The sequence below is a fragment of the Rhyacophila brunnea genome, unplaced genomic scaffold (assembly GCF_057557595.1).
Source record: "Rhyacophila brunnea isolate RB1 unplaced genomic scaffold, BYU_Rbru_1.0 scaffold_10, whole genome shotgun sequence".
Lineage (NCBI taxonomy): Eukaryota > Metazoa > Arthropoda > Insecta > Trichoptera > Rhyacophilidae > Rhyacophila > Rhyacophila brunnea.
Genome location: NW_028232752.1, coordinates 43,533,414 through 43,677,592, shown reverse-complemented (window position 1 = coordinate 43,677,592; position 144,179 = coordinate 43,533,414). Strand labels below are relative to the sequence as shown.

The 144,179-nt window shown below is 29.5% G+C and overlaps 3 protein-coding genes across 3 annotated transcripts; 2 read left to right on the top strand and 1 right to left on the bottom strand.

Moving 5' to 3' along the window:
* Window positions 1-27,016: 27,016 nt before the first annotated feature.
* LOC147079244 (tachykinin-like peptides receptor 86C) lies at window positions 27,017-90,299 on the top strand. Its single transcript, XM_085949193.1, has 8 exons — window positions 27,017-27,113; window positions 39,931-40,042; window positions 55,395-55,496; window positions 60,337-60,471; window positions 63,841-63,918; window positions 70,899-71,049; window positions 88,650-88,846; window positions 90,149-90,299. The coding sequence occupies exons 1-8, from the start codon at window positions 27,017-27,019 to the stop codon at window positions 90,297-90,299; spliced, it is 1,023 nt and encodes a 340-aa protein (XP_085805319.1).
* LOC147079245 (uncharacterized) lies at window positions 42,917-47,113 on the bottom strand. The gene is made up of 4 exons (XM_085955094.1): window positions 47,105-47,113; window positions 45,613-45,793; window positions 43,970-45,309; window positions 42,917-42,925 (listed from the first exon to the last, which is right to left on the bottom strand). Exons 1-4 carry the CDS (start codon window positions 47,111-47,113, stop codon window positions 42,917-42,919), a joined length of 1,539 nt encoding a protein of 512 aa, XP_085811220.1.
* Window positions 90,300-138,249: 47,950 nt separating the features above from the next.
* LOC147079243 (carbonic anhydrase 6-like) lies at window positions 138,250-143,870 on the top strand. The gene is made up of 6 exons (XM_085954819.1): window positions 138,250-138,359; window positions 138,765-138,803; window positions 139,723-139,890; window positions 141,225-141,408; window positions 142,845-142,911; window positions 143,539-143,870. The coding sequence occupies exons 3-6, from the start codon at window positions 139,752-139,754 to the stop codon at window positions 143,782-143,784; spliced, it is 636 nt and encodes a 211-aa protein (XP_085810945.1). The 5' UTR covers window positions 138,250-138,359; window positions 138,765-138,803; window positions 139,723-139,751; the 3' UTR covers window positions 143,785-143,870.
* Window positions 143,871-144,179: the final 309 nt, after the last annotated feature.

Below are 144,179 nucleotides of genomic sequence, written 5' to 3'. Positions count from 1 at the left end.
CATCTTTAAGCAGAATTGAATTCACTTTCAGTTAAATCTGTTTTGTATGGAAAGTTAGTTCGGAAAAAAATCTGTAAGGTGACGCTTCGATCGAATTCAATGCTTGCACTATTGCGTAATGGTGGTGTTCGACGATTTTGAAAAAAGAATTAACTCGCTTTCTTGTTTTTTGTTTGTTTGTTTTTTACTTCATATCAAGTACAAGTTTTTTTGATCGTTTAAGCTAGTCAAATCATTTTCTTTCAAGTTGATGTTTCATCAAAAAAATTAATTAATTATTTATTTAATAATACATAGAATTGTCAAGTTTATATGATTCAACAGAACATTTAAAAATGTGGTATATTATAAAAAGTTCTTTTTATCTTGTAATTTTTTAGTAGTAAGTATTTACCAACCATTAGTTTTCATAGCAAAAAATACTTATTATTTTATTTATTATACGTCGTATGAAAATATAAACATGATTTTCTTATAAAGTATCCTACTTTTAACGACATACTTTCCTTTTTATGATTTATTGTCTTTCCGGTATGCATATAATATTCAAAAATGTCGGTTATATTTTTTTGTCAAATATTTACATTTCAATCAATTTGACAGGTGTACCAAATAAACTTTATATATATGTTTAGGTATAGGTTAGAGCTACAGTATTTACCTACAGCTATTCAGGTATATAATGTAAATATAAAATATAATATTAATGGTAGTCTGACTCTCGTCAATTAGGACTTGATCATAAAAAAATATGATAAGAATTATAATACATCACTAAAAATAAAAATATATTATTTAAAATTTAAGTAGCTACCTAGGTACTTAGGACATTGAATAAGATAAAGATATTTTTTAATAATTTTAATAATAATATAATACCCACCATTTTATAAAATAAAATAAAACGCAAAATATATTGCTTGGTACCTACATATAATTTAATAATGATCAATACTGGTTTATGTCCTGTTACGCTGTGTAATACCCCCTCATTTTATATGTAGTTAATTAGAAAAAACCTTATATTTATACATAATAAACTTTATATATTAATATTACATAATGAATCTCTATCAGTTGATTTTTTTTGGCGAATAAAATTAGTGTTGTTTTTTTTTTAATAATGTGGAGTAAGAATAATTATGTAATGTGATTTATATTAAAAAATGTAATAAACCATCGTTATTTTATGTTAAGTGTTGTAAAACAAATATTAATAAAATTTATTACAGTTTTATATCATAGTATATAATATGAAATATGAAAGATGGCACCAACGATACTAATGGTATGCACATATTTTCAAATTTATATTAAGAAAAGTCAATCTTTGAATACTTGGGATTTTTTTTTTCGAGATTTATTATCTTTTATCGGAAATTCACTTTACTTGACACCTTTTGTAATAAAACATGTTTTAACCTTTTAATGAACGTGTAACAAGTACTTAATTACATGTTATCAATTAAAATTGATTATTTATTACTAATATAGTATATAGTGTAGATACTATAGTAACTCTATTAATTTTCCTATTGATTTATAATTCTGATTGACGAGAGTTTTCAACATTTCCACATGACACAGTTTTATCGACCTGGTTTTTTCCTTTCAGATTCAATATTTAACTAAATAGCTCTCGAGTTGTAGGTACTGAGTAGATTCATAATTTTTCATATCTCTTAGTATGATAATTATATTAGCTGTTAACACCTACGAAGAGTGACATTAAAATTACATAGGAGAATCAAAAAACTGAACACTGAATTCAAAAAAGTAAAATGACAAAAGTTTCCTTTTTAATAACCATTCACGAATGTTTTAATAGCTCCAATATGATCTCTTCTTACATTTGAGATATGTCAGTCATATTTAAATAAGAGTATTACTTTGGAGGTTTCTATTATTCATTGCTATATTAAAATTTTAGTTCTATAATTATGGAACTTTAAGGAGTTTTCTAAACTATGTGGAACCGGTATAAATTATATTTACAAGAATATTTTATCAAAGATGACAACTTGAGGTTTTCACAGCTCAGCGACGGTAGAAACATCTTAATATAACCCACCCCGCAGTTAGACGTATCATGACAATCCAATTATTACTTGGCAAGAGGAGTCTGCAGTTTTGTTAGGTCTGGTATTGAATCGGGAACAGTCACCCAAGTCTGAGTTATGCTATATGACATAATACAAACTATAAACATAATACTATAGTATAATATGTATATTTTTACATATGTATTTATTTATGCTATATACAGAAGCACAAATAATTTATATAATTATTTCATGAAATATAGAAAAAAACATAAATGTTAAGTTGTTAAGTAGGTCCATAATTTAAGCATAATATGTATTCGAATAAGTTATCAAATAATTTAAAAAAATATGTTGTTGTATAAAGTTTTGTTACCAATTGAAAATGTCCATCAGGACAAAACCTGCCATTAGTATAAATTTAATATTCCAATATTATATTGTGGAGTAGGTACAAAGTAAACTTATGTCTAGATATTTAAAAAAAATCTCTGTTATTTCTAGTAAGTCGTTTCACAAAGAATTAACTGTGAAAATAGTTTTTAATATTAGTATTATCATAACGTTTGAGTTAAAACTAACGTTACTCAAATCGTCTGTAGGTATATGGCTACTAAGCAATAGTGTTGCCTGAAAAATATGCCATACAAGCTAAATGAAGCGTCTATTTTCAAAAACCGATCCGAAAACCGAAGTTCATAATAATGTATTTCTTATGGTTGGTGTTAACATCAGTTGAATTTCCCAATGTATTGTATTTTTTAAATTTTTTTTTTATTAGCCATTAAATACCTACCTTACTGCATATAAGAAAAGTAAAATTGTACATATTAATATGTATGTGTAGTTTTAATAATCGATTTCTGATAAATCACATTTGATAATAATTTTTTCGTTTGCTTTTCACGGGTTTTTGGAAGTTCTGGAATCAATATTATTACAAAATATTAAGTGAAAGAAAACATACATATGCGTATTTTTTGTAATAATATTATAATTATAAATATATTCATGTTGAGAAATAATTTGTCTCTAAAAAGGTTTGATCATAATTATCATTTATGGGATAATTATGAAGATTAGTTACTACAGGAAAACTTTTTGGAACGGTAAACGGCGATGTCATTTAACATTTTAGCAGGTGAAATTAAGTGACAGATTTAGGAAAACCTCACGAGTATTGCGAAGCTACTGAACAAAGAGGAAAATCTAATCTCTCAGCAAGAAAAGGAGCCTTGGTAATGGATAAAAATTATTGGAAAACATTTTAAGCTTCAAAATTAAGATAATCAATCCACTTTCACTATCATGTAGCTAGCTACCTACTTAGCGAGCATTTTCACTTTGTTGTTATCAGCATCTTGATAAACATTCAATATTTATATTAACTTCACTTCATCATCATTAGCTTGTTTCCAATCCATTGCTGAATAAAAGCTTTATCAAGTTCTGTCAACTTTTTTCGATTCATTCGTCTTTGCTGCCTCATATTTCGCCGAGTTCCATTTTATTATCGCATTATTTATGGAGCCTCCATGCTGTTTATGAACTATTTAACCCAACTCATATTTAATAAAAAATAAAGCACCCACGGTGGCTGTGCGGCTTAAGCGTTGGACTATCACGCCGTGGGTCTCAGGTTCAAATCCTGGGTCTGGCAAGTACACATATTGTTTTTCAATTTGTGTGTGAGTCAGGGTATGGACCTAATAGTTTGAGCAAGTGGCTGACATCCATTTCTCGTAAAAAACAAAATCTGTTAATACAAACCTCTACTCTGTGGAGGCCCATATGATCCTATTAGGATCGTACATGGTCGGAAAAAATATTTAATAATTTTGTCATGCTAATAATCGTTGTATACTTTCATTTTCTGGCGCGATATATATAATACTTAACATACAACTCTCTATGCAACGGTGTACAACCCTTAATTTATGATTTTTTTTTATACTAAGATTTGTTTACCAAGATACCAAGTTTTGCAGGACTGTGTATACTATTATAATTTACTAGAACGAATTACCAGGTAGCATTGACACCAGTAAAAATTCTTATAGATGCGTTCAATGTGCGTGTCTGTGTGTTGTGGTATATTGCACTGTATTACAGATATATCAATCAAGATAATAATATATATATTATTTATATCTCAGTCATTCTCGATCGAATACTGAATGAAGTATTCTTTTCAGTGTCTCCGCCCTTCTAGGTTTTATAGGTCTTCTAGGTCTATCGTTGCCATGTATTTTATCAAAGCTCGATTAACGCTTTAATCCAATAAGCTTTGTGTCATCCATCCAGATCTATATGGTAATATATTATTGGTACGACTAGCTAGAAAGCTAGATGATAAATGTGTGTATTCTTCGGGCAATATGGCCTGCCGATCTCTAATTTATTATGTTTACATTTGTGTTTGGTTGATTGCATATTTTGATACCTTTTGTAGTTGAAAGTTGTACGCAATATGCAGCTATCTACACCTCTTAAGTTACATCTAATTGACGGATCTTATTTCGCACCTGTACCCGGAAGAGTATTTTGGCTGAATTCGTATTATGGGTAGTATGTCACTCTTCATTGGTTTATTTATGCACTTCACCTTAATTTTGAATACCTGACACTTTTGCCTATTTTTCTTATACCCAGAGATTTTATATTCCGTCTGATGCTAATGTATTATAATATTAAAATAGAGAAGTTCGATATTTCAAACATGAGATTTCCATTAAAAATTCATCGTTTTATATTTATAATCCAATAAATTTGGAATCAATAAAAATACAGCAATATCACATCGTGTGAAGTTTATACTGATGATTATGTATTTCCGATAATATATTGGTTTATATTAGTTTACCTTTATGTTAAAAATTATGAGGCATCTTATATGACCATGATCCTATCAGCTTGCAATCGTTAGGTACTTTTTAAGTTCACAATCTTTTTAATATTATTTTCTACGGTTTTGGGCTATAAATAGATAAAATTCCCGTAAGGTTTCCTTATAACTAATGTTAGTATATTGAAAACTAGTATTTATTTATATTATAATTATTTGATATGAAAATTATATATTACTTTATTAATGTAATGATAAAATTCATTTATACACGACGATACCTACACCACGGTATATAATATATTATATATATATAGTTGTTAAGGAATTCACGTTCCTACCATCAGAGTCATATTTTGGAGGTAATTTTTTTTATTTTATAAGAGGTATATTAGACTCTCCACTCTATATGTAAATTTTAAATATGGAGATACATTAACGCTGTCATGTACATATTATATGATATATGTTGAAAAAAAAAAACCTTTATTAAGTCCATTATGACACCCAGAAGATGTATACGGTGTAAGTTTAGAATAATAACATGGATTATGAAAACGCAATAAGACTGGAAAGTGACATGGATACTTGATACAAGGATATTCTCTATCTATGAAGTGGATATGAACAAAGAAAAAGAGGAGGATATGTTATGATAATGATAAACAAATATTTAAAAAAAAGAATATTTTGTGCATTCATAATACACTAGATGTATTTGGTAATGAATTTAATAATACAAGTCGAATATTTATTTACAATCATACTGGTATTTGCGTGGTAGAACTTCATTATAATGGTTTTGAAACAAAGTTGTTTCTACTTCAATTAAATAAAAAAAATAATTAAATTAGAAATAACAAAAACAACTTTGTTTCAAAACCAAGTAGATTATTATCATATATTACAATATTAAAAACAAATATATAAGTAGTTTAAAAAAAAAAATTTTTATACTCCACATGCAAGTAACGACACAAATTCTACATTCATTATTTTAAAAAAAATTCTGTCATCAATACTTTAACTAAGAGTGTGTTTTAAAATAAAAATATCTGGCGTGACAAAGAAGTTCACATACATACTTATCTGAAAAGACACGCCCTCGTGATAATTATATAATTATATGGCTAGCTTCCCGTACTGCATTCTATGGGATATATTTAGTGAGAAATGGGACTTGCTATTTGGTAGTGAACAATAAAATTAGTATGGTAGAAATGTTTAATTTTGTTTTTAATATCACATAAAAGTGTAATAGTATGATTATATTATATTACTATTAAAAAAAAATACGTCGTAAAATGTAACTTTTTCACGTAATATAAATGAGAACAAAATATTGCTACATTAATTGGTTTAAAGCATAATATCTTATAATAAGGATGCTTATAAAATTGCATAAGAAATATGGTTCTCCGATTTTAGAGAGATTTAAAAACTTAAATGATTGCAACATAGTGTGGAAATGTATACTTTAGGCATAACGCGTAAGTAATGATACGAAAAAGTTTATAATCGGCAAGGAAACACAGATTTGTCTACGGTGTGATAATTGAGTTATCCAATTTTTAGGCGATTGTGGTAACAGAAGACTATGAATCTAGAAGAATATATATATTATTAAATTAATACTGTCAACCAAAGGTACTTGGTATTTATATTCTAATTGATTTCAGTGATCTAAAATTCTACTCAAATGGAATACTCGTAGTACAAAACTCAAATCAATTAGAATTATAATATATTATCGATAGGCCTTCATACAACAGTAAACCAACAAGGGCTGCGGCTGCTTGCAACACCTTTATTGATTTAACCTCATACAAAAAGATGTTTTTTATATAATTCAAACCGCAGTTGGAGTTGAAAAAATAATTACTTACCGAAACCTCCATAAGTATTTAAATTTCCTCAATTTGTTTTTACATGCTGGCCTGACAGGAATACGCGTGTAAAGCTGTACAGATCACCTATTCTCTTTTGTGATTACTTTCTCGTGTCTTTTGCTAAGGTATATTAATATGTTATGAAAAGCAACGAAAAATACTTCTGTCATTTTAAATGGTGTAGGTGTGCCTGGCAGCTTGATAATAATATATACAAATAATTGTTTATATTAACATTAATGATGGAATTTAAAATAATTTATTTTAGAAAGTTCATCATTTAACAAATAATATAATTACTGACTTAAAAAGTTATTGATGATTGGACGTTTTTCATAATTATTGATTTTCTAAATATCAGAGAGCATTTACATATTTTCCATAGAGAACATGCCATATCAATGTATGTTCTGGTTCAACACTAAGAAAGACTACTATAACTCATAACACTTACACAGAAGACGAAGTATTATTTTTTATTGATAATATCATAATTTTTGATTTACTCATGAACAATAAATGTAAAATGAAAAATGGATAAATTAATATTTTGAGATATCCTGATGCTGTACATATACGAATTATGGTTACTATAGACTTATTGTTTATAAAGTGATTCAAAATTATAAAAGTTGAATGTTAATATCTGTACCTCAGAGGCAGACGGATTTAAATCCAATTACCCAATTGTTCAGGAGAGCCAAAAAACAATTTTTATTTTAAACGAATACTCATAACTTCTAAAAAAATAAACATAGAATAATGATCATTATTTTTTGTATTCTAATTCAATTAAAGTACTTCTGGAATATGTAAGAAAGTAATAAAAAAAAAAAAAAACGTAGCGTTGATTTGCATCCTTCTGCCTCTAAAGATATTTTGTTAATGTGGATTTGTATCTTATTTACCTAGCCAAAATAAAACAATTTATAAGTTAATAAAAATTATAGGTATATATTATATAACAAAGCAAAACTCGTTTTTTTTTAATTTTTATTATGTCATCATCATCGTCACCAGCCTGAATCTATTCACTGCTGGATGAAGGCCTCGCTAATCTCTAAGCTGATTCCACTTCTCTCGTTCCTGTAACTTTATCATTTCATCGATCCACCGGCCTCTAGGTCTACCTTGCGGATGTTTTTTTACCTCTTGGATACCACTAGATGACTAAATTTGTCCAACGATTGTCCTTTCTTCGAGCCATGTTCCAGCCCATTTCCATTTGAGGTTTTTAGCAAACTCTACCACATCATTAATCCTTGTCTGTTCCCTTATCCACTCATTTCTTTTATTGTCCTTTTGCGTTATGCCCAGCATGCACCTTTCCATACCACTCACTTTGATCACTTTGCACTTTAGGCATTTTCGAAGAAATTATTCAGGCGGCCAAAAGCCCTCCAGCCTAGCTATACTTTGCAAACAATTTCATCAAATATACATCCATCTATAGACACGTATTGTGCCAGATAGATGTAGTTTTTCACCTGTTCGAGCTAAATTCCATTGATGAGGATCTCTTTTTAGCCCGCAAAATAGTTGAACATGACTTTATTCTTTGATACATTTATTTTCAAGCCTACTTTATTGCTTACTCCAGCGAGTTACTGCATTCTGCTTTAGAGGCCTTCTGATTCTTGCAAACTACTATTTATTGTTATCGGCAAAGCGTAGATGACTCACATATTCTTCATGTATGGGGACCCGTGTCATTTCAGTCAAGTTGTCTAAATAAGTCTTCAAATGTAGCTGTAAATAGTTTAGGTGAGATTGTATCACCTTGTCGGACTCCTTTGCTGATAGGAAATGCGCGATGGTTTATAGAGATGTTGTTGCGCTACTGTATATAGTATTGAAAATATTTATATAGCGCCCGGGGATTCCTTGATTTCTGAGTGCATCGAGTATTGAAAATTTCTTTATGGAATCGAACGCTTTCTCATAGTCTATAAAACCCATGGATAGCGGCAGCTTCTATTCCTGTTACCGCTCTGATTTCTCGGATGACTTAGATAATATGGTCCATAGTGCTGTATCCTCCTCTAAAGCTCGTTCTCCTGGCTGGTTCTCGTCTAGTACATATTGCAGACGGTTTGAGAGAATTTTATCTTAGTGGATTATTGGATTTGCATCCTTCTGCTTCTAAGGTAGGTATGGCAATTGCAACTTTATGCTATGCATATCTTGGACTAGAACTTTCATCTCTCTTCCACTAATAAATAAAGCCTTTAGCATGACGATTCTTAAAAAAACTCATTTTCCCCAAAAACGGAGTTGCATCCGTCTGCCTCTGAGGTACAGATATTAACAGAATGAAAAAAAAACAACTTAGTTACCTACATTTTATTTTAAAATTTTGGCGACATGATTAAAAATCGCATCGATAGCTTAAACAATCGAAATTCTAGAACAAGCGGCATTTGATCCTAATCACATTAATTAATACAGTGTTAACAGGTAGTAACTACAGGTAATGGAAATTTCTAAAATAAGGATCGCTTGTAATGATGTATAATCTCCTATATATTATTATCCTATAGCTTTTCCGGGTTTTGGCGAGCGATTGTGTGCTTTATTCGTCATGTCCGATGGGTTCAAAAAAAATCGGCTCTCGAATCGTTTAAAATCGGTTTTCCATAGTTGACAGCCGCTTGGTTAAATTCCACCGAAGTCGGTGATTTTTGTTCATTTCCTGATACATTTTCCAGCGACACGCCACTTTATTGACAACTGATTATGTCGGGAATTTATTTTTTCACAATGTTTGCAACACTCAAACCAACTCACCAAAGATGGCCGCTTTAAATTTAAAATGCGTTTTAACCGATATATACAATCAATTTTCACAAACTAATCATAATAAGATTTACCGATAAACATATTAGAACTGATTTAGTTAAATTTTTTTGAATTAAGTTCTTTGTTTTAAGTTAAGTTTCTACACCTCTGACGGAAATCAAGTCTTTTGACACTACGTATTTATCACGCTATGTATACTAAACTACATTATTTCAATTGACTCACCAGATATTCACTTATCGGATGCATTCGAGTGACTATAATTCGAAGCGAGCACAATTTTATAAAACTTAACACAGTCACAAAAATATCACTTTTAAAAACTACTATCCGTCATTTTTCGGTAGTTGTTTATGTAAAAAACGACAGGTGATAATATTTACGTCTCGCAATGATTTAAAAATGCACAGCACTATATAATAACTCACATTTATAACAAGTACCCATAGATAACTATAATAATTATTCAAATAAACAATAACATTTATACGAATTCCGATTAAAACTGATCATTTTATTAAAACGCGAGCGCACGACATATCGGCGTTTTAACGATACCAAGGAATAATATTTCAAAATTTGATGTCACTTTTTTTTGTACGACTGTTGAATGATTTTTTTTTGAACCAATGAAACTTATATACATTCAATTAGCTCATTATAACCCAAAAATATTTTAAAGGTATTCAACAATAATTGGTGTTATAATAAACATATTATTTAAATCATCATCAACCAGGATGAATCCACTGCTGGATGAAGGGTTCCGCAACCTGATTTTACTACTAATGGTTAAACAAATTTGTGATATTATGCCTATTTCTATCTTCGTTATCAACATCGACCTGAACCAATCCACTGCTGGATAAAGGCCTCCCTAACCTGATTCTACTGCTTTCTGTCATTTGAATTGCTGTATTTATCAAAATCGGTGATATTATTTTTATCTACATATTCATATCGTTATCATCATCATTGACCTGATCCAATCCACTGCTGAATAAAGGCCTCCCTACCCTGATTCTACTCCTTTCTGTCATTTGAATTGCTGTATTTATCAAAATCGGTGATATTATATTTATCTATATATATCGTTATCATCATCATCATCTACTAGGATCAATCCACTGCTGGATGAAGGGTTCCGCAACCTGATTCTACTACTAGCGGTTAAACGAATTTGTGATATTATACCTATTTCTATCATCCTTATCAACATCGACCTGAACCAATCCACTGCTGGATAAAGGCCTCCCTAACCTGATTCTACTGCTTTCTGTCATTTGAATTGCTGTATTTATCAAAATCGGTGATATTATATTTATCTACATGTTCATATTGTCATCATCATCATCGACCTGAACCAATCCACTGCTGGATAAAGGCCTTCCTAGCCTGATTCTATTTCTTTCTGTCATTTGAATTGCTGTATTTATCAAAATCGGTGCTATTATATTTATCTATATATTGATATCGTTATCATCATCATCATCAACTAGGATCAATCGACTGCTGGATGAAGGGTTCCGCAACCTGATTCTACTACTAGCGGTTAAACGAATTTGTGATATTATACCTATTTCTATCATCCTTATCAACATCGACCTGAACCAATCCGCCGCTGGATAAAGGCCTCCCTAACCTGATTCTACTGCTTTCTGTCATTTGAATTGCTGTATTTATCAAAATCGGTGATATTATATTTATCTACATGTTCATATTGTCATCATCATCATCGACCTGAACCAATCCACTGCTGGATAAAGGCCTTCCTAGCCTGATTCTATTTCTTTCTGTCATTTGAATTGCTGTATTTATCAAAATCGGTGCTATTATATTTATCTATATATTGATATCGTTATCATCATCATCATCAACTAGGATCAATCGACTGCTGGATGAAGGGTTCCGCAACCTGATTCTACTACTAGCGGTTAAACGAATTTGTGATATTATACCTATTTCTATCATCCTTATCAACATCGACCTGAACCAATCCGCCGCTGGATAAAGGCCTCCCTAGCCTGATTCTACTCCTTTCTGACATTTGAATTGCTGTATTTATCAAAATCGGTGATATTATATTTATCTACATGTTCATATTGTCATCATCATCATCGACCTGAACCAATCCACTGCTGGATAAAGGCCTCCCTAGCCTGATTCTATTTCTTTCTGTCATTTGAATTGCTGTATTTATCAAAATCGGTGCTATTATATTTATCTATATATTGATATCGTTATCATCATCATCATCAACTAGGATCAATCGACTGCTGGATGAAGGGTTCCGCATCCTGATTCTACTACTAGCGGTTAAACGAATTTGTGATATTATACCTATTTCTATCATCCTTATCAACATCGACCTGAACCAATCCGCCGCTGGATAAAGGCCTCCCTAGCCTGATTCTACTCCTTCCTGTCATTTGAATTGCTGTATTTATCAAAATCGGTGATATTATATTTATCTACATGTTCATATTGTTATCATCATCATCGACCTGAACCAATCCACTGCTGGATAAAGGCCTCCCTAGCCTGATTCTACTTCTTTCTATCATTTGAATTGCTGTATTTATCAAAATCGGTGCTATTATATTTATCTATATATTGATATCGTTATCATCATCATCATCAACTAGGATCAATCGACTACTGGATGAAGGGTTCCGCAACCTGATTCTACTACTAGCGGTTAAACGAATTTGTGATATTATACCTATTTCTATCATCCTTATCAACATCGACCTGAACCAATCCGCCGCTGGATAAAGGCCTCCCTAGCCTGATTCTACTCCTTTCTGACATTTGAATTGCTGTATTTATCAAAATCGGTGATATTATATTTATCTACATGTTCATATTGTCATCATCATCATCGACCTGAACCAATCCACTGCTGGATAAAGACCTCCCTAGCCTGATTCTATTTCTTTCTGTCATTTGAATTGCTGTATTTATCAAAATCTGTGCTATTATATTTATCTATATATTGATATCGTTATCATCATCATCATCAACTAGAATCAATCGACTGCTGGATGAAGGGTTCCGCATCCTGATTTTACTACTAGCGGTTAAACGAATTTGTGATATTATACCTATTTCTATCATCCTTATCAACATTGACCTGAACCAATCCGCCGCTGGATAAAGGCCTCCCTAGCCTGATTCTATTCCTTTCTGTTATTTGAATTTCTTTATTTATCAGTGACATTATTATCTACCTATCTATATATAATGCCATTATTATCACGAGTCTCAATAAATCCACTGCTGGATGAAGCCCTCTCTATGTTGATTGTATTCTTGACAGTATTGAAATTTTATATTTATTAAAAATGCTAATTTTATTTATCTACATATTCTTATCGTCATCCTAATCATCATCATCATCAACCAGGATCAATCTACTGCTGGATGAAGGGTTCCGCAACCTGATTCTACTACTAGCGGTTAAATGATTGCTATATATTTATTAAAATTGTTGCAATTATATTTACCCATTCGTAATATCGTCATTATCATTATCAACCAAGATCAATCCACTGCTGGATGAAGGTTATCCCAACCTAATTCTACTCTACTTGGTCATATAATTTGACATATTTTTTAAATTTGTGATTTTATATACCTACCCATTTATATCGTCATCAACCTGTATCAATCCACTGCTGGATGAAGACCTCTTTAAGCTGGATCCACATCTTTAGGTCTTATAAATTCCTATTCTTATCAGAATTGTTCTATTCCTCACAGATATAATATGTATTGTTTCATTATTTATCAACATTTGTCTTGATATGAATGTCCCGCACCGGGAAACTATATTGTTTAAGGTTAATTTTTAATTCATATTTTGATTTTTTAAATATTATTCTATGGCTGCAAGTATTTATTTTTTATAGACAATGAAACAAAATAATGTTTAAATTTATTTTTTACAATGCTAAACTTCTTCTATTATCTCAATGGGACCTGAAGAAGATTAATATTACGTTATATTGGTTCGCTATTTATGATATTCACATAATATATTGCTTTATATTCGAATGATTGAGATGTATACTTATTAAGCATATTTAACTGCACATACCTACACATATATTGTATTAAAATTAAAATGTCAGTGGTAGCAAACGGTGATTGCCAGGTGTTCTGCTAGGCATAGCAGCCTAAGGCGGTGTTAGACGATGTTCTGAAGGCCAGACTCCTGAATAGACTACGCATATGAGTCCAAATTTATATTGGCAGTGACGATTTGCAAATCGTAAAAATGACAAATCAGCGAAATGTCAAACTGTCGTGAATAAAAAACATATCCCGAAGGGATAACTATGGCGCCATCTATGCATACTTCACAATTATATTACCAACACCGCCAAGCCGTCTGCAAAACCTAGCGAGACAGATGTTCAGCAGTGTTCAAATAAAGACAAATAAAGTCTTTATTTTTATTTTAAACATTGGATTACGTTTCTTCATTAAATCTACTATAATAAGATTATATTAAAACTTATAATATACGTTAAACCACTAAAACCTACGTAATTATTTTAATCCGCATATGTCAATGTATGGGTAATGGAGAGAAGTTGTTTTGCTTTTAGCCTACTCATATTATGGCTTTATAGACTTGCATTATATTTCATTAGCATGTAACTTAAAAATAGTATCAATATTTATAGTTGTATATTATTTTCTACAATTTGTTATGTCTATAAATTACAAAAACATTGATAACTTTTACTCTTTTTAATTATTTCCATTATTATATCATTCATAAAAATCGACAATTTATTATTCACCTCATAATACATTATTTTTAATCTAGAAAGGTACTCAAAATTTATTTTTTTGTATTAAAAGAATTCTCGCGTGTAAAACACGCTCCAATGTCACAATACAATTTAAATAATACTATAGTATCCAATAATAAATACCCCATAACAAGTTATACATTTGAAAAAAATATTCAGAGCCTTGATCTACTAATCTACATGCATAATAAAGGTGCGTCTTTGAGTTGATTTACGCTTTCCGTAAAAAACATATTGTGCGAAACATGTCTGTTTTTTATTTATTTTTTAATTTTAATTTTTTATGTAATGAGGGTACCTATATATTTTTTTTTCATTGTTTGTACTTTAAAAACGGGTCATAAAAAAGCTCTACGAACTTAAGCCTAATTATTAATTGTAAAAATAAATAACTGATGGGTTTAAAATACTCATATTCCATAATCCAAATGTGAACCAATACTTGTATTTCAGAGAGAGACCAGTAGTACACTCATTTTCAATGCTTGATTCCATTTATTGCATTCCATCATCTAAAATGAAAAATGCTTAAGGGGGGACATGCTCAGCGTAGGTCAAAATGGAGCTGTTGTTCTATTTTCAAAGCATGATCCTGGACATACTTTAAACGTTGTAGATAATCTATTTATATAATTTTGAAGCTTTATTATCCTTTATATTTATTTTAAACATTTGATGACTGCATAAAGTATTTTTATTACATAACATAGTATTCTTTTAAGCCTCTCGCTCTAATGTTTTAGAATAAAGTCATATTTCAGTACATAAATGTGCAGTGGTGTTAAGATTTTTTACGTTTATTAATTTTTAAACGCATTTATAAAACTATCAGTATAATTTATATCGACATTATTATAGTGAAATATTTACGAGAAAAAAATATATTGATAATCTCGGTGATCCCAAATTTGACAAGAATTGGGCATTTTATTATTCAAAAAATGGGCAAGATTATAATTCTAAAGATACTTATTATAAGCTATGTCTTTGACCATTCAAGTGTGATAAACATCCTACAAATAATGATTGCTTTATAATAATTATTGCCCTAAGAACAAGGTAGTGTTTTTTTGAAATACGCCATTTCTTTTGGCATTCTCCAGTGGTTAAGCTACAACATACGGCCATAGCCATAAATTGACAAACTATAATTGAAGTAAGGAGTAAAATGATGTTAACGCGCGTGTTTGAACATGTACCGTTTAAAAAAAATTGGTTAGGTTTTAATAAAACATGGTAAAATACTTTTTGACATTAATTATTACAACAATAAAGTTGATTGTGCTGCAAGAGTTATCATTGATAAACATTTGCTTAGTGCACGGCGCATGTAGCAACAACTTTTAATGTGAGTCAATAATTTGTGAGTTTAAATATTTTTGTTCAAGAGTATTTTTCAGTGCCTTTCCAGTTTGAAAGTTTGCTTTAAGATTTTTATGATAATATGTGGTTATATAATATTTGTTAATTTATTAGTATAGCTAAAATTAGCCATGGACAAGCTGGTATCAATAATATATTTGCCAAAATCTATATTAGATACTATATAGATAATCAATCTTGTTGAATAATATGATTAAATCATTTATTTACAATATCATGACGTATTATAATATTATGTACCACATACATAATATGTATAAAATATATAGCTCTTCATTTAAGATTTAAACAAGGAGGATTTTTAACAGCTATTTTACAAACTTAAGCGATTTTATCCATTTGCTCAATCTAGGATCTAGGATCCAAGAACGTATTGAAAAACAACATATCAATTTTCTGTGTATCACACATTATTCACCTTCAATATTATGATCATATCAAAATTATATTTGATATAGGTACATAAAAAGAGTTTCAAGATAAACACATTTTTTATTTTTTATAAAAATTGATGTAGTTAAAATAAAAATAATATTTTTTTAAAAAAGTTTATTAAAAATAGACCAATCGTCAAATAAGTTAACTGCTCGATAGAAAAAGCAATAACCCTCGTAGTATAATGAGTAAGATATTGGTTTTACATAATATCAGTGGTTTCGGACTAAATTTACGGTGATGAAATAATACATTTTTATAATTTACTCAAACATGGGTATTCCTGTGATTAATTCACTGCTACTACTAAACTACACTAATTTACCATATGTGGTTATACCTCAAAGACTGTTGTAGTATTGAAATAAATAATAATACTGGCTAGAATGGACAGATTATAAATGAATCTACGAGAAAATGAAAAATAATATTACAAAATAAAAATCGCTTTTGGGTAGACAAGGATTGTATAGATTCCTATTAAACAGAAAAAATAATAACTTAGAGACAAATTGTATCTTGTTACACAACCTTTGTGCATTTTTTTTGCTTTTAATTTTTTTTAATTTACTAATGAAATTACATGAAGTTTTATTTTCAATAATAATATACAGCCATGCGAAAATAATGTTTGGTAGCCTAAGGTTACACAGTATTAACTCATTTTGGATTTTACCAACCGGAAAATTAGCGTTTACTTTGCTTTGTAGAATAATTATTTCACCCAGTAATAGGTAAGAGGCGTAATATTTTCAGCAATTTAATAACAATTATTATGATGAAAATAGCATATTATTTTTTACGCTGAAGTGTCTAGCGTCAATAATGCATTTGATATCTCTAAATATATAAAAATCTCGTGTCACGATGTTTGTGGTCAAACTCCTCCGAAACGGCTCGACCGATTTTTATGATTTTTTTAATGTATATTTGTTAAGTATGAGAATAGGTTAACAAGTATATTTCATACCGCTAGGTGATTAGGGTATCTCTATCCAGAAAAATTTTCTTTATTTTTTTGACAATTTTTTTTTTGTATTTTTTTTATTATTTAGCATAAAACATACATATAACCCCAAATTTTCACCTTCCTACCTCTACCCTCCCATTTTTTAATCGCGATTTTATTATTTTTGTACGAACAAATTTAACCGTTGTTCGTATTTCAAACAGAACGAAATTATTTATGTTGTTGAAAGACAGATGGCGCTACGTCCGAGAAGAATTCAAGAGAAGCGTCGCGTCATTTTGACATTTCATTCGGCATATCACAACGCAGTGCGTGCAAAATTTTGTACGATTTATTTTCATTTATATATTTTTATGTGCGTGTATTACAGTGCACAATGCCAGCAAGACGCAAGGGGGGCTATTTAAGCCGTCGAACGAATAAAGCAACAAACATGCAAAATAGTAGAGCAGAAAGAACAGACGAACAAATCCAACAAGATAACAAAAACGTGCGTGTAAGAATGTTGCAATTGCGTGCATCTCAATCACAAGAGGCACGAGCTGAACGAAATCAACAACGACAATTGGAACGGAGCCAAGCGCGCCGGTTCGTAGTTAACACACGCAGAGCAAATGACCGACAACGCCAACAAGTACATCGAACATTTACATCCGCTTCGTTCCTTCGTCTCGCATTCGAGTACGAGCCAGATATTAAATATTCCGCTCATCCGAAAGTGCTGATTGGTGCTATGGACAAAGAATGTCCCCATTGTCATGCGCTCAAATTCAAACATGAGTCAGCCGGGATGTGTTGCGCATCAGGAAAAGTGGAACAACCAGAAATTGAGATACCACCAGAACCATTGAACGGCTTGCTCATCGGCACGGTTCCAGATTCAAACCTGTTCCTGAAGTCCATTCGCACATTCAATTCATGCTTCCAAATGACTTCGTCCGGAGCAACAGAAATAGTTCACAATACTGCGGCAAATGGTCAACAATTCCATTCTTCGTTCAAAATCAAAAGCCAAGTATACCACAAAGTAGGCTCATTGCTGCCAATGCCAAACGAACCACATACATTTTTACAAATCTACTTCATGGGCGCGGCGGTGAGGACATCAATCATGTGGATGCACGTTGCGGCTACAATAGCCTCATTTCGCATAATGCCAGGCGCATCGTCGGCGAACTGGACGCCCTATTGAATGAGCACAATGAATTATTGAAATTCTTCTTAGCACACATGCACGAATTGCAAAGTGACAATCACTGAGATCCTGTCACAGGTAATTCATTCATTATGAACATCATTACTCATTTTGAATTGATTTACCAACCAAAATATTCACTAGAAATAATTTATATGGCAGAACAACGTTTGCCGGGTCAGCTAGTAATATTATAGTTGTTAGATAACTTAATTTTCTATTACATAATATATTATTTTTATAAAATTCTTAAATGTAACATCGTCCCTGTTTTGGTGAAATAGTTTCCTAAAAGTAATCCTTTTCAGCAAAATTACCCTTTTATCAATTTTTCAAATGGCATATTAGCCTGTTTTCCAAAACAAGGACGGTATTATAATGCAGGCAGAAAAAATAAAAATAAAGAAAAAAGTAAGGAGGGTTGTGAGATGGTATCTACAAAGAAAAAACTTTTCTGTTTTAGAGAGTAACGTCTTACGGAAAATCAGAATTTATCTTCTTATCAAGACTTGGCCAAAAAATAAAATCAGAAAAGAACAATTCATGTTACTGAAAGACATCATCAGATTTTTGGGAGTATGGCAAATAGATTATAATTCTTGGATTTATATTTATTAATGAGCCCTTGCCTCTATTCTGGATGATTCGGTACCGCTACTTTTCATTTTATATTCAAATCATCTGTGACGCCGTGAAGCTATTTCACTATCAGCTATCCTGTAATTCTTCTTTAATATCAGAAATTAGGTTGCCGAGTCAAAATATATATCCGCTTAACTGACGAGAACATAAATTATACTTAGGTTTATCGGACTAGGTTAATTATTAGACTAAGATATTTGATGTGAAAATTATGGAGATGTAGTAGGCAAGAGCAATATTTTTTTCAAACTCTTTAAAAGGTTATCAGACTTTTACGATTAGTTACCTGCAAGATAAACCATATTTGTGTAATGAGAGTATTATCGATGTTTAGCCTATTTTGGTAAAAAGACAGCTTAGAAGGATCATGTAATTGAGGCATATTAATATATTCCGAGTAGTTTTCAGAAAACGTGATATAACTTTGACCTCAATGCCCATGAACGCGTAATCAACACCACAGTATAGAATTATTAAAGAAGGGGAAACTGATAAATTCGCTTTAATAGCCTTAGTTAAAAGTACCCTAATTTGATATATGTCGTCAAACGATATGGTTTTAATTAATTGCAGTAGGCAAACATCGTTAATGGTAGCGTGATGTTATAATTAGTATGCATAATTTATAAAAGAAATGTATTTTAAACACCTATATTTTTCAAACTGTAGTTTAAAACTTTTTTGTGATATTGTACACATAATGCCGGGTCCACAATAGCATGACATGTCGCGCGACATGCTGCCAGGTGCTTACCAATGTAGCCACCTGTATCCTATCTAATGACGTCGAAATTAACTTATAGTCATGCAACTGAAGCGCATCTCAAATTCTGTTAATATTGGCTACGGCTAATGTGTCTTTGAATCAAGGTATATACTAATAAGAGGTTCTTGCCTTGATTCATAGAGGGATTCTTGCATTTACAATAAATCTGAAATTTTTCGAAATTATATATTTATATATAAATATAATATAATGATGTGAATACGTGTATTAATTAAGGCTCTAAGTACCAAAAAGTAGTATTGCCTGTAGATACAAAATACCGAGTCATTGCAGTAAAATTTCATGAAGCAGACCTTTTGAAAAATGTGGTTTTACAGTGTGAAGCAATCACGACAGCTTCTATAATTTTAGGTATTAGGAACTCGCAAGTGTCAACACACCATCGTCAGCCATTTTATATTGAATGAAGTTGACCACTGTAGTGCTATTTACATCATTATAAATAAAACAGGCCAACGGACTTACAACGTCGACAGGTTTAAATATTTTGCTATATTTTTTTAACTTGCTTGAGGCACTTAGACCATAGCTGAAGTTATTGGCGTTAGTATGTAGAACACTTTTCTATAAAAATGTCAGTTTTTTTGTTTTTGGTACTTAGAGCCTTAATTAATACACGTATTCATGTATACTTATATGAATTTAAAAATATTTATCTTTCTTCGTAATGTCTAAACTGAAATTTTAAACAATCAAGACTTATTTATTTTTCGCTATTACCATTAAAATTGATTGCATTCACACAAATATTCCACAATTTAAATTATGACAATAAATTGATACTCACATGAGCCAAACAAATGACTACACTAATGTTTTCGGTTTACGTATCAGTAAAAATAGGATGTCAAAATATCAAAAATGATTGGTGAAAAATTATTGCTGTCGCATAAAAATGATGTAATGTAATAGTTAATAATAATTTACCAAACATGAAAATATTATCTCCATCATAATACCAAATTATAAAATTGTCTTCATACGTTTATAATAAAGTTTAGTTGCTGTTCATGTCCACCTTTACAAGTTAATGATTATATTTTTATATTCTTATCATATAAAATAATCGCTCAGTGTCACACAAAAATACATAATTATCAAAGAACACCTACATTTCTCTAATTCGAGTGTAGTATGCACTTTTTGTATTTAAAATAAACCATGCCTTTGTTTTGATTACAAGATGGTTCAGAGACAATAATGTGCATCGATGCATTATTAAATTAGTGTAAGGTACTTAGGTATGTAAAATTCTTCCTTTGATTTATACTTATTTTTTTCTTTTATTACTTATTAAAAGATCAAACATATCATAAATATAGGAGAAAAAATTAACAAATAAAAAAAAACTTTTCATTAGGTACATAATAATATTATGAACTAAAACTAATTATATATATATGTATATATTTTTTTTACCTTATCCGATCATAAGATCATAAATGGGCCTAAATTGAGTGGGGGTTTGTATTAACAGAATATGTTTATCTTTTACGAGAAATGGATATTAGCCACTTCTCGTAAAAATAATCTTAATCTATAAGGTCCATACTCTGACTCCGAAAATAGATTGAAATACAATAAGTATGTGTATTTGTCAGACCCAGGATTTGTACCTAGAACCAACGATATAATAAGCTATAAAGATTGTATGGTGATAAATATTTCTTTCCGTTAATTTTTTTAGCTGCTGAGAACTAGTAAAATCATTATAAGAATAAATTGTAAATAAACAAATATGATAACACATCGTTTCCAAAAAAATATTTAATAAAGTATAAATGGAGATAACCAACTTTGAATAAACATCCTTAGTTAATATTAGATTCTGGATTTATCAAAAATGCTATTCTATATACTATCACCAAGACCAGGAAGCAGAGTAATCGGAATTATATGACGGCTCAGCTCGGGATTTTATGATGAAAACTCCAGAATTCCACACAGAATTGAATTCTTCGTAACACAAAATCTAAAACAAATTTAGGGAGTCGACACAATCTGTCAATACAAGGATGTTCTTTTAATATTGCACTAAACGCTTTAATTAACTATTATAATTACGTAAGTAGGTGCTAAAAAACATACAAATTTATAAATGAGGTCGTACCTCCCGACATTGTGATATGACAAAATGATTCTAATAAGCTATTTTTAAGGCAAGAGTTGAGGAATTCCCTCACAAATTAGTCTCTATATATACAATTATATAGAGGCAAAGTGAGAATTATGTAATGCTGAGTATAGTACATTTAGTTACAGAAATAATCGACGAAAGCATACGAATCCAGTGTGGTAATTTTGAGAATATTTAATTTTGTTATAACACTACTTTTACCAATGTATCGTTTTACTATTAAGTATACTAAATTATCTCAAATAGGATGAAATAACGTTAATTTTTTTTAAAGTAACATAAATTCAATAAATATTTGTTTCAGAAGCAAATCTTACTACTACAAAAAAAAACAAAGAATTATGATGAATTATTTTACCTCGTTTTGTCAATAAGTAATATTTTATGACTAGATTTTCATGTACATACAAATTACACACTATTTGCCTATACTTTGTTTAAGCAAGGTCAACAATAAGGATAAGTCTTTTTTATGTGAATATATTTTGTTAGAAATTCATTTACAAAGAGAAAATAAGCCAAACTGAAGGCTGTTCTCCCTAAGTGTTATTTTATCATGAGAGGAGAAAATATTTGAACATGATATACACACAGCACAAAATAAATGAAATTCTAAAAATCCGTATAAATTTAAAATGAGATGAACAAACCTTTTCTTTCAATAATTTGAAAACATGTGTACAATGTACATATTTAATACATTTAAATGAAACGAGATGGCTTAAAATGTTGTATGATTTATATATGAAAATAAATTAGGTAAGTATAATAAATGTATGTACCACAAAATTTTCAGTAATGACACGGGAATAATATTGTCTTATTCACAAAGCTCACTGGTATATTTAGATGTTTTTTTATTACATTTAATAAACATATAACCTGAGATCGAGAATTTATTATGGAAATTAAAAGTTTGATTAAAGATAAAAATCATGTATGTAGAGTTACAAAAAAAATATTTATCATCAGTGTAAAGTATTCGAAACAATGAAGGTTGTCTATATAAGAAATAGGTTATTTTGCATTAGTCATGTCAGACTCAGCAAAACGTCCACACTCCTTTCTATCTATCACGAGTAACCGCACGCTATCTCCTCTGGAAAGCTGTGTTCGTTTATGTTTATATAACAATTCAACTACTTCAATATTATTCATTTATCACCCCTTTTTCATCTACTGGTCTATTGGAAAAAGCTTTTTGAGTGATTTTGTGTGTTTTTAACAAGACACGACTATTTTAACAATTTTACAATACTTTTAAATTCAATAATAATGAATAAAAATCCTGGTTGCACATTTATTGCCACGTAGCATGTTTATATCTCTGCATAACAATAAGGAAACTCGTGGCTTAGAGAATAACCAACAGAAAGTGAATGGTGTGAGTTTGAATACCACTCGGTTCAACTATTCTCAATATGTATATTTCTGAAGTTAGTCAATAATTATCAATTGTAAATTAACTTATACTAAAGAGTTATTATTCTTGTTAAAAATGCATTACAAACATATTGATTATTTTATTAATGATATTCACTACTAGTACATTTTTTATAATAATCATCATCATCATCAGTCTCAATCTATCCACTGCTGGATGAAGGCCTTTGCAAGCTGATTCCACTTCTCTCAGTCTGGTACGTTGCGTTGCCACGTACTTCCGCAGAACTTAATCATTTCATTGATCCAGTGGCCTCTAGGTCTACCTTGCGGACGTTTTGTACCACGAGATGACTAGATTTGTCCAACGATTATCCTTTCTTCAAGCTATGTGTCCAGCCCATTTCCATTTGAGGTTTTTAGTGAACTCTATTACATCGCAAACCCTTGTCTGTTTTCTAATCCACTCATTCTTCTTTTTGTCCTCTCGCGTTATGCCCAGCATGCACCTCTCCATACCACGCTGTGCTTCTCTAAGTTTTTGGATCTTTCTTTTACTTAGGGTCCATGTTTCAAAGACGTAGACATTTTCGGTGACGTGCTATGTATTTTTTATTCGAAATTTAATTTGTGATATTATTATTTTATATATTACCTTCTTCTCTCCTGTGAGGGTAATATTTATGTAATGTAAATCTCATGTTGTGCATGTCTTGAATTTAGATTTGTTATATCCACAACGCTTTGTTTTCTTAAATAAATAATCTATCTAATGGTTATTTGTATCTATTTACATATAATCAGGTGAATAATATTTGTGAAAGTTACACATTATAAAAAATTAAGATTTCCTTTGAAATACGTGATAAAGTTAGATTTTTTTGCATGAACTTGTAAGCTTCCAAAAAAGTGATTACTATAAAGAGTGAGTTCGAACAGTAGTAGTAAATATTAAAAAAAATATGAATTCTAACTTACCTTTCATTTTTTATTCTTTAAAGTCTTAGATATATTAAATCAAATATAAGGTTTAATCATAGACTATACATACATCGGTTTAATATTATGAAATTTTATTTCATGAACCTATAGAAAAAAAATCTCAAGAATTAAATATTAGATTTTGGCATTATATTTCCGGGCTCTTCGCCGTATTCTTAAGACTGCATATCTTCTAGCAATATTAAATTAAAGTAACAAATGATAACATAAATTATATTAAATTATACAGGATGTAGATAGTAGTCTAATACCACTGTCGAGACTAATCTGCTGAGTCAATGCTGATCAATTAACAAATTAAAATTATTTTACTTCAATATGTACATATCTCAATGAAGAACATGTATTATAAATATACTTGCATGTGTGTTGTTTTAAATATATGAATAGCTACTCGTATCACAATAATAATATAATATACCACTCACGTTAATGAGGACTGACAAAATAACTTTCAGCTAACAAATCTAAGTTAGCAAAGAAGTAAGTTTTACAAATTACGTTCGCAATGAAATTTTACCATGTTTTACAGAGACACTTCAGATCAAGGCTACTCTCAAAGAAAACTAAAATAAACCTCTATAAAACTTGTATTGGGCCCATATTGATCTACAGATGAGATGATAAGAAAATTCTGGATATATTTGAAAGGAAATTTTTGGAAGGCAATTGGGGATAGTATATAACGATACGTGAGGAGTAAGGTACATATATGTACCTACTATATGCGTTATACAGTAATTTTCCTATCATCTTACATAATATTATACAACAGGAGCTACTCCATTTTGCAGGTCATGCAAATGGATGGATGATGCTCAATCACCCATCGGGATTTTTTTCAAAAGGATATTTGAGTTACCTCATCTCCACCCGCCATGTATATGCAGCCGTGAGTCGGAAGATGTCAATTGAGCTGATTTTTTTCTGAGTTTTTGAGAAAGCCACATAGCATATTTAAAATCCAGGCAATGAAAAGATCTTACTGCAGACAACTATGATAACAAATTTTCTGAAAACCAGCAAAGACCCACATTAGTAAATAGTAACCATAATGAGTCTGATATATACGATAAAAATATAAAATGTCTTTACTTCATATAGATGAGAAAAAATAATTTACTAAGATAATTAGAAAATACTTAGAAACATATATTTAATTATTATCGTAGGTGTTTTCTAATATCCATGAAAACTAAAGATGTTTTCCAGACTCCGTTAACAGTTGGCTGAAATCTTTTTTTCTTTCTAAGTTACCTATAATAATATAATATTTCAACAAAAATCCGTCACATTCACAGTGAATATATAATATTTTCATATTTTGGATCCATATATTTAAGGGAATTTACTTTTTCATATTTAAAATAACAAAGAAAGTAATCGTTCGTTACGTATCCCATGCAGAAAGTTATCAGTCTATAATTGGATTTATCGTCTTCAATATGATGTAACTTATTTTTATACGTTTTGCATAAATGACACTGGCTCCCTTCATGCAGAAATATTATAAAAATAAAACAAAGAAAATTTTACTAAATGCCACCGCCAAATTATAAAAAAAATATTTAACATTTCAGATTCTCCAATGAAGTATATTTTATAATTTGATTCAGTACATTAGTATCATTAAAACAATAATTAATAAAAGCTGCATGTAAATATTATTTACTACACTAAGGTGAATGTGCATAGTACATAAATATGTCAATAGGTGAAATCGGCTCGTTAAATTTAAATGCAACAAGAGTTTAAAACAAACTAATTTGAATTATTACATAGTTACTAATTCAACTACTATTCATTTTTTTCAGTAATCACCATCAAATATTACAATAAAAATACTCTTTCCGTTATTATAACTACTTAAATTTCATTACAATTAGCACATTTATTCATTAGATTAATCTTTTCGTAAATACTCAATAATTATTTTTCAACATCTTGCCAGATCAATATTATTATATTTGTATGAATGAATATATTGTATAACTACTAAATTTATTCTTTATTCTAATCATGGCACCTTAGGCTCAGAGCAACCGTACACTGAGCTTTGAAAACAGATGTATTTTAGGAGTAACGAAGAGATAAGAGAACGCACCTAGCAGCTTCTCATTACGCTGAGAGTGAAGAGGCAACTTTGGACCTGGCTCGGCCACGTGCTGCGGATGCCAGAAGAGAACTTCATCCTGGCTTGCCTATTTTTTAAGCTAACTGGATTTAGGCGTCCTGAAAGGCCGCTAAATACTATCTATAGATTGTACACGGTGAAGCTACGGGGTGCTGGTTTCACCTGGAACGACGCAAGAAGACTGGTGAGCGACAAGGATTCTTGGAGGCGCCGCGTGGTGTATATATGCTCCAACTAAGGGGCGGATATGGCCGAAGAATAAAAAGAATATTCTTTTGAATATTATTTTGTAAATATATTTTTAAGTATGGTAGAGTAATATTATTTTTTATTACTAATTTTAGCTTTTTTTGTTTTCCAGTTGATTTCAACCTGGGAGCTGGACTTCAACAGAAGCATGTTCGTGATTGGCACGACACCACATCCACCCTGGACATCTTTTCCACCAATAAGTTGGGGCCCCGGCTCAACATCTTCATCAATAATCTCCACTGGTATACCATCGGGGAGTCCGAAGGCTACTGTATCTACTTCGCAGTCTCAAGCTTTGATGCCAGCTTGGGCTCAGGCTTCATGGGTGGCTCTCTTTACGGGGATGCTTTTCGTCGCTATTAGTGGAAACTCTATCGTTATGTGGATTGTTATTGGTAAATATAAATTATAATAATATTATCATTCTTTTATTTACTAAAACACAACAAGAATATACATATACATTACTGAGAATAGTCGCAGAAATAATATATAGAAAAAAAATCAAGAGCTATCGTCGAATAGTAGTATTCGAAAAATATAGACATATCGTATGCAGGGTAACTGTTTTATCCATTAAGTTAGCAAATCAAAAGTTATTCATGGGATTAACTTATAATACTTAAGTAACTTATTGATACTTTTTCTCTGGTTATTTATGTTGAAAATTTGTAATATTATACATACGAGAATAAAATAATTTTATTGTAATTTTTTTCATTAAAAATATAATATTATAAACATAATATTATACCAAACCTAAATCAATATAAATAAAAAAGTAAAACCCAGTTTTTTAAATCAATATTTTTTTTAAATTAGACACATACTACGATAGAGTGATGAATTAAATTCAGTAAATTCTAATAACATAATAATAATGCTGCAACAAAAATTCTACTTAATTGATTTAAGTTTTGTACGTATTTAGTACTGATGGATTCAGTGTGCATTTGCCATTGGTGAGTCCGAATAGTGTCTCTAGATACCGAGAGACGAAATCCGGATCTAAAAAGAAATACTAAAATAGAATAATCCAAAACTTAAATCATTTTGAATTTCCTTTGAAATGCCATCAGGTACCCTGAGTCGATAGTATTAATTTTAACAAAATAATACTCATACAAACGTGAATGCCCATTTTAGGCCAGTCGTTTTTATTTAGATTACGTAAATTTTTTCTCTTTTATGTTTTAGACACAATATATTGGTGAATCAAAATAATTCAAAGTGTAAAAATGATCATTTATTATATCGCTTATAGTCGTACACTCACTCAGTCAGATATGCATAAGATACGCAACCGATAAAATGGTAAAATAACTTTTTAACTTTACTTTGTAAGTTGTCATTGATCTGTGTTATTATAATTTAAAAAAAGTTTGTTAACAATATACTCATCAGAAACTTTTTGAAAATTTACCCGTAGAATGAGTCTTATAATGAAAAGTTTGTGAATATTTATTTTAGATAGTCAGGCTTCATTTCACAGTATCCAAAAATATTAAAATTAAAGCGTTTTTATAATAATAAAATGTAAACCAAACTTTTAAAGCTTTTTTCGTTGTAAAAATTCTAAAACCACTTTTGGATAGTCGATGCAGTACTTATTAATAACATAATGGAATATATTCTGTGTAATCTATTAACGTAATAAAATTCTATTTATTGACAAATTTGTATTTTAAATCCATCAATTTTGTAGATTAAGTAGATAATAGGTAGGAAAATGTGTTTTACAATTTTATTTATTTATCCTCCACGCCAAGTATTTGAATATTCAGTAAATTATATTCTATTAGGTACCTTCTTGTTCATATGCTATCTTATAAACAAATATTGACAATATTTTTTTTATATCATGTTGTATTATTCATCGCAGCTGTAAAAAATGACTCTATTTTAATCGAAACACCGACATAGATTATTCAGTCAAAAGTGTCAAAACATATTTTTTCTTCCTTGACTTTACTCTTTAGCAGTAAGTAAATATTTCTCGTTTTGAACGATATAGTTACATAATTCAAAAAATGTTTAATTATAAAGAAAAAATATGATTAGGTTAGGTTAAGTTATGTTGGGTAAAGTTATCTTACATTTGGTTGAGTTTATAGAACCATTATTTTGAATTGGTACTGCATTGTTATTTTTTTTTTTTGTTACCATGAAGGAGTGTACATATGTGTGCAATCCACATTTCAAAAGCCTTTATTTTAATACATATTACAAGAGTTTAGAGTCTATAACTATACAATCACCCCTTTCTAACATACTGGAAAAGAATAATAAATTTGATTTATCTTCAGTTATCATAAATCATTTTTATGTCTTCAGTAGTCATTGTTTTTAGTATCAACACTTCATATAATTATTAGGATTCAATATTAAAAAGTAAATCACGCAAAACTGATAAATTTAAAACAAGTTAGGTAGTATCTGGGTGAAGGTATCTTTCTTAGAATATTAATAATATGCTAAATTAATATTCTATGAAATATATCATAAAAATTACCTATAATACGAAGACATCAAAAATATTTTTTTATACTTACACCACTATTCTACCAGATATTTTCCTATTTAATTATTCCAGGTATCCGCAAAATTAATAAGGCTTCGCGAAAAGTCATACAGAACTGGATAAGCGAACACGGCCGTACTTCAATTCTACTGAATTGAGTAGAAAATCCAATTCGTGAACTGTTTATGCAGTATACTACAAAAACTTTACTTAACTTATAAGATACCCCACTCAAAGTTTCATGGTATAAAGTTTTAGAATTCATTATTGTTTTTATTGAATATGTCATATAAATCAGCTGTTTTCAACTGCCAGACCATAAAAACTGTCTGCTTTCTTTGAGGAACATACTAGTAGCTACGTGTATTATTATGGTATATTTCTTAATAATTATGGATCTTGTACTGAAACGAATCGTTGTAATGAATTTATAATAAAACTTAAATCTTCAACTAAAAGGACTAAATGATATGGCATATTATGAAACAATTAATATAATATTATGATGGAAAAAACATCAGAAAGAACACGTGTTTTCTTTTCTGATACGCAATTATTTTATTATTTGCAGTCTACTTTCTCGAGAACAAAATATCTTCTTCTTCTTGGTTCACCTTGGAGTTTCATCATCTTCTGAGTGATCAAGGCTTTTCACCTCTCTCGATTCTCTGTTTTTCTTAGGGCAGAGTGAAGGCTGTCTCCAGTCAGCTACTTCACTTGGTCGCTCTAACGTATCGATGTTCTTTCTCTGCCTCCCCTTTACAAGAGGCTACTCAAAACCCACAGTCGTTTTAGGTTATTGGATCTGTGCCGAACAATTTGTTTAAGAAACTGCATAATGCGTCAGACAAATATAAAATGAACAAAATATAAACTGTAATAAAGTACGGCAGTCAACATGGTTATAACCAGGGCTTTTTTGTAATGTAACGCGGTGGAACGGCATTTCGGCACCTTTTTTCATGGTATTTTTAACGTTTCAAAATCAATTAGACGGAAAAATGTTTGCGCTTACACAATACAAGTTAATTTTCTTGAATCATCTCATATGAAAATACAGAGGTATCTGAAAAACTATCGCGTTTGATATATTATGCACTGAATTCTTTTACCTAATGATGAATCTAATTATTACCCCAATAAGAGCTTCGTTGAAGACCAAAACAGTTTCGGGACTTTTGTTCAGTGGAAGACATTCGGCCATAAACTCTTACACTAAGAAAAGAGATTTGCCAGACGAAAATTGGACTGATCTTTAGAAATCATCATGGCCCCACAAGGGGGGGGGGTGACAGGGCTCTAGCCTGGAGAATTGACTAGATAAGTGAAATAAAAGCACATCAGAAACTTGCTGTAATCGTAAAAAAAATCGCCTGGGGCGCTAATTTCCTACAGGCTTATTAACGTTTTAAAATATGTGGTTGTGTAATTGCATTTTTTTGTTAATTTGTGTTGATACACTGAATACTCTTAATTTTACCTCGTAAACCATTTGAAAATAGGGGGCCCGCCAAAGATCCTGGACTAGTGGCCCGCTTCAGGATGTGGGGGGCATGGAAATCACTATATACTTTTATTCAAATAGGTATATTATGTTTGTACAATTTTATTTTTTACAACTTTAGTTGTTTATTTTGTATATGTTTGTTTGTTTAATTTTTTATGCGCTTCGTGGCATAGGAAAAGTGGCTTTAAATGATATTTGAATATAGTTTTCTTTAGTAGGTAAGATGTTTGGCAAGAAGTGAGTTCCGGCACCTTTGTTAAAAAAAAGTCCTGGTTATGACTATTAATAGTATTAATGGTGTTTGGTAAAAAGCAAGAAAAATAAATTTATCTGAGAAACCAAACATACTTAATCCAACGATTTAGCGAATTTTCCATACCTTCTGAAAAATATAACTGTAGCTATGATTCCTGATTCCACGTACTGAACCAATTAATTATTTAATTTTGTTTCTTGACGAGACTTGAATCAGTAACTACTGGATTCCTCGCCAATGTGATTAACAAATTAATCAATTACGAAGAAATCAACTATTCGTAGTAGTTTTACATGAGATTCTTATCAAATTGCGTTATGTATAGCTATCAGATTTTGTGTTTTAAATCAAGGCTCGATTAATAAAAGAAATAGTTATACATTTTTACACATTGACAACACACAATGTTATATTTTGTAAAATAATACTATTCCTATTTTAACAGTTTTAATTGACCAAACAAAAGAGGTTACTAAATTTCGGTAAACTGTATCCTCAAGTTGGAAATGTTGCACTTGTCCTAACGTTGTTAAAGATCGCAGGTATATATTATATTATTATACACATCACAAACATATTATTTAAAAGCGGATATAGAAATTAAATTACTACAATTGATGAAAATATCAAATTTGATTTAGGTATGAGGAAGTGAGATGGAATAAGGAACAGGCAGGGTAGGTTTGTTTGACTCCAATAATAAGAAGAGTGATGCGTGAATGAAATGAACCCTGGTTTTATTATCTCCTTCCAAATAAATATCAATTTAATTATTACAGGTAAGTTTACAGATTTATAATTTAGCTGAGTGAAATCACGTGTATGAGTTCTTGTGAATTGCGAAGCCGACCAGGCGAAGTTGAACGATGACCTTACGGTTAAATCGTTGATAACTGACTGACAATATTGTTTTCATGTACTGGGTGTTTTTATAGTGATTCGATACAATAGAAAATGCTGTTATCACTACTTGAATATTTTGATAATCATGTTTTGTTGTGTAATGCATAGCTTGTTTGTAAATTATAAATAATTGATTTTAATTTTGGACAATTAAGCACTTTTTTATTATTAGGCACGATTGATTTTCATATAAACAATTTTGTGCATATCATGATAAATCGTGTGTTACATTATAAATAATTGATTAATATAATTATTGAATTATTTTTCTAAATAAGCTTTCTGTTAAAAATTGATTGATTCACATAAATCGCTTGTTCTGCTATTTCAACATTATTATGTTGCAAGATACATTGTAATTATAAATTATTGGTTTCCTGCCAAGTCATGTAGGTGGTAGGGTATTGACCTCACCAAAGGTACAAGTAATTTATAAAATTACTCACAAATTATTTCAGATTGGTTATAATAAATTAAATTAAACTTTTTGAAAGGAATTGTAATATTATGTGTACAATACTGAATTAATATTTGAGTTTACATAAGCATACAAAAAAATATTTCCAATTATGTACGTAATATACTCAGCAATATGTACCTACGTCCCACATAATATAAAATTTGACTTCCGTTCATTATTTTTAAACATGAGCAGTCTTGACTATAATAAATTTGAAACAGCATCGATTCAATAAAACCATTATACCGATATACTTTCAATATTTCTTTTTTCAACCAAAAAAATCAAGACCCAATGTCACTACTATAACTCAAATCGTTTATCCTGAAATTTCAATCCATTAAAACCGGATGGTAAGGTATATTATAAAATTAATTTTATCAAAAAAAAAATAAGAAAACCTTTGATACAATATAATACTCGTAATATAATCACTTGACTTCACATAATATTATAGAGATTTTTATATGTGGTAAATACCAAAAAATAAACTCATTTTATAAATTATTATGATTATCAAGTAATGAATGAATTTTCTACCATTATTTTTTTAAATACATTATGTACTGTAATACTCTGACATTAAGTTAATTTAGGGCTAAAAACTCGTCATGATTTCGATTCATGGGTTACATACCTACATTGATAATGACTACTTTATTTAAGGTTTGTATGATGAAAAAAAAAGATGGGAAAGCTACATTTTTATATCGGATGCCTATTCCTGTTAACATGGTTGTAGAGCATCTAACCTCATTTCATATTATAAGAATGTGAAAGCGCCTAGGTCTAAGATAGGTCACCTTTGCTGGTGGATAGCGCGTCTTGCGAAAACAACACGAATTTCAAACAAAAGTCAATATATCAACCATGATTACCTAATAATTATAATAATACATTGATTCACCCGCGTTATGATGATAGTATTACTAATATCTAATAATAAGAATTCGAAGTTCTCAAAATTCCATATTTTTAATAATGCATTCTATATTCCCAATTAAATTACTTGTGTTGTTTGTTGAATACAAAGTGGTTTACGTAAAAATTACAAATAATGACGTTAATATTTTTGTAATAGTAATTACGACTTTCTAATAGTAAAGTAAACCAGTCAATATAATTAATTTATTTTTTAAATATATAGTATACACATACTTATTTATTTTCTCAATCGGTGACTTACGTTATATGAAAATAAAAATGATATAACCATAAGACTCAATAAAACTATTTAACTTTACAGTACCTACGTAAATAACAAAAATCCGGACGATATAATATTTTCCCATATTCTCGTTATTTCAATATTATAGAAAAAATAAGCTGGTTTTGACGTTGTGTTTTTTCTTATTAATCTGTATTCGTTTATCTTGCTTTTTATTTTAAATAAATCTGACTAACAGAAAACGACACGTGTCAAATACTTTTGAATTTTGTCAATATCGACAGATATTTTATTCAATGCTTAACCAAGAAGAAAATGTGTGAAATGCGTTTTTGCATATTTCAGAGTTCAGCCATTTTATAATAAATATATTATTCAAATTAAAATTGATTCATTTTCAAGAAGCAAACATTTTAATTTATACGCTTAAAGGAGAGTCCATTGCTACTAAATACGTCTAAATAATGAATATTTGTTATCATAGTTTTTACGATAATCGAAAGAAGTATAATACAACGACATTTTAGTGATACAAATACTTATAAATACAATTAAATCGGAACCTAAGTTGTGAAATGAATAAACAATATACTGTAAAGACTTTTGTATATGTAAGCAAATTATTTGAATTTAAAAAATCTTATTTTATTCATATGTTTTATGGAGTTACCTAATACACATAAAAATATCAGACAATTTTAAAGTGCTTGCTTCATATTCTGTCATTACTAGGGAATCCAATCCCGGGATCCCGAATCCCGGGATCCCGGGATCCCGAGCTATTTTCGATACCTATGAATCCCGGGATTGATAAACATAATCCCGGGATTTCGGGATTGATTTTTTTATCAATTTTTATGGAAAATATAACAGAAAAAATACTTTTAATACAAAATAACTATATTAGAAATAAAATGAGTTTGAATGAAGTTTGATGTGTAGGTTGCCGATTCATTTTATTTTTTCACATAGATTATTAAAAATGAGAAAGATTGGTAAAAAAAACAATGCTTCGCACTTTTAACAAAGTAATTCCACCATGATATCATACGTTTTACGGCAGTTTCATATTTGGCTGACTAATTAGATTTATGAAGCGGAAAGGCCATAAGTACGCCATGATTATTTTTGCTTTACTATTTTAAATCTCGCTGATCTATTCATTATGTCTTTACTATCAGAAATAGCAATCTCATATTAAATTCACATTATTATTTATATTACAATATTATTTACTCCATTAAACTTTTGTATTTCCAAGATTTAACGTATACAATATTAACAATAAATGTCTTAAATAGTATAAATTATACTAGATTTATTTTTGACCAATTTTATCAATGTTATTTGTAAATATAAAAATTTTATATTAACAATGGAAAAAAATCCCAATCCCGGGACCAGTCCCGGGATCCCGGGATTGTCAAATTGTAATCCCGAAATCCCGGGATCAGAATTTTGGCTCGGGATTGGATTCCCTAGTCATTACCATTACTAAAACTACCTTAGTACTGAACTTCATCTTAAGACATTGGAATAGAAAAAAAAAGTATAAAATAAGTTAAAATTTGAGACATAAAAAAGGGTTTTGAGAAAAACATATAAAAAATAAAAACATATTGTTGGGAATAATGGATCGTTTAGAGGATGTTAAATTATGAACATGGTTTTCTTCATATGATTAACTTTATTATTATCATCATCATGAATAATAATGTACAGAGTAATAGATTACATTGATTATGCGACCGTTACAATAGACCTTCGATTATACACTGATGTCACGCCGGACACTCAAGTGAACATTTAACTGTAATTAGTATTAATTAGTATTTAGCATTGGCGGACAGCCAGTGCCGTAGTTAAACGTATTAATAATATTCTTATATACTTATAATATTTAGTTATGTTATTATATTAGACGGCTATATATCAACACATATAAAGCATGTTTAGCAAGTGATTTAAATACCTATATCCTATCACATGAATTTATTAAACAACATGTACTTAAAGTCATACTTTTTTGACAATAACTAAGTAGATTCATTCAATAAAAATTGTTTGAGGCAATAAATATAACATTGCAGTTTTATCTTTCTCCTAAACAATATTACAGGTATTGCTACTGTCGGGTGTTTTAGAATCAACGAGAGTTTATTGTGTTGTTCTTGAGCATTTATTTTGCGTCATTTATATACTCATAACATACCTATATGATGAGTAAACGACATGATAAAAGAACATTCACGTAATGGTAAGAACGCCTGTGTCAAAATAATAATGCGATTTGTTAAATTCATTCACTACCGGATGCTACAAGCCGAAATCGGTTTTGACATTTTCCAACATTTGCTTACCTTCAAGTCTGTCTTTACCTACTTTCCTTCAGTATTGGACTCCCACGGTATTCAACACAACTTAATAGTATCCTTAAATCATGTACTTTGTTCTTATTTTAACTTTTGAGTTAACGATGTCCCGTAGAGATAGGCAGGTCATGCGTTGCATATATCTACTTAGTAAAATAGTCATAGGGTGACAAATAAAGGAACAAATACAAATATTACAATGTTTGAGAGTACCTATCAACATATTGGTATAAACATAATTGAAGCATACACATCTTAACAACATAACTATCATTCTATTGTAATATCCATTGTATAAAAGTGCGGCCACACCGGCAACAAGTCGCGCGACAACTCGTTAAATTTTACGATAATTATCATAATTGCTTAAGAAATTTTACGATAATTATCATGCTTATCGTAAAATTTAATGAGTTGTCGCGCGACTTGTTTTCGGTGTGGACCCGGCATCAGATATTGTAATGGCGGCTTATCCCACATGTAAAATATACAGAAGAGTGCCTCAAAACCTGTCAGTGCTACAGACGTCCACCTACCTAAAGTCATCACTGCTTGAGAATAAATTTCGTGGAAATGCTCTAATTTTCAGTAGATGATAATATGTATGTCAATTTAATGATTTTGGTGAAGGTATAATATATCTGCTTAGGATAGCCAAAAATAATTAATATTATAGGTAAATAGGTACCGAACGATTTTCAGACAATTTAAAATAAAAACTAAATGGGACGGTATTCTAAATTTGCTTAATAAATGGCGGCACTTTGCATAAGGACATCACTGCTTGTAATTGTTGTTGTTATATTATGCTCGTCTCTACTCTGACTGAATTTAATTGATTGATCCTAAGCCCGCGCACCCATTGATTCCGTATATGATTGCGTTTGTATGCGTCTATCCCCCTCTAAATCTCGCATAACCATACCGCACCGCCTGTTTTCTAAATTCTGTATAATAGGGTCAAATTCCGACGGCCTGGCGTTGTAGTATGCACAAGTTGTAAGATCTCACATATAACGCTTTGGCCAAAATGAGCCTTGCACTATTTATATATTCTAGATAAGATGTAAGAATCGATAATGAACATATATTAATATCTGTATGCTTGCTTGACATCTAATCATATTAAGTAGATTGGTTGGTACCTACAGCGATTTTTTCAGAAACGTCAATATTTACATTAAGCTTAACCGTTTATTAAGTAGTCATTATATTGTATTATTTTTAAAAAGGTGTGTTGATTACTAACGGTAATAATATGTTACCTCGTAAAGTGAGCTCACGCAACTAAGGATGTCAGAAAAATGTCTATACTACGACATTTTTTCTTTTCTTATGATACGAATATTATTTCTTTCGACATAATTATTGAGAAACAATTTTACGCTGGTTTTCAAATATTTCAATACCGATGATTTCTTCAATCTTGCAATTAAAAAAAACCTCTCGTATACAATGATAATTATTACTTGACAATTACAATTATAGATACTTATAATAATATATTTTACTTTTGATACAATAATAATATTACAAAATACTCTTCTTATTATACTAATACCAGTAGCAATACTTTATTTCGATCCTGTACCGAGACCTTTTTTTCTTTTGATTTCGACAACCCTAAATTCAGGCTACAAACTTAGGCCATGGGCTTTAAGGTGTGTTTTAACATTGTATACAACTGAGTATCACATTGATAGATGGATTAATAATCAACAATCTTTTATAATTCAAACAATGTATAATACTACATTTTAACGATGAAATATAACTTATTTAGTCAATACGGTATTAGTTATAAATCAAATCTATAAATATTTGATTCTTTAATGTTGAAAATAAATCAATTTAAAAAATCTCAACAAAAAAATTATAGGAAAACAGGTAGGTAATTTACTTTAGATAGCATTCTTTATAAGTATTAATTTTCTTGAATCTAAGATGAATCAATAGCCCATTCAATAAGATTTAAATATTGATTTAAATAATAACTCCAATTTATATCAGTAGGTTGTATTCTCAAGTCATTTAAGTGGTTTATTTATTTATTTGCATCATACAAATCTTGTCGTACAAAGTATTTATTATAAAATAATATTGAATTTTATGTATATTTAAATGAAGTACAATATGTAAAATGGTATAATATATTTGTTATACGAATTGGAGCTTTATCTGAAAATAGTTTTATCATTTACCTACCTAAATAGAATATTTTCTGCCAAACTTATTTTCCACAAAGTTTTTTTAGTAAAAAATAATGCTCATAAAAGTGCCGTAATCATCTTTTTGAAATGAGAAAAAATATTGTTTTGAAGAAGATGTAAATATAAGCAGAATAAACGCTATGCTATTATGCTTTATTCTGGCATTACTCGTATCCTAATGCCACACAATTTATTATACAGGATAATAAAAACATGCTGGACAAAGGTCTTTCTAAGTCGTATTTTATTTTTTTAATGATAAGGATAATTTATGAACGTGTTTTTTTAAATTTTAAATAAAAATCTGAAATATTTTCCATTCATTTATTTCACTTTTTTCCTGTTTTATAAAAATTTCTTTAATAATTCAACTAGCAATTATGTTGTATTACTTTATTAAAAAGATTTGGATTTTCCGGCTTCTAAATAAATCCATCTTCAGATCAACCCAACAATAACTAAACTTAGGCAGTAAATGTTTATTCAATAATGACTACAGAGTATGCAGGGTGGGGGGTGTCTTTGATGGGATGCTTTTGATTGTTATTAAATTCTTATATGAAATAAGTAAATAAGTGTGAAATATTTTATTTTAAGTAACTTAATATTCATGCCAGTGAACGCTTATACCATATGAAAATAATATTATTTAGATAAATAATATCATACACACTATTCTTGTATTCTTACAAACGTGAAATTTTTTTAACGTAATTTAATAAGAATAACACAATTTTTATCAACTATATTATCTTACTCTAGTTTCTTTTTTTTAACCATTTTAATCCTGTTGCCATCAGTCATTAACGTTTAGTCTATTCCATTGTTCTTCTGTACACCTATCAAGCGCATTTTAGCATGATTCCTATCTGTTAAGTTTGACTATACCATGCGCCGAAAGGAGATCCGTATCCAAAATATTATGACTGCATTCTGTCATGGGGCTTAATAATATCGTTGTTGCCATATAATTTTATGAATAAAAAAAATGTGAAAACAATTTATTAAACATGCGATATCTTTTTACTATGCCAATAGAATGGTAGTAAGATGATAGATTCTTTGAAATAATGAAAATAGTAGGTAGATACTACAAAAATTTATTTAGCATTTTCAATTAATTCTTGTAACTGTAAATTTTTTGACAAAGTATTTAGTAGTGTTTCTTAATTTTAGAAGTTATAGGTAGAATATAATAAAATGTATACGAGGAAATAAACATGCATTGAATACTCGTAACTAATGTGTTTATAGTTTACAGAGCACATTGAACATATTGGTTAATGTACAAACGTTTGATTACATAGAAACATCGATATTATCGATCCTTGTGACTTCTAGAACGTATATCAAAAGTCTTAATTTTTTGCATATGGATCTTCTATGGGCGTCTGGTCTAGAGGTGAAAAGAATCGAATCCTGGCAGATGCAGTATAATAAAATTTATCATTATGACTGACATTACCCACATCCATTCAGAATATTTTAATAATGCAACATATTTTATACAATCATTTTCAGTATTCCGACCATGTCCGATCCTAATAGGACCATATAGGCCTCCACCGAGTGGAGGTTTGTATTAACAAATTACGTTTTTACAAAAAATGGATGTTAGCCACTTACTCAGCCTATTAGGTCCATACTCTGACTCATACATAAATTGAAAAACAGTATGTGTGCTTGCCAGACCCAGGATTCGAACCTGGGACCCACGACGATATAGGCCGTTATTTTAATAATAACATAATACGTAACTTAGTTAGTTAGTAAATAATATGTACTTAATGACATTTATAATGTATTTTTTTTCAGCTCATCGGCGAATGCGATCTGTCACCAACTATTTTCTAGTGAACTTGAGTGTTGCTGATCTCCTCATGGCTGTTCTGAACTGTCTTTTTAACTTCATATACATGCTTCACAGGTCAGTAAAAAATATTAATTAAAATACTAAGTATAAAATTATTTTGTATTAAAAAAACTACTCAATACAATATCTGGCAGAAATTCTTCGTATTAACCTGTCTTTTTAAAAGTGTAGAGTTATAATATACTTTAATGTATTGTTTGTGGATTTTTCTGTTCTTTTACTGTGGTTATTCATCTAAGACTAAGTAGTCTTATTACAAAGTGTTTAATTGATACGTTTGTTATTTTTTTTACTCGGATAACTCATTTTGGGCTAAAATATTTTCGATAAAAAATCAACCACAGTGACAACACGTATTGGTGCAACACTAAAATTTAGACAGAACGGGGTTGCCAGCAAGAAAACTATATTTCTGAACAATATTGCACAATATTAGCATATGTAACCGTCAACTCACTGACAGTGGAATTTAAACTTATTCGTAAAATAACAAAAATATGGTTATTTTGTTGCAATTTCAATAAATAATTTTATTAAAAAATATTTTTTTTCGTTATTTAATACTTTGCCGGAGGCGCACAAGCGTCCTAGGGTCCGCGGCTTAGAACCCTTTATCTAATTCATGGTTTCCCAATCATCAATAATATCACCACTTTAATTAATCCGTCTCAATAAAACAATGTTTTTTTCACCATCTTCGGTCTCTTTTATATAATTGTAAATGACAACTGTAAAGTACATAGGTACGAGTACCAATATTTTTTTTTAATAAATCGATAGTTTTTTTGTTTTTATTTTTTTTATTGAACAGATTTTTTTAGCTCTGTTTATTTTCAAGTATCTTTGTCAACATCATAATAATTTATTTGCTATATTATATGTAGGTACTTATTAATATTTTTTATTACGTTCACTTATTATAAATGTTGACTACGAGGTTATATAGTGTTAGATTCTTGTGGCATTGATACCGTTACTTTTAAATGACACTAACGTTCCAAAGTAATTCCGTTACGACCACAATGCCAGAATAATCTATCCATCCTCTATCTCATTATGTATAAAGTATCTACAATAACAAAAAATCAATATAATGTGACTAACAAAAAGAACAAAAACCCTGTACAAAAGCAAGGGGTATTATGAAAAAAAACGGATACAAAATAAAATGATAATTAGGTACTTACCTAGTAAATTTATTTCCATGAGTCACTGTTGTCTATTTATCGCATACACAAAAATATACTAAATTTAAAACTAAGATATTGAAATATGGTTGATACGCTATAAACAGTTGTCATCTAAATTATAGGGAACAAAAATCAAAGGGGTTTACCTTAAAACGTTTACCCCAGCAACTCCCTAACCAATTAAATAATATTGAAAAGATAAAAATATTATGCAGTTAGATAACATGTACAAATGAAAGCTCAACCCAGTTGCAGTAGAATAGAAAAGGTAAGACGGGAACTAATACATTTTTAAGTACATTCTCTTTGACCCCACATGTCGCTCCATAATTTATTCTCATGCTGCATATATTACTGCGGTATGATGTATTGGTCAAAACAAACAAAAGAAATACATTACTACCATGTCACGTAAGAGCACGTGATCTCATAATAAGTTCACACCGCGGGCAAAATGTGTGCAATGTTGTTTTACTTGGTATTTAAATTTTGAGCATTAAACTAATGGTGAAAGTTAGCAAAATCTGACAAAACCACATTAGGTTACCTCACGGATATCTTGCTCTCATGTATCTTTGATTTTAATGGTATTGGGAGGGTAGAAATGACAGGTAATTGACAGAATATTTTTGTAGGTTATTAGTTTTTATTATAGAATATTCCGATTGTTATGGCATATGGGTTTAATTAAGCGATGTGATGATTATGTGTTTTAGCATTAGTCGTCTATCACAATAAAAACAAAAAAAAAATCTTTTTACTTACACCTTATAATTTAATAACCATTATCATCGGTTTGATCTGCCTTAGTGTGATATTTATATTAACAAATGTTGAAAATTATTGAAGATAATAGTATGATTAATAATTAGATACAAAATGCTAAAAAGAAGCATCCGCTAAGAAATTATTTATTTTAAATATAAGATATTTTATATATGTACAGCAAACATAGTAAGTATATTATTGCATTACTATAAGTATATATATGATGAATATATATGACTTTGTCGTCAGAATGATATACAATATTAACAATACCTAATAAATGTAACATTACATAATGTGAAACATAAATTTTGATAATGAATACCAAATGATATACCTATTTTATTAAATTTAAAAAAGTGCTGAATATCAATATTTAGGTAATTAATTAATTTTTTATCCGAGACTGAACATGTTTTTTTATATATCTATTCATTTTTCATAGAAAACATTATAACAGTTCTATCCTATTTAAAAATTGAAATATTCTATTTCAAAATTGACAGAATTTTACAAACCAATCAAAAGATGTATCTTTGATTTCTACCGGGTCGAGAATTTTTCTATTTTTTTTTTCAAAGCTCATATTGCTAAGGCTTTTTAAATTTATATATTTGCAATTTAAATATTCATATTAAGAATTTTCATGAAAACTAAATTCCAATATTCACTACATGAGGCGGCTCTCATGGTGCAGTGCGTAAGGTGCTGGCCTTCCACCCGAGAGTTCATGGTACGATTCCCGGTGAGGACACAATACAAACCTGGGTATTTGTGATTGTTCACAATTACTAACAACCACCTTGTACGAAACAGCAAGGTCATGGTTATTAATAATTCAAAAAAAATATTTACTACACGGCTAATATTAAATAATTAATCATCTATGGGTTAAATCGATTGGGCTGAATATTGTTTACCAACTAATATTTTTGTGTAAGCAAATAATGGTGCACAGATTTTTGAAAACTTAACTGGACTAGAAATAATTTCAAAACATCTTAATGACATTGATTTTAAACTGAGTTGACGCTTGAAACCATTCTAGCGTTAATTAATTGTTAGCGTGAAATTAACTTTGATGAGTAAACTGTCGTGACGTTGCATTGTTTTGAAAACGAAGGCACCCTTACATAGCAAATGAATCAGGTCAAATGTGTTTCTGTTGTCAAAAGATAGTTATGTTTCGCATTTCAAAATAAATTCACAGGACGAGAATATTTGTTCCGATATACTAAATTTACTAATATGGTATTATGACTAAATCTACCAAAGCTCTATTTGACATAAACAAAAAGGTTTTCTGGTTATACAAATATTTTTATTTTTGAATCAATGTTTTTAAACTAAAAAGTAGAGTTAAAAAATATCATGGATACATTGTTATGATAACAAAAATTGTAAAATACTATGTAATAATACTTTAAATTATATTTTTCGTATTCTGTAGCTATGTAATATTATAATATATATCCCACTCTTATTACAATTATCTTTAAGAGCTAAGTCTTAAAAATCTTGTGTTTCTGTTTTCTTTAAGTTTGTCCATCGTCGACACTCCCCTGGATAAAACTATAATCGTATTTTTTCTACTCTTTACTACTAAAATTCATGCTGTTATGTGTATATGATACAATTATTGATTATTATTTTTCTAGTAACTCATAGTAAATAGTGCTTAAGCCGCCTTAAGCTCAGACACTATTTCACATCTCCTGTATTTAACTTGGTGACCGAATATATCCTGGGGTTTCCACTCGTCTACTAATATGTACATATGATAAACAATAAAGCACTTCACCCATATAGTGACATCATGTCACTATAAGGAAACACGTGGGATATTTCAATATGACGTAGATATTAATTCAGAATCTTCAACGCAGTACTAAACATTTTTTGAGCTTTTGTATTTCTTCATCAACCTATCTATATATAACTTAATTTTCCTTATGGAAGGTTCGGTCTTTGATTTTATTTTAAAATATACCGATGTCTTAAGAAATATTTCAACACAAAATACAGTAAACCCTATTAAATTTCCTAAAAATAGAATCAAAAATCCTCCCTCTAAATGTTCTAATGAAAGTCGTATATCGTTATTTTCATCTTCAAATTCGTATTTTTTAGTAGCTTCTCGTTGTACTGCAGCAGTTTTTCTCTTTGTTACAACTGTAAAATCTGTATTCCATTTATTCATTAGGCCATTAGCTTTTATTAAAGAGATTTGGCTGTTAAACATTTCTAATAATGGGAATCCTTTAGGCGTAATAATTTCCATAGGGATCGAAAAAAAGTTACTAGTGAATGTGTGAAACATTGGGGCACCGGAATCGTCACTGTATTCACTTCGTTTTGATGATACATCTTTAAGAAACATTCTACTAGCTAAAACAGAAAAGTTTCTATCCACAGCTACATAATGCAAAGCGTCATGTATATTTTCTATATTTATATAACCACGATGTAATTGTAAATCGATATACTCAGAAGAATTTTCAAATAAATCTCCAAGTTCTTCAAAGCCTCCAAATTTTAAACCACTGTCCAGTAATTCTTTTATTGAATCAATATTAGGATGATAACTTGTATTTGTTAATACCATTATTAACTTCGTTTGATAACTTGTTATTAAAATTATAGCGTAAATGGAAAAGAATACGAAAAATATTTTAACAGAATCATAAACTGGTTGCATATAAGCTACGCCTCCTAAGTTGACACGCAGCGTATTGAACGCGCAGTGTACAATTGATCGGTTATATGCCGATTCATTACTGAGGTTTGCAAGGCTAAACCAAGCAATTACGCAAACAATATAAATGAATCCACAAACTTTCCATAAGTCTTTACAAAAGATGACCACTAAAGCTCTCCATCGCGGAAGAGGAAGAGCACTTGGCGCGACCCACGTGTATGAATCTTGCATGTAAGAAATAGTTGCATCAAAGTCTTCATGGATATCATTATCAGGATATATTGCTCCTATTGCGATATCTCCCTCTTTTGATTTTAACCGAGCCATCATTCCAGTCCAGTCTGATTCAGAAGATTTATCTCCACGAGTTGTACTATTCGAATCAATCTCAACCATGAAGTTAAACTTATGTGCAATTGTATTTAAAAGTATGCTTTCTAAACCAGGAAAATTCTCTTCTGGTGAATTGATAAACGGCGGTTTAACAACTACTAATGTTTTAATATGGCATCCTTTTAAATTGGTGGGCACTTTCCCTTTAAAAAAATGTCTGTCATTTGATAATTTTCCATCTTTACATACGCCATAGAGTTCAACCGCGTCTTTAGTAATATCAGAATCGGATCCGCATCTTTTTGGTGGATTATAAGGATTCCAGCAGAACGCTTTAAAAGTTGATTGCTCTTCGATATCACGAAGAAATATCACGCCGTACAGAACAAAGTGGGACCACAAGTATTTTGACATCAATCTTGAATATATCCGTACGCGCTGTTTGGATTTCAATAACTTCGAGCATAGAACAATCGTATAAGCTCGAGGGTTCCACGAATCTAATTTTGATAGTTCATCAATTTTTTGTTTGAATATCATTATATTGTCAACTATTAGTACATAGTAATCTGCTTTATCAGCAAAAACATAAGATTTTTCAAGCTTATAGGCTGTCCTTTTATCAAAATCAATACCATTATTATTATCATCAGCTTCTGTCTTGCCCATTCTTGCTTCAATTGTTGGACTCTCAGTTCCCACCACCATTACAGTCCACAACGAAAGAGACTGGACCTCACTCATGAATAATTTTTCTATGTCGGCTCCTGGTGTAGTCATATTGAATGAATCTGTAGTGACGATCAATCCCGGTTTCTTTTCAAAGTAGCGTACAGCTAATGATATAAGGCAGTTTACAGCATTGTTTGTTACTGTGGGTCCTTTTGGATTTGTTTGGGTTTTTAACTGATACGTCGCAATTGACACAAACACATTTAATATTAAAATACTCTTTAAAATTAAAATCATTATTATAGTTATTTCTGACACTTTCAAAATGAATGACTAAATTTGGTTAAGTGGAAAAATACATTATCATAAACTTTCAAAAAGGAGCAGATTTCATTTTTGCCTTGGAAATGTTTTATATTTATTATACGTAACCGGATAATGAAAAATAATGCACAAACAACATAAAATACATTTATCTGCAAAAAACACTCAAATTAAGTTAGCTTAATATTTTTTTCTTAGTATGAAAGCAAAATGGATAGTTCTCTTTTAAGGATATCTAGTTTTGTCTTCCCATTATTATGTACGACTGTAATGCCAAATCAGGCGTGATATTATGTTTTCCAGCATATGGTTAGAGAAGAGCGTGATATCGATTGGGAAGTATCGTGTCACGGATAATATGTAAATAACAGCTTATAAAAATATTTTCCATGCGATTAGGCAATTTTTCTACATGAAATATAGGATGATTAAGCATACTAATATTATATTATAAAACACGATTATTAATTTTGTCAAAAATATGACAGATCGTAATTAAAATAAGCTGAATATGTTAAACGTAGAAATACACGCTATTTAAAGTTTTTATAAATATTTTTTAAGTTTTCAAATATATATTCATGAAAGAATAAGTAAAGTTATACGAACAATAAAATCCTACTAGGCATGTAAGAAAAAACTTTATAATATACCTAATGCTAATCGATGTATCTCATGACTTTTATAAACATTTTTTACAATATTCTTTTAAAAATATGTGGAACATAGGTCAGTACTTCACTTTAAAACTATATACATATTTATTACCATTTACTAACTGATTTCCCAGTAAAATTCAAGTTTACTGTTAGAAAATTTGGAGAAAGTCAGTGAGTTTGTCAGTGGCTTATATGCCCACAATGGCCGAGCGACTTGCGCGTCGGCTTATAATGTCATGGATCCCAGGTTCGAATTATAGGTCTGGCAAATACGCATATTGTTTTTAAATTTGTGTTTGGAATCAGAGTGTGGACATAATAGGTTAAAAAAAGTGGCTAACATCCATTTCTCGTAATAAAATTTTAATATAAACTTTCACTCTGTGGAAGCGATTTTACAACATTATATGACGTTGGAATCCGAGTAACTTTTAAAAAACATGCCAAGCTGATTCTCTTGAGGTTACTTTACCTTAGACATAACGAAAGGTTGTATAATTAGCTTTATATTCTCGTTTAGCCTACATACCTGGTGTCCGCCATTCATAAATATCTAGTCTCAAATCTTATCTTACGGGCATCACTATTCGCTAGCAAAAAAAGCAGGACTACCAGAATTCAATTTTTAAAAAATGTCATTTTATTCTGACTAAGTAGATTCATGCAATAATAACATAAGTTATTTACGTATCTAGTAAATATAACTAGTTTCACATCTTAAAAATAGTATTTTTAAAGCTGATATCATGGCAGATTGATATTATTAATTCTTCTTCTTGGTCGTGCACTCATGGCTAAGGATCGTGACCACATTTAAATTTCGCCATCCTTTGAGCGACCAAGACTTTCCATCCTTCTCGATCTTCCGCTTCTCTCAGGGCAGAATGGATGGTGCCCCCAGTCAGCTCTTTCACTTGGTCGCTCCATCGCGCAGACGCTCTTTTTCTGCTTCGCCTTCCCTGGAGGCTACCCAAAACTACCAGTCTCTCCAGGTTGCCCGGTCCGCGCCTGACAATATGTCCAAAAAACTGCAGAATTTTTCTCAGACATATAGTCGAGAGCTGTTCCTTTATTTTCAGTCCCTGGATGATTGACTGGTTCGTCCTGTGCTCCGTCCAAGAAATGCGAAGCATTTGGCGCCAACACCACATCTCAAAGGCATCAATTGCCTTCCGTTCTCTTGCCTTCAGGGTCCACGACTCGACTCCGTATAGGAATATCGAGACCACTAATGTTTGCACAAGCATCATTTTTGTGTCAATCAAAATTCCCCGATACTTCCATATAGTAGTAAGGCGTGTCATCGCACTTTTTGCAATTTGTGTGCGCCTTCTTATTTCCGCTTCGCATCCGCCCTTTCCACTGATGGTCGATCCAAGATATACAAACTCGTCGACTGTTTCGAGGTTTTGGAGTGTATTTGGTGTTGGTAGAAGGTTGGCCCGATCAATAACCATTAACTTGGTTTTATTCCTATTAATAAGGAGGCCGTATTTGCGACTCTCTTCCTCTACCCGGTGTAGCAGCTCTGAGAGTTCCCTTTCATCAGCAGCGATTAGTGTGGTATCATCTGCGAATCTTAAGTTATTTATTTTCTGGCCACCAATTGTTATTCCGCCTTGCCAATGATCTAGGGCTCTTCGCATTATATGCTCTCCATATATATATATATATATTAATTAACGTAGTATTATACCCGTCTAATATAATATTATGTAAGTATGAGATGGGCCATATTACGATTTTTATACGGTCATTGGTAAGTCATAAATTTGGTACCTTAAAGTTACTCGCTGGCCTCTATAGCTTTATGAAAATATGTATTTTTATCTTTATTGCCTATAATATTTTAACGTTACAATTATATTTTTTTGTGATTTTTTGGAAATATTGTATTTTTAATACAACGATAATAGAGTCATGATCTACTACTTAAATGAAATGAGAAAGCCACTTTGCGTTTCAATTTTGATTATTAATTGTAATAAAATAAAAATTTCTTTCATTGCGAATAATATTTTGAATACTTTTTAATAGCTTTTAAGAGGAGTACATTTTTTGCCAGTCTTATAATTTGACTTTAAAATAAAACCTAATTGGATAGATAAATACTTCTCATAAAGCCTTTAATGAAACTGAATTCATTTTTATTAAAATAAATTTATAAATATATAAATATATTACCTATGAGTAAGGTAGAAAATATGTTTTTAGATCCAGTTTTTATGTAAACCAAAAACAACAATATTTAATAAATCATATTAATATTTTTAAATACGCGAAGAAGAACCTTATATAAGTAAGTTAAAATAATATATGAAAGTGAAACTGTAAAAAAACTAGCAAGTCATTTCTAATTAAAGATTTATCTATTTCATAAAACTTTTATGATCAAAATCTTGCAGATAATAAAAATATTTCAATATAATTTTAGATTTTATAAATAGTCAATTCTATAATATTAAATGTGCTGCAGTTGTTGCCAAAATTAACTATGAAACTTTAATTTGAAATAATAAAATGGGATAGTTCTTTGAATTACTGCCCAGATTTACTGTTTCGAATACAAAATACAATGATTGACTGGTACCTAAACTAAAAGGTTAATATTATGGTACAATTTATGTAGTTATAACAGCATATTATGTACACTATAGTTAAATGTAAAATACTACATCTATTGTTCTAAATAGGTCGGATCGGAAGCCGAAGATAAATAACTATTATTAGTTACATGAACAATCACAATAATATCGTACTATATACACATTATTGTAAGTATAGATAGAGTGTTATTTTTATAATTACTAATTCAACCCCCACCGAGACGTGGTGTAATAACAAAAGTTCAAAAGACTCCATCCTTGAGTCTAATTCTTTGATAAAACCAAGATATTTTAAGGCAAACAAAAATATGCCATAAATGAATTTTCATCGAAAATGTATTTAAAATATTTCTTAACCTCAACAAAGCAGGCCTTAACTTATTTACTTGAGAAAATTATAATGTATTAATTAAAAGTTACTAAGTATCTACTGCCAAACTCGAGCTTTAAGTAAGGTCAAGTGTTCATAATAGTTTTAAGAAAATAGAATATGATTTCGCTTGATATTGCATAGTATACACAATTATTAATATGTTAAACAATAAATTAATGTAAATCATAGATGAGTGCATTATTAGCTAATATCAGCTTGTCAAAACATGACGTGTTGAGGTTTGTATAATAGTTTGCAGTGGATGTACAGTTATGATTTTTGATGTAAATTAAGTAATTAAGTATATGTAATAATTATAAAATAGACAATACTTTTATAACTATGGCGATGTGAAATATCTATAATACCCAACGAAATGGCCGTAAATTATGAGTGAGTCATGGGTTTGATCCCATGGCTGGCAAAAATGGATTTTTTTTTTAAATTGAGACCACGGAGTAGTGCGAGTCTATCTAAAAATATTTAAATTGAGGGATGATGACTGTTATCCATGTGACGGCTACACATCACAAACTGTATGGCATGTCATTAACGACTACTCTATACTATAAAAAGAACGATGAACTCTATATAGACAGCATAACCATGAAATTGACCTCCAAAAACCTTACGTAATATTAAACAATAAAACAACACAAGAACACTACACAAAAATTTTAATTCTGTCCATAAAAAAAGTAAATGATGTAAATGGAGGAACATAATTAACTATACATCAATGCAACTAACCCTCCCAACCACCTTGTACGAAAAAGCAAGGGCATGGTTATTTATATATAAAAAAATATGGAAAAAAAATCTTGATGAATGGTTTCGGGGTGGGGGCCAAAATTTGAAGAATGCCACTGAGGGAAAGATAAAATTATTCGTTGTTATTAACATAAATATAGACAGTAAAAATATGACATGATTTGTTACCTCTTGTTTATATATTCTAAAAATATTGGGTTTTAACTTGACGTAGGCTCGACGAGTTAACGAATTTTTGGAATTAATTATGCTCAAAATACTTTGAGAAAGCAAAGTTATATCAAATTATGTAAAGTTACTTTCGGGTGTTTTAAATTGAATGTTAATTTAAATTGTGTGGTACATTATGATGTCTCCTTTATTAAATTATTATATTACTGCTATGCACGCTTGTAGATGTTATCAGACGCCATTTTATAATGACATACACGCGAATTTTTGGTGGAGTAGAATAAAATGGAATAAATAAAAACATTGTAATAATAAAAAAAATACATAGGAAATGTCAGGTAGATTGAGATGGTATATTCATTAATAGGTATTTTATAATACAGCTTACCTAAAAGTTTGCCGTGACCGATTTAGAAGTGTACTGTAAGTGTTTGGTTGCATAAAGCCTAAACAAAACTGTCATATAAGTAACAAGAGACAAAATTTTTGAAAGCGCTTATTTAATAATAAAGATATGAGATAGAGTAAAGTAGAATACACTGAAACATAAACCTACGTTTCACTGCATTGAAGCTACTTCATCGGTGTTTGGCTGAACATCAATAATTATTGGGGTATACAGTGCGGTGTGTTTTGATGAAGCCTTAGAATAAAATAAATGTTTAGAATATAGAATGTAGTTTAGTTTAGAATAGAATACAGTCATATAATACCTCATCTAAGGTCACATGTATTGCTCAATACTATGTTATAATTTGCGACTGATGAAAATCATACATTAAAAGAGAAAAATCTATAAAAAAGAATTTGAAAAATGCTTAATTAATAATTCCTTGTTAATTGTGGTATTGGCCAGTAAAATATTTATGTCTCTAAATGAATACTACCATAAGGTGTGAATACATTGCTTATACTCAAGCCCTCCGCATGAGCCGATTTTAGTGAGTAATGTTTTACCAAGTGCATAGCCAACACGCCAGTGTTGCCATAATATAATTTATAAAAACATCGCTTGTAAAATTATAACATTGGAATAAATACTCGATATCTGGCAACACTACGACACGCACACTGTCACACATATTTTTGAATAGCCCGGGAAAGGGTCGCGGAGGAAGCGTGAAGGGGGCGAGGCAAGTGCATGAAAAAATTCTTCATGTTTTGAAGGACAAACATATGCAATAGCTCTATCTATATTTTTCTATAATCTAAGCTTATACTATATTTTATCTCAACTAAGATTTTAATGTATGAAAAAAGTTCTTTATAATCAACTTTATACTTTGGTGTAGATTGGAATAGTCTCTTCTTATGGCATATTTTTTTAAAATAGGTACATACATATTTCTTTTTAATTTTCTTTCGACCATGTGCGATACTAATAGGATCATATGGACCTCCACAGAGTGGGTACATATTTATTTGTTTATAATTGTTGTTATTATTCTAATTTAAATAAAATTAATACTACTTCAAATTGACGGCTCTTGTGGTGTAGTGCGTAAGGCGCTGGCCTTCCACCCGAGAGTTTTGGGTTCGATTCCCGGGGAGGATACAATATTTATGTTTTTTTCTCAAAGCCTGGGTGTTTGTGATTGTTCAAAAATACTAACAACCACCTTATACAAAAAAGCAAGAACATGGTTATTAATAATTCTAAAAAAATACTATTTCAATATTAAGAAACATAATATTAACATTTGTATGTATGTGGAAAAAGTAGTTAGTATGTAATAAGCTCGAACTCAAGGAACAATCTTACCCGTGACACAATTTAACCCCAGTTTATGGTATATTATATTATGTAATTTTAGCGAACACAGCGTGCGAAGAATATGTGTTTAGTCTTAATATGAAAATATTTTCATTTTCATCCACACTAGTATAAATACTTTTTTGCAAGTAGTGGTTCATAGGCAAAGCGAGCGCGCGATTTCAGAGCGACAAGCTTTCTGTAAACCAAGTTAACCATACCTTATTTCGACACTTTTTAGTAAAATAAGTATTGTTATATTGACATTTTAAATAGCATTCATTGTTCCAATCAGCATTTGATCGCGGCGAAGCTTCGTAGAGGAGACGGCACTTTGACAGAGACTACTAACACTTTATACTCAATCATTAATTACTTTGATATTTTTCTGATATATTCTAATTATCTTCTTCAATGGGTTCATAAAACTATTATATTTCATCGCCCATGTTTACTAAGCTTCTTGGAAAATATTCTAAGCAATAGGAAAAACAAAAGACCATTGTCGTAAGCTGGTGAATAGAACCATTGAAATTTGCAGACGCCCTAATAACAATAACATAAACACACTGTGGGCTAAGGAGTGGCATCGTTAAAATAATATCTATGAGACATTCTGCACATTTGACAACATTCTCTGAAGGCCATATGCTATAGTGTTTCTCCTTTGAAAATATTATGGCACTATTAAAATGGTCCAAATAGAAAAAAAATACGAAAAAATTAGTTTGATTCATTGATTATTTTCCATTCGCTTTTTTTTAGTATATAATGCATTTTTACAGAACATTGGAAAATTTGTTGAATTTTATTCGTTAAATTCAATGAGTATTAATTACTAATTTTAAAATAAAATACAATTTTTGCTCCTAAGCATAGAATATTATGGACCCATCCCTTCAGTCATCTTTACGAGAAGTCATTTTTTTAAATCTAATCGGATCTTCCTTATATTAGATAGAACACTCGCCAATTAATTGGACGTGTATTCAAATTTCACTCTTTTTTTATTTACGGATAATTATTGTTAACTAGCAGAGCCAGCTGCCTCGCTAGACCTTGCAGGTCGCTTGGCGTCCTAATCTTATGTGAATAAGTCTTGGATTTAAATAAAATGATGAAAAAAGTCTAATTGATATGAAACTTGACTTGGCATGCTGATTATTTTATGTAGTACTTAGGTAATTTGGATAGTCGCAGTTTTCTTTATTAGAATACTTAATATGACTTGATTCAATTGACAGGATAGTTTTATTTTTCATTAACTTAGATTATTGCAGTACAAATAATGTCTACTTTTTTTATTCATTGGAGGAAGATCCGATTAGATTTTAAAAAATTACTTCTCGTAAAGATGACTGAAGGGATATGTCCATAATATGCTATGCATAGGAGCAAAAATTCTATTTTATTTTAAAATTAGTAAATAATACTCATTTAATAATATACTTATGAATAAAAATCATCATGATTAATGTATTACGTAATATAATATCTGGATGAGGAAATAAAAATGTTATTATTTTTATTTTTTACAAAATGGGAAAAATAAAATTCCCATCATAAGTGTAAAATTGAATTCACTTTATTAACTATTATCGACATTACCGGCTTCAAAAAATCCGGTATGTTACATGAATTATTACGGTATTGTATAATAATATTATATTCTACATAATAAATTATGACCACACGAAATTAAAGAAAATGTATTCAAAAAAATCCTATATTATGTAGAAGGTACTTACTTATAGTATCTAATTATGGCATAAAATGATCATAATTTACTATTATATTTGACAATAAGTATGTATTTCACTTAAAGGTGATAAAAGATAACATAGCAAACAACATGCGTGATGTCATTATTTACAATTATTAATAAATAAAAACATTGAGTATTAATTAGTTAGGTACTTATGATATAAAAGAAGAATAATTTATTAATTGAATATGTATACCTACTAATAGAAATATCACATCATTGTTTAATGTTTTCCCCAATTTCTGCAAATTCTAAATTTGAAAATATACTGACACGTTAAAGTTCATAATCGCGAAAAAGAACAAATGACGATCAGTCTATTAAATTTATTTGACAGCTGATAGTTCCTGTGTTGTGTTTTTAGATTATATTTTCGTAGTAATTAGTGAGGAAATATGCAATTATTTCTTGTTAAAACTCATACCGGTGTGCCTATTACAGATTTAATTAGTTTTGTAGAATATTAATTGTGATTTGTGATAATATATCGATTATATAGAAAATATTAAGCGACATTATAATTAATTTGCGGTTAATGGACGGAAAGACGCGAAATAGTATAATGATGGATAGAAAACGCGTTTTCAAAAGTGATATTATGTGTGATCATGTCGAGTTTTGATGTATGCACTTATTCTTACACACACAATGGCCAAGAGGCTTACGCATCGACTTATAATGCCGTGGGCCCCAGGTTTGAATCCTGTGTCGGGCAAATACACATTTTTTCAATTTGTGTTTGGAGTTAGAGAATGGACCTAATAACTTAAGCAAGTGGCTAACATCCATTACTCGTAAAAACAAAAATCGGTTACTATAAACCTGCCCACTCTGTGGAGGCTCATAAATTATTATATTAAGATCGGACATGGTCAAAAGAAAATAATATCTTATGCCCACTGATAAATATGATTTTATTCAATAGGTACATAGGATTTTTAGAAAGCAAAACATGAAGACGTCATGTATTAAAATATTGTGTTATGTTTTTACCTGAAAATGATGTACAAAATAGGTTTTAGTTAATTAAATATGTAGGTATTATCAACTCTAAATACGAGTACCTTTATAATTTGTACAAACCTCAGAAATACATATACCTTTTACAAAAATTCTAACATAAATAGTGAGATTTTACAACGCATTATTATAATATTGTTATAAATTAAATTTTAGAAATGTACATACATACGAGTCTTTGGGTTAATTTTTAGCCCATAGTTAGAGTATTTTTCCGACAAGCAATACTATTTTGCATAATAATATATAAATTATATTGTAACGAATAAATTATATTAAAAAAATCTTATTTTATCTTTTCAGTGATTGGGTCTTTGGGATACAGTATTGCAAGCTCAGCAACTTTATCGCGAATGTCACAGTGGCTGCAAGTGTTTTTACCCTAACTGGAATATCATTTGACAGGTCAGTATAATATTTCAAATGGGTTCTTAATTAAAAATAATTTTATCCATTTGTAATAGTTTTCCTCATTCGACTTCATTTGAATCTCCTTGTTATATTGTTATATAATTATAGTGATTTCTACATTCCCTCTTTCATATAGTTAAATGTATTCAGAGACAGGGGATCTGGTACTTCTACGTTGGCCCTCAATATGTCTGCTAATGAAATAGTAAGTTTATCAAATCAACCCATTTATAAAATAACTTTAGAAATGTCTGAAGATATATTTTATAAATACATATTAAGTCCTATTAATACTTGTATTTAGTATCTAGCTAGACATTCGTAGTCTTTGTCGCCCGTGGAGTCTTTAACACACACGTTCATCTGAAAAAGAAGTGAACGTTTAATAATATTAGATACATACATCTTGTGAATACTAATAAATTTATGTGTATAATTATTAAATTAAAATAAAAAAAATGATATATTATGTAGATAATACGTAGTGTATTACAGTTTTTCAATATACTTGGAAATTTTCAAGATTGTTATCCATTTTAAGTTTTGAGTAGGTAAGCAACTAATTTTCACAGCTTCTGTAGACGTGTGAGAAAATTGCGTATCGTTTATGTGAATGTCGACACTTTACTATTAGTTCACGCATAAAATTATTATTCATCAATTATGAAACCACCAAGAATAAAGCCTTGCCATAGTGATATCGCGGGCTGTTAGCTTCAATTAGTCTACAAACAAGATACATAATAAGAATGTATATTAACGTCGAGCTGTTTGAAAGCTATGTTCTAAAAATAGATATTCTCTTTACACTTTCACCTAAATGCTTCAAATAATGAAAAAATCTCAATTATATCCTAAAAACTAATTCATGTGTATAAACATAATCATAAAACATACTGTTACATACATATATAAAAATTTTAATTTCAATTTTAACTGTTGTACCAATAATAAGTATTTTTCTTTCAATTATGATAATAATATACAAAAATATTGCGAGATATTTTAACTTGTAAATATGGTATCGTAAACTTTGCAATGCTAATAAAAATAGTATGCATAAATGTAACTACTATATAAAAAAAACTTGGAATTATGACATATTTTCGATAATATTGATAAATAATATAGCTAAAATTGTTGATCTTACTTTAATGAATATAGTTATTATACTCGTACTTATGGTGTATGACACATATAAAAATGGCACCCTATCAAAATAAGCTAAAGTTGTCTTGGTCAACCTTTCAGTATTTTTCATCTACCTTTATGACGCTGACACTTGAACTATAATGTAAAGGAAACCGAGTAATATTTATTCCCTAAAAATCGGGACTGGCTTGTCAACGCTTGGCTAACGATTCCATGTACAACAAAGAGGACATATATCTGTATTTTGAAAAAAAAATCAATGACTAACTATTACAAATATGACTCCGGAATCCAGATAGTTCTGATGAATTTTGGTCATATATTCCGAAAGGAAAAAGATCATTTAAAGAGACTGGCTGTGAAAACGTCAAAAGAAAATGCTGATGATTGATGATGAAAGATATTGCTAGTCAGATTTACTCTTTAGCCATAGCATATTCCCTATGGCCTATAGTATGTATTTGAAATTATGCAACGGTTACAGCAGTAGTTTAAGAACAGCGTGGTTAAATTATTAATGTTACTATTACAGTGATCACAGAATTTATAACGTTGTTGGGTATATAATAGTATACTGCCTATTATACTGGAAAAGGCTAACTGATTGAACGACTGGGAACAATAAATAATTTTAATTTAGTTTTACGTCATCGCGGAAGGACTTGAGTTTCCGATATATATTATACAGGCTGGTACAAGGTCACCAATTTCATAGCCTGACAAAATAAAAAAGGCTGCAAGTTTTATAATATATTTATCAAGGATTGGTGATGAGAGCTAATAATTATGATACTCAAAGGAAGTTACGAAAATTCTGCAAGTTATTTTAACCCTTTACTGCAAACAATTTCGATATAGCCGATGCCATCTGTGTAAATTATCAAATAATATCCTTTTTTGATGCCTAGAAAACTGTTTTACCATAAACATTCTACTTTTCCGATTTTGTTTGGACATTTCAAGAAATAAAGCATTTCTGCATTATAGTCTATGCATTTCTGCTTTGACAGTTGACGAATTCGTATGTACGCGAAAATCCGCGTTTGTAAATAAATAAAGAAAAATGTACAGAAGATTGAAATTGGTTAAATAAAAATATCTACACATCAAATAAGGTGTGTACATTAGTTTTTTATAATCGTTATCATTTGGTTTTGTATTTTGTCATACGGAAATGTAACTTTTCCTAATGTCGTAAATCTGCGACATCACGCAATAACATACAAAATTTAATGAAATTTTCGAAAAAAAAATATTATTTTTCTTTCATTCACAAAGCATTTTGACACCAAGAAAAAATAAAATTTTTCAACAAAAAAAATCATGCAGTGAAGGGTTAACATAGATGGCATAACTTTTGCTTAAATAGATTGTTAAAAAAAGATTTTAACTAATATACCTTTTAAAGACCAGCGTGCACGAATGATATAGTATAGTATTCATGTTTCATTATCCTGAAAATTAGATCATCATAAGGACATCCATTTTTTTACATTTGTATTTAAAAATTATTAAATAAAGGTTTCTGATCTATTAGATCATTAACGAAAAAAAAAGGTTTGCCATCTAACATACACGGTGGAATTTAAAAAGTACATTTGTATAAACATTTTAAATATATTTACACAATTAAAGCCTACGATCCGCTTGAGAAAGAATATTTCATAATTGATTTATTATATCAGAACATGTTAAATTTTTGGAAATTTACATAAAAACGTCGAAAAGTACTTCCTCTGTAATCACGGTCATTATATTATGATTAAGTATTTACCAACCGTACTATAACTATTTTGTTAGACTATAATTATTTTAGTCTGCATAAAATGTCAAATAGTAAGTTAAACTGTAATATTCTTTTATTCCAAGTATCTATGCCACTGCACGTTAATTTGATGGGTTCAATTCGAAATGATTACAAGATAAAAAGAACTTTTTATAAACAACGTTTTTAAATTTTCTGTAGAATCATATAAATTTGACTTGACTAGCTTAAACGATCAAAAAAATTGTATTTGATAGAAATAATACTGAAATGTCATTTTGACACTCATATTGATTTCCATAGTAACGCATGTATAATATATTAACAACTTAGTTGCTAGGACCCCATAACCCTAACAACCAATAATAGTGGATTGGATTACGGATTTCTTCCGAAATAACTTTTCATAGGTACAAAACAGAATTAACTGAAAATGAATTCAATTCTACTTGAAGATGGCTAAAAGTATTAAAATAATGCATTGGCATCGTGTTCTGATATATTCTAAAAGTTTCAAATGTCTAGCCAGTCGGGAAATTAGTTAAAAATCGATTGCAAGATTCGTACCGGACAAACAACCACTGGACAAATAAGAATACGAGCAAAGAAAAACGTTGTAACAATAATAAAATAACCGTGTAGTTACTAATTTTTTTAGCCATCATTTCTGAAATGTACCTACTAGAATAAAATTGGGTTAAAAAATGGCAACACTGAATTGTGACGTATGTTTACTGTAAACCTATGTTCATCTACTATGTAATTCCTTCCTATATTGTGTAACCTATCTACTTAGTATGAACTGCTCGCTTGCTAGCCAATGTTATCTGATGCCGCAGTACCATAATACTCGTACCTTCTCCGTGGCATCAAATTAACTTAGCCAAATAAATGTGATTCCTGACAGCCTTCATCCATTGAAAGCAAGCTTCTAACCAGAGCACGCATAATTTATCAGGGTTATTTAAGGTTAGGTGTACCTTCGAGAAAAACTATGTTACGTATGTCGTTACTGATATCGATTGCTTGTTATTATACTTACCAATGACTTGACTATACAAGTTACGAGAACTATCGACTAAAAATAAGTTTTGAATGCGAATTAAAAAAAAAAAAATTAAAAAAATTCATCGCTGTACAACGTAAAAAATCATTTTTCGTTATTGAAACAAAATATAAACTACTTATTTTATATTTATTATTACAATACTAAGAAACGATTGGATATAAAATGAATTTAGGCTTATATCTTTGAGAAAAATTGATGATTTTAAAATAAAATAATAATTTCAGTAAAACTATGTATTACTGACCATTCTATTAGATTCTTTCAACAGAATTATTTAATTTCATTTTTCTGAATCACTTAAAAAATATTTTAAAATTGTATGTTTATCTTTGTTTTTTTCTTCTGCGATAATAATATAAATGAGTCTTTATAATGTAGGTATATTTTTCTATTTTGAAAGTGATAAATACGTTGATTGTTATTTTTGAAGTAGTTTAACTTTATATTACTTAGCAGTTATTGTGACGATTTATCCAAAATTTGTATAAAAATACCACTTTTTATCACGAATATTTTGATAACACAAATACAACGGTTATTAAAAAAATGTTTGAAAATTTAGTCTCGGGATTCATTGTGTAAGGAACTGGTTTTTAGGGATTAGAATATCTATATATATTAGAGATAGAAACCAGGGATTTTAGGTTAAAATCCTCATGAGATGACAAAACATCGATTTTGTCAAACACGATAGACTCTGTGATGCGTTTCACTCATGTTTATAACAACTTTGGTTTCACTACTGTAAATAGTGTCCTCGTAGGCTATTGTCTGTTAAAAATGTTCAAATAAATAAATTGAGTATGGTGGATATGATAAAATAATAAGAATGTGTATTTTGTCAACAGGTACCAAGCCATTGTATGGCCGATGAAACCAAGAATGTCGAAGACGTGTTCACTGGTGGCCATCCTTGTTATTTGGCTGACAGGGATGGCCCTCGCAGTACCCTGCCTGCTCTATTCATCTACCGTTACTTACAAGTAATTACATATTATATACCTATCCTATATACTCACAGCTACATCACATTATAAAATTGAGTCTTCAGTAATATAAATCCGTCGTATTTTTTTTCGACGATTTTTTTACTATTTTTAACCACCTAATTTGCCAAAAAAAATCTTATTTTACTACAACGTTAGTTCCAAACTAATTTTTAAAATGTTGCTGTATCATTCTTCAATAATGTATTACAAAAATTTATCTTATTGAATTGCCTATAGTAAGACTTCCTAAAGTAGTGACGCCACAACTACCCAGACAACATAATCATTAGGATTATATTATTTTTAAAAACTTTCTGCACCGATTTATAATTAGAATCCTTACTTTAAATAAAGGAGATTCTGACTAAGAGGTCTTGAGTTTTTTGAGCCGACAATCTCAAATTTAGATTTGCACAGAATTCAATACCTACCTACTAACTTGGGTGTGTCTTTATCACGATCTGAATAATTTATAATAATGAATCTAAAATCACTTCTCATAATAAAATTATTTTTATGAGATTTATTTTTATAACCCTACTTTTAATTTTGGTTGTATATTTTTCACCTGAAATAAAAAATTACAATAATTATTAGAAGAAGCATAATAAATTTTTTGTAACATAAACATTTTTTTGCAGGAAACATAAAATAAAATTATGATATAAATAATTCGTCGAATAAAAAAGGAATAGAATTCCTACTAACTTTGCAAGTTTTTATTTATATCTATTTATAAATGATAATACTTTGGGCGGTAGCTTAGGTAGACCCGTTGTGTAGGTATATACAACCCATAAAAATACACAAGTGAAAATGTCCGTTCGAATCCGACTCAGCGTTTTTCTATGATTTTTTCTAATATCTAGATTTTTAAGGTTTTTAAATGCATATAGGTACTTTCATGAATTATTTTTTTAAGCATTTATCAAATATATTTTTTAATTATTTCAATACGGCACATAATTAGAACTAATTGGTTAAGCGTTAACTATTAACTAAATCTGCTAAGGAAGAATATTAAAGTGTCACTATATTATATACGTGTAAGTATATAAAAATGTTAATAATTATGTGCATTGTATGAGTATTTTTATTTTGATAAGTTGCATTACGATCATTGCGTCAAATCAAAATTGGATTATATTGAACATGTTGCAATAATTGAGGCACCTGTTTTGTATGCAAAATAAATCAATAACCGCGCTGACCCAGCAGGTGGTAACGTTCGGAGGTTAGTTCGATATTACTCCAAATTGCTTTATGTTTGGAAAGCTTTGTTAAATATTAAATCAAAAAATATCTTCGATTAAATTGAAAGATGATTTATTTTTTATTTTTTATGCCAGCAAAATGAAAGCTTATTTGTCGTTAATTGATGAAAAATAACAAGGTTGAAAGTAAACACTTTAAATCTACAATCAATTTTAAGAATTATATTTTCACGTTAAAAATAATGATAATTCTTATTAATTCGTAGTAAGTATTTATAGAATAAATTTTTTAAGTATTTTGTCAATTTAATAAAATATCTTCTTCCTAATGCGTATTTAATGGAAAATATTTTTATAAAATACAAATTTAACAATATACTTAATATTTTAAATTTTGTTTCACATTTATTCTTCTATAATCTTATGTAATTAATTATGTTAGATATATCATTAACTTATCAAAAGAAGAAAAACTTTAAACAATAAATAATGGTGAAAGTAAAATACAATTTTAGCAGTTTTAAATTCATGTAGTATAAAAGACACATATTTAAATAATAACTCATAAAATAGTAAGATTATAATAACAGTTGTAAATATTATAATTATTTCTCTCCAATTCTAGACACATACATTGTTTTGAATTGACGTCTACGTAGGATTTGAACTCTGGTTTTGTAATAAAGTTATAATTATTTGCATAGTGTTTAACCTATTTTAAAATATATTAAGGTAAGAATAAACAATTTTGACAAATAATACTAATTATAAGCAATTTTTTTATATTTACAAAAATAAAAAATGAAAATTGTGACATAGATAGGTTTTGGTCAATTAAACATCTGACAATATTTTCTTTTATCACTTGCATTTAAATACTCAGCTTTGGTTTAGATATACAAATAAATACTTACTATTATACCATAGTTAAATCCAAGTTAAGAATGCTGAATGAACCAGATAAATAGAAAACAGAGCACTTGCAGATAGTAGTGGGAGGGAGAAAATATGAGGTCATACAAACTATTATTACAAAGGCGAACCTTTTGTGGTACTAATTATGGAGAATTTTATAGTATAAAATCAATATGCTACATGACGATTTCAAAGGGGGATAAAACAATGATGACAATTATTATATAACTTTAGAGTAATGGGTTAGGATAGGAGTAACATGGGTTTAACCTATTTTATTTAGATTATTTATTTTGTTATTCAATAAATAGTAGCAAAGTGTTACTGTAGACTTATTTGATGCATCTACTGACATATTATTACGAATGATACAATTTAATAAATACATAAGTAAAAATTTGAAGACATATCAGATACGTCTACAACCGTCCTAATGCTTCAAATACACTCTATGACGATTGGTCATATATATGTCGAAAAACCCGTTTCTTATGTTGGCGTCCTGTGTCATAGGGTGTCACAGAGTGTAAATACGATGTCATAGCTGTTATACAATATGTATGTATAAATGTTGGAATGGCATAGATTTGATCATAGACACTAAAACGCTCTTAGCATATATGTGCCCGATCGTCATATAGTCTATTTGAACCTTAAAACAAAATCTCTTAAAAAAAATAAGACGACTGACTGAATATAAAAAAATAAAAGAAAAACATTATTACGTGTTATTGTTACTTATCAATTCAATATTACTAAATATTTTATAGTTATTTTTAGATTTACGAAACACGTTTTCTCGGAATTTTTAATACAATAATTATTAAAAAATCTGCATAAATCACAGCGGTGTAATAACTCATCGCTCAAATTGAAATGAATCCACGTGGGTCAATGTTCTATTCTGTACAAAATAAAATCAAGATTGTTTTCTGTATTTTCAGAGCTTATTCAAATAAAATTTTTGTTAGATATTTGATTCTGGTGTTTTTTTCGACGCCAATCAACCAGCCGGCAGCGTTACCAACTATAATATTAGTAAGGTGCAACCACGCATAAACTTTACGGAAAATTCGACTATTTACTGACTAAAACATTAACGTTTACGAAACCCATTAATTTAATGTTTTTTTATGTGAGTACTAACTTGCTGGATACGTATTATATTAATAATATTACTAGTGTACTTATTCTTATAATGATTCTAATCATTTATTATTATTTCACCTTATAGAGCACGTGGGAGAATTAGGACCGCTTGTATTCTCATTTGGCCTGATGGAAAACCGGATGTATCTTACATGGATTTTATGTAAGTAGAAATAAAAAAAAAACTATAAGAATAGTAACGAAAGATGATACTCAATCCCTTAGATACCACTATTTATTTAGGCTTATTGATTGTCAAATATCTCATAGTATAACTTACCTAGTAGATAGTTGATAATATATCCCATTCACTGTTGACCAGTTAATAACCACAACTCGGTCAGTTCTTAAGACATGCCTGGCGTATAACAATTAGCATAATAATTAAATGTGGTAATTAACTGATCAGCATTGAATGTATATGTATCTAATGGCCACATGCCAGGTGTGTTTTAAGCACTAGACGAAGGTATTAAGGCATTCATTATTGTTATTGAGTTTATGGTTAATATTAATCATTGATTGAAAATATGATTATTGATTATATTATCATTTAAAACATAAACATTAGACTAAAATTTCATTAAATGATATTTTAACGATATATATTATGTACCTATCTGTGAACTTTGGTCAATTTATAAAACGTATTTGCTGGTAAGTAAGAGGGAATGAATTAAGATGCGTAGACTTAGTAAGTCTTTATGTAATACCGAGATGTTTCTCCGCAGGCTCGCCCTTGGTATTGCCATAGTATTTTAGGGATGTCAACATTTAAATTAATTCATATCGACTTGCCACAAGTACGATAATTATATTTAAGAAATATAAAAAAAAGTTTTTGAGATAATATTTGGTTGAGACAATATAATTCATTGGAAAAATAAAATTATTGTATGTATTAAGTATATGATTGTATTAAATGTAAAATTAAGGATTTAAGTTTTTTTTCTCAGCAAAGGGAGGAAAAATTAAGTAGAAATAAGTTTTTAACTCCTATACTGAAAAATATCACTTTAGCTTAACCTTAGGTGAACTGTTAAACTTATTTATAAATTATTGCTGTATTTTTGTTACTTATAAATTTATTATATTATATTATATATAGAAAAGAAGCTGACTCGTTGGAAGACATATATTGAAAATCTATTTGATGATGATAGGGAACCTATTGGCTATACTTTTAATGAATGTGAACAAGCCCCATGCATAAATAGGGCAGAAATAATAAACGCAATACGAAATTCTAAAAATGGTAAAGCTGTCGGCCCTGATAATATTGACAACGAAATGATAAAATTACTAGAAGAAGATCAATTAGAAATTCTCGTTGATTTGTTTAATAAAATTTACGAAACGGGCATAATTCCCGATGATTGGTTGAAATCGACTTTCATCACTCTACCAAAAAAGGCGAATGCAAAGGAGTGCAGCGAGTTTAGAACAATAAGTTTGATGAGCCACATGTTAAAAGTCTTATTAAAAATCATCCATAATAGGATTTTTCGAAAATGCAAAGAAGACATGGATGACACACAATTTGGCTTCAGAAGTGGTTTGAGCACTCGCGAAGCACTCTTCAGCTTGAATGTTCTAGTGCAAAGATGCTTAGATGTTAATGTTGATGTTTATATGTGTTTCATCGATTACGAGAAAGCATTCGATACTGTTAGACATCCTAAACTTCTCGAACTCTTACAGGAGAAAGGCATCGATGCAAGAGACATTCAACTGATAGCTTACTTATATTGGAATCAAACAGCGAATATAAAGATTGAAAACGAAATCAGTGGAGAGGTAAAAATAAATTCGTCGCAGTGTAAGACAGGGTTGTATATTGTCACCTTTGCTATTTAACATGGACTCGAAAGCTATTTTCAAGGAAGCCTTACAAGGTGAATCGGTGGGTATTATGGTTAATGGGAAACATATTAACAATATACGATATGCCGATGATACTGTGCTGATTGCTGATAGCTTGAAGAGTTTACATCAACTGGTAGAAAAGGTTAATGAGGTCAGTAATTCTTATGGTTTAAAAATGAACCTCAAGAAAACAAAACTATTACTAGTTTCAAAAACAGCGACACCAGACACCAACATAAATTTTGTCATTAACAGCGAACCAATCGAACGTGTGACCCATTATAAATATTTATGTACATGGGTCAATGAGAAATGGGACCAGTCTCAGGAAATAAAAACTAGAATTGAGATCGCAAGGAGCGCCTTTCTCAAAATGAGACGCCACCTTAGCAATCGAGATCTTAACCTAGGTCTGAGACAGCGTATGGTACGTTGTTATATGCTCTCAATTCTTTTCTATGGTATGGAAGTATGGACGCTAAACCAAAAGATGTCACGGAGACTTGAAGCTTTCGAGATGTGGCTGTATAGACGCATCATCAAAATTCCTTGGACTGACCGGGTGACAAATGTTGAAATTCTCAATCGAATGGGGAAAGACCGAGAAGTTCTACGTAGTATCAAAACCAGGAAACTACAATACCTCGGCCACATTATGAGAGGACAAAAATACAGCATTCCCCAACTTGTCATTCAAGGAAAGATCAATGGGAAGCGTAGCAGAGGACGGCGCCGCATTTAGTGGCTTAAGAACATCCGTGATTGGTACGAGTGCAGCTCCACCGAACTGTTCCGGGTAGCAGACGACAAATATAAGATCGCCTTGATGGTGGCCGACCTCCGCTAGGGGATGGCACAATAAGAAAAAGAAGATAATTTAAAAAAAAAAACAATCGAATTGCTATCATATACTAATTATAATTATACAGCTTGAATGGTGGTATCTTAATATGACAGTTTGGCACCAACATAAAATTGCCTCCACATATGATTTTTATCACCAGTTACTTAGAAGTACAATAATAATTTACTTATCAAATTATTAATAGTATAATATGTATAATATCCGTATTACTAATCCGTTAATGGCTTCTTAGTCAAGTTCCCTAAGCCTTCTTAACTATCACAAAAGGTTTTCGCTATTCGTTATTCATGCTTATAATAATTTATGTGGCTACTAAAAATATAACAATAATTACTACATATTAGACAGTCTATAATTTTGAATACCTACGTCAAAAACATACATTTAGAAAAATTACTTCTTAAAAATATTTTTACCAAGTGAGATTACCAGTTGTTCAAATGACACATAGTATAATCATGATAGTTGATAACATTTTGGTTTGTTTAGTATTCCATCGGTTTTTTAATTGGTATAGCCCAGTGGATAGAATCAGATAGATGCAAGTCAATATCCCACTCGGAATAAATATCTTTTCTGAGTTTTTAAGGTTTTCTAAATTATATATTATTATCAATAACAAATTCAACCGTTTTAAATATTGTATTTCATGGAATATACATAATTTGAAAACATCTCATATCATCGCATATCCACACTAAAAAACAATTTTTGTAGAAAAAAAAATACGACACCCGATGGGACTTGAACCTGTGTCTGCTGGATTCACGCGAGTATGTTTTACCAATTAAGCTACAGGCATCTTAGTTTATTACGATGATTTTAACTAGTAGTTTTCGTCGCTATAGGATTTGTTTCCCGAATAGACCAAATGTCAATTTTACAGGAGACGAAAAACAAATTTCACTGTCGTATATTTTAATATCAGTAGATGTATCAATCATTCTTTCTATACAGTATGATTGCAACATTATCTAAGAATAGATTCCAAGAATAATATACTGGTATAAATCATTAAATGCACGGAAAATGCGTTTTATTTACAAGTACTCACTGTGGATATTCGGGAAATTTTTAGCGCTCTCTCAGAATAATGGATATTCGGGACAAAACATGGACGTTCGGGATTTAAGACCGTAGCGTATTGCTGCACGGCTCACGGATTACTGAGTGGTCAAAAAGTACGCGCCTCAAATGTTATATTTATTTACACGATAATTGTTAATAATTACCTCCACTATTTAAATACTTAATGATCGTAATTACCCAAGTTCGTATGTAATAATAACACGCGGCAATCGTTTTTTTCGGTTTTTTTTCGGATTAAGTAATAAAATAGTTTGTAAGTAATTAGCTATTTTTTTATTGAACGAATATTTTACAAGATTTAAGAATGTACCATTCTAATAATTGAACATACTTACATTTTTTTTTTAATCACTTCTGAGAAAATATATTATAAGGTATCTACTACTTCAATTACTAACCGACGTCACGGTCATTTCTCCAATATTTTATGATGGTACTTACTCGTACTTGCTAACAATTTTATATTAATACTTTTTCCAAAAAAAAAAATCTATTTATATATATCTGTATATTACTATATATATATATTTATATAATTGACAATTAAACTTATTACAAACCACCAAATAAATATTATATATTTACTATTGTAAGGAACAACAACACAAAATAATAGCATGTATAAATTAATTACCATTGGCTGCTAATATTAGGTAGGTACCAATATCCTAAGTATATAATATCCACCAAATAAATAGTTACTTACATACATATTATATTAATATATTAATTATCAGCGCATTCAAAAATAAATAATAGCATCGCCTTTATTTTCATAGAAATACCTAGATTAAAAGTAAAATAAAGACAAACAATGTTTGATTAATAATAATTTGAAATATTAATTATTTTTTACGTCATAGTAGTTGCCGGGTCATACTGTAGAATTCATATAACCGTTGGGATTTTGTGTCATTTATCAAAACAAAATGCAGTTATTTAGGTTAAAATACTCACTTCCACAACTCTATTGTAAGTTCAGGGTGAACTGGTGATGTATCAGCTATGAATGATTTCTTCAAATTTGATGAATTCACTATTAAAACAATAGTAACGTTAAAAACAATATCAATAAGACGAAATTTGAAAGAAGTCTCCAGATGGCGGAAAAATATGAAAGTGGGCGTGATTGTTTTAGAGCTAGACAGCGTGAATGTGGGAGCGAGATGCACGGCGTGAGCGCGGTTTGATTGGCTAAAGTCATATTCGGGAAATAAACACTCAGCCAGAGATATATTTCGACCGAAATTAACTTGGATATTCAGGTACGAATAGTTGGACATTCGGGAGAACACCACGGAGTAATTGTAACTTAACATGGCGTATTCGGGTTTTTTAAAAAAATATCTCTGTTCCTAGATAAAAATATATTGTTTTTATAAATGATTTCGGTAGAGTTCGATAAAAGAAATTGAACTGCATTAAAATGTCGATTTCGACAAAAATGGATATTCGGGAAACAAATCCTATAGCGACGAGTTGTTACATGAAATGCTTATCGAATTGCGTTATAATGTTGGCTATCGGTTTAAGTATATTAAATTATGGTACAGTCTGCGTTTCATAATTTTGCACTCCGGCTCTAAGATGAAAATGATGTAATATATTATTCTAAAAATATTTTGTTTACATAATATATTATCTATTTATTACTACATTTGTATTGATATAGGCGAATATCATTTTATCTAATTTTATGCGAGGTGGGTAACCAGGCAAAGAGGTGTAGGTACGAGTATAGTAAAAAGTGCAAAGTTATAAAACGTGTACTAGGTACCTGTCAATTAATACCTTAATTACTAACGGATGTCGCGGATCATTTCACTATTTAGTTTGTATAACGTAATTAGACTTGCTAATAATTTAATAAACTACTTATTTCTTTTTATTCAGTGAATAAGATACAAGATTTGAGGAAGTGTCGACGGGTGTCGTATTTTTTTCTACAAATGATTTTTTTAGTGTGTATATCCATGAGATGTTTTCAAATTATGTATAGTAAATATATAGCATGTTACATTCTCAAAAAATCTTGTGCCTTATTCGTTTAATAAAAAAGATAGTTTATTATATTTTTCATGTTTTGATTTAAAAAAAAAATGTTTCTTTTATACTATATGTTACTATATACATGTTTTTCCTACATTTTTGTAATTATAACAAATGACAATGTCATCATTTTTAATATTGTAAAGCATTTTAGATCCCAGATGTGAGATAAATAGTTACCAATTTTTTATATCAATGACAATAATAAATTGTGAGTTTCGTCATACCATTATTACTATAAAGTTATTTATTTTGCCGTTTACTGAGAAATTTAATCTCAATGTTTTTGTACATTAATGTCTAAACGTTAAAAATATAATTAAAAAAATAATGAGTTAAAAGAGTATCGTTAAAACTGGTAAGAATAAATTTACATAAAAAACAATTAAATAACTGGTAACTAAATATTCAGACTTAATATCAGCCTTACAAGAAATCGAGGATGTTGTTTTTATTCAAATTTTACAAATCCAGACAAATAAAAGGATTACCAGCGTCGCAAATTGCGAATAAAAATACACATTTTTGTAATTATATTTTCCCATTGAAATTTTAAAATACGTAAATATACTCTAGATAAATAATATATACACACTAATATGTAGGTATATAATATAAGCTAAAATTATATTGACGCTTTCTATCAAAACTAGTTGAATAATTAATTGGTGATTTTTATGTAACTCTATATTATAATATTATACTTAACTAATAAAAATTTATTTTCCTTCATAATATTTTATATATTTACAAAAAATACCACATGTAAGGACTGGATAAAAAAATTATTGCTTTTACTCAGGCATGTATTATTAAATAGTGATAACATAATATTATGTAAATTACAAAAGATAATGACCTACAAAATAATTCTCACTATTATAAAACCATAGTTTTTTCTTGAAATAATTATGGGTGATGGATGCTATAAAACCAACGATTAATTACTAGCAAAACATCTGGATAGTTAATGAAATGTAAAAATATTTTTCAAAAGAAAACAATTTTGAAAATAAACAGTAGGATATTTTTATGTTTACTACTGTACAAAATAATAACAAACTAACGACAATAATATCATTTGAGTACTTACTCTTATGCATTATAATATACAACAACTTTTGATTGACTACTATCCACCTGTGTTTATTAGTCAAAGGTGAACAGCTTTATTATTAACTAGGTACATGTATTAATATTATTTCATTGTACAATATGTAATATCCAGTTACCAAATGGTAGTCTTAATTAAAATTCGAATTTTAACCTTTCAGTTATCAGGTGATATTCTTTGTGGTGACATACTTGGTGCCTATGCTAGGTATGAGTTGTTTCTACACTGGCATGGGCAGGGTCCTCTGGGGATCCGGTTCAATCGGAGAGCTCACGCAGAGGCAACTCGACTCCATCAAATCCAAACGGAAGGTATGTATGTTAAACCAATTCTATTTCGGGCATTTCTCTCGAGATATCTGTGAAGTTTGTTGATAATAAATTAATCATATTGAGACATTCCATTTGGCGGAATGAATTATTATGCCGAATCTATTATTGATCGTAAACCTGTTGTTATTCGACATCAAATAATTATCGTCACACTTTCAAGGATATCTAAAAATAATTGAATATATAAATATAATAATAAACTACCATTGAATATCGTAAATTTACAACTCATATATCATATGTTAATGAAAAAACACGTCATTTATAATAATATCATCTAATATTCATATATTTGAAATGCTTTATAAAACGCGTAAAGCCCGAGTGTTCCCGGCTACAGGCCGCTTCTGAATGACCAAGGTATGGGCATGTATTCGCCGAATGCACAGATGGGTAATATACCTTGGTACCTAGGGCCTGCCGTCCCGGAACTGGGTAGCCTAATTAATCAATTTTTATTACAATTATATAGATAATGAAAACGTAGCTTCCTATATAAAAAGAAAACATTTGGAATATTTTTTTTCCGTAAAGTCCATATATCTACGCCGTCAAACATTGGCTCTGGTTTGATAAAGGCACCTAAAATATAGGTAGCTATAACATATTAATAAATATACAATAGGCATTAGCGGGAAAAAGCTGTTAATTGTCATTTGGGTGAGAGTATCTGAGGCAGCAGATTAGTATGTAAATTCAAAAAGCTAATGCAGTCACCATCCTAGGTACACTAAATGCCGCATAGGGGTTAGGGAAAGTATCCTACCTCCCCAAGGGAGGGTGATGAAAAGTGTAATGAATTATTATATTTTAAACTGTATTTACATAATATTATGTCTATTTCATTAATGTTATAGATAGGTAGGTATTATGTTTCATTATTTCCCTTTATTATATAAAAAATATGAATGCAAAATATTTGGCTGTGTGCATACAATACTGAATTTTTATAGTCTTAATTTTTTTATGAAATGGAACAAGCTGAAAGATTTAAAAAAAAAGCTAGTCTAGGTCAAAAAAGCATTTTTTAAATCACTGGCTGCCAACCTTTTTCAATTCGGGATTATGATCATACTTAGTCAGTATTTTTCAGTTTAATAGTTAGTAACCAACGAGAAAATATTTGGCATTTGTAACCCATACTGTAGGAATCCGTATTATAAATGGATATTTATTGTTGAACAGAACGTGTAAATAATATTTATATACCCACCAAATATTTGAGTAAAATCAGCATTATTTTCGCGTTTCGAAAATGATAACACGCTCGGAATTCAATGTATTTGTTTGAACAGGACATTGTTTTAATGAGAGAAATTTTAAAGTTACTTGATTGTATACCCACTAAATTGTGATGAGCGCGATTCCGATAGCGGGCGCGGCGGTGCGTGCCTTATCGGGCAGGCTTCGTCTCACCTCTGCCTCCTTCTACGAATACACCTTTCAGCCTGCGTCGCAAATTCACATGAGGTCGCCCTGCTTGATCAAACAATTTGCAGCGAACGGTAAACCAGCGGTGTTCGACTAACATACTATACTATATAATAGAATTGTAATAAATTACTCTGTACCAGATTTAAACTAAAATTATAATATGCGACCTGAAATACGTAGGTACGCCAATCACGCTGTCCGATAACTATAAAGGAAATATTCCAAAGACAATTGACATGTTAAATTTTGTCTTGTGTTTACCAAAAGAATAATATCAAAGCTATGTGCAAAGGATAACATGCACTAACAGCTTTAAATACTTGAGGAACCTACGCGTCATGGAATATGGTTCAGTGGTATACAAAGGGAGTTTAAAATCCTGACTGGAATGGCTGGAGAAACATTTGATTTAATACAGATAATTACAGTTGTAATCACATGCTTTCATTGCTCTTGCGCTTGCACCGTAAGCGTGAGCGTAAAGTATCAGTAGCAGAGTTTTACAAGGCGGGTTCAGTGTGTATGTTAAACTAGTGTACATAATAATATGCAAATGTAATATATACAAGCTTCACGCTTTGCATTGCAAACTGATACAACTGAGGTCTTACGCTTAGACACATATGGCCTTGTCCAGATGGTGCAGTTTTACTCGCGCGTAAGAAGTCCCGCGTTCTCCAGGTACAAGTGAACTAATTGATGAGGTGTTATCTCTCGCGCGACAAGCGCAAGCGATCGCAAGATTCTGGAAAACGCCATTAAAAAAATATATATCCATTTTAAAATAAATTACGACCACCTCGCGATCGAGGTGAGAGTTTTTTATGGCCATTCCTACCTACATGTATACATACAAGAATATATCTTGCCAGTATTAAATTAATTAAAGCGAGATATTAAATCCCAGGATCCGTGTGTCATGACTGAGTTACAGTATATTCTTATTCCACCCGCGCTTATTTTTATGCCCATACAAAAGTGAATTACGTTACCTAGCTTGTTTTCTTTTACTAATAAAGATCTTTAGTTGTGTCGCCTAATATGTGAAAAGAAAAAATACCACTGGATGGCTGGGCGCAATAATATGTATCTATAGTCTAATATGTATCTATCAGCAAAGGAGTCCGACAAGGTGATACAATCTCACCTAAACTATTTACAGCTACCCTTGAAGACTTATTCAGGCAACTTGACTGGAATGACAAAAGGATCCCCATAAATGGAGAATACCTGAGTCATCTGCGCTTTGCCGATGACATAGTTTTTTTCTCGCAAGACTCAGAAGACCTCCAAAGCAGAATGCAGGAACTCGCTGAAGTAAGCAACAAAGTAGGTTTGAAAATAAATGTAACAAAGACGAAAGTCATGTTCAACTGCTTTGCAGGCCAAAAAGAGATCCTCATCAATGGCACTCAGCTCGAACAGGTGAAAAGCTACATCTATCTGGGACAACAAGTATCTATAGATGGATGTATATTTGATGAAATTGTTGGCAGAGTAAAGCTAGGCTGGAGTGATTTTGGCCGCCTGAATAATGTCTTCAAAAGTGACCTTCCACTGTGCCTAAAGCGCAAAGTGTTCAACCAGTGTGTGCTTCCCGTGATGACATATGCATGTGAAACATGGACCCTAAGTAAAAGAGAGATCCAGAAACTTAGAGTAGCACAACATGGTATGGAGAGGTGCATGCTGGGCATAACGCGAAAGGACAAAAAGAGGAATGAGTGGATAAGGAAGCAGACAAGGGTTTGCGATGTAATAGAGTTTATTAAAAGCCTTAAATGGAGATGGGCTGGACACATAGCTTGAAGAAGAGACAATCGTTGGACAAATCTAGTCATCCAGTGGTATCCAAGAAGTACAAAACGTCCACAAGGTAGACCTAGAAGCCGCTGGATCGATGAAATGATAAAGTTCTGCGGAAGTACGTGGCAACGCAATGCACAGGACCGAGAGAAGTGGAAGCAACTTGAAGAGGCCTTCATCCAGCAGTGGATAGATTCAGGCTGATGATGATGATAGTCTAATGTGTAGGGAGTATTCGTAGCACCGTCTATACTTACGAGAAAGTGGCGAATTCTGCTGCAGTGCATGTACGACTCGAAATATGTGGCATGGGTTGTCACACAGGTGTGTACCGGTCACAGTGCTGCTTTTTAGTTGCAGATGATGAATTTATTAGTACATAGGCTCAGAATAAGTGTATATTGAGCTTCGAGAACATATTATGCAAACACCAGATCTTCGCTGGAGAATCAAATTAAAAGTTCTCGGTGGCGACCGTGACCCCGTCAGACCGATGATTTAAGATTACTAAATGTATTTGTTATTAGAAGAATAAGAACCGCAACTATAAGAAACAACAATACAAGGTTTTATCTATATGACGTGGATCAATAAAAGTTGCAATAATAATGATTTACGAGAGAAAAAATTTACATGGTATTAAAAAAATATTATGGAAACCTTGTAATATGGAATCACGGCTGAAACCAGATATTTCATAAAATTGATTCACTTGCTTTGTTTGCCATTAGAAAATATTAATTATGTAATTATTCATTATAAATCTGTATAAGTGTCTTTCAGTTCAAATATTTATTATATCGATTACGAGATTATGAATATACCAAGGTTGAAAATCACTATACTGGAGCATAATATTTCATAGTGGAAAACCACACTTTCTATGTGTGTTCTCGGAATTAATTAATCATATTTTGAGTATGTATGGAACTTTCAGATCGGCCTCGGTAGCTTTATTTTAACTCCAAGCCATCATTATGCTCATCTTCTCTTGCACAAATATTTATTATGATTCAAGGCTGATCCTATTTCATTAAACCCTTTTCCATAATTATATCGACAAATTGACGCTTAAATAATATTAACTTAATATGTTAATATACAAGGTGCGCCCAGTGGAGCAAGAAATTGCAAACGCAACAATTAAACAGATTTGTATACTTAATTAAATAGTTGTTGGTTTGGCATTACATGGCTGTACTCGTTAGTCCAATGCACAAGGTATTGGCTTCTCATACAAAGAGTTCCGCATTTTATTCACAGTAAAGTGATAACATATATCTTTCTTTTATGTATTTTTACTACAGTAATTTATTATAATCGCAGTGTATTTTAGTTATATACAATTGGAACAATAAAATAAGAAGTCTACGTGTTTAATTTCTTTAAATATTTGAGATGGGTTTAATTCACAATGATTTTCAATAGAATATTATGTGTAATTTGATAATCATTGTTAATCTAAGAATGATTAAACAGTTTACTAAGGTATACATTGGTTCAGTTTACATTGTAAAAAATGCATTATGAATATTTAAAAAACCTGTAGCAATAAAATGCTGTACATATTATAATTATGTACTAACTGTTAACTCCTATGTTAATACTTTTAAATCAGTATAATATAACCGGGGCTTTATACGTGACTTCATAAAACATACAAATCTTTAAAATGATAAATATGGTTAACAAAATACATACAGCTTAATAAAATGCATTGTGCAGTGAAAAAATATTTCCTAGTACATAGGTACCAAATATTATGTGTTCAATATCAATTGAATCGATTCTTTCAAATGATTAACGTGCTCTTGCGACATCGCAATAAAAATTGTAAAAAGGAAAAACAATATACCACATCTTTTATTTCAGTTTGTTTTATAACCACACAAATCTAAAGTAAGTAATCAAAATAATAATGTCGTTTTCACTGTTTTTTGAATTGTCTATCGATGATTTAAACATTTCAGTTGTCTATTATTCTTGTCATTTTTTTCAAAATTAATCATGAATCAAAAAGTTGATTGTTATGGCACGGAATATGCACGGGACCAACCTCGTTTACAAATTTTACGTATTATTTTTTCGTAGGTATAAAACGCAATTTTTAAGGCTTGATAGATGAGCACCATTTTGACGCACGCATTCCTGTAATTTTTGTCGGAACTTTTCCATTACGCGTCTTTACACGTCTGACGAAATCCTGGCAATGTTTTATTGGATTTTTTAATTACGTTTAGAGATCGTGGGTTGATAACCAATATACAAGTTGATATTATACATGTTAAAATCTTAAGGCTTCCAACATCTAAGCTGAAGCTCAAATAAAAAATATAAAGATAATTAATTTACACCATACATATTAAGATACGTAGCAAAAGAATCTTTTATGCAGAGTGTAAATAAAAATGATTTAAAGTCACACAGGTTTTAATTTTGTTTAAGTCTGTATGTTTTTTTTAATAAATAGGTATAAGAAACATTAAAATTACTTATGAATTTATCAACAATCTTGAAATTTAAAAAGTACTTATTGAACTAAATTGTAATAATATGTAATAATGTTTCTTTAACGGATTCACGTTTTATAAAGTTTTTTGAATTTTAAGATTATCTTTGACTTTAAATAAAAATAATTTTCTTTTTAATATTTTTGAATACGAGTGTAATAATTAAAATACTTTAAAATGTAAATTACAAAAAACGTTGTAATTGCAACAACTAAATTTTCATATTTTTCCGATAGGTGCCTCTAGTTACTAGTAGATAGAGTATTCACTTAAGGGGGATGCTTATACTATCAGAGGCGAAAAGAGGCACCTAACGGAAAAATACGAAGCTTGCAATTTGAGATTTTTTTTGATAATTTACAATTTCAACTGTAGTAATTAATAAATATGTATCTGAAAACACTAAACAGATTTTTTTTTTTTTTTAATTTAAAGATAAACTGGCAATTGTAAAAAAATGTAATAAAATGTGAATTTCTTTGCAGGGTCAAATCTTATTATTTCATTATATTTTATGGCCATATTTATTATTAAAATTTAGTTTATTAAGTTTAAAATTTTATGTGGTGTAGATTTTTGGCTAATTCATCGTTTTAATATTTTTTATATATATTTTTAAAAACATCGATTTAAAAAAATATATAAATGTGTATAACTTGAAATCCTTTTAATTTATATCAAATTTTATTTTAGGCATGGTCACAATATTGAAGCTCGGGTTGATATAAATAAAAAGGATATCAAGTTATACACGTTTATATTTTTATAAAAATCGATGTTTTTTTAAAATATATATAAAAAATATTAAAACGATGAATTAGTCAAAAATCTATACCACATAAAATCTAAAACTTAATAAACTAAATTTTAATGATAATTATGACCATAAAATATAATGCAATAATAAGATTTGACCCTGCAACGAATTCACATTATATTACATTTTTTTTACAATTGTAAGTTTATCTTTTAGTTTAAAAAAAAATAAGAAATCTTTTTAATGTTTTCGGATACATATTTATTAAATAATATAGTTTAAATTGTAAATTATCAAAAAAAATCTCAAATTGCAAGCTTCGTATATTTCCGCTAGGTTCTCTGCTGGCATGCGTCTCCCCCTTTAGACAGCCATAATTAATTAAAAGTAAGATAAGTATAAATCTATTAATATGGATAATTATAAATTAATTCGTAAATTTGTACAAGGAAATATTAATAAATGTTATATAGACAGTAAAATATAATATCTCTAACTATTGTATCGATTAATACCTATGTATTTTTTATTATATTACAATTATTGATGATAATAATATCATCAAATTATTTTAATTTTACATCTTTAAAAAAATAATAGATAACGACAAAGGTGAAATTTAATGTTTTTCATAATAATATACTGAATTAAGAATCCTTTTCATAATTTTAAAAAGACCCAAGATATTTTTTTCCTTTTATAAAACATATTTAGGTACCAAAAAAAATGTTGCAATTTTCTTTTATACAATAGAATATCATCCGGTATAATAGGACAATTGATTGCGTATGCGCTTAATAATCAAAAGGTTGGTGGATCGATCCTGCTTGTTAATTTTAACTTTTAATTCGTTTGTCAATCATGACTGTTTTTCTTCAAATACCAACGGGATTGACTCTTGAAAATTTTTGTGTAGGTATTTCGCTGAAAAAATAGTCGTCGCTTCACGGACCGAATTTTTAAACGATTCTTATTCGCTGATGTTCCGCAAATTATGCCGTTCTGACAACATGATCGTAAATTTACATGTAAAATTAGAGCGAAATTTCAGGACGTAACAAATTTTCTTCGGGAGATGACATAATTTTGAAATATGTGTTCCACTCCTGTTTATACAGTATAAACCCCCTTAACATATTACTCTTTCCTCTTATAAAAACAAAATTATCGTTTTACTCCTGTATGATTGAAAAGTAAAATCATGTGAATCAAATGAACATTCGAAACACGAGATATAATGTTATTAATACAAAATTTGAAAAAATGTTGTTAATGAAATAATGTTAACTAAATTAAAAATATAATTTGATAAACTCTGAGACCATTTTTTACGAATGCTTGAATAAACATTGTCATAAAATCATTGGGAAAAAGACGAAAATAAAATCCGTGTATCGTATATAAAATTTCTAAATCATCATACTATTATATTTTGAGTCAATAAACCCTTAAATTCTGTTTGTAACAGAAACACAAAGTTTTTTAAACCAAAAAACCATAATTCTATGGCTAAAAAACTTGAATTTGTTTTTACAGGACGAGTATTTTTCCATTAGATATACTGATTTCTTGTATAAAATTATACCATTATACCATATCAAATTTGTATTGCAACGTGCTACTCGTACTAAATAAACTCCATGGTAGAGTCATGGCTATGTACGGTACCAGGGCGCGTACTAAAGATGCACTATTGCGAGTTTAAATCCCATCTTTGGCAAAAAATATAATATGAAAGTAAATAATATTTTAATGCAAAGCGCTGGCAATTCCACAAAGTTCAGGTGAATGACTTTCAATCACTTCTATTTTTAAATAAATTTATTTAATAAAACAATATGAATAATATATAGTTGTATAATTATTTTTGTTAAATTAATTAATACTGTGAAAATGGGATTGATTTATAATATTGTAGGTATACTTAGTCACGATTCATTTATTAGTTATTTTGACGCCTTTGCTGCTGGATTTATAAAATAAATTTTATGTTAAGAAAAACCAATATTATTTTAGGCTAAGAAACCAAAACCTATAAGTTTCCTTTCTAGAATAGAGTTTGCTCATTAAATCGATAAGAACGCCTAGACTGAAAAGTCGAGAAAGCCAGGGAGCTTTTATATGACTCAGTAAAATAATATATAGCCACGACCTAAGTCTAGAAGTCAGAATAAGAATATTTTTATTTTATACTAGCAAGTACCCGGCATGCGTTGCAATGCCACTCAAAAAAATAAAGTGTTTGTTATTTAATTCTGTTTATTGAAGTGCTTTTGGATACACAATATTTTTTGTTTCTCCATCTGGTGCGTACACGAATAAATCAGAAGGTTTTCCGACGCGTGAGCAGGCCACATACAGCTGTCCATATATGAGAAGCATGGATTTTCCACATTTGGTATAAGAACGCATACGAATAGAAAAAGAAGATGGTTGTACTAATTCAGAAACCATTTCGGGTGTGAGCACAATACTTCATCAAAGTTTCATTGCAATCGGACGAATGGTATTGGAACGCATACGTATAAAAGAAGAAAAGGGTTGTACTTATTCAAAAACGTTTGCAAACGTGCGCAAAAAAACTGACGTAAGTTTCATTTCAATTGGATGAATGGTATAGGAACCATAAGAATAAAAGAAGATAGAATGTAGAATAAGAAGAAAAAAATGGTTGTACTAATTCAGAAACCTTTGCGGGTGTGCGCACAACAGCTAAAGAAAGTTTCATTGCAATAACATTGGACAAATGGTATTTTTTTTTTTTTTTTTTTTAATAATAACCATACCCTTGCTTTTTCGTACAAGGTGGTTGGGTGGGTAAGTTGCATTGATGTGGGGCTAATTAGGTGCCTCCATTTATATCTTTAATTTTCTTTATGGCCAGGATTAAATATTTTGTGTAGTGTTCTTGTGTTGTTCTATTGCTTAGTGCTTCGTGAGGCTTTTGGAGGTCAATTTCGTGATTATGTTGTCTACATCGAGTCTTGAGAGTCCATCGCTCCCTTTCTAGTATAGGGCAGTCGTTGATGACATGCCACCCAGTTTGAGATGTGTTGCCGTCACATGGACAACAGTCGTCATCCCTCAATTTAAATCTTTTTAGATAAGCTCGCACCGATCCGTGGCCTGTTAGTATCTGTGTGAGTTCGTGTGATATTTTTAAGTTCCTGGCAAGAGTGATGGCACAGTTTATGTTTGAAATAAATTTCTGCGTTATTGATCCTGTGGCGGATGTTGTGTATCTGTGGTTCCATAGCTCTATGGTATCTTCGTTTAGTTTTTGTTTTGCGTAACTCAGAGGGAAGTGTGTATAGGTTAAAGGTCTTTTGTCTGTTGTGGCTTGTTTAGCGTATTTATCAGCTTCCTCGTTTTCGGCTATCCCTGTGTGACTTCTTATCCAGAAGAATCTGGGGTTTGTTCCTATCATTCGAAGCTGTGTTGACAGTGTTAAAATGTCTCTTACAAGTGGGTGTGTCGATGATGGGTTTTGGAGAGCTACCAGACTGGATTGGCTATCTGAGAATATGTTTACATAGTCGTGTCTGTGGAACTTTAATCTTTTGAGTGTCCACTCGAGAGATTCTCTGATAGCAAATATTTCTGCTTGGAAAACAGTGCAGTAGCTTTCGAGCTTGAATTTTCGGTGTGTTATTAATGTTCCATTTTCGTAGGCTACAAAAGCTGCCCCTACTTTGTTATCGATTAGACTGCCATCTGTGTAGATCTCCAATCCTGTGATGTAGTATTTTGTTTTAGTGTCTTCGTCAACTGTTCCTATGTGTTCTATATTTTCTAGATGTCTGTTGCCAGGATGTGGAAGTTGTGTGTAGTGTATTTTGTTTTCGTATGTTCTGTCTGTAGGTAAGTGTCGGGGAAGTATATGGCTTGTTTTAACTTGGTATATTCCTGTAAGTTCTTGTATTTTTATATCTATTGGCGCTATTCCTGCCAGGGCTTGTGCTGACGTTAGCGATATTGTGCGATATCCCTTGCAAATTGATATTGCGAAAGGTCTTTGCGCGGAATTCAGTCTTTTTTGGATCGACTTTCTGTGAGTTGCTTTATTCCAGACCGATGCCGCGTAAGTTAAGGTTGGCTCCACAGCTCCATGATATATAATTTTAAAAACTTCAGGAGACGCCCCCCAAGTGGCTCTTGCTGTTTTTAAAAAGAATTTTCCCATTTGAGCTGCTTTCTTACATATGTAGTCGACGTGTTTCGCCCAATTGATGTGCCTGTCTAGTATTATGCCAAGAATTTTAAAGGAATCGACCAACTCTTTCGGTTTTCCTTTCCACTGGATTTCTGGTGTTTGTATTTTCCTTTTGTTGATAAACATTATATTTGTCTTAATATCTGAGAAGGTTAGTTTTACGTCTTCACCCCATGAGTTTACTTTTTGAAGCACGCTATTGGTTTTTAATTCCAGTTCGTCGGTGTTTTTTGCTGCTATCAATATTAACACATCGTCAGCAAAGGCTTGTATGTGTGTATTGTGGGGTAAGAGTATTGTTGATAGACTGTCTAAGGCGATATTCCATAATGTTGGGCCACAAGTTGAGCCTTGGATGCAACCTTGGGTTTGGTCTTGTTTTATTTCTTCGTCTGCATACTTTAGTTTTACTTCCCTATCTTGTAGATAACTGCAAAACAGTTTGTACAAGTTAGGCGGTGTTGACTTGATTGCAAGGGCGTTTTTTATGTGTGGCCACTATGCGTTATCAAATGCACCTTGAATGTCTAGGGAAATTGCTATGAGTGATTCTTTCAATTCGAGATGCGTTGAGATTATGTGTACGGCTTTGTTTAGTGCGTGTTCTGTTGATGTTTGAGGGGTAAAGCCAAACTGTTTAGTGCTCAATTTGTTGTTTTTTGTAAGATGCCAGTGCACTCTCTGAATTGCTAGTTTTTCTAGCAATTTTCCAAAAACGGGAAGGAGGCCGATAGGCCTGTACGATTTTGTGTCCATAGCATCTTTTCCAGGCTTAGGAACGGCCTTAATGATCGCTATTTTCCAGGATTTCGGGAAGTGAACGAGTGTCAGACATTTATTGTATAGTAGTAGAATTTCTTCAGGGAAGTTTTTTGCGAAATTTTGGCAGATATCTAATGTGAGGTTGTCGTGTCCAGGTGCCTTTTTTGGAGTCATATTCTGTAAGGCGAATAGGATCTCAGTAAGTGTGAATTGGATATCATCCTCTCCGCCCGGAATATGGTTGTCTGATGTGTGTCTGATGTAGTGTTGAATCGGTGTATCTGTTGTTGGATCATCGTATGGAAAGAATTTTTCCATTAGGGCTTTTGCAGAGTCTTTTGCGGATGATTGCTTTACTCCCTCTGTAGTAAGTGTCGATTGAATATTGCTGGCATTAGTTTTTTTTTGTTATTTTGTATAGCGAAGACCATGCTGTCATTGGCGTCTGAGATTCATAAAATAATTTAGCGCTTTTTAATTTTTGCTTCCTCAATGGCTGTTTTGTATGCTTCTCTTTTGTCGATATAGTCAGTGAGCTTTTGTGGTCGCATGCTGTCACTTGAGTTCTGTAATTTCCGTTTTGATCTGAGAGTTATTCTTTTCATTTTTGTTAATTCAGCGTTCCACCAGATTGGATTTTTCCTGATATCATGTTGAGTTTTTTGTGGGAGTATTTTATGGCATGCGATAGAGATTGCCATGGTGACCGTTTCCACTGCAGTGTCGAGTTCAGGAGTTGTATGTATGTTTTCAAGGAACTGTTTATCTATGTTAAGCTCGGCCATGTTTTCCCTTGTCAATTCATTTATTTTTCTCCAGTCGGTTTTTTAATTTGTTATAAAAATGCGTGTTGAGTCGGTCATGGGTGAGAGTACGCTAATTGTATTGTTCCAAGTGAAGGTGATTGGGTTGTGGTCTGAGATGGGGTTGTGTTGGTCTTCTACTGTCCAGTTAGCAATTTTGTGTGTTGTGTTTGGTGAAGAGATAGTGATATCGATATGAGATTTTAAATGTTTCCCGTTCCGCCAGGTGCTGTAAGTTGGAACTGATCCTTCATTACATACGTGCCACCCAATGCTGGCTAGGCAACTGATGATCTCATCGCCTCTTTTGTCATTTTTCGGGCTCCCCCACCAGCTGCTTTTTGCATTGAAATCTCCTACTATTATATATTCGCCTTTATCTTTTCCTAATTTTTCAATTTTTTGGAGTGTTACCAATGTTGAGGATGGTGGTGGTATATAAATTGATCCAATCGTTAGCTGCAAGGTTCCAGATTTCAAGGTTGCAAATGCATTGCACTGGTCAGATATGTCGCTTCTCCAAAGAAGGCGAAGGTTAGGATTAGAGATGATTATTACGGCTTTGCAGGGGTTTTCCGATGTTCCGTCGGCCTGATATATTGTTAGATTATGGGGAGATGTTACTCTGCCCGTATTTCCGACGTAAGGCTCTTAAAGAAGTAATATATCATAGTATTTGGCCTGAGCTATTATGTGGTCCATTGCTGAGCGGCATCGCTGAAGATTTTGTTGAAGAAAAATAATTTTTTTGACTGCCTTATTCCTAGAAGTTTGATTTTTCTTTTGGTCTGATGTCCATTGGTCGACTGTTGCTATCTGGCTATGACCGATATTGGCGTGTACTAATTTTATTTTAGCAGCCATAATCAATTGAGTTGAGAGACTTTTTTAAATATGCTTCTTGTGCAGGGCATAGTTTTTCCCCTGTTTTGTGACTAGCGGGCTTCCCGTAGCGTGTACAAGTTGCACATATTGGTGTTTTATTAGACTGTGGATACTCGGTAGATATGTGACCCTGTGATGCACAGTGGGAACAGACTTGAGGCTCTTTACAAAATTTGCTTGGATGTCCATACATGCAACATTGTGTGCACAATGTTATACCAGTAAAGTCACGCACTCTGTGTGACGACCATTCAAAATAGCACCGACCTTGTTCTATTAATAGGTGCCTTACTGCTGGTTGGACATAAAATACTCGGTGACATGTAGGGCCTTCTAGATGTCCTGCAAGATGACTGCGGATTGTTGTTTTTGTGAACACTTCGGCAGGTAATTGTATTTCGCGGATTGATTGATGAATGCCTTGTAGGAAGTCTACGTCCTCAACTTCCCGGGGTACATCATAAATGATTATACGTGGCAGTCTTTTGGATAGGATTTTTGCTTCCAGTTTGTTTGATGTGAAGCCTGGTGCGGCTGCTAGGCGTTCTGAGTCGGACTCTGTGGCAGTATTTATTACGACCCCACGATTCTTTACCAATCGTACGCCGGTAATTTTCACTCCTAACTCTTTGGGATTTATCGCTTCTTGTATGATGGCCTTTGTTGATGCGGAATCTTTTATTTTGTCATTTGTCGGGAAATGTACGTCCTACTCGCTCAGCGTTTCGAACTATCCTAACAAATGGTATTGGAATGCATACGAATAGAAGAAGATAGAATAGAAGAAGAAGAAAAAGGTTGTACTAATTCAAAAACCTTTGCGGGCGTGCGCACAACAACTGACGTAAGTTTCACCTCAATTGGATGAATGGTATAGGAACCATAAGAATAAAAGAAGATATAATGTAGAATAAGAAGAAAAAAATGGTTGTACTAATTTAAAAACCTTCGCGGGTGTGTGTACAACAACTGACGAAAGTTTCATCGCAATCGGATGAATGGTATGGGAACACATACGGGACACACAAACAAACATTCATTTTTATATAATATTATAGAGAGAATCATTCTTTTATTTTCGAAATAGATTTATGGATAATATACTGACAGCTATGATATAAAATTATTATTAACTATACATGATAACTCAGTAAGGGCAGGATATATTTGGTATGCCGTTAAATATGAACATTTTGGAATATCCCGACCACCCTTTGTGCTTAAATCTTAATATTGGTCTGTAAGATACACATCCTGATTCCACAATCCCTGGTGTGGTATATAATGTATATAACCTTCGAAACAGTTGATAACTTTGCATAGTTTGAGTATAATTATTTGTTCAATGTCTCGCAGAATGGCCGTAATTAATTACCCACACGTGCCAAGTGGATATATTATATATATAAATACTCGTATTTCTGTATCTGAAAGGATAACTAATAAGCCTTTGTCAAAAACACCCATAGTGGAGTAGTGGCGGTATTAAGAACATGCATCTGACAAAGGTCACGTGCTATGATTAAAAATTAAAAATTTAAACTACTCGTAACATAATTTTTAACGTATTTTTTTTTGGTCGGAATTTAAATAAAATTTCTTGCAGAAAATGCTACTATAACTATGATAATGTGGTTATAAATTTAATTTAAACCGAAGATATTCATCACTTATACGAGATATCAGATTGTATAAAATATATTGGTTTATGTCCTGCCTCATCTCCAGTAGGTAATACGATTCATAAAATATGCAACGTACATGCAATAAATATAATATACCTATATTAAAATATAATGATTTTTTTCCTGAAAATTATTCGACAAGTTCAAGTTTCCCAGTATAAGTAAAGTAGAGTTAAGGGTGGTAAACACGTGATGTATATAAATATAATATATATTTTAATGTTTTCTGTATTTTGTTTACGATAAAAGGACGGATTTTCTTTTATTAGTGAAAATGCTCCTATCATTAAATATGTAATACAATATTTTATTTACATCAAAGAAAATATAACCATTTATTAAAATATATATATTATTTCAGGCATAATTATTTTTTTATAATAAAATGTTTCAATAAATTTTTAATGGATTCCAGCCGTTAATTATTGATAATATAATCATCTTAAAGTTTTCCTTTTAATAATATTATGTTTCAAGATGGAAAATTTTAATCTTTATCGAATATTGACAGAGAATTAAAGAGACTCTAAATCTAAAATATATTTGCCATATTATCATGCCATCTTAAAAGTATAATAATATATACATTGTATAACATAAACAATAAATTAATGCCACTGTCTAGTGTCTATATATATACATTGATAGGTATGATTTGAAGAAAATTTGTTCAACTTTTCAATTACATTGAGTATAGATTTTTATTCATATGGCGGCAAGATATAGATTACAACTTATAATTAACTTTTTCTTTTATTCAACGAATAATTCACACGATTTAAGAATGTATCATTCTAATTATTGAACATACATAATTTTGAAAAACACTTTTGGAGAAAATATAATATAACCAATGGAAAAAATCTTTTTTGAAAAAAGTAAGCCACCCGGCAGGGAATCAAACCCTGCATTTCCCGGGTTTACGCCCCATCCGCGCATTACCTCTGTGCTACGCGGTGACATACTAATTGCGACAAATTTTTAATTATTAGCCACTTTTAATACTCACATAAAAAAATATTGGAGAAATCCATGACGTCGGATAGTAATTATTGAAGTAATAGGTATCTACTTTGATTTCATAAACAAAAATCGATTACCAAAGTAGCTTGATTTAGAAGAGCGCTAATGATTTAAAAGTGGCCTATAGTTAAAATTTGTCGCAATTGGTATGTCACCGCGTAACATAGAGGTAATGCGCGGATGGGGCATAAACCCGGGAAAAATAATTACAAGATAAAAAGAACTTTTTATATACAACTTTTTTAAATTTTCTGTTGAATCATATACATTTGACTTGACTAGCTTAAACAATCAAAAAAAATTGTACTTGATAGAAATACTGAATAATGAAATGTCATTTCATATTGGTTTCCATAGTAACGCACGTATATATTAATAATTTAGTTGCTGGGACCCCCTAGCAACCAACAATGGTATCGAAATAACTTTTCACACAAAACAGAATTAACTGAAAATGAATTATATTCTACTTAAAGATGGTTAAAATTATTAAAAAATTGCATTGGCATCGTGTTCTGATATATTCTAAAAGTTTCAAATGTCTAGCTAGTCGGAAAGTAAGTTAAAAATCGATTGCAAGATTTGTACCGGACTAACAACCACCGGATAAATAAGAATACGAGCTAAGAAAAACGTTATAAAACGTTGTAATAAGTCGGTAGGTACCCAAAAAATCATAGATATAATTTAAGACAAAAATGAAAGGAAATGACAATTTAAGTCTGTCTAAGGGCAGCACTTTGCCTATCCTTTATTATGCCCATATTATACAATATTAATATAGTATTCTGAGCTATTTGGACCATGTATTGTTATTTAGTCATATTTGAGCATGTGAGGATCAATAGCCTCCAGCTATTGTCAGCAAACGCTGCGAAGTTGCAGAAACGTGATAGTCAGCAAATTACTCAATTATCGCATCACTTCATATACGGTCAGCACATTATGAAAGAGTGCAATATGTTTGTGAGGATCAACAACTCAAGCCTTGTACAGCAAATGCTTCGGAATTGCAGCAATGCGACAGTCGGCACATTCATCAATTGTGATATACATCAATAATAGTTTATCGCGATTCATTGAAGATTCATTTGAATAAATTCATAATTGATGGAATATGTACTCTCTATCATCCTGCCTCGGACCAAGCACATCTTACAGTGTATTACCTTGTTCTGTTTAAACTGTCACCTGTCATTGTTCTTATTCATATAGTAAATAAACTCTCGTAATCAATCCACTCAACAAACACCAGTCTTTCATCTCCATCACCCCAAAAACATATATTTTAAAGAGTGATTGTTGTGAAAATAAAAAATGTAGAGAATCTTTTTTGCTTTAAAACTGCCCAATTGCTAAAGGCTTACATGTAAGGAGAGGGAGTCTAGGATTTACTAGATTTAATGTATAGTTATATAAGTAGAATTCAAAATTCATAGTTCACAAAACCACTTCATAGAGCGCACTACTCGGAGAAAAACCGAAACTTCTAGGGAAAGAACAATAACATTTTCGTCTGATGACCTATTTCTTCAGTGTTTACATCTTATTATTAATAAAAATCAAACGGGTGTCACAAAAGTCATAATAAATAATTTCCCGATGTTCATATTTATGATTGTTCTTTTGTACTCCTAATGCGGCATCATGTTGGTAATAGTACCTAATATCTTTATTTCCGCATATTGTATTAATTTTCAGGTGGTGAGAATGTTCATTCTGGTGATCATAATATTTGGATTCTGCTGGCTTCCTTATCAAACATACTTTATTTATACCCACTTTAACCCTGGAGTCTTGTATAAGCGGTACATTCAGCACGTTTATCTTGGATTCTACTGGCTAGCAATGGCAAATGCAATGGTCAACCCTCTAATTTACTATTGGATGAATGCCAAGTAAGTTTTATAAATAATTAGTAATTTAAGTGTAGATAATGTTATAATAAAATAATCAAAGCCATAGAAGAATAAATTCTTCACGTACACCTCTTACTCATGTATGTATTTATAAGAAAATAGGGTAAGTATAAGGTCAAATCATTTCCCTCAGTTCATTGCCATATTGTCCTGTACTTCCTACCATTTTGGACCTCTATATAGTGTAGATTACTTTTGTAGTTTTGCTGCAAGGTGAGGAAAGTCGGCAATGGCAACATAATGTAATGAGGCTGTTATCATAAAAGTGCGGAATGTCGCACTCTGGGTGTATATCTTGAGCACATGTCTCAACCACATGAAGCGCCTCTTTGTTGTTACCTATGTCACCTAGATCTAATGTATCAGCAAACTCAAGTATTTGTAACGCAATGCCAGTGTTTTCAGTGGTGACATCGAATTTCAAATGTTAATGTGTTTGCACCTGGTGCGATATTGCGCGACATAGTTATACCTATTATTTAAACAAAAAAATGATGTTTTGAAAATTAAATATATATGTAGTTTTTATTTGTAAAAAATAACACTATTAGCATCAAGCATAATATCATAATATTAACGACGAAAAGTTATCATAATACTGAAATATGTCCGTCATAAAATCCGCTTACTGTACACTATGCAGTTATAATAATAAAATTTAGAAGAATATTTTAAATTAATGTTGATCCTTTTCAGTACTTTTAAAATAATATTATAATTTAAAGTTGCAATTACTTAGCCATACCAATACCATAGCCTAGACCGTTGCCAAATAATATATGTACTAAAGTACTCATTTACGTAAGTTGGTGCTATAAATGATAATTATTGTGCCAAATGTTATAAAATGGCTTCTAAAATTTTAAATCCGGGTTTATCTATTTTATTTCCGGATATATTTAGCAACTACTGAAAACCTTCCATGCACTTACATATTAATATGTATCGTGACTGCATTTTAATACTGATAATTTTTTTGTGCTTATTGAATGCCACGAGACCATTAACCAAAGTAGTGAACTATATTACATTTCTTTAAATTAGGTAAGTATTATTTATTAAAAACATACCTAAATATTGTTGTGTGACTGATGACATAGTCGTTTTATTAATAAAAATTATACGCAGATATGCGAAAATTACATTTACTTACGTACCTATTGTGAAATTGCTGAATCGAACTCAAAACCTCTAGTATGAGAAGCTAGTGCTTTGCGAGTGCTCTACCTAAATAGTAAATTACAATGCATCATTAATAAATTCTTGGAATGTTTTATACAGATTCAGGAGCTACTTCAAGACAGCCATATGTGGTTGGCGCTCCTACCTGAAGAGAAAAACGACAAAAAGCTGCGTAGTTGAGTCTCCTCAATATGCTGACAGGCACTCTTCTGGGTCCAGATCTCGATCAGGTTTATATTCGTTGACGTAGTTTGAACTATTTAGAAAATTGATATTTTACATAATTTTGCGTTAAATGACCGTATAACTTTTGAACAGTAGAGTAACACCCTATTCTACAAGTTCACAAACTTTTCTTGTAAAAGTACCACACACTTTTTTTTATACAAAATTGTGTTTTTGTAATATAAAAGCATTGACAGTAAGATAATACCATCTTTAAAATTACTATTTTTAAATAAAAATCTCTGATTTAATATCAGTGGCTCATTCATTAAAAAGAAATATTAAATACCTATATTTATAAATGAAGAATAATTCAATGTCAAATAGTATGCTTTAGGAGTCCTGCTGGCACTTTGATAATATTGTCCGCACGGTGATGTTATACGTTTTTGGATAACATTTAAATTTCATTGTAATAGATTTTTGGGTTATCACCGCGTGTTCTTCTTCCTTCTTTCCTCGACGTTTTGGAGTGGTTAAAGAGGACATTATCAAGGGAATCTCAACGATCATGAAAAAACGATAAAAAAGAAAAGGGCAAAGCACGCGGTGACAACCCGAAAATCTATTACGATAAAACACGATCGTAAAAATCTCAAATATTTAAATATTTAAGTATTTAATATATTTGAGAAGATAATTTGTTATGATGCCCTTTGTTATAACGGTGTATATTCACACATGCAATGTAATTTTTCTGCCCTATTTTGTCGTATTTGGACCACTACGTATTTAAATCAATTTTTTAAACCATAAGATACATAATTAATATTGATATTATAAATATTTATTTTAAAAATGAATATCAATTTTCAATAATGGCAGTCATATAACGCAAAGTAATACAGATTTCACTAGAATTTATTAGTATCAAATTTCTACATATCGACCATTTCACTTTTAAATCTATGAAATATACTTATTTTCACTATTTTTATGTGTTTTATAGATTTGCTATTATGATAATATTTTTTTTTGACAATAACATAACTACTAAAAAATTCTTTAAATACCCAAAGAGTATCAGTTGTACACGAATCTAAACTGTAAGCAATTGCGTGAAAACTGCTGAGACTTTACTGGCTCCATTATAACTTGTTATGTGTCTTGTTTTGTGGATTTTTTTCTTGTGTACTTACTTTTTTTTAAATCATTCATCTTTTTCCACTATCGTCATATGTTTATTTATCTCACTTTGCATGACGTTCAGTTTTATAATAATGAAATTCCTAAGTTCGATATAAAAATAAAACTCACAATATTTAACATGTTAAGTATAATAATAACGGTACCAGAGAGAAATCTATTATTATACACAATGTTGATTCATATACATTTTTGAGCATACGCGGTAGACTAAGCAGCTTAGTAAGATTCTATTGATTATTTTTGGTGCACTTTTCATCTTGTTTTGTTAATGAAAAAAACTCCAAACCAAAAGTGACCAACAACAGAGAAATCAGACAATTATGCTCTCCTTTTTTTCTTCTATCAGAGCTTAAATGGTATAAATACGTATTTTATTAATGTTAAAAATGACTTACTTTTAGTAATTGTGTAATAGTATTTTCAGCAGAAAATTTAAAACTTCTTTAGAAAAAGCATCGAGATAGTAAAATATTCAATAATAATGCTGTTGACTTCAAAAGTTTACGGAAAACTGCTAGAATAACATTTTCGAAAATGCTATTTTCTAAAGCTTTGCTACTTCTCATCTTGTGAAAGTTATGGCAGGTGATTTTCAGCGACATTTTTAATAAACATATATTTTAGGGTAAGTATATCTTTTTCCGATGAAACTTAGAGTGGCTTTATAATATTATACAAACGTTCGATCAAAATCGGGGCGGTATATATAAGCAACTTTGTAATAAACATTTTTGACGAGTAGAAAATTTGTCAATAATAAAAGTTGAAATAATTTTACAGTATAAAGAAAAATACTTACTAAAATATTCAGATCAATTTTATGTTGCAATCAATTTAACAGAAGTAGTAAAATTATCAATTAACTATTTTGCAAGGTATTTTTAGAAAAATATAAAATTAGAAAAGTTTATTATTTTAATATGAATATGAATACTCATAATATTATATAACATATTTTAATCCTCAACACTTCACCATCTGCCCATTTACTTTTCTTATAAAAGGCACTATAATTGACCTATAAGTAAGTATAGGAATTTAGATAATCTCGATATTGTATACGGTGTGATTTTTACTGATATAATGAATAATTGTGATACTAAAAAGTTTTTTCTATCCATAGTCATTTGAAGCCATATTAATAACATTCGTAAAATATATGATTTTTTTCTTTTCCCCGTGTTAAAATGAACAATAATTTGTATGGTCGACAATTTTCTTCTATTTCTCAAAATAACTTATATTTTTTTCTCTTTTACTTATATTAATTACGACCTTCTGCGTATAGTATAACTGAAACAATGTATTATGTGTCTTAATACAGATAAAAATACTCTTTATAAAAGAGTCTGAAATATATTATTTATTACTTACATTATTATTATGTAAGTAATAAAGACTCTTATTGTATTGTGTTTATGAGTTTTATTTCGTACAGTCTACACCTTAACAATTTAAATTGGTGAACTAAGCAACAAATTAAAATATTCAATTTGAAAATGAAGATATACATACTATGAATAAAATATGAATAAACAATATTATATTACATTAAGGGCGGACGTGCTCAGCGTGGGTCAATATGGAGCTTTTTTTCTATTTTCAAAGCATGATCCTGGACATACCTTAAACGTTATAGATAACCTCTAACATGTACCGTTTAAAAAAAATCGGCTAGGCACATGTTCAAACACGCGCGTTAACATAATTTTTCTCCCTACTTCAATTATAGTTTGTCAATTTATGGCTACGGCCGTATGTTAATGCTTAACCACTGGAGAATGCCAAAAGGAATGGCGTATTTCAAAAAAACACTACCTTATTCTTAGGTCAATAATTATTATAAAGCAATCATTATTCGTAGGATGTTTATCACACTTGAATAGTCAAAAACATAGGTTTTAATGAGTTTCTTTAGAATTATCTTTAAGTGTGTTAATCTTGCCCATTTTTTGAATAATAAAATGCCTAATTCTTGTCAAATTTGGGATCACAGAGATTATCAATATATTTTTTTATCGTAAATATTTCACTATAATAATGTCGATATAAATTATACTGATGGTTTTATAAATGCGTTTAAAAATAATAAATATAAAAAATCTTAACACCACTGCACTTTTCATTCTAAAACATTAGAGCGAGAGGTTTAAAAGAATACTATTTTATGTAATAAAAATACTGTATGCAGTCATCAAATGTTTAAAATAAATATAAAGGATATTAAGGCTTCAAAATTATATAAATAGATCATCTACAACGTTTAAGGTATGTCCAGGATCATGCTTTGAAAATAGAATAAAAGCTCCATTTTGACCTACGCTGAGCATGTCCCCCCTTAAGCATTATATTACGTCTTAATTCTGCTTATAGGTACTTCTAGTGCAGTGTTGGTGAACCTATAAAACGCGTGCCACTAGTGGCACGCGAATCTTTTATATTGAAAAGAAAAAATATACCTATAATAACAATAAATGACAAATAACATTTAATAAAAAATAGCAGGGAAATACCTACTCTTTAAGAAAAAGCATTACGTAATTGCATAGGTCGGTCTTTAGACTTTATGCGTCACATATAATATTATCGCATTCGCTTTATCAGGCGGCGGGAGAAACCGCGCCGCGATCCTCTGATTTTGTAATTGAAAAAAGTAATAAAGCTATAAATACCTAACTATGTGTGGTATATTTTGTGAGTGATATCTAGAACATCATCATTTTAGCACGTTTTTATTAGCTCGTATTCTTGTTTGGCCAGTACAAAATTTTTCTTGTGTGTCCAGTCCTAGCATCTAAATTATTGATATATACATGCGTTACTATGGAAATCATTATGGAATGTCGAAATAACATTTCAGTATTCTATATTTAGTCAGTATTTCTAACAAGTACAAAAAAAAGTGTTTATTAATACATAGAACTGACAAGTTTATAATATGATTCAACAGAAAATTTAAAAACGTGGTAAAAAGTTCTTTTTATCTTATAATGTTAATAGAATTCTTAAAAACCATTTTTTTTCCTCCACGAAAAAAGCTCGGCACGTTAGACAGTCGAAAAATAATATTTGGGAAATTTTGACACGCGTACGTAAACGGTTCGCTAACCCTGTTCTAGTGTATGCGCGTGTGATGAATGACACCTTTCAGGTCATTTAGTACGTGTAATCAAAAGTTCCGAAATATTCAAATTGTGTGCGTTATATGAATCCGGCTGAACCTATATTTTTATAATATAGGTGGACAAATCTATAATATATATGTGTCCATTTTCAACTATATTAGATTCGTAGTTTGTTTTTAACAGTCAAAAAACTAGCACGTTTTTTGGTACAATCGGTGATTTTTTTTAAATTTTAAAATGTCAAAACAAAATTTTTCAATAAATTTTGTGCTGAAAATAAAGTATAGTGACGAGTTTTCTATAAAAAAACAAGTATTTACGACTATTAAAAACATTTCTAAAAGTACCGTGAAGACGCTGATGTCTATAAATATACATTATAGGTACCTAACCGAAAAAAAATGATTTTTTTTTGGTTCGGTACATGTTCAAACACGCGCGTTAACATGATCTTACTCCCTATTTCAGTTATAGTTTTTCAATTTATGGCTACGGCCGTATGTTGTAGCTTAACTACTGGGAAATGCTAATAGAAATGGCGTATTTCAAAAAAATACTACCTTATTCTTAGGTCAATAATTATTATAGAACAATCATTATTCATAAGATGTTTTATCGTATTTAAATAAATTGTCATAAAACATATCTTACAATCAATATCTTTAGAATCATCTTCAAATGTGGTAATCGTGCCTATTTTTTGAGTAATAAAATGCCTAATTCTTGTCATATTTGGGATCACAGAGATTTTAAATATTTTTTTTTATCGTAAACATTTATATTATTTAAATAGCAAACAATTTTACCAATGGTTTCATAAATACGTTTAAAAATAAATGAATCTAAAAAATCCTAACACCACTGCATATGAATGTACTGAAATATGACTATATTCTAAAACATTAGATCGAGAGTTTTAAAAGAATACTATTTTATGTAATAAAAATACTTTATGCAGTCAAAAGATAATAAGTCTTCAAAATTATATAAATAGATTATCTACAACGCTTAAAGAATGTCCAGGCTTATGCTCTGAAAATATCATAAAATCTCTATTTTGACCTACGTGGCGCACGTGGGCCGTTAAAAGAAACTTTATAGTCATCAAAAATAAAGTAGTGCTATAGGTATTTATAATTATATTGAAGAGTAGATTTTCCAACAAACGCATATTTTATAATGCTTTATAGCTTAACTTTCTTTTTCGCTAGATACCCTTAATAGCACAACGCATTCCTTTAATAACATTTTAGAAAAAAAATGTATTTAATTTATTTTACAGAAAACTTTAGTTTTAAATATTCAATAAGCAACTAATTAATATATACAAGTATGTAGTTTAAAAAGGAGTATATAAAATGTGCATTTTTATTAAAACGTCATGTTTCATGTATATGTTTATCATTAAAACGTAATTTTATAAGTAATTCAGGGTGTGATAAAACGATTTCAGAAAATTTGATTGTTTAACGTACTTACGAATTTTTTTTAGTTATAAAAGTATATTTTTTTAAAATATCAAATTGTGTATAATTTGATATTTAATTTAATTATGTCGAATCAATATTAGATGCAGCCACAATATCAAAGCTAAACTTCATATAAAAAGTATTTCAAGTTTTTAATATTAAAAGTATTCTTGAAAAACGATGTGGTCTGACTTCCAAAATATGCACATTTTATACAGTTTTTTTAAATTCTAAAAATCTTTGTGATACTGTAAAAGTTGTTTGATAATTTAAAACGAAACTTGTCAATATAATGTAGGTATTAAATTTGAGCTTTAAAATTCACTGACATAGGCATCACAGTCACACTTAAAAATAGACTGTAATAATTACGACATATTTACTGTAGTTATTTTAATACGAAAAAATATATTTAAAAAAATCTCTGTGTGTACTTATATATGCGCGTTAGAAGTTATACTTATTTAGCGTAACAAAACAAAAACAAAACTTCTGATAACCTAAATTCTTCGACTAGCTCTTAATTATTATCTTGTTAAATTACACACTCAAGAAAAGGGCCGCTTATTGAAGCGCCGTTGATTTATTTCGATACACTTTAACTTATTTATTAATTAATCAACTTATTTTTAAAGTAACAACTGTCACACTGACGTTTAATCGTTTGTTTCCGTAAAGAATCGCAAATGGCCAACAATAATAAATTCGTTACGGACAAATTCTACTATCAAAATTGCGTTTGTATACAGCTGACTGATTCCCAGCTAACTTCATACTCTCGCGCACTTTCGTAACGGTGTGCGCGCGCAGCTCACGATTTCACTTTCTACCAAACGCCCCAAAACAGTATAACTTCAACAAAAAATCATTGCCATTATTATCATTTCCTGCTTTATTCACAAGTCGCGATCGTTCATTCGTAAGCGTGTGCATTTTACGGTATGCTTTGCGATCCTCAGGTGCCGTAGATGAGTACAAAGACGCAAACAATCAGAGCACCCAGACGTACGATATTCGTTTCAGCGTGACACGTCAGGGCTGCGGAAAGGGCGTCCAGTCCCAGGCGAACTCAGCACCGGCGGCAGTCAACCAAGGCTTGTTCTGTAGAGAACCGTCCCGGCGAGATTCGCACCGAGTTCGCTTCCCCCCCAGCGATGGAAATGGCCCCCGCACGCGTCGTGACACCACCCAAGTTTAACGTTGACGATAACTCCATACCGGTAGAAGTGTAAACCAAATCCCACCCTGCCAACTGGACACAACCAATCTCACTGCTTAAGGCTTTGGCTTAACAGTGCAATATTTGATGGTACTTAATTTATTTATTGTTTGAGGGCACTAATTGCGTAATCAGTTATATTCATTGAACTATTTTTTCAAAATGTTCACAAAGATCAACTTTAGTGTCATAATATTATGTTTCCAGTACAATACTCAATTACAGTGTGGAACACGTAATAGAAAATAAATACTCAGGTATGATAAACTCATATATTATGTTATTATTATTATTATGTATTGTGGCAAACGGGAATCAACTCCGGAATATATGGTAATAGAAACCAGAGTTTTGCGTGAACTAAAAGGAAATACTTAAGAACTGAAAAATATTGAATATTTCACTTGAAAAATATAATTTACTACCTTTAACACGTTTTAGTTATTATAAAACCATATCTTAACTTTAGCCCGTATGTATTTTTAATTTAATAAAATGTAAGTTATTTCCATTAAGATTATTTAATGTTTTACTTACATGTAAAAGTATAATTACATAATCATTATTATTATGAAATAATAGTAATAATTAGGTAAATAAATTGTGTAATAAAATGGTAATAAATAAAAATATAGGTAAGTATATCAATATTGGTAGATGAATGTTGCCACAATTTATTGCAACTAACCTACAATTTGAATAGCAAATGAAGTCAGATTTAAAAGTGTATGTTAGTGAATCAGTATGGTAAAAAGTATATAAAGAATAAAATTCATAATAAATCGTCACAATGGAATAATGAAAAGTAGGTAAAACAAATCTTAAAATAACATAAGCAATTGATTTTTCAACTAGTACCCTCACAATATTCCAAGGAAACTGTAGTAATAAATCAAGAATAATTATTGAGATTAATAAAACATTTTGCTTTCATTGAGTAAGTACCACGTAGTATCATGATTTTCAAATTGTGTCAAGTTTTGGTAATATTAATTATAATGCAGTACTAATTTTCTGATATTTTGGTCACGTTTTAAAGTTCAGATGCCGAATGTTGGGTATACACTGTCTTGACGATTTTAGTAATATATTTTATGTGTTACGTTTTCGGAAGTATTTAGCTTCACCACACGTCATTAAGGATGACTTATATGCAGATATTATCTTATACACATTAATAATTTTTAAAGTTATTTGTGATCTTACCTCAAATTATAATAAATACAGTATTTTTGTCATTTTGAGATTAGTTTGAGTTTTCTGTTTTTTTGTTTCATCAATCCAAACCACTTATATTATAATCAATTTCATTGAATATAATGAAAAATGTAATATACAACTTATTGCATTTTTTTCCTTATCAAAATAATGGTTTTTTCATTAAAAGACCAAATATATAAATATAAAAAGACCAAAGACAAGTCAATGAAAAAAGAAAATAATTATACATTTTGTTGATTTCACTATGATTTCCGCGTACAAATAATACCACATAGTATTAAATCACCCTAATGCTCCTTAACTCAGATGCAATGGAAATTCTGCTTAGGCCAACTGGGCGTGATCAGAGTACATATCCGTTTACAGTGACATACCAATAGCAGCACAGTGATAAAGTGAGTGTAACAGTGGATCTATTCTATACACAAGGCAGTTATCGGCGGCTATCAACGGTAGTTTATCATATTTATGTATTGAGGTATTATAATTGTTACAATAAGCTAGCCGTCTATACTCGTCTATATCATCTCGCTTTAAAAGTTAACAGAGCCAAGAGAGGGATTCTTAAAACATAGAACTTTTTGACAGTTTAGAGTATTAAGACGGTTAACTTATTTTAACAATTAATCGCTTAAATACATAAATATGATCTACCATCGATAACAGCCAATAGTCGTATTGAGAATTGAATAGGCCTACAGGAATCAAATTGTTCATCTTTTTTACGGTGTGGTGCAACTATGTGATAATTTTGTGTCAATAAAGTTACCGTTAAGAAACAGTTCGAATAAACCGAACCAAAAATCATTTTATATTCCAGTAACCAAAATTATTGAATATTATTGTATATACATTTACTGGAAACATTACTATCTTATCACAGTCTCAGAGGTGTATGTTAGGGCGCAGATACACGGCATTGCGGTCAACGCACGTAAGTACCTAGCATGACTAAGTGGTACCTGGCGATAGGATGCAAATGATGCAATTTTTTTTTTTGATAATTTACATTTGAAAGTGCAATAAATGTGTATTCAAATATACCATTGAACATATTTTTTAAAAATTATCCATTACCAGGTTTTTAATATGAGCAGACGAATTTTTTGAAAACATGAAATATACAATACGAGTACTTACAGTAATACATTACTAATTACAATTATATTTTTAACAAAGCACATTAAATTTTATAATGTGAAGGGTCCACTGCAAGACTGTTAAACATCACAAAATACTATTTTTTAGTTATGTATGCTATTCAATAGCCTAGTTCATAGAGCAACTTTATGCATTTTTTCACTAGCCAATATTACTCACATTCTTGAGAAAAATTACTTTTTCAAAAAACAACCTACGGCTAGATTGCTGAGAGTCATTTATCTATAAGTATAGCGATAATACTGAAATTTCCTTAGAAAAAGTTATCCGTCATTTCAGCTGTTAGTATTGTCAATTTATCAACTTTTTGACACCTTTAAGGGTAGGTTAGGTTAAATGCAGACAAATTCCAACTACTCGGTCCAGCATACAACAACAGACAACCGATATCGACTGCAAAATACAATTATTAACTGCAGGTCCTGAAAAAAATTTGCCGGCCTGAAACAAAGGCATATTATGATGATCTTCGTCATGCTGGAAATTTAAGGGACGCAGATGAATAAACAAAAAAGAATAGAGTTAAAATGGTTAATCATTTTTATTTTATGGGCGTCGGTATTGACAATCATCACTTTTGCAGTGGTAAGTTCGGACTTTGAATGACAACTTTTGTTTTATTTATTCTGATCACAAGAATGTCAACTACTATAAATTAACAACAAAACATACTCTTATAATATAATTTCTATTATACAATAAATATTATTTATTTCAGAATTAAAAATACATTCATTTATTTTTCGACACCTGTATTTTTTCAACCGTTTTAAACCTTTAAATGCAGATATCTCAAAAAACTTTACTTGGGCATTCACCGATCTTGCAGTGGACCATTAATGTATTCTTAAAATTGTCAGTTAATTGATATGAGGCGCCAAGCGCCAAAGGAGCTCAAGCGCCAACTTTACGATTTTTGACATTTGAATGTAGGTTTATTCTATAAATCGATATGTATCATGCCACAAAGTCTTATCGCTCAAATAATTATAGATATTTTACAATAGAGATTTATTTTCTGTGGCATAATTGTTTTGGTCGTTATGTCGTCACGCCACAGAAGCTTATCCGCCATTATACTATGGAGAGCGCGAGACCAAAACAGCTGTCAGATTTGTCTTATTGAACATACGTTCTCAACAGTGAAAAAAACTAAAAATGAGCTCAAGGAGGATTAGAAAAATAGTTTCCATGTGTGTTAAACCTGTAAACGAGGAAAATCGCGGTAAATTTAACATGTTTTATCCGTTTTTCTTTCACATACGCTGTTGTTTAAAATATTTTGGATTACCTTTGAAATATGGTTATTAACGTCATTTTAGTAATTATCTCTACTGAACTTTTACTTCCACGAAGGAAAATAACTCTTATTTCGAATTCCATCTTCTTTTATATCCAATTACGATTGATATACACTAAAAAAAGTATTTAAAAAATCACCCGAATCCTTGAGAAAAAATGATGGTGTTAAATTTAAATAATGATTTTGTTATTTTGGCCAGTTTGGAGTAACGATTTAATTCAGTATTATTAATAATATTGGGTATATAGACGGTTATTACGAAAAAAAACAATCCAAAGGCTTTGAAATCATTGCTGTAATGGCAAAGACGTATTTAATATTATAAGGCAAATTTTATGCCAAACAAACTCATGTAACAATCATAACTACGGAGGAGAGCGATTCTGGTGCATAAAACACTGGCGTCTAAAGAAGAAAGAAAGAAAGACGGAAGAGCTAGACAAAATAATTATAAAGCCATTTAACAGAATAGGAGTGAGGACCTGATCGAAGGATCCCCTTCTAGAAGAGAAGAGGCGATATGACAGCGAGTCGCAGTCAAAGCCTCGGTAAAATCACAAAAAAAAAAAAAAAAAACAATCATAACAAATTTGACCATTTCTTCAGTGTTTATTTGGCATAATAAAATTTGTTTATATCAAAATGTTTTTTTATTTCTATCCAAACCCTTACATTAAAACATTTTTTATAAATGATTTATTTTTTTAAATTAATGCCATTATTTGAATTTGAAAATGTTTATGCCACAGAAGCTTATGCAACAAAAAAAAGTATCAAGTGCCACCTTTTTTCATTTTTCTATATGCCAAAGGGGCTCAAACACCATTTTTTTTGGAATCCAATAGATATTTTTCATTAAATATTATTGCAAATAATACTTTGATTTTTTAAAATTTGCTTTGCTTAAAAAATAATTGTCCATTTCAACAATCAAGTTTAAAATTAAAAAACTAAATTAACTGAAAACTTGTCGGCCATTTTGTAGCACTTTTGTAAAATGGTGCTTGAGCTCCTTTGGCGCTCGGCGCCTCATATGCAATAAATAATTAACATGGTTTAAAATGTAAATTATTAGAAAAAATATTATAATTCATATATCATATATTGATGCTAAATACTACTGTCCGACAAGAAGATCTAGGCGATAACTGGAAGTTGCTGTAGTCGAAGTGCGATGAATTAAATAGGAGGGGCTTGTTAGTTAACAGTTTTAACACGTGTACAACTCGTCGATAATCGTTAGTCGTTGCAGTCGAAGTGCGGTCAAAAACAAGAGGGGCTTATTAGTTCACAGTTTTAACACGTAGATAAGAAGATTTTGTTCGACAGTAGCATAATCCATACTAGTATAGCACTGCTCTTCAAAGTAAATTCAAACATAACAAACACCCACACAATATTTTTTTTTATCGTAACTACTAAACATGTCCATACCATAAAATTGTAAATATCATATTAAGTATTGAGATAAATAAATTATAATATTCATTCTATAAAAAGTTAATTATATTTTATTTAAATACGATTGTTTTTGTATTTTATTATGTCATGAATTTGTGTTTTTTGTTTTGATAATTCAAAAAAAAGTGCGATAGTGTAAAAAATTGTAATATAGTAATGGTTCTGAAATTACGAGATATATACCCTTTGGTGCTTTGTTTTTTTTTATAACTGAGTAATAAAAATAATCATTTTTAATCCTATTTCATGGAGTCTACAAATAATTTCACGTATATGATGACTCTGATGGGTGAGAAAAATTTACATATTTTAAGATGTTAGTTTGTAACTATTCGGTATTTTTGTCAAAATGAGCTTAAATTATTGATAAGTTCGCATAATATAATATTATTGTAATAAGAGTAAATATTCTCTTATACATATAAAGTGATAACCAATTACATTATGAAAGAGGATTAAGGGGGGACATGCTCGTCGAAGGTCAAAATTGAGTTTTTATTGTATTTTCAAACCATGATCCTGGACACTCCTTAAACGTTGTAGATAATCTATTTACATAATTTTGAAGCCTTATTATCCTTTATAGTTATTTTAAACATTTGATGACTGCATAAAGTATTTTTGTTACATAAAATAGTATTCTTTTAAACCTCTCGCTCTAATGTTTTAGAATATAGTCATATTTCGGTACATAACTGTGCAGTGGTGTTAAGATTTTTTACATTTATTAATTTTTAAACGCATTTATAAAACCATTAGTATAATTTATTACGAGATAATTTTTGTAAAATATTCACGATAAAAAATTATATTGATAATCTCTGTGATCCCAAATTTGACAAGAATTAGGCATTTTATTATTCAAAAAATCGGCAAGATTAACACATTTGAAGATGATTCTAAAGATACTTATTATAAGCTTTGTCTTTGACCATTCAAGTGTGATAAAGATCTTATGAATAATGATTGCTTTATAATAATTATTGGCCTAAGAATAAGGTAGTGTTTTTTTGAAATACGCCATTTCTTTTGGCATTCCCCAGTAGTTAAGCTACAACATACGGCCGTAGCCATAAATTGACAAACTATAATTGAAATAGGGAGGAAAATGATATTGACGCGCGTGTTTGAACATGTACCGTTTAAAAAAAAATTAAAAAAAATTCGGTTAGGTACATGTTCAAACACGCGCGTTAATATAATTTTACTCCCTACTTTAATTGAGGTTTGTCAATTTATGGCTACGGCCGTATGTTGTAGCTTAACTACTGGGGAATGCCAAAAGAAATGGCGTATTTCAAAAAAACACTAACCTATTCTTAGGTCAATAATTATTATAAAGCAATCATTATTCATAAGGTGTTTATCACACTTAAATGGTCAAAGACAAAGCTTATAATAAGTATCTTTAGAATCATCTTCAAATGTGTTAATCTTGCCGATTTTTTGAATAATAAAATGCCTAATTCTTATCAAATTTGGGATCACAGAGATTATCAATATAATTTTTTATCGTGAATATTTTACAAAAATTATTTCATAATAAATTATACTAATAGTTTTATAAATGCGTTTAAAAATTAATAAATGTAAAAAATCTTAACACCACTGCACAGTTATGTACAGAAATATGTCTATATTCTAAAACATTAGAGCGAGAGGTTTAAAAGAATACTATTTTATGTAACAAAAATACTTTATGCAGTCATCAAATGTTTAAAATAAATATAAAGGATAATAAGGCTTCAAAATTATATAAATAGATTATCTACAACGTTTAAGGAGTGTCCAGGATCATGGTTTGAAAATAAAATAAAAACTCAATTTTGACCTTCGACGAGCATGTCCCCCCTTAATTAAAATATAAGTTATTCTATTAACGATTGTTAGGAAAGGTACATTAAAAATTATTTACTATAAAATAATACATTGTAAGCAAGGTTATAAATTATATTTTACTTTATTGGATGAGGTAATAAAAAAAATATTATTTTTATGATATAATTTATCTAATTTTGATTTTTACCATATTTATCAGATTAAATACAGAATAGTATGGGGTTTTTTTAAAATCTAAAATCAAAATCAGGCATGTTTTTTATGTTAGTAGACAAGTATATTAAAATCCCCGTGGATTTATAGTTCAGCTTTGCGACTACATAAAGCTCGATTTTTTTTGTTCTTCAATGTATGTCTGGACTTACAGCATGTACCCAAAATAATGTCACTGATTCTTGAATATTAGAAACCATGATAACTGTTTACTTATCAAAACATATTATTATTTTGTAATTATACTTATATTTTCTTAGTTGTCTGAGTCAGACTATTTCTAATGATTAGACATATTGTTGTTGGTAATAATTATTGTAAAGAAAAAATGTATAATTTATTTAATACCTAGCTAATACTATAAAATCATGAATTATGAAAATAATTATATTTATATATCCCGTTTGTGCTGAGAATAAAATCTTCACTATAAATCGAGTATACTTTTAAAACAGATTTGCAACAGTCATGATAAAAGTTTTATAGCTTGGATAAATCAGATTATCAACAAATCATTCTAACAAGTTACTGAAATGTATTTCAAGGATGCAACATAGCTAATTCACGATGAACAGATAAAACGTTGTATCAAAGTACTTTATCATCTGAGGTAACAGCCTAGTTTTATTCAATAGGCATTACATAATATTATTAGTGCATCACATTGTATTATAAATTACAGTGTCCTTTGAGGAGCATAAAGTAAGTTATAACCCATTTTAATGACAACCAAGGTACCCTCAGGCATTCACATAACCCTAATTTAATATAATGATAGTGTAAATAAAGTAATAATTTACTTTAGTTTGAAAGTCAATAATATTAATTGCGATGGATATAAATTTATTAGTTAACAAAATAAGATACACATATTAGACAATTGACAAAGAGTATATTTTAAGGATTTATTATATTCTGTTGCAAATTTTCTTTAGTTTTAATCATTATATAGGTACATATTATTATGAGGTGTTATGTAAACGAAAAAATATATTATTATTAAACAAGAAAATCTATACTATTTAAAAGGCATATTTTCCACAATAGAATGTTAAATGTGATTTACCTTCATCTATTTTTAAAAGCATTTGTCTACTGGCTACTTCTTCACTACTACTGACATCGTTAATACTATTATGTGGGTAACCTTTTAAAATACAATATGTTAATTATTAGTAAAATTATAGATATAGGTACTTATAACTAAATCTAATGAAATTATAACGACATTAACGAAAGTAAATTTAAAATTTAGTTCTCATACTGTGATTTGCTATTATTATATATTTATAAAAATATATTTTATTAAACACAAATGAAAATTATAGTATTGTTATATGATTTATTAAGTTCCCATATTTTATTTTATTTTAACTTAAGTAGGTATACATATAATTCTTGTGTTAAGGTAATAATTTCCCTTATGTGTATTATATAAGGTGCATTGGGGTAATTCCGACAGGAATTTGTATGAGATGACTAGAGGTTATATATTTCGGTTAATTATTCAAAGTGTTTTATATTTACTGCCATTATTGTTTTACCTCTGTGTACTTAAAGAAAAGACGTATGATGCATATATATTAGATTCTTGAATATATAGTTGGGTTCTTTAAATTGAGAATTTGAAATATTGAGTCGTTTTTTTTTGGCAATGGGGAAATTACGAACTATCTTGGGGTAATTCCGAAATTATTCAAAAGTTGATTTTATTGCACTTTGATCGAAGATTTACCTTTCTTTTTTGACCGTAATTACGCTTAACACAAAATATCATCAATTTTGTTAATAGTATCCATAATCCTTAACTTTTGATACTATTAGTTCGGAATTACCCCAAAAAAAGATAATGATTCTCAACATTTCAGTTAAGTACTAAGGATTATAGGGATTGTGGAACGGGATGGAGCAGAGCAGGTTTATTCCCTGTTGTCACTACCAGTTTTGTTCCCACCGGTGACAAATAATGAGAAAAAATATCCCAATATGACACAAGTACCTACCACCTTAAATCAATAAAATAAAGACGAGGAAAATCAAAGAAAGTGATAATTTTAAAAATCAATTTTTATTTGAGTCTACATTCTTATTTGACTACCTTGATAGAACAATATGTTTTATAAAGATATCTTTTGTTTACTTACTGCTTTTTGCATAGCAAAATAAACTTTCTTCATACCCATACAATTAAATTAGTCAACATTAAAAATATTAATTCAAAGTCGGAACTTGTCTTTTTAATCATTTTCATCTACTTTTATGGCATAAACTTATAATTTATTCCTGCTAGCAAATCTAAAACTAAAATGCGGGCTACACTGTTAAAAAAAATACAACAGAATTGCTTAAGACATGGTCTGAAAGCCTCACATATACATAATAATCATCTATTGGTTTGGTACGCAATCAGTCAAAATAAATTCTATCTTTATCATTACATAGTTTTATTCTTTTTCATCAGCACTTTTTTTTGTATATTTATATCTTCTTCACTATTAATGACTCCGGAATGTTGTCACTATCTTTTATTTGGTCGTTATAAAGGTTAGCTGCTGCTGTGGTGTCATAGTTTTAAGAAGTTGATAAAGAAGTATGTTTCCTCATGTTTTATTATTTCTTATATGAACCCAATATAGTACCTTCATTTTTCTGATTGAATATCTGACAAGCACTGAATCATTTAATTTGTAATTTTACCTTCATGGCAGGGTCTTTTTCTTGAGTTTTGTATATTATATCTTTATGTTTCAGTTTTAGTAGCAGTTGTTTATCTTTGTCTTTTTCTTTTGAGTCTTCTCTAGTTGTCATATTTTTCCTTTTATAAAAACATCAACGTTGTTTTTGTCATCTCTTTCAATGTGTCTTTTATCTTTGTTTTTTTTGTCTGTTTTATCCGCTTGATTTTCTTTACCTTTACTTTTTTTGCCAACACCTTTACTCTTAGTACAGAGAGAATATGAATCGTTGTTGGTGAGCATCTTTTCGTTAGTTAAACTTTCACCATATTTCACATCTTTTGTATTTTTGTGACCTTGGTTCTTCCTTGTATATTTTAAAATCATCTTCAGAGTATTCATCCATCAATTCTTCAAAATCAAGATAATCTATAATATCAGAATCGCTATATTCGCTCATATGTCGGATACACTAATTATGCTGTAAAGACGACATGGCACGACGCTAAATTACTTACTTTAAATTATTTTTTTTATTAAGTACCTATATTATGTACATCTAAATTAGATATAATTTTAGTTTCTTTACAGATTGAGAATCACTGCCAATTACTATGAAAAAGTTAAGTGGGCTATTGCGGAATGAATATATATCGGAATAACCCTAAAGGGCTATTTCCGAAAAAAAATTAAAAACACTGCTAGGACGTTGTGTTCTCTCACAAATTCGTAAAAAACGATAATCTATCGTAAAAGCAATCACTTATTTAAATAACTTACCAGAATTCCGAGATATGTAAGTTGGGGTCATTACGAATCAGCAAAAATGGCGCGAAAAACACTTATCCGAAAAAACTTGATGGTATGCACGCTTTGTTGACACTAGCGACTAGCGACCACTGACGAGGCGAGCACAATTAACATGGCGCCTAGACTAAATGTTGTCAATTGGAAAATATCGCTTCGATTGGTAGAATTTTTGAACTTTCGGAATATACCTATATTCGGAATTACCCCAACATGAGTTTAAAGTATAAAATAAGTTAAAGAATTTTTTTTCTTAATGATAATAATACTAATAAGAATAATATTATGTGTTATAAAGGATTAAAAAAAATATGTGAAAATTGTTTATGGAGATTTTTAAATAAAGATGTGTCTATCATTGTTTAATAATGTTGTATAATGAATTTTTAATCCATTCAATTTTCCCAACCAATACCTGTCAATCTATCCTTCCATGAGAGTACAAAAAATTGAAACAAAAAAACATGAAATTATTTTTAAGGCCGCAATAACCAATGGACCAAAAAACATAAATCAACATAATCACCGCTGCAGGATAAATTATTAATCCACGGAAAATTTTGTAAACAGACAAAAGATTTTTTACAAATTCAGTTTGAAGCGATTTTTCATGTCGCTTGAATTTTCGTGTATATTTTACGAAAAATATACTCTTATTTTGTTTATCCACTGCTATGAAGAAGGTGTTCAAATGTGTATTGAGTTAAATAATATGTTAAAAATAATATATTATTTAAAAAAATATGAAAAACATTTAGCTAGCTAGATACGTAAAAATTTATCACAATTATTAACTCCAATACATTAATATACTAAGTAAATATTTTAATAAAGTAACGCCCACGATTGCCGCGCAGCTTAAGCATATGCCTATAGCGTCGTAAGTCCCAGGTTCCAGGTTCCCAGGTTCGAATCCTGGATCTGACAAGTACATATTATATTGTTTTTCAATTTGTGTATGAGTCAGAGTATATACCTAGTAGGTTGATCAAATAATGGCTGACATCCATTTTTCTCGTAACAACAAAAATATGGTCTTATTAGAATCGCACGTGGTCGAAAAAAATGTAATATTGGGTAGTTGCTTATTTTTTTATAATGACTCAGTAAAACATATTACGATGCATTTCCGTGATTAACAAGGTCAATAACGAATCAAAAATTGTTTGGACTTACGTACGAACAAAAAATTACGTAAGATTATTTTAAAATTTTAGAAATGCTTCAGCAATTAATGGAAAATATTAATTATCAATAAATTTGTCAATATTACTCACACAACTTCAAAATATAACCTAATTCATTGAAAATATAAAAATAGTGTATGGAAAAAATATACCCAATTACTTGAGGTAAAAAAATATTTATTTGATATGTTACTCAATCACCAATTTGTTGCAATCTCTATTAATGTGACTTGTTACTTACTAAATTGATTTGTCATTTGTCACATAATAATATATTTATTAATTAAAATTTTCTTTTCTGAGTTGGGCATGGCTTATATTAATTAGACCAGTATCATATTAATGTTAGGTAAGTGAATTTAAAAAAATACCATTACTATTTTACTTGTGATATTGAAATTGAGAATATTTAAAAAAAAAAATTTAAGGAAGTTAGTTATATTCATTACCAGACGTGGGGATTAATATACAGTTGGATTAAGGGTACTCTTTTTAGTTAAAATTTTTTCACTGCCACGTACTGGTTCCAATGAGTTATTCGATCCAACGCCCCTAACAACCACCAAATGATTTTATTCATCCAGAGCTTATTCATTTCATTGCCTTTTTATGGTATATTATGATTGTCAAGCATGTGCCATACAGCTGACTATATTTGAGCGCAAACCCTCCCAACACTATTTATATCTACAATTTTTTATCTCACATTATACTACTTACATAACATACTTCAATACTACCACTTACCCATAAATAGATTTTCCCGAATAACTCACATAAAGAGTCATGCCTGGGGACATTGGTGTAGTTTTGGAAATATAAAATCAGTAGTTTATTATGAATACTTATCAAAATAGCACGACAATAAGCTTAGCTATAAAAATTGCATAATTATAGATCAGTCATATTTAGGATGGAAAATATTTTATACAACCAAGTCAAAATTACATAATACCTACAGTTTCTATCCTCTCATCGTCTAAACCTCTTTCTTTTCGTCTAAGTCTCTAAACATTTAATATCCGGTTTATTTCTATAAAACTATGACACTCGTTATCCTTTCCAATGAATTAGCTAAATACATATTATAGAATTATGTTCTTATTATGGAATTTTTAAAATACGTCATACAATTTTATGAAATTAGAAATATATTCTTTAAAAATAGTTATGACATCGAAAAAATAATTTCTATCGTTTCGCACCGGATGCCCTCCGTCTATTATATAATTTAATAATTTTATTTATTTTTATTAAAGACTAGTGTAAATTAATGTGATTTGTATCTTCCGTAATATTTATGTGCCATCAACCAGTCTACAAAGCGAGGTGCGGGCGATAATCGCATTAAAAAATTGCTTATCCGGCGAAAATTAACATTATTTTGTATGTTTAGTTACACAATATTTCAAATTGAAAAATAAAAATGTACTTGTGGTACCATGAAATTATGATCAGTTTCTCCATATTATGTGAACAGTAAAGACATAAAAAAGAAGCTCCATACATATTTCTACCTATTGTGATTTTTCAATTTAATATGTTAGTAAAATGTTAAAACTATGTGAAAAAGGTAACGTTATAATTATAAATGTTTTTACAGGGACTATATTCTCGATTTTCATAACTATACAGTTTGTTATTCAACCAATACAATATATTTATTTTAAAGTTGATAATATAATACATACCTATTATAGTTTTAACTAAATTTATTATTATTTAATAATCTATAAAGTATATTCATTATAAAAAGACGCTCATTACAAATAAAAAATAATACTCAAATAACTTATTTAAAATATTGAATAAAATGAGTAAACTGATAAAATATGCATATGAAATATAATAGCATTATAATGAAAATTCACTTTATGTGTACATTCAATTTTCTGTACTAATTTCAACATATTAGTATTCAAGTTTAGCGTATCTCACAACAAAAACATTTATAAACTTCAATAATAATATTATATTTTCACCTTCTTAGATAGATGTTGTTTGTATTATGAGTAAGAAGTTCAGTGGCTTAATTCACTACTACTACGATAAGTTACTTAATTGTTTGACAAACTAGCTCCTTTTAGTTTGGTGTTACTTTAGTATTATGTGGAGTATTTTGTAAATAAAGCTTATTCTAACTAGAATTTAAAAGTGGTTGGAGAAAACACGTGGTATTAGATTTCAAAGCAATTATTTTAGATGAGTACACATCTTCTTTGTCAACTATGTTAGGTACATAATATTGTGTACTTGAAACACCATGCTTCTTACTTCTTAATACTACTTAATTCAGGGAGAAAGTATAGTACATTACTAAACACGATTATTTTTAGTAAAATAAAGTCTTTAATTTAACATGTTTTAAAATAATTATAAATGATCATTTATTAAATTAGGCATAATACTTAGATTAATACATGAAATTAAAATAATATAAGCAAATGTATTTTTTCATCGGATAATTAGCCGCAAATGATACATTTTATTGTAGATTTTTTATATCAATAATTATCTATGAAATAATGAAAAAATCCACATGTAGGTTTATCTTATTTAATTGTATGTAAACTTAAAAATATTATTACATTATTATTAAACAGATAGTGAAAAAAATCGGTCAATGCACAATTGATCAAGTAATAACCAATTAACTTCAAGATCATAGTGAGCACGTAATAGTTTTTGAAGTAGATCGAGAATCTATCCTCGCCTGAAATAGGTATTCAGCGGAATAAATAATTGTTCGATTATGATTACTTGATGTAAAATTACTCAAAACCTTAATCGATATAATTACCAGTTTTATGTCAAATTTAAAAAGGTATTTACAAATAAATGAAACGTGATTACATATTTTTTTTTCAAATTTTTAATTTATATGGTATATAACTTTAACAAAATAAAATATGAAATAATAGTTCTTATAATTTAAAACAAAATTAAATTGCCATTTGTAAATCTACATGTAAAATTAAACGATTGTGACTTTATGTATCAAATGTAAATTAATTATTTTGTTCCAACATAATACGTTTGAATAAAATATAGTAGGTATCACTAAACGCTGGCATGTTAAAAAAATATTTTTCAATTAAGTATTTCTGTTAATTCAGTGTTTATTTAAAGAATTTTCTAGATGTTGTAGTGTATGAAAAACAATGAAGATATATGAAAAACATAAAATGAGAGAAAAATGAAGCTTTTCCTACTGCCATTATTTGTCTTCTTCTGTGGAGTCTCAGGTAAATACTTTCGTTAATAATTGTGATTATTTAAAATTTCATAAAGTACAATCTTAATTCAATTATATCGAATCATGCTTTAGTTTACAAAATATCAGTCAAGAAGTTAGTTTTACGAATTATAATGGCAAAAAAATTAAGCCATAAATAGAAAACATGTCTATTTAACATTCACGACCCATACTACTTACAGCAAGAGTAAATATGGGTTGCATAGAGTAGGAAGATTGGAATGCCTAATTTCCGTGCTTTAACTATATAGTATAATGTGTCATTACTTACTTACCTACCCCTGTCACGCTCCAACTTTGGAACACATTCAAAACGGTCTGTGGTGCTAAGAATAGTAGAGGAAAACACTGATATTTAATAGTTTTATTTTTGGTGACATAAGTACTATTTTAAATATATTATAATACTAATATTTTAGGTTACATTTATCAAAGACCATCGTCCAATGTTGCCAAGTATAATAGATTCAAGCCCATAAACTTTTCCATGCCACACACGCTACGTGAAATTATCGCCGGAATAAATTTGGTAAAATCTCAAAGAGGTGAACGACTGCAAGATGCTCATCGCTCGTCACCATGGAGGTTCAGTAGATGGCAAACTGCACAGGTAAATGGTTTATTCGACCGTTTTATAAAGTCATTCAGAAACGTTAGAGAGTCCAGTACAGTGGGAGAATTTTATTAGTATTGCATTTTCACAACACGTTTTTTTCTATTTCATATGAAAAGAGTAAAATAATATTAATCGACAGAGGGTACTTGGTGTAGTTTGAATTAAAATTTGAATTTATTTAATTTCTGTACTATTCCGTTTGGGTCGGTTGAGTTTTTTGTTTAGTCAAGATTGAATATTTAAAAAATAAAATATAAGTTTATTGAAAGTACATAATTTTTATTATTATTTTTTTATTTTTTATTTTTTCAAATCGAATGAGAAACACACATATTATTTGAGTCTCAGGTTGATTTCTTTTAACCTAATAGAGTTGGAGAGCGATTTTACTGCTTTAAGACCGTATTATTTTTCTTGAGAATAAAAATTCATAATAAACTATCACATGATTTTTTTTTCAACTTTCTAATCGAACCATTCGTGGAATTTAAACGAAATAAAGATACATGACTAAATTACTCTAAAAACTATGTCAGGCGTAATACAAATTTTAGTTTCGACGTGTTTGTAGTCTATAATAATTAAATACTTTTAAATATTGTTTTTCAATTAGACAAGTTTTAATACTGTAAAAATAAAATAAATAATTAGGAAAGGGTAACAAATAAATATACCCATTAGACAACATACCATCCACCAAACTCCATGATCTGGTTTAAATGTTGATGTTTATTTGACATACTATCATGTAGATACAACAGCATTCAGTAATTTATTACCAAACAAATAAAACGGCTCTACAATAATATAATCAAATATTATTTTTGAACGCTTTCCATAAAATGCTTTTTACAAGAAAAGAATTCTCATAATGTTTATTTTTTTCAGGATGAACAAGCGCCACAAAAAGATTTCGAGATAGAAATTACAAATGAAACAGATACGTTTGATTTTACAACAGGTATTTTTATTGAATTACTTACAGACCCTGAAATATCCTAGCCTTCTTTGTACATTGTAAAAAATGTTATTTTACTCGAGTTATTTTAAAATATTTTAATGGTTAAAGTAATATGATACCGTAATGAAATATCAAACTTCACATCATTTGTAATTTTTAATGAAAAATGATAAGGGTAAAGATTTAATGTACCTACTATAATACATTAAGTAATATATGGTATTTGTATTAATAAAAAAATATGCAATAATATTATATTGATATTTGGGTACCATATTATGTGGTATTAAATTTACATATTATAATGTAGGTATATTGATACTAATATTTTTTCTTGATTGAAGAGAATAAATATATTTAAATTATAAATATATTCTATTCCATTAAATAGAACCGTTTTCAATCAACTGCGTACTTTGCCCATTTTATTGCCAATAAAATTGTTATAGATTGACTATTATAACATACAGTAATATATTTTTATTATAGCCATTTCCTATTTTCTATAAATAGCAACATTACAAGGTTTCATATTATAATATATTTCTATAAATTTAAAGATACAATACGTCATTAATTATTTAATGTCTTTTTTATTTCAGATGGACAAGAAAATAAAGCTACATGGACGCATGATGGTTAGACGTATTTCGTATTTATAATAGTTATAGTCACTTCCTTAAAAATACGTTTTTTTTTTAATAATTGAATTTGCAGATAAAAAGATATTCTGATTTACATAATTTGAAACACCTCAGAAACTTTTATTATTAGAAAAAAAAGGTACCTAGTGATTTACCAAATTTTTTGTTTGAATCAAGTTATCAATAATTGGTAGGTACTTACCAAACCTGACTTATCTCTTAAAATTTAAGTCTTAATTTAATTGCAATTCTTGGAATCACTGCGTCCAACGCAACAAGTGCGTTGCCCATCAGATAGCCATTAGATATAATTAGCATGTTATTTAAATGTAGTAATTCATTAAATATTAATTAAAAGGTACGCAGCGAATGGGAGGAATTGAAAATTAATTATTCGTTAATGAAAAAAATATATATATTGCGATGATTATGAAATTGTTTTTAATATTTAAAAAAAAAAACACTATAAATTGTTATTTATATGTGTGTTATTACAAATCGGTTTATCGGCTGATGCATGGACCCTTTCCGAAGCCTTTTTCATTTCTCTGGGTCATGTGGAATTCAATACCATAATATTATACTCCTGAAACTACACATATTATTATAATGCTGTGTTCATAGTGCAGTAAATTCATTTTGCTAATGTATTTCTATAAATTAATACATACATTCCGAAAACTAATTTAATCTTCACGAGAATTATTTTGATGCCAGGTGCATTGTATCAGGAAGCTAATCCCTTTGTTAATCAGCATAAGTATACCGTACTAGTGAATAGTGAAATATGTATATTATTTAAAAGCAGCTTCGTTTTTACGCCGTATTTTGGGGAAAAGTACTCCCAAGATATTAAAATATTCAGCTTTTGTGAAAATGTTGATATCTACCTGTTTTTTCTTAAGTACGAATTGTTATTCTTTCATAAATATTTTAATAACATATAACCAACTCGTGGAAATATGTATATACATTCAATGAGTTACATGTCCAAAAAAACTAAACATATATAAAGAAGTTTTTTCAGTTAAAAAATAATGTACAATGGATTTTATTCATATAGGTTATAAATTTGATATACAAAAACGTTGCGACTCTTTCTAGCAGAATAATTTTAAGCACACTGATATTATGTAAACAATATGTATTTTATGGATTGTCAATATTTTGTGGGGCTAAATAGTAATTTTTGGATATTTCGAATAATAATCTAGAAAGAATTCTAAGCCCTTCTAGTACAACGATAGTCAATTAAGTAATAAGTTAAAGCCTTAATGATAATTTAATCTATATGAAATTGAATCTTATTTAAGTGTGGTTATAATATTGAAGCTCGGTTTGATATAAATGAAAATGATTTCAAGTTAAACACATTTATATTATTATAAAAATCGATGCTTTTTTAAATAGATATAAAAAAATATTAAAACGATGAAATAGTCAAAAATCTTTTGACGATATTATAGATAACTTAACAAAATATAATTTAATTGTACATAATATGGCCATAAAATTATAATATATAACAATAAGGTGGGATCCTTCAAAAAATTATGTTTTATAACATTTTTTTTAATTGTGTTTATCTTTCACTTAAAATAAAAAAAAATATTTTTCTTTTTAATGTTTTCAGATACATATTCAATAATTAATATAAGTAGTTTAAATTATAAACTATCAAAAAAATGTCCCAAATTACAAACTTTGTGTTTTTCCGCTAGGTGTCGATGGTAGGTAGAGGATTTAATAAAAAGGGGAGACGCATGCAGGCAGAGAACTTAGCGGAAATATACGAAGCTTGCAATTTGTTTTTTTTTTTGATAGTTTTCAATTTCAACTGTATTATTTAATAAATATGTATCCGAAAACATTAAAAAGATTTTTTATTTTTTTTTAAACTTAAAGATAAACTGACAATTGTAAAAAAATGTAATAAAATGTGAATTCGTTGCAGGGTCAAATCTTATTATTACATTATATTTTATGGTCATAATTATCATTAAAATTTAGTTTATTAAGTTTTAGATTTTATGTGGTGTAGATTTTTGACTAATTCATCGTTTTAATATTTTTTATATATATTTTAAAAAACATCGATTTTTATAAAAATATAAATGTGTTTAACTTGAAATCCTTTTTATTTATATCAACTCGAGCTTAAATATTGTGACCATGTCTAAAATAAAATTTGATATGAATAAAAAGTCCACATGTCTTACTTCGAAATTTCTGAAAAATGTTATTTTATTTTTTTTAATATTTTACTTTGTCTAATAGTAATACCTTGTCATATTTTTATTAATAGACCGTCTCAATTATTAACATTTCAGATCAAATAAATTGGCCAAAAAAATATCCACGCTGTGGTGGAAAGCGACAATCTCCAATCAACTTTAGATCAAAGTATATAACTGAAAATAAATCGCCAATTTGTTTTGAGTGGATTAACTATAGAATGCCTCGTCCTAATATGATTTATAATATCACAGAACATACAGGTTTGTATTCAAATATTCTATGTTTGTATTAAAAATTAAGTACAGAACTTGCAATTCAAATAAGTACCTAGCGCAAATTGATTAGTTATTAATGTGTATGTATGTGAAACATCGTATTATTCTTAGTTTGTGATGTTATTTTTTTAGTCCTGTCTTAATTAAATTATTAAATCAAAAGTTCATCAAATATCTATAATCATGTATAATACATAAAATACCATAAGGATAATGTATCTTTGGATTGTTTTCGTGTATATGGTAAATATATTGCAATAATGTAAAGGGGATCATTTAAATGATTCACATTGATTTCAAGTAGTGTGGAGCAGTGGCGTGCTACCAATAGATGCTGTAGAGGCTCTGTATCCCCAGAATTAATTGATATAGTATATTATACTATGTAATGTGTGTATGACCGAGCGTCTTATAATGTCATGGGTCCCAGGTTTAAATCCTGGGTCTGGCAAATACACATATTGTTTTCCAATTTGTGTTTGAAGTTAGAGTATGGTCCAAACAGGTTGAGCAAGTAGCTAACACTCATTTATCGTAAAAAAACATTCTGTTAATAAACCTCCCTATTAGGATCGGACATGGTCAAAAAAAAAAAATAATAATCTTCATTTCAAAAAAAAATTAGGAATGTTTAATATTTATCATCGTTAACCAAAGTCGATGCGCTATTTAGAACAATAAGCTTTTGCCTAACAATAATGTACTAAATGATTATAATTCCTCGAGAAATATTTTCAGTCTACTTACTTTTCATCAGAAATCTTTATGCCCACGCATTATTATAATTATTTTTTATACATACTACTATATATTAACGGCCCACGTGCTCGTCGTAGGTCAAAATTGAGTTTTTATTGTATTTTCAAACCATGATCCTGGACACTCCTTAAACGTTGTAGATAATCTATTTATATAATTTTGAAGCCTTATTATCTTTATAGTTATTTTAAACATTTCATGACTGCATAAAGTATTTTTGTTACATAAAATAGTATTCTTTTAAACCTCTCGCTCTAATGTTTTAGAATATAGTCATATTTCAGTACATAACTGTGCAGTGGTGTTAAGATTTTTTACATTTATTAATTTTTAAACGCATTTATAAAACCATTAGTATAATTTATTACTAGATAATTCTTATATTGATAATCTCTGTGATCCCAAATTTGACAAGAATTAGGCATTTTATTATTCAAAAAATCGGCAAGATTCACACATTTGAAGATGATTTTAAAGATACTTATTATAAGCTATGTTTTTGACCATTCAAGTGTGATATACATCTTATGAATAATGATTGCTTTATAATAATTATTGACCTAAGAATAAGGTAGTGTTTTTTTAAAATACGCCATTTCTTTTGTCATTCCCCAGTGGTTAAGCTACAACATACGGCCGTAGCCTTAAATTTACAAACTAGAATTGAAGTAGGGAGTAAAATGATATTGACGCGCGTGTTTTAACTTTTATGTCGGTACATATAACTCAAACAATTATAAGTACTTACATATAAAACAAAAAATTATGCTGCGTTTATATTAATATAAAATACTTTTTACCCAGACAGACCTGTTAATATAATATAAGTACCAAAAAATCAGTTTGCATATTGTAAACTATCTATTTTCCAAATATTTTGGTTAGAATATTAACGATAAATAAACTGATTAATATTACTAATACTCAAAAGTAATTTTTGTATTTTCTTTATTATTTAGTCGAAGTCACTTCCGAGTGGAGTCGACCGCCATTGCTTCGAGGAGGTCCATTATCTGGAGACTACAGATTACACGCTTTCCACTTCCACTGGGGATTTGATCATTTTGATGGATCGGAGCATGCTATTAATTCCAAAAAGTTAGCTTTGGAGTTGCACGGTGTTCATTTTGGTACTAAGTTTATGTAAGTAAATAATATTTTTGTTAATTCTATAGTTTCAGAGTTGTTCAGGATGATCTATTATAAATTAATAATAATGATAGATCGTTAAAACTCGATATTTTTGTAAAAGTAAGATGGAATGCTATGCATCAAAAATGAAATTATTAAACAAGCCATTATGTAAGCTGTTCTCACTTCAATTAAACATATTTATTTAAACTTAATTAGTTATGTATTGCATTGCAGCGAGCTATCAAAATATTGCATATAGGCACCTATATCATTTATTCATTGATGTGTGATTTTGTAATTATAAATTAAACATTAGAAAAAATAGGTTTTTACATTATATCTATTAAATATTTAATTTGTATTATTAATATTATATACCTAACACAAAGGACAATTTGTTATTATTTTTTTTTATTTAGATACACGAAGGATATTGTGTATGTTTCAATTTTGTCTGGAATTTTTAAAAAAATATGTAAGAAGTGAATGAACAAGTTTATAACACGTCTTAAAATTATAATATTACTTAAAAATCTCACAATAATATGTTGACAATCTGTTTTTAAAAATACTTATTGTATACATGTTAAATTTATCGTCTTATAAATCATGTTAGACGTAGCACGGAGTGAAACAAGTGTTTGTTGAAATATTTTTTTGATAAAAAAAAATCTAATAAAATTTCAGGAATTTAAGCGAAGCACTAGAATCTGGAGAAAGTGAGGCACTGGTAGTTGTAGCAATTTTATTTCAGGTAAAAAATATTTTAATTTAGCCAAAATATTATTTGTTTTTAATATCCAAATACAAAACAAAGAAAAAAATAACTAATATTAAACCCACATCCGATTATTTTAACGGTAACTTTTCCTTATTTTTATTATTTAATAATGATTTTATGCTGTTTTTTTATATTTTCTTCATTGGCTGTCAGATGCATTTTTTCCCCAGCTTTACCCATCTTGTAATTCAGCAGTACGAAGAACATCCAGTCAGTTGGAAACTCGTGTCATTGTTGATTTTCTCCGTCCATCTAGACATATTTAACATTTATTTTATGTTTTTCGTTGGCCATTTTTTTTTATTTAATGACTATTGAATAGCCTTACATTTATATATTTATAAGATATTCCACTAGAATAAACAGTATGTAAATAAATACAATTGCCATGACGTTTTTTTCAGGCATCATACAAATCAAACTTTGGTATGACATCCGTAATTGAAAGCGTGAGACGAGGACTCGCAATTAATGAGACAATGTTGCTTTCCGACTTTGGATTCGGTTTTAAGACAAATTACTTTTCGTATTTAGGCTCACTTAGTACACCGCCATGCAATGAAGTCGTTCGATGGATTGTCTCAGGAAATATACAATTTATTAAACATAGAGAAGTAAGCTACAACAAAACTTTTGAATTATTTTTAAAATAAAGAAAGTTTTTATCATACTTGATATTATATTACATTTTTCATATAACTTATGTAGAAGTATAACATAAAAATAAAAAGAATTTTTAATTTGTTTACAGCTGAAAGTTTTGCAGTCATTAATGGTGGACAATAAACCGTTGATGGAAAACTTTAGAGATCTGCAACCTGTCAATGGAAGAACAGTAGACCACTACCAACTTTGTTAATAATTAAATAATATTATATTAATATTATATTAAATAATTTATTTAAAAGTATTTTTATCACTCCTTATAAAGTGATTTGTATAAATATTATAATAAAAATATATGCATAGAAAACATAAGACGAAATGATTACAATATAAAACACACATTGTTGAAATACTTTTTAGTACTTATATGATTTTATTATTTATTTTCTCGAAACATTAAGATTTTTAACAAGTAGGTACAATGTAAATGGTAGAAAATAAGGACATATTATTATATTTTCGAAAATTATTATTGTGAAATTTTGACAAAAATCTAAGAAAATAATATTAGTTTTTAATGCGACATCTGTTTGGCATGTAACACATTAATACATTATATTATATTAATGACATCTATAATTGTGTATTGTAATCAAATATGAATAATAAAGTAGGTAATATTATCTTATCTTACCACTGGTGATACAATAATATAAGTATACTGTAGGTATAATTGTAACAACATTTCTCTTCATGTTTCGCTACATACTTCCGTGGCCAGTTGAAAGTACAAAAAATATTTAATATAGTTATAGGTATATCCATATTTTGTATTCATTATTGAGCTTCGAGCGTATTATTAACTGAACATTAAATTTATACATTATTACTACATTTAAATATGTATATCAGTACATAATATTATATAAGAAAAACAACACTACATGTAGGTATATATCTAGATACATTTTTTACGTTTATATTTACAGGGAAAAATAGTTACAGTCCTTATATTTTATAGTATAAAGTAAAATCTTTCAAATTTATTAAAACCCATAAAATCAAGACATAAAACATAATTTGTTTTATTATTATTTGGAACATCTAAGATTAAGTAATTTATTTAATTAAATTTAACACATAACCTAAAAAATAGTTAAACAGATCCATTTATAAAATGTGTTATCACTTGATATTCACCACGTATAGATATTATTTTTGATCGAAACACGTATCGTTGAACATCTTTACTTTGATGAATTCCAAGTGATAACCCATTTTTTAAATAATAATAGTAAGGCTTGTGATAATTTTTACTATTTTTGTTTTATTTTATAAAACCTGACAATATTTTTATTTACGTAGTTGAGCTCTGCATAGATAATTTAAATATTGTAGAATTAATCAAAAATATACATAAACTATAAAATAAGACGTATCTCCAATATAAATAGAAAAGTTATTAATTATGCACGTAATATGTAAGTACGTATTCGGAGATATGTATATGTGCGCCTAGTGCTTTCTTCTAAGTGTGTAAGATAATTTAGTAATGCGAATTGATAAAAAGAAAATACTAGATATAATTGAAATAAAATAATGAAGACTATTGCAAGTTGAGAAACTATAAATATATTGAATTATAATCTTATGAGCGGCAAAAAATATTGAGACACGTTTATTAACAATGTGTACTTCGTGATCATTGTTTAGCAGAAACTATTTAAAATCTGTAAAGATGATAATCTACTTAGCTGGTAGGTGAAATCCTTCATCGGCATTTATAATTTTTGAAAATGATGTAACACGTAAACTGAATTTATATTATTAGGTAGTAGGTACTATCCGGAAGTACCCATTAAAGTTAACATATTTAGCAATAATAATATTTGTTGTTGAAGATCCAATGACGTCATTAGCGGAGATATGTCAAAGTAAGAGTGTTTAATAATTGAAAGGGATTCCAAGTCTTTCTCCTATAGAGAGTACCGCATTAGATTATTGGTGTAAAATAGATAACACATGAGCTCATGTGGTGTCCTTGTCTCACGCCGTTGTTCTTCGTGATACCTAATGTAGAGGTTTCTTCATGCCTATTCATTTGACATATATTATATACCTAGTCTTTTATTTATATATTCTATGTATAATTATGTAAATACGTGATGTGACAGGTTTTAATAACAAATATACTCTCCGCCTTTTCAATACTGGAGAATATGGACATGGACGGTCTTGCATTACACTCAGTTTGAGTGACGTTGGAGTGCGGTAATCATTAAAAGCTACAAAAGACATCTAGCGACGGAATACGAAGTATACAAAATAATACGATTTACTAGTAAATTGGCCCAAATTGCAAGCTTTATTTTTTCTATAAAGTGCTTTCCGTAGACTAAGACCGTTCGGGCTTTTTATAGATATTATGTACGTATTTATTAATAAAGAGTTAATAATAGATTGTTACTACATGCAAGCTTCATATTTTTATACTAGGTGCCTCCGGTGGGAACCAACTTAAGTCTTAAGGGGGATGCTTATACTATCAGAGGCAAAAAGAGGCACCTAACGGAAAAATACGAAGCTTGCACTTTGAGATTTTTTTTGATAATTTACAATTTCAACTGTAGTAATTAATAAATATGTATCTGAAAACACTAAAAAGATTTTTTATTTTTTTTTTAATTTAAAGATAAACTGGCAATTGTAAAAAATGTAATAAAATGTGAATTCGTTGCAGGGTCAAATCTTATTATTACATTATATTTTATGGCCATATTTATTATTAAAATTTAGTTTATTAAGTTTTAGATTTTATGTGGTGTAGATTTTTGACTTGATTATCGTTTTAATATTTTTTTATATATATTTTAAAAAACATCGATTTTAAAAAAAATATAAATGTATATAACTTGAAATCCTTTTTATTTATATCAAATTTTATTTTAGACATGGTCACAATATTGAAGCTCGAGTTGATATAAATAAAAAAGATTTCAAGTTATACACATTTATATTTTTATAAAAATCGATGTTTTTTAAAATATATATAAAAAATACTAAAACGATGAATTAGTCAAAAATCTACACCACTTAAAATCTAAAACTTAATAAACTAAATTTTAATGATATATATGACCATAAAATATAATGCAATAATAAGATTTGACCCTGCAACGAATTCACATTTTATTACATTTTTTTACAATTGTAAGTTTATCTTTAAGTTTAAAAAAAAATAAAAAATCTTTTTAATGTTTTCGGATACATATTTATCATTGAAAACATTAAAAATAAAAATATTTTTTATTTTAAGTCAAAGACAAACTTACAATTTTAAAAAATGTAATAAAATGTGAATTTTTTCTATCGGTCCGCACCCTATTATTACATATATTTTATAGTCATATTTATTATTAAAATTTAGTTTATTAAGTTTTTTAAGCATCACTAAAGCGATTTTTGACTAATTCATAGTTTTAATATTTTTTATATCTATTTTAAAAAACATCGATTTTTATAAAAAATATAAATGTGTATAACTTGAAATCCTTTTTTTTTTATATCAAATCAATTATTTTTATAAATATAAATAAAATATTTATATTAATATAAATAAAAAGGATTTCAAGTTATACACATTTACATTTTTATAAAAATCGATGTTTTTTAAAATAGATATAAAAAATATTAAAACTATGAATTAGTCAAAAATCGCTTAAATGATGCTTAGAAAACTTAATAAACTAAATTTCAATAATAAATATGACTATAAAATATATGTAATAATAGGGTGCGGACCGATAGAACAAATTCACATTTTATTACATTTTTTACAATTGTAAGTTTGTCTTAGACTTAAAATAAAAAATATTTTTATTTTTAATGTTTTCAGATACATATTTATTCATTAATATAGTTGAAATTGTAAATTATCAAAAAAATGTCTCAAATTGCAAGCTTCGTATTATTCCGCTAGGTGCCTCTTTAAAAAAGGCTCAGTGAAGACTTCGCCTTAAATAAAAAATATGTAGTAATTTATCATAAGCTTTAGCAAACTGCTCATTAATGATACCTTTTACCCATGTACTGATATATATATATATATATATATATATATATATATATATATATATTCTACTGTCATGAATAAATCTAAAAATTTGACTACACAATAACATTATTTTTATTATGATAATAATATTTATAAATAATAACGATGAAAGAAATAATTTTATTGATTGTTTGTATTGCGTCTTATAAAAAATGTAAAATTGTCTGATGGATCTGAAAGAAAACTTTAATTCATTTCCTCTGAGCATTATACATTATTATCTCTAATTGTTTTTACTTTTTAATATTTCATGACTGATTTTTGGTTAACATATTATTTCTTAAAGTGAGTTTACCGCTGATAAACATGTTTTTTTAAACACGTTTCACTTTGAAAAGTTAGCATTTTTCTGGTTTTAAAAAAATATTCTGAAGCAGCCACAAGAATTTAACAAACTGGTCTAGGTCAAAAATACACACTGTCCATAAAACATGATATACAACATTTAGCCTATCTTAAATGATTTTCTATTCAAATTAACAAGAAGATTAGCATTTTTATGCATATTTATCATCAATATATTGATTACTGTAAAATTAAATTTAAACCTAATTTAAAAAGATAATAAAATTAACCATACCTTTCCGATATATTCTTAAGCTGTTGTGCGTAACAAAATTCTAATGCCTTTTATTTTTTCCTATTATGTAAAAATATCATATTATTTTGAAAGTATGTAAAAGGTTTCTTAACAATTATTTTAGTATTACGTAATTGACTTTGTGCTTTGACTGAATGTGCATGACTTTAAGTTAAGAGTACCCATGAGAGAGATGAGCACGTAGAGGCAATATTAAAAATTGTAGTTAGTAACAAAAGTTAAAACAAAACTGCCAAACATTCTAAGTGAATAAATCTTCACGTTGGCAGTATGACGTGGCAGATGTTCCAACTACAACCAAATCTAATATGTGGCTATCAGATCGGACGGTCCGATGGGATCAACAGCTGGTTGAACCAACTTGACCAGCTCTTTTCGTACATATTTTAGGACATTCCCAGAGGATGTGGTTTGTCAAAACCGTCGTCAACGCAACAACACAGAATAGGTCCTAGCCTTCTCCAAGAACTTTCTCCTTCTCTCCATATCTGGGCCAGTGCCCATTCGTTTGCGCCAGTCGCTTTAAAAAAATTTTTAACACCATTCAACCACGCCAGTGTAGGCTTGCCAACCGATCACCGACCATCCGGTCTGGTATCCAGGATTCCCGTCGGCGGTTGAGCACTTTTCATTATTGCTACACGGCCTGGCCATTGGAGACTTCTATGTTTAACAAATGTGATACATTCTTCTTGGAAGAGGTTGTGCTAAATTCGCCAGTATTCTCCATCTATTCTAGTTTAGGTCCATACATCCTCCGTAGCACCTTCCTCTTGAATATATCGACTGCACGCCCGTTGGCCTTAGTGAAAATACAACACTCTGACCAGTAAGTCGGTGGTATTGGTTGAATCACACTTGTACATATGAATTTTTGTTCGAAGGGAGAGGATGCGAGATTAACTAATTTTGAAGACTACAGTAGGTAGTACCCGTTTGCTGATATAACTCTCCGTTTTATTTCCTCACACTTATGATATCCTTGTTAATTACCTGTAAACCAAGCTAAACGACCTGATCGACACGCTTGGAGAGGTAGTCGTTAATTCGGAGATCTGGACGATTATTTGCTTGGTTCATTAGTTGGGATATATACTTTGTTTTTGTCTCGTTAATCTTTCAGTCCATGTTTTTTTGCGGACTATTTTCCATTGTGTCCACTTTAAAATCCTGTGACACCTTTTCTAGGGTAATCGTGAAGAATCTTGACGAAAACCATGTATAGTTTGCAGTGGTTTCGATAGATCTGACTGTAGGTACTTACATTTTTCATGACTGTACCATTGCAATGAGTTTTGGAGGGACACTTAGCTCTTACATGGCTTTATATAGCTTATTTCACTTTAAATTGCATTTATATATTTTTTTAAATCTGTATTTGTCATTTTATACTTTTTAAACATAAATACAAACATCGCATTTTAATGGATGTGATTTAATGTGTTTTGAAGTTTCAATATAATATGATGCTTGTGTACAATTATAATGTCGTCACTGTTCTGGCAGAAGACACTAATTCGAAAAAATGACATATTGAGTTAGTTATACCAAAATGTTCCTTATTTCAAATTTTACCGTCTGGAAACCTTCTTAATAAATAAACAGTCTTTATTTTAAAGTCATCCTTTTTACGATTACTTAATAAACTCATATTATGATAGACCATTTCAAACATTTGAACAACTTCAAAGTCAAATTACTCAAAACTAGTTTTCTCCAGTTAGTGTGTTCTTCCAGAACAGAGACGATGTGTATTATATTATATTATAATATAATATGAGGGAATTGATGCCTTTGAAACTTGAAGTTGCCGCCAAATAATTCGTTTTTCCTGGACAGAACACAAAACGAACCAGTCAATCATCTAGATTCTAGAAGGAATGGCTGGAGGAAAACTGCAGTTTTTGGCAATATTCTAGGGAAAGCAAAGCTGAAAAAAAATGCCGACGCGCTGAAATGAAAAAATTAAAAAAATTAATTGAGAGAAGACTTCACTCTGCCCATTGACCGTGAGGGGTGGAGAGCCTTGGTCGCTCAGAAGATCACTAAATTTTATTGTGGTAACGATTCTCAGTCATGACGGGTTGGTCAAGAGGAGATATTTAATTATATTTTTATGGGTTATTGGGTACATAAATAACTATACAATTGTCTCATTGAATAATATACCGCATTTCGTAATTTATCAGTTTATCACATTAATGATTTTGGAACATTGCGTAATATTACAATTACATGATAAAAATATTAGCAAGTAAGCATAAAAAGGTTTTCCTTTGCTGTTTTATACTCAACTGTATTTCATGGAAATTACTGATGTTTAAAAATAAAGGTGACACCTTAGACTATAGATACATCTAGACGCCACCCGTTGCATTGCTAAATGAAGCCGCTTGCCTTGCGTTTGGTTTGTGAGCGAGCAAACGCATTCGTCTACAAATGTTCGAGACCATAGACCATTTCGCTAGTGCTCGCCCAAAGTGCTCGCACTAGACGCTCAGAATTAAAATATAATTTTCTATTTTTTTACGTTATATAGTATTTTTAAGCGGTCAAAATGCAACCATTAGATAAAGATATCTATAATTTAAGTTATTTCAAAAAAACACTAGGTCACTGATATTAAAATATATAATAAAATACAAATAAACTATCACGAACATGTATCAACTTACCTATGAAACGTTATACCATCTTCTTGCTTATCAGTACGGCTACCACATTTTAAGACAACACACAGAACCATCTTTTCTACTTAATTAACTAAAAATATTTACCACTGACTTTATGTTTAACACAAAAATATCAATTTTAGCAACACGAGCTCGCAAGTTATCGACGCTGTGTGAAGCGTTTTGCCCCGATTTGATGGCGATATTTTTGGAAAATAGCTTACACAAATGTAGACCTTTTATCTTACTCTAGCGCGTGTCAAAGAGATCGTAAGGGTGCCGAATACTTTCTCACTCGCACTCATGCATCGTTTTTGTTCAGGCCTTGGGTGACACAAACTAATATTTTGGTCACGTTTAAAACTGTAAATTTAATCTTTGACTTCCCCGAGATCTTGGATATTATCCAGTTTTATGTCACCACTAGATAAATGATAAATTCATTACTAGATAACTCATTTAGCATTGCTTTTTATAAACTAAACCCTGCAGTCAATGATTTTTTTTATGTCCTCTACTTGTATTTTAAAATTTTATTTATTAATTTTATTTTGCCTATTCTTTCTTATCAAATAACACTTTACAAAACTTTGCCAATAGATTTTTTACCGATATTCATTTTTGATTCTATGTAAAATATCATTCTCATTTATATCTAAAACTGTATTATATACTTATCATTCCAATGAATGTGCCGTTCATAAATTAATAGATACCTACGTAAATAAATAAATACCAAAATAGTTTTTTTTATTAATTAGTAAGAATGTTTTTGTTGAAACAGAAAATAATATTTGTCCACTTTTTACGATCTTTATAGTATTCGTTTCCTAAATTTAATAATGATATTCATAGAAAACCATATTAACCCCTTTTAAAATGTAAATTTACATAATAAATGAGATTTTTCTCCTTTAAGATGCGTGATGTAATTTTTAAATTATGAATATTTTACAATAACTTATAATTTTTTACCGTTTTACGCCAGATATATCAGTGTGATTTTATAATTTAGCAATTTTGTCCATTTTTATAAAAGACTAGTGTTAATTTAAAAGTGATTAGTTTCTCGCCAATATTCGTTTGCCTACAACCAGCCAAAAAAGTAAGGTGCGTGCGTTAATCGTAATAAAAAATCGCTTATCCTGTGACAATTACTATTACTTTGTTTAATTTGTGATAAGTATATCATTTAAAACTAAAATATAAGATTTCATATACAGTGCCAAAAGTAGAATGCTGTTTCTTATAAAAAAATGAAAAAAGTGTATTAAAAAAGTTATTACTATTATTATGTAAAGAAAAGTTACTCCAAAATAATTATAATCATGACTTATCAGTGAAAATATCATACAATAATAATTTAGTAATTGTCAAAAGAATAAGTCGGATGTATTAATACCTAAACATCATTTCATTGAAAAATCTGTTATTGATAATAATCAGTTTTTTACATAGATAATTTAACATAAAAAAACATTAAATTTAGAAGTATGAACTTCTACTTGTAATGTATAAAAATAATTGTGATTAAAATATTAAATTAAATATAGTTACAATAAATTCATTAAATAATATTATATTTCAATGTCAGAATATAAATGAGCATGTTTGCATCAAAGATTAAAAATACAAATCTCTCTAAAAAATATATGAATACTGAATAGTATAACTTTATTGGTTCATGTTCTCTTTTGCTTATTTCTTCGACATTTTGGGCTTATTACAGAGACAATTTTCAATCAATCAAGAGCATAAAATGTCAACCAAAATATAATATACAATAATAAGAAACCGTTAAAGTCTCAAGTAAAATATAATAAGTTTGCCAACGTTTTATTTATCAGAAGTTCACCACTTATATTTATATTAAACTAGCTCTCTTTGATTTATTTTGGTATAAGTAGGTAGTGTATGGTAGTTTTCTCCAAATAGCTTATTTAAAAGAAGTAACACATCGTATAAGCATCCAAAGCGACTACATAATATAATAAGAAAAATACATACGTCGAAGAAACATCAAAAAAATTGATATAAGATACCGATTCTGAAAATAAAAAATACTATTGACAGTTATCTTTGTTGCATAAAATAAAGCTGTAATAAAATCGGACGAGTATTAATTTAAATATATACAATACGATACGTGTATTAGACTTAAATACTATTAATCTAAGATATAATAAAAGTTGTATTGTAAATTAAATTAATTAAACTGGGTGCTGAGGAACATGATCGATCTGCATGCAAATAAAGCTAAAATAAATGAATAATGATAAATAAAAACTAATAAGTGAAAGGTGTACATACATGTATTTTATTTTAGTTTAATTTAACTATTTTCATAACTGGCACAAATAATAAATACTATTTTGTTTAAGGACTAATAAATATAAGACTTAAAAGTAGCATGCGTTATCAAAAATATACCTACAAATTTTGGAACACCTCGGAATTAATACATAATATTATATAAAACTATGTTTGAAAATATACTAGTATACACAAAAACGTATCTATCTGATTCCGGTTGTTGTTCAAAAAAAGCCGACTAAGCACACCAACGTTAACGATACGTCCGAGGTATCAACTTTTTTTTTTCGACCATGTCCGATCCTGATAAGATCATATGGGCCTCCACGGAGTGGAGGTTTGTATTGACAGATTTTGTTTTTTTTTACGAGAAATAGATGTCAGCCACTTGCTCAATCTATTAGGTCCATACCCTGACGCACACAAATTGAAAAACAATATGTGTACTTGCCAGACCCAGGATTCAAACCTGAACCGGGACCCATGCCAGCAGAGGCACCTAACAGAAAAATACGAAGCTTGCAATTTGAGACATTTTTTTTGATAATTTACAATTTCAGCTTTATTAATTAACAAATATATATGTGAAAACATTAAAAATATCTTTTTTTAAGTCAAAGATAAACTTACAATTATTGTAAAAAAAATTAATAAAATGTGAATTTGTTGCAGGGTAAGATGGGACCCTGCAACATATAATGGTCATATTTATTATTAAAATTTAGTTTATTAAGTTTTCAATTTTTTAACGTTTAGATTCTTGACTAATTCATCGTTTAAAGTTTTTTTTTATATTTATTTTAAAAAAATCGATTTTTATAAAAATATAAATGTGTATAACTTGAAATCCCTCGTATTAAAAAGTTTACCATAAATATCGTTTAAATGTTAAACCGAGTATTTTCTTGTATTTCAGATTATTTATGAAGATTAATGAAAAATATTTTATTAGAGAAAAATGAATTTTGCTCCATTAATATTTTTCTTCGTCTGTGGAATCTCAGGTAATAATTTCACAATAAATTATGGCAAGCTTTAATTAAAATTGTACCCTAAACTTTTTCTATGTTCTATGGCTGCATAGAATTTAAAAAAATGCAAAGTGCGTGAGAGTGAGTTTAGGTGGACACTATTTTATTAATTCTTAAAATAAGGTCTCCTTAGCAAACTTGGTGTACTTCTTTGAACTACTATAGATGTATTATTATTGTATTTTTACTGCATTTGTATGTTTATATTATGTTCTCTTTTTATATTTTCATTTTTATCCAATTTATTACTTTTCTTTTTCTTTCTTCTTCATAATGATGTTTCATGTCATATTGTGAACGTTTTAAACTTAAAATTTGTAATGTCCACAATATGTAAAATAAATAAATAAATATAAATAAATTCAAATACTAATTTTATTATTATTTTAGGTAACTTTGACCAAGAAACACTATCTAAAATTGTCAGTGAGGATGAATTAAAACCCAGAAACATTTCCGCGTCACACTCACTAAATGATATTATTGCCGGTATTAATTTGGCAAATTTAAAAATAATTGAACCCCAACCGAATATACATCACTCATCACCATGGAGAACCGGTAGATGGCAATCTTTAACGGTAAATCATGTGTTTTATAAATTAATATTTATTTAAAACATTAGTTACGTCCAATATAATGAGAGGGTTTGTGTTTATTTCATTTATTCGTATAACGTATATTGATAAGTCATGTAAGTAAATTATTTAAAGAAATGTAAAGTGATAATTTTAGGATTTATTTTATAAAATGTGAAATAATTAAGTTTTATGACGCATAATTTCACAAAAACAAAAAATATTAACTATTTTCAATTCAATAATTACCTAACCCAGTTTTAATAAAGTGGTTATTTGATTCTTTGAATATAATAACATGTTCCATCTCTTATAAAGCAGTTTCATCATTCAACACTCATTTGGCTTAGATGACACTGAATTTTGCTTGGTTGTTTGACTTGGAATAATACATACAACCTTTATAAAATTATATAAATCATGGCGAATACAGAATATTGCATTTATTTAAAAACTACCAGTCAATTGCAAATTCCAATAGAAAGTTTACGGAGTATATGTTACAATATAATATTATTTATCATAAGAATTAAATTAACAATCCATATATTGACAAAAGAATAATTACAAAATATTCTTTAATAACGCACAACTTTTTTAGATAATAATTAAACAAAATAATAACAAAATATTTTGACTTTATTCTCAATTTCAACGCTATCCTTACTACAAAAATACCCTTTTATGGTACTTATTAATATTTTATAAAATTACCATGAAATCATAATTTATCGTGTTGGTGAAAATGGAGCAATAATTACGTCATTTATATCTATATTTCCACAAAGTATGCAAATTTTTAAACCTTAAAAACAAAAAAATTAATATTTTTAATTTTTGACCTTTACGTGGCATATTTGCACACATGAATATACGAGATCTAAAAAACATTCATGTGTGCCAATAAAACAGCCCATAACTAGCAATTATTTTAGATTACTACAATGTTCATATGTTTTCAAATTCTTTTTCATAACTTTAAGGGTCTAGGTCTCCACTAACTGGAATAAATTCGTCACCCTTGATAATCTCTTTTCATTATTTTTGAATTCTGCAGCTTTAAGAGCTAAGTAGTTAGAAATAGACATATGCCTGCAATATTGTCTATGTAGAATTCAGACACAACAATTAAACAATTTAAATCCTTTATCATGTCGAAGACAGATATGAAGGTGAAAGATCAGAAGCAGTCGTAAAAGCAATATGTATCACGCTGTAGGAACTTTTGTAAAAAAGGCAATTAAACTGATAGCATCCTGATATGGACTCTAAAATGTTATGATTTTTCTAATGCTTGTGTCATGGTGTGATCAAGAAAGATATGAAGTATTAGAAATACTGATCCATTTATAAAAACACTACCACATACTCCAAAAGCTTTTTTTGACTATAAAAAACGAGAATATCTGCAAGATATGCACTGGTATTCGTTTAAAATGAATTCAAATCATATCAACCTACTACGGTTGGACAAGAGGTGATGCATTAAAGAGCTTGAAGCATATTGCATCGTCAAAATACGTTGATGTTGTGGTTCAATAGATGCCCTGAATATTATCTGGTGCAATACTGTTGTTCAAACTAACAAAACTCGCTCTTCCATCAGATGGTCTTGGAGTCATTGACGTTTGTTTGAAATGGAAGTGGAGGTACGATTTATTAGATCACGATAAAATAAAGATTGCAATTTTAGTTTTTTAGATTTAGAAAGGGTTATGTAGAGAATATCAGACACGCCAAGTTAAGTATGCCAAAACACTTACTTGGGATGGGCCAAATATATATCTTGGATAAGGTAGTCGATGAATTATTGCAATAATTTATTAGTATTTAAGTGCATGAGACTACTAAAAGGTCATCCCAAGATACAGTGGATTGCAGTGGCGAAGGGTGACTTTTAGAAACAGGTACGCAGTGAAGAAAACACAATACTTGTTAAATGTATTTAGGGAAATAAGAAGATAATGGTGGTAAAACCAAACTTACCAACAATATACAAAACTCTTATTTTGTTGTATAATAAAAATTATTGATATCCCTTTCTCTGGTGGCCACACTAGACTAAGATTTAATAGTTACTATCACGATCAACAGTTTTTAAATGTTTACTATAATATAGTTGATAGTTTTCCGTATTTTAATTTTTTATAATATTTATTATTTTCAGAAAGAAAACTACCAACAAGACAAAAATTTAAGGATAAAAATCACAAATGAAACAGATGCACTCGATTTTGATGGAGGTACTAAATTTTTATTCACTTACTGATATGCATTTTCATACTTTCAATAAATGCATTTAAAAGATATACGGATACGATCAGATGCTTATAATATGGTTTGTGAAAATATATTTCCATGAACAGAAACGATAAACTTAGTATGGCACACGGTTTTAAGCCGCATACGGTTACAGTCCATGGATGGACTTTTAGTTTGTGACATCAACGTCAGTGTTATGACCATTTTTTTAAAACATTGATTGTTTTATATTAACTTAAAAATTAAAATTGTCTAGATGTGTGAAAGTTTCCGACGTGTACAGTATAAATATACTTTATCAGAGTTTTTATATAATACATTATTGAATATTGGACAAAGTATTCCCAATAAATATTAATTATGTAATCGAGTGGTTTTTGAGGTTTTTTGAGTTTCCGTAGATTCATTATTGTATTTTTGTATGTTGAGTCAGTTTTTGACATAAGATCTACGAAGGTAATATTTTGCTGGAATGCAGAATGTTTCCAGATGCATAATATCTTAATAAGCCGTTACTTTGGAGTTGTAGGTGTTTTATCGTAATGTCGTAATCTCACTTAACCCAATGCTTGTGGGCCCTTTTAATTAATTTTGTAATTAACGTGTTAATTTGTATTTGAAAAGTATTAAGCAAAAACAGAATTTTGTGCGGCCCGTAAGCATTGGGTTAACATTGCAATATGACATATTTAATGAATAATTACTGAAATTATACTACATCCAATCGAAATACGGGAGCATTCCATCTAGACTCTACGTACGATTACTGTTTTTAAAGTTCATTAATGCTCTGCCGAATGTACACAATTAACGAGGCTCTCAATTATACAGCAAACGCTATAATAGTAACGATAATTTTAACCTACCAAAATACGGCAGTCACACTGATAGGACAGGATGCAGGCATTTCAATTATGTCCACGCACAGGTCCTAGTACGCAATGACGTCACGTTGTAACGTCAATATTTTTATAGCATTTGTTAATACGACTGCTAATTAACTACAGTGGGGTTGTGAAATTTCAAGCATACCCATCTTAGAAGGTTAACTAAAAAAACGTTTAGAGTATTAAGGGGGATGCTTATACTATCAGAGGCGAAAAGAGGCACCTAACGGAAAAATACGAAGCTTGCAATTTGAGATTTTTTATGATAATTTACAATTTCAACTGTAGTAATTAATAACTATGTATCTGAAAACACTAAAAAGATTTTTTATTTTTTTTAAATTTAAAGATAAACTGGCAATTGTAAAAAAATGTAATAAAATGTGAATTCGTTGCAGGGTCAAATCTTATTAAAACATTATATTTTATGGCCATATTTAATATTAAAATTTAGTTTATTAAGTTTCAGATTTTATGTGGTGTAGATTTTTGACTAATTCATCGTTTTAATATTTTTTATATATATTTTAAAAAACATGGATTTTAAAAAATATATAAATGTGTATAACTTGAAATCCTTTTTATTTATATCAAATTTTATTTTAAACAAGGTCACAATATTGAAGTTCGAGTTGATATAAATAAAAAGGATTTCAAGTTATACACATTTATATTTTTATAAAAATCGATGTTTTTTAAAATATATATAAAAAATATTAAAACGATGAATTAGTCAAAAATCTACACCACATAAAATCTAAAACTTAATAAACTAAATTTAAATGATAATTATGACCATAAAATATAATGCAATAATAAGATTTGACCCTGCAACGAATTCACATTTTATTAAATTTTTTTACAATTATAAGTTTATCTTTAAGTTTAAAAAAATAAAAAATCTTTTAAATGTTTTCGGATACATATTTATTAAATAATACAGTAGAAATTGTAAGTTATCAAAAAAAAATCTTAAATTGCAAGCTTCGTATATTTCCGCTAAATTCTCTGCTGGCATGCGTCTCCCCCTTAAGAAAACTAAATATTAATTAAATATTTAAAAAATAGAAAGAACACAAAACAAAGTATGTAATTTTCGAAAAATAATGTAGATACTTTACGTTTGATCAATAAACATACCAGCTGACGTGTAATGCTTAAAAATCACTGATCTGTCTCTCCTGTAAAGTTGTCAATATGAATTAACCGTAGTTTACCTCTCGGATACAGATAAAATATTGTTTTACTATAGATATTTTAACTACCTTTATCATAGTTAAAAAAAACTTTAAATAAATCACTCGTTCATTTTAATTTCTCTAATTTAATCATTCTGGGTGTTTTCTAGAAAATATATAGCTATAATTGTATCATAAAAATAATTCCTACAATTATTTATAAAAATATGTGTACCATACACAAGATTTAATTTACATACATAGGTATTATTTACTAGTTGATTAAATTTGGTTTGTATAAGGTAATTTTGTTTTATGTAGTAAAGCCATTTATATGACCACAACCCACATACAGTTACTTTATATAAATAATCCATAACATCTTTGTTTTCTTTCAGATTTAGATGATGATGACGATGATTTTGACCATGATGGTGACCATGATGGTGACCATCATGGTCACCATCATGGTGGTCACTGGCCACATGGAGGTTTGATATTTTCATTACCTATTTATAGTCCATTTACTTGTTTCTAACAAACATATATATTTTTAATTAACTATTTCTTTTATTCAAACGAATAATTCACAAGATTTAAGATTATATCATTCTGATTATTGAACATTATATTATTTAGAAAAACGCTAACTGAGAGAGTATATCACAACCAATAGAAAAAACTTTTTTGAAAAAAGTAAGCCAACCGGTCGGGAATCGAACCCGGCATCTCCAACGGGTAAACGCCCCAAACTCGTCGCATTCAGCCATTATGCTACGGTAAGACATACTAATAACGACAAATATTTTAGCTATTGGCTATTAAATACCTACCACTCAGCGCTACCTACTTTGATTTAATAAACAAAAATCGATTGCCGAAGTAGCATGATTTCGGAGAGCGCTGAGTGGTAGGTATTTAATAGCCAATAGCTAAAATATTTGTCGTTATTAGTATGTCTTACCGTAGCATAATGGCTGAATGCGACGAGTTTGGGGCGTTTACCCGTTGGAGATGCCGGGTTCGATTCCCGACCGGTTGGCTTACTTTTTTCAAAAAAGTTTTTTCTATTGGTTGTGATATACTCTCTCAGTTAGCGTTTTTCTAAATAATATAATGTTAAACATATATATGTATTGTAAAAAAAATATCGTTAGGTACCTACTATGGAATGAATAAAAAGATAAACGTATAATATACGTTATATATTATATTAAATGCATTTTCAGGAACAAGTGATTTATTTTGAAATTAAATATGCTTATATGATAAACAATTTATGTCATAGACGTTTAAAATAATGCTATTTCGTTGTATTGCTATATCATAATTATATTATAAAGTACGTACTCTATTAAATAATAATTATAATTATAACATAGGTACATTCAAAATACGACGGCAGGCTGAAAAACTCGCAGCCTCGAAAGAAAGTTGTATGGTTGGATTTATTTTTATTTTTCAATATAATATTTATGGAACTAGATTCAAATAAAATAATTCAAAGCCGATACCCCAGATTTATAGAAGGCATCGTCAAAGTCCTAAAAATAATGCTCGACACTGCATTGTTTGAATCATTACTCCCCAGGGATATATTTTTTTTAGTTTAGAAATACGGTGGAAAGGAAGTATGATTGTGTTATATCAGGTGAGATATGTTATCAATTGAAATCAAATGGCACACAGCAGTAATTCATTTTATTATGTTATTGTGTAAACTAGCCCATTGCTATAGAGTCTAGATAATAAAAGATGAAGCATTTTTTTCTGTATTCTGGATTTATCTTTCTAAATTTAATTTATTATGCCATGTACAAATATTCTGTTATTCGACGTATCGTTATGCAAGTCTCACAATACCTGAAAACTAGTGCCATCATCGTACAAGCTAAGAAAACTAACTTATCGGAGACAGTTAATCACTGTGCCACTACCGTTTAGTTTATTGATTTTAAATTTTGGGTTTTATCAATAGTCAAAAATCGTATTGAAAGATGACCGGAATTAGCGTTAAATATAGCCGTCATGTTCGGGGATGTCAACGTTCTTCCTATATTGGAATCATATGCACTTACAAAACCTTTTGAAGCAAAAATATTTAATCACAGATTCCAGCTAGATAATATGAATTTTTTTTTAAATAAGACTAAAATCAAGCAATTTTAAATATTGTGCAACAATTCTATATGATGACAGATATTGCCAAAGCTAATAAAATGATCCAACGTCTCTATAACAATACTATCCGTCATGCTGGTTTTTTGAGGCTGCGAATTTTTCAGTCGCCCTGTGTATCTGTATTTTATTCCAGATGGTGATGATAATGCTGATTCATGGACTTGTGAAGGTTTGATACATATTCAGTATTTATAATTAATATAGCTACTTCTTTCTAATAAAAAATATTTAAAATAAATGTATTCAAATAAATTACATTGGGCATATAAATGTGCATAGATTACATTTTCCAGATCCAGAGGGATATCTTAAGAAAATAAATCATCATATTTTCCATTATGGACGTGTAAATTGCAGTATTATATTGTATTATTATAATTTATAATATGTTGATCTATAAATAATATTAAATATCATGATATAAAAGATAGGTTATCATAGAAACATTGAAATATTTCCTAGAATGGCAGATATTTCAGATTACTAAAATATAACAAATTCTCCACTTAACCATAATATGGTACGTGACGTGTCTCTCACATCAATAATTGAGCATATATTTATTTTATTACAGGTGTACCTCCAACTGGCGATGCTCCATGGACTTATGAAGGTTTGACATAATTAAGTAATTATAATTCAAATAAGAAGATACTTAATTGTTTCTAATATCAAAACTTTGTAAAATGTGATTAAATTGCCATTGCATATAACGTATAGTAGGTAGGTATAATATTATGTAAGTATTTAAAAAAAATACATTATTTTTGGATCCAAATTAATTTAATTTATATGAAACTGTTTATAGTGTAAAAATAATTTACATAATAATTTTAGTTGTAAAAAATATCCGGTCTATCAAAGAAATATAAATGAAATAATATATAGTAAAAAATAATAAGATAAAAAGAACTTTTAATATACCACGTTTTAAGATTTTTCGTTGAATCATATAAACTTGACAATTCTATGCAATAATAAAAACTTTTTATAGTACTTGATAAGAATACTGAATGTCATTTTGACATTTCATATTGATTTTTATAGTAACGCACGTATATATTAATAATTTACGTGCTAGGACCCCCTTAGCAACCAACAATAATAACCTTCCATACAAAACAGAATAATTGAAAATGAATTCGATTCTGATTAAAAATGGCTAAAAGTATTAAAATAATGCATTGTCGCCTTGTTCTGATATATTCTAAAAGTTTCAAATGTCTACCTAGTCGGGAAGTTAGTTAAAAATCTTCAATCGTCCAATACAAATCTTGGACACACAAGAAAAAATCTGTACCGGACAAATAAGAATACGAGCTAATAAAAACGTGGTAAAATTAAAGAATATAAAATTTATAACTAATTATGTACTGTACTGAATAATATAACAGTTAATTGTATAAGTTATTATTACAACCTATATTCAAACCCTGTACCTTAGAAATTCGTATTTTTGCATAGTGGTTTTGATATATATTTTTTTCCCATTTGTAATAATTATTATAATATCTCTTCAATAAATTTTCTAGGTCAATCATCTTGGCCAGCAAACTATCCCATGTGCGGCGGCAGAAGACAATCACCAATAAATCTCAGAGCAAAGTATTTAACCGATAGCACATCACCGACGTGTCTGAATTGGATTGATTATACTATGCCACGTTCTAATTTGATAACTACCATTACTGAACATACAGGTTCTCATTTAAATATTTTTATTTCATATTCTGTGATTTGCGCTTTTCTTCTGACGGTACTGCTTTATGGTAGCGAGACAAGATACTTTACAAAGGTTTAGACTGTTTAGAGCAACCGTATACTGAGCTTCGACAAAAGGTGTTTGCGACGGAAACTGTATGGTTGGTATGACTTTAGAAGTAATGAGAAAATACCAACTACAAAAAAATACTAACACGGACTAAGCAGCCTTTTATCACGCTGAGAGTGAAGAGACGACGTTGGACCTAGTTCGGTCACGTGCTGCAGATGCTTGAAGAGAATTTAAACCAGACTTACTTATTCTCAAGTCAATCGAATTCCAGCGTCCTTGGACGATCGCTAATACAATGGAGCTATGGGATGCTGGCTTTTATTTATTATTAAATATTAAATTTAAAAATAATTTTAAAATATTAAATTATTTTTCCTATATTTCTTTTTTTCTAATATACAATCGAGCTTCGTTATTACGAGGAAGATGGGACCCACTGAATTTTCTCGTTATAAGCATTACTCATAATATCGTTATATAATATTTTTTGCGCCACGTTCTATTTAAACATAGAGCATAAAAAAATCTGAAAACTATCGTAAAAACACCCGAAACAAGCAAACTACAAAAGAAGTTCTTTATTGTAATGAAGTGCTGAGCCGCCGGCGCTGGTAGGTACCTACTGACTTCACAAAGCTTGGATTTTTTACATGTAATTTCAACCATATGCGTGGATACTTTTTCAATGTTGTCAGCAAAAACACCAATCAGGTACTTAGACACTTAGCTAGTGTCGTCAAAGTAATCCGATCCCGGCGGCATTGGTCTCGCTAGTTGATTTTATTGCCTAGGTTTGAAAATTTTGTTTTTTAACGATCGACACATTAACAGTTTTGCTCGGAATACCCGAGAAGTAGCTCGTTATAAAGTGAATAAGCATATGGAGAAAATCGTAAACTAAAATGTCAACGAATGTTTCCTCATTACATCCAAGATCTCGCTATTTCCGTGATCGTAATAACCAAGTTCGACTGTATGTGTTTTATTTACTTTGTAATCTTTTTTGTTTCATTTTTTATTTGGTTTTTTGTTTTTTTAATACTCAAAATAGACATTTTACCCGTATGTCTCTTTAGCTTCGCATACAATTAAATAGTTGTTTTTTTTATTAAAGATAATGTGAATTACTGTCATTCGTCGCTTTTCGAGCACGAAAAATTAAATTTGGACATAACTCAAGTTCACCAAATAATTTAGACTAACCGTAATTTACCCCTCTTATAAAGATAACTTATGTCTTGTATTTTCTTTATTGTTTAGTCGAAATTACTGGTGAATGGGTGCAGCCACCTTTGCTTCGAGGAGGTCCACTAACTGGAGTGTATCAGTTAGACTCTCTCCACCTTCATTGGGGATTTGATGATACCGATGGATCTGAGCATGCTATTAATTCAAAAAAATATCCAATGGAATTACACGCTGTTCATTTCAATACTAAGTTTGCGTAAGAGAAAAAATATTTTTAGAATAAATTTCTACAATACCATAAATTATTATCTATTGATTTTAAAATAAACTTTTTGTTATTTTACTCATACTAATAATGACATATCTCTCGATGGTTTACCAGATGACAGTATGACACAAAACTGTTGTCACCATAAATAACTTAAATAACTAAAAAATTGTTAAATTAACAAAAACTTTGTATATAATAAACCATTGGTAAATTCTAACACATATATACCAGTTTAGTTAATACTGTAATGTTCTGAAACAAAATTTCAACAGAACTCAGAACTGTCTAAACAAATCGGTAAGATGTTGCTTTTAGAATCATTGATGATGGGTCTGTTTTTACTCGTAGCATTTACATGCAAAAATAAACTTTTTTATGTTAAATATAAACATAATAATAAGCATCATATTATTTCTAGTATTCTCCTTTTAAATTTAAATAATCTGTATATTATAATCGACATTACTGATCCATTATCCAGCATGTAACCTTCAAATGTTTATAAAGGGTCAAATATTTCAACCAACTACTTACTAGTCATATGTACTTACTAGTCATATGTTTGCTTCTTGGAATCGTATTTTTTTTAAAGTGAATCAAAGTAAAGTCACGGAAGATCCCCTAAAAGGAAACGGCATAGAAGTTTATTGTCAACTTTAAGCATTAAATTTATTTTATTCCATTTTATTGCATTTACGTGATTCAACTACATTATAATAGTTTTGATTCAAAATTAATTTTGATAATTCTAATTTAATTGAGCCATTTACGTTGATACCTGTTTAGGGCTAAAACATTGGACGAAGACGAGTGTATAGCCGAAAACGGCTGTTAGCGTAAATGACTCAATGAAAATAGAATAAACAAAAATAACTTTGTTCTTAAATCACCACAAATCTAAATATAGTGAACTATTTAGTTTCAATTCACTGAAATGATCTATCATGACCGAAAAAATAAAGGCCTTTACAATGAGGAGGTTGTTGTAACATATTTTTAATCAGAAATGGTAATTGTTATTCACACAATTTATTGGGTCTTTCAACTCGATAACACATGAAAAAAACATTTTGTTTTGACCAGCCGTAAGTTCAATACCATGGGTTTGTAATTATACAAATATAGCTGCTTTACATACTAGGGCATATGTAGGCCAAAAATCATTTTATAATTTCGACAGTCGATAGCCAGAGCAGCTCGTATCACAAAAATTTTGGACTGATGTTTTGTATTTATATATTTTTATCTCAAAACAAAGATTTTGGAATAACGCTATTTTTCCAGAAAGAATTTCAATTGTACCTATATTAAAATCCTCATCTTATAAATATTAAATATGACTCGTAATAATTCATGTTGAGGTGCTTTCTATCATCGTAATTGAATTATGATTAATAAAACTATTATCTTTTTAATTTCAGAGATTTTAAAAAAGCAAAAGAATCAGGAGAAAGCGAGGCAATAGTTGTTGTAGCAATTTTGCATCAGGTAAAAAAAGATTTTTCCGCTTTTTTTAAAAAAGATTTATAATAAAATGTAAAACTCATATTATCGTTTATTATGCATTGTTAAATTTCTACTTGATTTGTATGTAAAATTTGTGCATCCATAGCATAATCAATGATTATCATAACCATTTGAATTTTAGCGTAACATGTGATAAAGTTACGTGAAGAATAATAATAACTATATGTAACAGCAATATTTTTTTAATGTATTATGAATCAGAGAGATTTTACTACGTCATTTTAATAATGAAAATAAGATTTATTGAACAAATGCATGTTTCATCAAAACTTAAAAAAAATATTATTGTGTGCTTATATTTTACTTTCAATGATTTATTAAAAAAAACTTTTAATGTAGAAAACCAGTAAGCTTCAATTAACTTAGTTTTTTATTCTTCTACTAGATGACCATATACAAAAAACATAATAGTTGCAATGTAGTTATTTATGTGTACTTATGTATAAACAATTAAGAAATAATATATATTATTATGTAATAAGCAATAATCCTCGAAGTAGCTAGATACATTTAAAACGTAAATGGTTTCGTGAAATTCTTAGAATTAGTTATGTATATAAATATTATTTAAATATGTATTTTTTTCAGGCAAACCCATTCAAATCAAACCTTGGTATGACATCAATAATTACTAGCATACAACAAGCTCAGCCGCTTAATAACCCGTTGGTTCTTTGGAAAAACTTTGGATTTGGGTTTACAGATAAATATTATTCATACCTAGGTTCATTTACTACACCGCCATGCAGTGAAATAGTTCGATGGATTGTCTCTGGAGATATACAGATTATTTCACAAACACATGTAAGAAACATCTATAAAATTTGGAAATAAATTTTATAATTTCAAAAAATATTTTGTAGTATTAAATATTGAATAATAATATAAACGTAGGAAATAAAGTTTTTTTTTAATTAATTTACAGCTGAAGGTACTGCGAGGATTAATGGTGGACGGCAAAACATTGTTAGAGAATTTTAGAAGAGAACAAGACCTCAATGGGAGACCGGTAAACTTCTTTAAAGAATGTCCATAATGAAAATATTCTTAAATAAATTATTCTAAAAAATACTATTTGTGGGCTTTTTTATTACCTAGATATGTTTAATTATCACTGAGCTGACAAATTGAAAAATATTAAAATACGTAAGGTTGCTATGATTGGACCACTTAACTTTGTGATGGTGTAACTCATCAAATATTATTGATAAAATAAAATAAATTGTTGA

Excerpts from the sequence above, each read along its gene's own strand:
- LOC147079244 (XM_085949193.1), top strand. The coding sequence starts at position 27,017 with ATGCCAGCTTGGGCTCAGGCTTCATGGGTGGCTCTCTTTACGGGGATG. Across the intron at positions 27,114-39,930 it reads CGTTATGTGGATTGTTATTG|CTCATCGGCGAATGCGATCT; the intron begins GTAAATATAAAT and ends ATTTTTTTTCAG. Across the intron at positions 55,497-60,336 it reads ACTGGAATATCATTTGACAG|GTACCAAGCCATTGTATGGC; the intron begins GTCAGTATAATA and ends TTTTGTCAACAG.
- LOC147079245 (XM_085955094.1), bottom strand. Across the intron at positions 45,310-45,612 it reads AGCTGATGATAATAATAATG|CGTTCTGCTGGAATCCTTAT; the intron begins GTATTGATTTTG and ends CAACTTTTAAAG.
- LOC147079243 (XM_085954819.1), top strand. The coding sequence starts at position 139,752 with ATGTGCGGCGGCAGAAGACAATCACCAATAAATCTCAGAGCAAAGTAT. Across the intron at positions 141,409-142,844 it reads CATTTCAATACTAAGTTTGC|AGATTTTAAAAAAGCAAAAG; the intron begins GTAAGAGAAAAA and ends TTTTAATTTCAG. Across the intron at positions 142,912-143,538 it reads TTGTAGCAATTTTGCATCAG|GCAAACCCATTCAAATCAAA; the intron begins GTAAAAAAAGAT and ends TATTTTTTTCAG.